The 135,628-nt window shown below is 37.9% G+C and overlaps 4 protein-coding genes across 20 annotated transcripts; 1 reads left to right on the plus strand and 3 right to left on the minus strand.

Annotated features, from left to right (window-relative positions):
* Positions 1–2,054: 2,054 nt before the first annotated feature.
* rubcnl (rubicon like autophagy enhancer) lies at positions 2,055–10,510 on the minus strand. Its single transcript, XM_079821234.1, has 12 exons — positions 10,381–10,510; positions 9,198–9,809; positions 8,773–8,941; positions 7,280–7,334; positions 7,064–7,196; positions 6,067–6,191; positions 5,173–5,237; positions 4,841–5,079; positions 4,694–4,755; positions 4,368–4,521; positions 2,968–3,058; positions 2,055–2,785 (listed from the first exon to the last, which is right to left on the minus strand). The coding sequence occupies exons 1-12, from the start codon at positions 10,381–10,383 to the stop codon at positions 2,682–2,684; spliced, it is 1,812 nt and encodes a 603-aa protein (XP_079677360.1). The 5' UTR covers positions 10,384–10,510; the 3' UTR covers positions 2,055–2,681.
* A 746-nt stretch (positions 10,511–11,256) lies between these two features.
* Positions 11,257–65,389, plus strand: lrch1 (leucine-rich repeats and calponin homology (CH) domain containing 1). 8 transcript variants are annotated; one of them, XM_079821239.1, is made up of 21 exons: positions 11,257–11,619; positions 32,973–33,117; positions 35,512–35,638; positions 36,023–36,128; positions 40,097–40,233; positions 40,306–40,436; positions 43,228–43,315; positions 44,124–44,229; positions 44,924–45,009; positions 48,248–48,315; positions 48,476–48,538; positions 48,968–49,045; positions 49,177–49,213; positions 50,281–50,394; positions 52,815–52,871; positions 53,050–53,119; positions 54,064–54,177; positions 57,104–57,213; positions 57,704–57,841; positions 58,446–58,523; positions 64,957–65,199. In XM_079821239.1, the coding sequence occupies exons 1-21, from the start codon at positions 11,391–11,393 to the stop codon at positions 65,071–65,073; spliced, it is 2,199 nt and encodes a 732-aa protein (XP_079677365.1). In that variant the 5' UTR covers positions 11,257–11,390; the 3' UTR covers positions 65,074–65,199. The 8 variants fall into 8 exon arrangements, with proteins under 8 accessions (XP_079677365.1, XP_079677361.1, XP_079677362.1 ...); XM_079821235.1 differs by lacking the exon at positions 64,957–65,199 and adding an exon at positions 61,599–64,834; XM_079821236.1 differs by lacking the exon at positions 64,957–65,199 and adding an exon at positions 61,599–64,834 and having other exon boundaries at positions 44,927–45,009.
* A 5,851-nt stretch (positions 65,390–71,240) lies between these two features.
* Positions 71,241–75,550, minus strand: esd (esterase D/formylglutathione hydrolase). Of its 10 annotated transcripts, none has more exons than XM_079821248.1 (9): positions 75,485–75,550; positions 74,981–75,064; positions 74,814–74,902; positions 74,518–74,616; positions 73,963–74,087; positions 73,697–73,816; positions 73,505–73,603; positions 72,706–72,873; positions 71,241–71,506 (listed from the first exon to the last, which is right to left on the minus strand). In XM_079821248.1, exons 2-9 carry the CDS (start codon positions 75,046–75,048, stop codon positions 71,426–71,428), a joined length of 849 nt encoding a protein of 282 aa, XP_079677374.1. In that variant the 5' UTR covers positions 75,049–75,064; positions 75,485–75,550; the 3' UTR covers positions 71,241–71,425. The 10 variants fall into 10 exon arrangements, with proteins under 10 accessions (XP_079677374.1, XP_079677378.1, XP_079677372.1 ...); XM_079821252.1 differs by having other exon boundaries at positions 74,981–75,059; positions 75,485–75,519; XM_079821246.1 differs by having other exon boundaries at positions 75,412–75,516.
* A 12,112-nt stretch (positions 75,551–87,662) lies between these two features.
* Positions 87,663–115,109, minus strand: htr2aa (5-hydroxytryptamine (serotonin) receptor 2A-a; the record flags this gene model as incomplete). The annotated part of the gene is made up of 3 exons (XM_079820892.1): positions 114,247–115,109; positions 96,611–96,811; positions 87,663–88,468 (listed from the first exon to the last, which is right to left on the minus strand). The coding sequence occupies exons 1-3, from the start codon at positions 114,713–114,715 to the stop codon at positions 87,663–87,665; spliced, it is 1,476 nt and encodes a 491-aa protein (XP_079677018.1). The 5' UTR covers positions 114,716–115,109.
* Between the last annotated feature and the right edge of the window lie 20,519 nt (positions 115,110–135,628).

Raw genomic sequence — 135,628 nt, forward strand, 5'->3', positions numbered from 1 at the left:
CACTGCATGACGCCGTTTATGTGTGTGTTTGACTTGAACAGATACTTTGTTTTTGTTTTGTTTTGTTTTTGGGGTTGAATTTACAGTATAAAAAGGCTGTGCTCTTAGCTGGTGCCATTGGAATTATGGTCTTTCCCGAAAATCCTGCAAAGAAGCGGGTTCCCCTTCGGTCGGCCCGTTCGCAATCGCTCTCAGGGGAAGGGGGGATTGCAAATACAGCCATGGGGCACATTGATTAAACAAACAAATAAATAAAAGGAGAAAATCAAAAGATAAAAATTAAAGTTAAATAAAAAATATTACTTTCTTATTTTTTAAACCTAATATTGTTTTAAGTAGCCTATTGTTGAACTTCTGTCTTTAAAATGAAAAACAACGGCTTATTTTCACATAATGTAGGCCTAATAGGTGTCCTGCATGGTTAAAAAGTTGACTCACAAAAAATATAACAACAAAACCATTCCTCAAGAAATATATAGGCCTACTTAAATTTATAGAAAAAATCACTGATTCCAGATAAAACACCTGTTTGGTGAGAAGTTGTGTTTATAGACTAAATTCACACCCAGCTGTCAATCATCACGTTACACCCCACTGCCAATAACTAACTAAAACCAAACTTATTGGAAATAATGAGCAATTGAACAAGTCAACGTGATAAGAACTATTGGGTCCCATTCCATTACACGGAGAGGGAGGGGTTTTTTTTACCCATACTGCATCCAGCCACCAGGGGGCGATCGAAACTATTGGACTTTTCAGGACGAGTGCGGCTCACTATAATATCTGATCCGTTCAAAGGGAGATGTAAACATTTAAATTCTATGCAAGAGAATACTTAAATAAGACGCTCATTGTTTTATTGGTGTATAAAGGCTCATTGTTTTGCTGTTTGTTATGTTTGTGAATTCCCATTTCTCTTGATATATTATTTATGCTACTACCATAAAAGTGCCATTGATATGAATGAGAATGCTAACGGGTCTTTAATGTGTTTATTCAAAAATTAATTATTGTGATAAGTGTATAATCCCAAACATTTTTGTACTAAGATAAAAAGACTTTAAAATGCAAAACCACAATAAATCCATATGATATATGTAATATTTTTTTTCTTCAACTCTTCAATTGATCACAAACCCATGTCTCTTTATTGTGTAAGCTTGACACATTTCTCCTCACGCGGGAAAATTTTACTAATGAGCTTTTCATATTGTCTGTGTTGTTCTCAGCTGTTTGTGGGACATACTGTATCTATAGCATAATGCTAACGTTAGCACTGCACGTCTGTTTTTGAATACAGTACAGTCTTCTGATTGTTTCGTAAAGGATAAAGCTTTTGAAATAAGCAGTTGTGATAATCGATATTTATATCGCGCTAAATAAGTAATAACGTTAAGTAAGTAGCAGTTTTAATGTGAGCACGAGGAGGTATCGTAAAAGAATACTAAAATATATATATTTTTTTTTGTGATATTCTGAACAGAGTAACGTTAATTCGTATGATATAAAAACCCACTAAGCAACAGTACTGGTGATAAATGTTTGAGTTTCGAAGAAATGAACCGAGAAGTCAGAACGGCTTCGGTGCGTTGGGTGACGTATGTCAGGATGGCCGAGCGGTCTAAGGCGCCAGACTCAAGGTTCAAACCTTCCTGTGAAGCGGGATTTCTGGTCTCCGAATGGAGGCGTGGGTTCGAATCCCACTTCTGACAATACTTTTCTATTTAATTAAAAAAATTATAGAATGTTTGTCCCAATAAATCTATTATTATTTTACCCTAGGTCGAAATTTTAAATCTTAAACATATATACAACTTAAACAAAATATGAATTCAATTAATATTAAATAATATTAATTATTGCATGTTTAAAACTAGCCTATGACAACGACTTAAACATAAACCATTTCAATATTTACACATTGAATACATTTTGTGAAAAGGACATATCATATACCAGTCTTTCAAAAAATGATGACTGCAATTGATGGCAACCAAATTGTAAAGTTTTATAAAAAGTTAGTGTGCTTGTTTGCCAAGGAGACAACAGTGTCAGGTCAGCATTTGCAAGTCTGCCATTTTATTTAAAAATGTCATTAATTTCCACAGAATGGATTTAAATGCAATACATAATTTGAGATGTAGTGGAAATGTTCTTGAATTTTACAAAATTGTAGAACTATTGAGTGTGAAATGTGTTATTTTCTAAAAGTCCACAGGACCCAAAGTGCCCATATTTTAAAAACATCCAATAGTAGAATGAAATTTGACTAAATTATCAACTCAAGGGGTGTTGTGTGAGAACATTTTGTATCTTGTCAGGGTAGTAGAATAAATGTGCACAGATGAATTTGAATGTCAAATGTAAGCAATCACATTTTCTGACAATTAATCCTGATCCTGTGTAACCAATAAAAATACGAACATAGCAGAGGTTGGCAGGTCTCTGTGTAATGTGTATTACTTAATGGAAATATCATTTAAAACATCAACAGCACAGATTATAAATATGAAAAGCACAATTACATATATGACAATATACATATATGAATTACAAATATGAAATTTACACAATTACATATGTCAGTAGTCTATCAAGTAGGCCTAACTGAACAGTTTAACTCTGAATACCTGAACGTTTGCATGCAGCTTTAAAACGCAGCAAAGGACATTTAGATTTCATAAAGTGATGTCTTCCTGGAGTTTCTTTCGTTTCTGGAGTCTGGCACATTTGGGACACGATTCATCACGGAAACATGAGATGTGGAAACAGGCTCTGCAATCTAAAAAAAAAATCCAAGATACAAGGCATCTGTCATTTTATGAAATGCAGGAAGGGCCTTATCAGCATATACTAATGAGTTCTCTTCTTACTCTGACTGCTAAAGCCCTACTAACCCAAGGTGGACAGAAACATTGTTATTTTAAAATATTTGGAAATGCTTTTAGTATGTTGATGTCTGACCTTGGCAGCGGGTGCAGGTGTTTCTCTGAAAAGGGAAAAGCACTTCCTTCCCATGACAGAACTCACAGATAAACCCTTTGGCCTGACACAGCTGAAGATTGTAAGAGAGATGGTGACTGTTGATTATATATTTATACAATAAAGTAATAGCACATAACAGTAAGTGCGTAATGATCTTCTTTGTAAAACATATTTTCTGTATAGTGTTGACAGATATATTGATCTGTTAGACGAGGGGTTTTCAAACTGGGCGGGGTCCTCCAGAAATTTCTAAGGGGTCCCCAGAAAATTTCAGAGAATAAAAAGACAAAACAAAAAATGGATAAAGTCTACTGAATATTCTAACTGTTTCTAAGGGGTGTGTCATCTAAACATCTAAACATTGTGTTTCATGTTTCTCTCCTTTCTTGCAGTATACATTCCAGAATTGTATATGTTTGCTTTGTATCTTAAGTGAGTTTTTCTCACTATAGTCCCCTTTATCTTGCTCACTGGGGTTGTAAGGCAGTTTTCTTAACGCAGTACGTAAGCTGCTTACATACATTTATTGTGAAAGTTGCTTATACAAATGATTTTTAATTGAAAATGTTCTTCTTTAGGTTCATACAGCCAACATCAATAGCCAATTTAAGTTGGGAAACAATAGTCCCTTTTCACATTTCCGGGTTTCTCAGAGTGGAAGTCATCATAGTTGGGTTAAATCTTATAGCGGTGAGTGCAAAAGTAATAAAATACAAAGTATTAGTGTTATAAATGTACATATATTTAAAAAAAAAATGAAAATACAAAAAACGTTGCAGGATTTACGATATTGATGACCGTTAAAACACATCATCACAGCCTGTATTTTATTACTTTTGCATCAAATTACAAAAAACAAGTTACCGCTGCTGTGAGGGTGTTTAGTAATAGCGTCTATGGGAGTGATGGTAAATATTAACATATTTCTCTCTTTTGACTGCCGTTATCAATCTCACTCCATTTTTTCCCTCTTTTTGAAAGTTGTGAAATCACTATTGTGGCGTTTTTCTTTTGCTATTTGAGCAAATGGGCACACAAACAAATATTTTATGTATTCTCTCATTCACCGCAATAATATTTAACCCAACTATGATGACTTCCGCTCTGAGAAACCCGGAAATGTGAAAAGGGTCTATATGTTGTATTTATAATGTCACACTTACTATTTATCTGACAGTTTAAATGTTTTTTCTTACATAAAAATAGATGTATTTTAGGAAGGGGGTCCCTCATAAAGGTTCATCATATTTGGGGGTCCTTTGCATCATAAAGTTTGAAAACCCCTGTGTTAGACCACAACTGTGATCATACAATCCCTCATGCACGAACAAATTTACATTAATTGACTTTGTAGGCGTCTAAATAAAAGCTGGACAAACCTGGCAAAGATCTATGTGAGCAACTGCAGACTGCAGCAAGGCTTTTGCAATGGTACAGATCTGACCCTTTTTTACCCTGATGAAATCATCCATGGAAAAGAGGTGGAGTTCTTGCATCAGGTGAGCAGGAAGTTGTTCAAACTCTTCAAGGACTCTGGTTAGAGAAACAGGTGTCAAAAAAGAAAGACCTATGCACCACATTGCCAGCTTTTTTTTAAAGAAACATCATATCCTGATTGTCTTAAGGCACTGTTAAGAATGTCCATTATGCATTCTCTGTACCGAAACAAGTCAGAAACAAGAGAGCTAGAGAAGAGACAAATCACCCAGCTGAAAGTCTGCAAGTACTCAGAAGCTTTTTGATGGATATCAGTTGCTCCTGTAGTTCCTGTAAAGCAAATGAGAGCACCTGATTGACCTGATATTAAGACATACAGATACTCTACAAAAACAGGATAGGATGAAACACTCACTCTGAAACGCTGTAGCTCTTTGGCCTGGCTGTACAGGTTTTTGGCCACGCTTGCAAGTTTGAAAAGTGGTTGCTGCCATATAGAGTCCAGTAACTGTCTAGAAAAATGGCAGACCGGATACCGTGCAAAATCCCAGTTATTCAGAACCCGACCTGGAATCACTGATTCCAAACCACCGTGGCAGCCATCACAAAAGTATCTACCCAAATAGTCACAATACCGTAATTTCTTCATATACCCTTGGGAGAGAGGAATATTCAAGGTTTAATGTCATTTAGGACTAAAAGCTTTTGATCACATTATTTATATTAAGAGCATGCTTCATTACTCACTGGGCTCGATTTCAGTACCACAACCTGCACACAGGAAGTACTGGGAAGAGATGACGTCACTTCGTCTGAAAACATATTTATATGAACACCTTTGTGAAAAAGCACTTAATTGTATTGAATGTGCACTTGTAGTCTACGTCTTATTAAGTTGCAGATAATACAATGATAGTGAAAGGCCACTTAAGTGTTCTTAAATAGAGTACACGTTCATGACTGTTTCTTAACACACTTAAGGACACTTTTTTAAAAAGGTGTACGTTGTAATAATTTAAATAACTACATCACATGTAAAGTACTTAATTTTATTTTAACTGTATAGTGTGTTATTCAGTATTACATATATTTTAAATGTACTAAATTGCAATTTCATCCTGTGTAATCCTCATATGTGTATTTACAAATGTATTTAAATGCATGACACAAGTTTCAATAGAAATTACATCAAATGTTAGTTTACCATAAATGCCTTTATATTTCAAAGACAAAAGAAGTAAATATGAAACTACATAGATGAACTTGAATATTTGTTGCAGTTAAAGGGTTAGTTCAGCCAAAAATGGCTCATCCTCAAGTTGTCCCAAACCTGTATCAACTCAAAATAAGATATTTTGAAGAATGACTATGCATACTATAGTATTTTTTTCCATACTATGGAAGTCAATGGGGCTCATCGAATGTTTTGTTACCGATATTCTTCCAAATATCTTCTTTTTTCTTCTTCTAATTTTGGGTGAACTATCCCTTTAAGTGTCTGAAAACATTACATTCAGTTTGCACTTAATTATATTCTTTTAAATATATTATTTCTGTAATAAGTACTCTTTTTAAAGTAAAACCATCAAGCTTGCATGCATGTATAAACTCTGTTAATGTAGATGTAGTGGCCTTGCTCACCTGTGTGTTGGCTGGACAAAGAAGATGATTTGAAATCTGGGTGGAGCCCAGGTTAATGTTCCTCTCATTCTGGTCTTCTGCATGATCTCGTCAGTCAGACTAATCCTGTCCTCTACCAAGGCGACCTGCGGAAAAGACAGTTAGAGGTGATAAATTAACCCCGTTGAAAAATATATGTCCTTAAAAATGTTTTATGTGGCAGAGAAAGAGAGAGAGTGTGTGTGTGTGTGTGTGTGTGTGGACTGGTAATCCCTACGTTATGGGGACAAAATGTCCCCACAAAGATGGCTATATCCAAAATCCTCATCCTTGTGGGGACATTTGCTGGTCCTCATGAGGAAAACATCTTATAAATCAGACTAAGTGATGTTTTTTGAAAATGTAAAAATGCAGAATGTCTCCTGTGATGGGTAGGTTTAGGGGCAGGGGCAGTGTAGGGGGATAGAATATACGGTATGTACGGTATAAAAACCATTACGCCTATGGAAAGTCCCCATAAAACATGAAAACCCAACATGAGTGTGTGTGTGTGTGTGTGTGTGTGTGTGTGTGTGTGTGTGTGTGTGTGTGTGTGTGCGTGCGTGCGTGCGTGCGTGCGTGCGTGCGTGCGTGCGTGTGTGGGCATGTTTTCGTGAAATATCAGGACACAAATGTGTATAATGACATGGGTATGACATAGGTATTACAAAAAGAGGGTGAAATATGAGGACGTTCCCCATGTCCTCACTTTTCAAAATGCTTATAAATCATACAGAACAAGTTTTTTTTCACAGAAAGTAAACTGCACAGTCTCCTGTGAGGGCTAAGTTTAGGGGCAGGGGCAGTGTAAGGGGATAGAAAATACGGTTTGTACAGTATAAAAACCATTACGCCTATGGAATGTCCTCACATTTCACAAAAACAAACGTGTGTGTGTGTGTGTGTGTGTGTGTGTTTCTGTGGCTGCACCTGTGTGTTCTCACTGCGCTAATGTGTGTTTATGCATAACCGTTCTCACTTCCTGCAGAGCAGAGTTGAGGTTGACAGGGTTTTGCAGTAGCTCAGAGGGGAACCACTGCTTCCTGAACTCTGACACCAAATGGTGGGCTAAATCTTCAGCAGAGCACCGCATTCTGTAGCTCTGGAGACAACTGCAAATAAAACAATTTTGTCTGGAAATTATGCCTAAAAAATATACACATGATTACATGAACTTGCAGAATTCAGTGCATACCTCTGAAATGAAGCCAGTGAGTAACTATTTGAAGACAGCTGGGAGGCGCTGTCATCTGGAAGAGAAACAAATACACAATAATATTCTTCTTTAAATTTGCTTCAGAATATAAATCGTGTTTCTTTTTAAACTAGTGAACAATCTGCATGGTGGGGTGACATGGTTTTGCGTTATGACTATATAGAAACAATTTATTGTGTAACGGATGTAGGCCAGTAAGAGGTGTGAGTGTAAACCTCACTCCCCTGCGCTGGAGACCACAGTTCGAAATCCACTCGGAGCGGGTCAAGTAGGACTGGTTACATTTAGTGTTGTGACCTGAATGGGAGTGAGGTTTAGGGGAGTGAGTGGAACAGCGGTGTGTGTAAACCTCACTCCACTGGCCTCAAGATGCGCATTAGCTGCTGCAGTCTTTAACGTACTTGTTAACGCGCCTGCCTCTCACGCCTGAGACTCCGGTTTTAATCTGGCTCGGAGCGGGTCAAGTAGGACCGGTTACATTTAGTGTCATGACCTGCATGGGAGTGAGGTTTAGGGGGTGAGTGTAACAGCTGTGCGTGTAAACCTCACTCCACTGGCCTCAATAGGCGCATTAGCTGCTACGGTCTTTAGTGTCCTTGTTGGCATGCCTGCCTCCCACGCCGGAGACCCCGGTTTGAATCTCACCCTAAACAGAGCAAGACCGGTTACATATGGTACCATTGACCTGGATGGGAGTGAGGTGTAGGGGTTGAGTGTAATAGACTTAGGTCAGTAGGAGTGTGTAAACCTCACTCCACGGGCCTCAAGAGGGACACTAGCAACTGACGCTAGCTGCTGTGGTCTTTAACGTCCTTGTTAGCATGCCCATCTCCCATGCTGGAGACCCTGGTTCGTATCCCGCTCTGAGCGGGTCGAGTAGGACCAGTTACATTGTGTGCTGTTGACTCGGATGGGAGTAATGTGTAGGGGGGTGAGTGTAATGGACGTAGGTCAATAAGAGACCCGGTTTGAATCCTGTCCATGCAGAGCAGGTCAAGTAGGACATTTTGATTAATGTTCATTTCTTCATATACTATTTCATAAACTGAGTTTTGCTATAATGATCAGCTGATTGTACTTTATCAATACATTATACAAAAAAATTAACATGTGGACATGAAATATTGATTTGAGAATATATTATTTTACGATTTTACCTTTATATTATCTTAAAGCATCCACTAAGAATTTTTTTTTTTTTTTTTACAATAATCAGCCTAACAGAGCAACAGCATTACAGTAACATTAATAGTTTTATGTTAAAAGGCTATTACATTGAAGTCTTCTGGGGTAATTTCCACTACGGTCAATAAAGTGAAGTGAATACTTATTTCAGCTAAATAGTCTGCAGAAGTCAATACTGTACTGATGATCTGCTGTTTTAAAGAGACCAGGTCAGCATTATCTGATCTTTGTCAGGACATCACATGCGAATGACACAGGAACTTTGTTGCAACACAATCCGATCTTACCCTCAAACCCGCTGTCAAACGAATAGATTGAGTCTGTTTTTGAGGTATCGTGTGTTTCACATCTGTCTTGATGAGGATGTGTGTTTTTTAACTGCTGCAGACACACGGCCCATTTCACAGCCTCCAGAACTTCCAGCACCATATCCACAACTACAAAATGAGCATTTTCCTGTAGACAAACAACAATAAATTACATACTTTTCCCAAATTAAAGAGATCTCAAACAGAAGAAGGCTTTCCCAGATTGACACCAAAGAGAGCTCTGCAGATGCAAATCCTCTGGAAGTTTTTGAATGACATATTGTATTGTTATCTGGTCTTTGTCATTGTTGTGTCTCATGTCATTTTAATGTAAGATATTTTATTTAGTAACAATAAGTAAATTAACAGTAAAAAAAAAAAAAAGTCACTTTTACAGCATATACCTGGTCCAAACTGTAGAGGTCTTCAGTGGCGTTTACATCAACACATGATCCACATTTATTAGTTTGGTCTGAGCTCCTCTGACCAGATGCTGGTGGGATGTCAACGCAGGCTCTTATTTTAGCCTTTGACTGGAAACCCTCATGCAACTGTCCAGAAAACAAAGACTGCCTGTGAAGCTGAGTGTCCTGAGAGACATGAGAAATGCCTCTGCCATGATTACCGGCGAGGAATTGTGTCTGTCCTGAAGAGCCCTTGGGTGATTCACAGGGATCAAGGTTTGTCTCTGAGCGACTGAATCTATGTGCACTTGAATAGTTGGATTTCAGCGTTGGAGAGATGGATAGTTCGCATATTGGAGGTGTCAAAGACAGATCAGACTGTTTTTCTGTTTCTGTGTTATGTCTCTTTCGGGATATGACAGGGCTGCTCCGGGGTAGATGGTACTGTTTCTCAAGGTCGTGCAGGTCTGGTTCCCATTCACTAAACTTCAGTCCACTCTCATCAATATCACCATCCTCAGCGCTGTCAGAGTGATTCTCATTTAAATCAGAATTCACTAACCAGTTAACAAAGTGCAGCTCTCTGACGATACTGCTGCTACCAGCATTTGCCTGGAGGAAGAGAGAGGACAGGACAGCATCAGGAATACAGGGAAAATAAATAGTTTTGATTAAATGGCTTAGTTTTATTTATTTTTGAACATTATTCTGTCTAAGTAGAGTGCTGCAGAAATTATGTCTCGCTTATAAAATAGTTCAAGCAAAAGTTTAAATTCTGTCATCATTTACACACCCTCGTGTTGTTCCCAAACTATATTAGATATATTCTGAAGAATATTTTAACTGTTTTTGTCCATACAGTGAAAATCAGTGGGGTCTGAAACAACACTGGATCCCATTGTAGGCCTACTTTCATTGTATGAACAGAGGTAGTAATTGTAGCAATCTGTTTTCCTCAGAAGAAAGAAAGTCATACAGCTTTGGAATGACTTGAGGGTCAGTAAATGACAGTCATTAACATTTTTGGCTGAACTATCCCTTTAAGATTCAAAACTCCACCAGTTTGACTGTAAACTGCATTGGAGCATTACCCGTGTTTCTCAATGCTTCTGCCGAGTCTTATACGCGTCTTTGATTTTGTGATATGCGATCTTGCAAAGAGATAAAAACCAGTAAAACTCACCATATTTTGTTCGCGAAAATAGGAGAAAAGTTGTTGCTTTCGTTTATGATATGATCTGATTCGTCTCAAGCTGTTTCACTTCCTCTGTCTGTAAATACACGCCAGTACTTAGAGAAGCAGAATGTTGTCTAACTTGTTTGATTATTAGATGATTAATCTAATGGGGGAAAATTATAACCTGATTGTTTAAATGCTCTTAATGTGTTTTGTGATTAATGTTTTGCTTGTTTGTTTTTTAAATACAATTTCCTATAAGCGTTCTTGTAAAGTCAGTCACTGTAAGCCCTACATGAAGTTAGCCATATTGTATATTTTTAACCTTACAAATAAATTATAATGAATTAAATGTTTTTTTGGAGTTCACTATACAGACTCACTTGTACAAACACTTTTTAGAATGGTGTTCTTTTTAACCTATTTATTTATATGACGAGTACCATTTATGACGAATCTGAAACATCTAAAAATTATTTTTGATATTGTGTGTGCTGCATAATACAATTATATTATAATAGTGCATATTGTAATATAACACTCTCATTTTCATACGTCCACTAATTATTATTATTTTTTCTATTATGATTTATAGGCCTATTTAGAAAAAATATAGCCTATGTGTATTCCTGAGGGTAAATAGAGAGCATACAATTTGTTGTGTATTTGATACTATTTCCCTGTGTATACAAACAATGAATTCCCAAAAGTTTAGGGAAAAATTGCATTTTTATAAATATTTTATAAGTATCTCCATCTAGTAAACTTTTCTACTAACGCGCCATCGCTATTTGCTGTGCCTGTGAACGTGCAGCAGATGGCGCTGTAGTAAAGGCCAGTAAACACGTTATTGGCTCGAGCTCAGATCCACGAACAAACTGCGCAGACGCGTTGTGGACAGTCAGATAGCGCACTAGGAGGAAATTCACCCACTGCTGTTGAGACCCAGCACATTTTCTTTAGGATATAGCGATCGCAGAGCCCTTCGACGAGCTTTTTTTCCCGACGGGGCGAATATGGCGACGCTGGGACCGGAGCCCCGTCCTCATTCCCAACTGGCTTCTGCCGCATTACAGACGAACCTGAGCGGACTGGGCTCCAATACGAACCTGCCTCTCAGCCGGGGCTTGGAGAGAGCTCTGGAGGATGCGGCGAACTCTGGATTTATGAACCTCAGCTCAAGAAAACTGAAAGAATTCCCTCGGACAGCAACAAATTACGACCTAACGGATACGGTTGAAGCAGGTAAAGTGAAGTGATGCTTAATTTGTGTTTAGCACGCTGTGCGCGCGCCTGCTCAGTCAGACGCTCTTAGAGTAGTTTCAAACGGGAATGTTGCATTCAAACGGGAAATGTGTTTTGTCGCATTTTGACCCATTATGTTCTGGCTGTTTTAAACTTTAACTATACACATATTACTCAACAGAAAGCAGATGGAACGTCTCCGTCAGCAGGCATATAGCCTAAAATGTTACAGAGTATGTTGTCGCGCACAGGACAGTGTCCGGGCCGGGATGAAGATGTGTGTCCAGAATGCGTTACAAACGCCCAGCAAATAGCTTTGAGGATGCGTGGGAAGAAAGTAGAGGATGTTGTTATTGTCTGGACTGGACTGTCCATATTAGATTTCCTATGTGACAGCTTGCCCACATACTGAGTACTATGGAAATCCCCTCAGACTTATGACTGGAGATTTCATTTCCATGTTTGGAGATCAGTGCCCATGAAATGAAAATGAATGCATTTGTGGGTTATGTTTTGAAACCAGAACTCTGAAGACTGATGATCAGCAGGGATTAGTTATGTTTTTTACTCTTTATTGTATGGCGTAAATAATTAACTTGCACGAGTGTGAGGAAACACTTGAGCTAACTATGAAAATGTCCTGAATTTAAAAAAGAATACTTTGATGCTTTTATGTCTACTACTGCTTGTTATGATGATGACTTGAGTCATGCATCTCCGCGAGGCATATGACGTCAGCTGTGATAGACTCACTCGGTGAGTCGAATCTTTTGATTCTCTTAAGCAAAATGATTCACTCAGGTCATTCTGTGTACGGTAGATCACTTTGTTTCTTTATGTGGTGAATGTGGGGAATCTTTCACTTAACTGAATTGTAGAAGTCTGCATGAAATCAAAATCTTTTCCTATTCCTTGGAAAAACTTGAAATATGTGGTTACCACTAGTCATAAACGGATGCGGGAAAAGCCAAGATGACAGTTGGGAATGTTCACTGAGCGGGAGATCTGCTTCCGTTCCCCGTGAATTCCTCCGCACTCCCCTCAGCTCGGAGGCAGGAGAGTAGCTAAAATAGGAAACAGGAAAGGGCAGACCGTGGAAACGGCAAATTCCTAGCATTCTTAGAGGATCTTCTTAAGTACTTATGCAGGAAATTATACATTCAGTCCGTTATGATGTGTGGAATGTAAGAAGCTATCATTGTGTCACAGCTCACAAAGATGAAGTAATCATTCATTACCATTAGTGAAGATAAGTTAGCACCAGATATATTTACTCTCACTGCATCCTTAGGCTGTAGATATTTCAGATATGTTTCAAAGGTCGCCAAGATTTGTGACCTCGGTAGGAGTGTTGGTTATGACTCTTTCAGGTGTTCTGTGTTCAGCTGGTTTCAGCTCCAATTTCTCCCTGTAGCTCTGGATTCCTCAGAAGTTGTGTTTTTCTTTTTTACTGATTCAAGATATTTCAAGCTGGGACATGTTGTCCTCCTCACAAACATACTCTCTCTCTCTCTACCATTTTACAGTGAGAAAGTCTCACAGAGTTTCACGGGGTGTGTTAGGTATTTTCCACTGCTAATAAAAAAAAACCTGTGTGTAGATTTTATATATATTTGTGGCCTTGAGCTCTGGCTTTTAGGGAAGAAGATGCCTGTTGTTGTTTGTTTTGATTAGAGTCATCATTTCAAGGAGTTTTCTATAAATTCCAACCCAACTGAAAGTGAAAGCACACAATTTAATAGCCCTGCCTGTTGCACAGTAGTGTATTTAAATCTTTAAAAACACTAATGCTTTAATAACATTGTTATATGCAATATTAATTCAAACTCAAAATGAATCATACTGTACATTTTGTTATTGATACCTAAATTTGTAGCATTAAAAAATCGGGATTAGTAAGATATTTTCAAAGAAATTCGACAGTAAATACATTTATAGTGTTGCAAAAATTTTCAAATATGCTTTTATGTGTATTTTGTATTCATCAAGGAATCCAAAAAAGAGGCCTAATTATATTACATTAATGCGTAAAATGCCTTTACTGTTACTTCTCTCAGAAATATGTCAGAATTATTGTGCTTCTATTCTGTGCTCCATCTCTTTTGTGCTTGTTCATTGAAGTCTGTGAAGTTTATCATGATGCTTGTCATAATATGCGAAATGGAAATGCTTGTGGGACTTTCTAACATTAACTGATAAGGATATAGCCTAACCATAAAATGTAAGCTACCGCTGAGGAAAACACTTGTCACAGGTAGGGATGCACCGATTGTTCGGCCGAAAATAGCAAAAATGGAACTTTCGGTGTTCGTGAATAAGTGAAAAGACTGAATACATTTTACAGAACAATGAGGTTTTTGATGACGCGATCAAATATAGCAACCAGCGCGTGTGAGAGAGGCGCGCACGCATCTAAATGCAGCAATGCAGCACGTCGGAATTGTGGAAGCATTAAGCCTTGTTAATACTTTCGTCTGGCTCTGCAGCGCGAGCCTCCGCTGACTTCGCGCGCGCCTCATCCGCTTGGCACTCTGCGATGACGTAATTTTTGCCGCGCACACCCGATCGCGCTCTTGCGGACGCATCGAGTATAAACAAGACTTAAAGAAGGCTTTAAAGTGTCCGAGAAAGTCGCAGAAATGGCCGTTTTCAGACACTTTTCTGCTGAATTGTCTAAGCACCCTCAAATGCAAGCAAGAGCACCCTCAGTTGATACTGTAATAATATATTGGCAAATGCTCCTGTGCATATTTGTGTCTGTAGAACGTCAAATGTATCCATTTACAACGTGTTTCTGCAACGGTGACATAGTTGTTGATCTCTTGAACACAATGGCCAATATGTTTTAAGTTAGTCAGACTCCACTCACTGCTCAAACCACCAGAGTTTTTATTCAGTGCTGAGTTATACAGGCTTGAAAAACCTCTCATGAACAAACAAACAAAATTTGATTATGATTTGATTATGATACCTGTTGGCATAATAGGCCAAAGATGAGAAGATGGCCAAATTAAAAAAAATTTATTTAACTTTTTTTTTCTGTGCCATCTGTTATTTTCCAAATGTGTTTTGTCCATAGAAATTGGTTATTCACTATTGTAAAGCTAGTGACTATTGGTTTCCCGGGCACAGAGCACGACTAATCGATAATCAAATTCATTGTCAATAATAATCGATATTAACGATAAGTTGTTGCAGCTCTAAATCTTCCACAATCATGCTGTTTTTTCTGTATTGTTTTTAATTAATAAATGCGGCCTCCTTTCAAAAACATCAAAAAATCGTACCAACCCCGAAGTTTTGAATGAGTAAATTTAAATGTCGATAATTTCTCCATTAATGCTGATAAAATATAAATAAAATGTATTATCGGCTTATCAGTATCGGCCAGAGTTTTAATATTGGTACATCCCTAGTGAAAATGCCAAAAGTGTGACTGAGTTAACCAGCTGAACCATGCAGTGGGATCTATTGTTCAGTTCCACTGATAGCAAGAAGCCACAGAGAACATGCATCAGAGGTTAAAGTTGCCCCTATTATGCTATTTTAAAGTTTCCTAATTTAGTTTAGGAGGTCACCTACAACAGGTTTACATGCATCAAAGGTCGAAAAAACACTTTCATTTTCTCATTAAAAAAATCGCATATCACCACATTGTTCAATGATTCTCAAACGAGTCGTTGGATGAATCAGTCTCTCTAAATCCCACCTTATGTGAGCCTGCTCTGCTCTGATTGGCCAGATGGCCCAGTCTGTTACGATTGGTCAACTGCTTGTCGAAAGCTAATGTCCATTACCATAACTGAACTTCAGCGCCAGGCTTCTTAAAGCTCAGCAATTGTACACACTTTAAAGACAGTAACGAGGCGTCAATTTTATCATATCAATCCGAGTATGATGATGAAACATTGGAAGAACTTATTCAACCCGAACCTCCATTGCAAGGACGACTTGAGTACGTTTCTCAGTGATGCGCCACTCAGTTTGAGTTGTTGAGATGTTGCAACTGTCATTCCTCACCATCAGCATTAACAAGTGCATGTCCATCAACAAACTGCACATGCGGGAACTGTATCAATAACGGTGCATACATTAGCCGAGCGCTAACGTGAATGACTGATGTAACATTAAAGTTTGCAAAACAAATCTTGCTCCATTCTTTATCTTTACTCAAAGACAAAGTAGTAAGAACGACAGACAATCTGCATTAATAGACACAGTTTTAGGTAGTAGTGGCCCACAGCTGCTTAGCAGAAGTGTTTTAGTAAGACAGTAATAACATGAGTTAGCCGAAAATGTACACAATATAAAACACAAAACCACATATTTTGAACAGTAGAAAATATATACATCAATAATAGGGATGCACCGAAATGAAAATTCTTAGCCGAAGCTGAAGCTGAAGCCGAATAATAATAAAACGTTTGGCCAGCGGCCGAAGCTGAATAACGAACGCGGTTTTTCAATTTTCTTTCCATTTATTTTGCCAAGTTTTTCACCTTTGCATAAATTAGCTTTTTTACTATTTTGTCTTGTTTTTAAAATACATTACACAACTACAATTTAAAAATATTTATTTAACGCTGAACATTTTTAGCATTCCAGCAGACATTATACAAACAAAGCACAATGTAACTTTTAATATATATATATACATATTTTTTTTTTTTGTTGGCCATCTTATCTTATCTTTGGCCTATTATGCCTACAGGTATCATAATCAAATCATAATCAAATTCTGTTTGTTTGTTCATGAGAGGTTTTGCAAGCCTATATAACTCAGCACTGAATAAAAACTCTGGCGGTTTGAGCAGTGAGTGGAGTCTGACTAACTTAAAACATATTGGCCATTGCGTACAAGAGATCAACAACTATGTCACCGCTGCAGAAACACATTGTAAATGTGTTATCATATATACAATATATTATTACAGTATCAACTGAGGGTGCTCTTGCTTGCATTTGAGGGTGCTTAGACAATTGAGCAGAACAGTGTCTGCAAACGGCCATTTCTGCGTCTTTCTCTGACACTTTAAAGCCTTCTTTAAGTCTTGTTTATACTCGATGCGTCCGCAAGAGCGCAAGGGTGCGCGCACTGCCGCGCAGCAAAAATGACATCAACGCAGAGTGCCAAGCGGATGAGGCGTGCGCAGTCAGCGGAGGCTCGTGCTGCGGAGCCAGACGAAAGTATAAACAAGGCTTAATTCTTCCACACTTCCGACATTTGCTGCATTTAGAAGCGTGTGCCTCTCTCACACGCGCTGGTTGCTATATTTGATCGCGTCATCAAAAACCAATCTTTTTCGGTAAAATGTATTTGGCCTTTTCACTTATTCAACCGAATAATTTCCGTTGCCGCACATTCGGTGCATCCCTAATCAATAATTAATCATACTTACAGGTTGTGATTCTGAGGAGCAAGCTGGTCCAAATAAACCGAGTACTAACCCATATTTCAAGAACAAGCTTTTTGGGAACTCAGAGATTTGAGAAGCAATCATCAGTAAAATGACGTGTTTGTGGGCGTCAAGTTGTTTGCGGGCGAACAACGTACGACATAAGCAGGCATTATGTGAATGTTTTTTCTAGTGACGTAGAACCGCTACGCAGTGGAATTAGAAACAAAAACAACCCATATAGGCGGTTCAGAGTCGATTCTTTCTTTTGGGAGATAGTAACTTTACAACATTGCAGAACTTTACATTCACAAACAGCTATATTACACACTGCAAGAAAGAAAATATTAGAAAAACCATAATAGGGGCACTTTAACAGATCCATTCTGTGCTCTCTAACAGGATGCACTGCAGTTTAGAAAGGCAGCACAGGCCCAATCACAACGTGATGCAACAAGTTTGGTCTGTTTTTGTTGCTTTTTGCTCTTAGAACAATACTTGCAGCATGTGAGGTGCCGTGTGATCCACACACTCCTCTTCACATGCAAACACCTACATGCACTACCTGTGACCTGTGATCATCATTCCCATAGATGAGAGATTATGTTTTGATGAAGCCATCTCTTTCTCTCTCTCTCTCTCTCTCTCTCTCTCTCTCACCTCCTACTTCTTTCTGCTGTCAGCCCACACAATTACTTTGCACATGAGCTCACACACATACAGACAAACCTTGTTACACATTTTGGTTTCCATTCTTTGAATTGGGACACACAAATACACAGAAACACAAATTTATATGACACACATACACGATCACAAAACAAACCCTCTTCCACATGATAGCATTTTTATAAATGTGAGCATGCAAGCACAAATCCTCTCTCTGGCACGCTCTCTGAGTCATGTCTTTTGTTGCGGATGGTCAGGGTTTAATTTTAGTGCGACAACTGCTAATAGGATAGAAGTAAAGAGAGAGAGTCTCAGAAAAGCATTTTGGCAGATAATCTCGCATCCAGGTTTCTTCCTCTTTGGTACTTATATGTTAATGTTTTGGTGGGTGTATTATGAGATAAAACCCACTCACATGTACACACAAATACTCCAACCCCCAAATATTGGGTATGTGTAGGAGTGCGTCTTATCTCTGGGCAACAACACTTTGGATAAACATTATGCATTAAAGATGCATTACATCAACACCTTGTGCTAACGCACCATGGCAACAACCTGACACTCATTACAAAGCTCAAACACTCACTGATAGAACCTGAAAGGATGATTGACAAAATGATCTACCACTAAGGGTCTTCTCTGTTTTCAGATGACAGATGCAACACCCCTAACAGATATATCTAGGGGCTGTTTACACTACACCGTTTTTAACTAACAACTTAAAACTTTTTATTTTCATTTACACGACAATGTCATTTTGGGGGCCTGAAAACGCAAGCTTTTGAAAACGGCTTTCAAAGTGCAAGTTTTTGAAAACGAGACCGTTATTGTCTCTGTGTAAACTAGAAAAACATGAATTTGTGAAAACAGTGACGTCATGTGCATGCACATCTATAGGCGTGTAGTGTTTGTATACAAAGTGACATAGACAACTACTGGCATGGCATGCGTAATACAGTGTTTTTAGTTGTTTTCGCTGATCCATGTAAATGGGGATCATGTTGACAGTGGTGTTGTCTGTACGTGAAAACTGATGGTTTTTAGTACATCGTTGTCATGTAAATGTACCCTGGATCACCAAGAAAGTGTTGTCAGTGTAAGCTAAAGAGGTAATGTTTTACAACAATGCACAAAATGAATTAAAACCTAATGAAAATGGTTGAATGGGTGGCTGCTGCAGTGAACGCTCAACAATGACAAACGTCTTAATTCAGAATATTTAACACTTAGATATCCAAGGAAACATAGGAGATATCACAAACCACATAAAGCTAAAACGAGACTGTACACTGCACAAAGAGAACTTAGGCCATATATACACAGAACTAGATAATTAACAACTAGAAACAGGTGCATAACTTAATCAGGAACCATGGAAACTTACAATGAATGAGTACACACACAGGCAACAGGATCAGGGAAAATGAAACCAAAACGCATGAAAAGCTTATAATTAATTCAATCGTAAAAACAAATCAACACATACTAAAAAAGATTAAGGGCCCTATCTTGCACCCAGCGCAATTGACTTTGTACACCGACGCATGTGTCATTCCTATTTTGCACCCGCGCAAAGCGCGCTTTTCCCTCCACAGAAGCACGTCGCTAAACTAGTGAATGAACTTGCGCTACCAGGGCGGTTCAGCGCAAAAAAGGAGGCGTGTTCCGGCGCAAACAATCCCTGGTGCTATTTTGCTGTTCCATTAAACAATTGCGCCACTGACCAGAAAAAACCTAGTCTAAAGTCAGTGGCGCGTTGCCCGTTGTTCATTATGCTATTTTAAGGGCGCATGCTTGACCATAATGTATAGCGTGCACAACGCGCATACACTTTGCTCATGTAATCTACACAGATGCAACAGTTATTTTTGCAAATCATAAATTGTTACACTAAAAAAATATTAACACATGAGATGACGGAAATCATTGTGGTGTGCCACGAAGATGTGAAAAAATAGGCATAAATCTAGCTTACAAATGATTCAGGCTAATTGTAATAATTAAGGACAAGACCTGTTTGCCCAATAGTGGCAAGACATATATGTATATAAGGACATCTGACAAATTGGTTTGTCCGTCAAGAACCAGGAAAAAAAATCGACTGAAAAACTGAAAAAACTGAAAGAAAAAAAAGACTGTGAAATCACCTTTACCATAATGTACAACATTACAACTTCACTTCTCTGTCTTTCACTGCTCTACAAGAACATCAGTCTCCTCGGCTGTGAACCGCTCCTGGCGTGCGCCTGGTAAATACGCCATAATAATAGCAATCCATAATGGAACTTGCGCACCTGCTTTTAAAGGGAATGTTGGATGACGCTCGGATTGGTTTATTCACGTTACGCCCAAACCACACCTATGAATAATGAAGCTACTTCAGACCAACCCATTTTAGATTTGCGCCGGGCGCAAGAGCCATTTATCCCGCCGGGAAAATAGCAACAGCGCCGAGACCCGCCCACAAAGTTACTTGCGGTTCGCGCTTTGACACTTGCGTTTCAGATCGTTAAAATAGGGCCCTAAATATTTTAGTTGTTTACCTGCATGTCATGTGTGGCCAAGGCTATTAATCGACATCAGAGAACTGTGAATATGCAAATGTTTTGCTAAATTATTGACTTGGTTATTAAATATATTAGGTCAAAAGAGGTTGAGTTACCTAAAAAGTTTGGGAATAACTGTAAATGTGAAATGACATGAATTTGTGCATTTTAATATGTTTAAAAGGCAAACGCCTTCCAAAGACATGGTAAATACATGGTTAAATGACTCGCTGAGTGATCATTCGAATAATAATTCAAATGTGTTCATCAGGACTTGATTAGATATGCAGTATTGAGAAAACACTTCATAAAAGTGAAATGATTTCTGTAAATTCAGTGGTCGAATGCTGTTGCATCTCAATTTTCCTTGAAATTATGGCCACTTGACTAGGGGCTGGTGTGTGCAATTCCACAAGTCGAGAAGACTTTAGACAATCAATGACTATAAATCATGTAGACCTAATCAATACAAATATATGTGTAGTCTGATTATGGGAATTTTAAAATGTAATATAATCCAGATTACATGTAACCAGTTATACCCAGCAGTGTATTAACAAACATAAACAAATTGAACCTTATTGTAAAGTATTATGAACTAAATCATTACAGTTCAGACTCCATTGTGGCCTGTTAATGTGGATTTCTAAAAAAAAAACTGTGTGTGTGTGTGTGTGTGTGTGTGGGGGGGAGAGAGACTTAATGGGGGCATCTGTGTCCTGAAGGGTTTTGGCTCAGTACCGTTGCAGGGCTTTCCAACCTACGCCATGTTTCTGTAGGTTTGTAAGAGTGTCACAGGATTTCATGATGATTATGAATATATTTTAGTGCTTTAAAATCTGATGCTGTGTGACGGTCCTTAAAGCAGCTGTTGGGAAGAATGTTGGTGTCAGAAAGAAGAGAATGACAGAAACGAGCAATATTGAATGACTTGTCCTCCCATAGACTTTTTCATGAATTCAGATGTTCATAAATTCAGTTAATAACAATTGCTCATTACACACAGTTTTGGTGAGGGCATTTTCAGGAAATGTGGTCTCACAGGAATAGCCAAGCAAGTTCACACTGTTTGGCCTGCTGTCATGTTTTTTCTTTAGCTCACTTCTTTCTTTTTTGTTTTTACTTTGGTCATTATGGGATTGGTTCCATAGTTCAAGACTAACTTCAGGACACATTTAGTTTGCTAGCAGATGAACCTTTATGATTTATGGTTTAACAGTGTCTGTAACAAGTGACATGTGACTTGTAAAGATTATAATATTTATTCAAAACTGTTAAGCTAAAGCCTGAAAGCTAGTTATCTGAAACTCTTGTTGGATATTTTGTTAATCTAGCTGGCTTGTTACTTAACCTATCCATCATGCAGTTTTAGTTGGAATTGTCCTAGACAGTATTGAATGACCATTTGGTTTATAGCATATGACTATATGCTTACATTTAAAAAACAAATAAAAAATTCATGCTCATTTCAATTAAACTTTTCACTCATGTTGTTATAATAATAATGCAGTTTGTAATAAAATGTTATATTAAGTGGATGCAATTTTACTAGTGGTCTCAGATTTTTGGACCCCACTGTAGTTCTTAATAAACAGGTCACGGCACATTATGTCTGGCAAACTAGGTTGTGTGTAACTCTGTCGGAAGTGACTGAAGTGCAGGTCAAGTCATGTCATGAAACGCCACTTCAAGACAAGTGTATCTTTGTCAATCTTGCTTGAGTAGTTATCACAGATGTCATTTATACTCTCTGTACCATGTATGAAAGCATCTTATATAAAAAATATTAGAATCATTTAAATGCCCAATCAAAGCATTGTGAGATTTCTTTGCAAGCAGTTCCCGGACAGGTTTTCATGTATTTGGGAAGGGGTGTGTAAATGTGTGTGTGTGTTTCCCATGTTTCTCCAGGAGGAAATGGCCTTTTCTGCACATGTTATCATACAATGAGCCAGGGAGGAGACAACATCCTGCCTCTGTTTTACAGAATAAACCTGTGTTATGCTGGTATACAGTTAGAAAGATATACAAATTAAATGTGGGGGCATCTGACCAAGGTCAGAGAAATAAACATCATCAGAACATCATCACCAACATGGTTCATTATCACACCCTGTCTTTTGTTTTTAATCTTGTAGACACAACTTCACAAGTTATGTCAGAATATTTCAAACAGTAGCTTATTTAAATGTAATAAATTTATAATTTTATTAAGGCTATAAAAAACTTAAAACAGTTGTGCTGCTTAATATTTTTGTGGAAACTATTTTTTTAATGATTTAATTGAATAGGAAGTTCAGAACAACAGTATTTTTTAAAATAATGATCTTTTGTAACATTATGAATGTCTTAACTGTCACTTTTGATCAATTTAATGTATCCTTGCTGATCCCAAACTTTTGACCATTAATGTATGTAAAATCGATCTTTTAAGATCCATTGTATTTGCCTGCTAAATGGTGACCTGTTCAGTTTAATATAAGGCAGTATGGACAGACACCAGCTGCTTGTGTCCTTGAGACTTTGATATTAGCCAGATTCATCTGCCCTACATACAGTCTGAGACGCTCACTTTATCAGAGCTCCACCCCGACACCAGAAAGAGGGTCAAAGTGTTTGTGTACTGATGAAGGTGATATGTTTGTAGTATATATTTTATTAATGGATAGTTCTCTTGATCTTTGAGTTAATCTTTGAATATGTTTATAGCCTTTATACAATAATTGCCAGAAGTCTGTTTAAATGTGTGTAAAAACTCCCATGGGAATGCCATGTAAAGGAAAATGGTTTATAGAGCGACTAAAGAATATCTTAAATCAGTTCTACAAATTACTAATATGTGTTAATACTTAGTATAATTTAAGAACTGTACGTTATTGAGAAGTCCCCAATCATGCAGCAAGGAAAGGGTTGTGTCAACTTGTGTGGGTGGTTTTCTTTATATGGATGTGTGTGGATATGTGTTGTGTGGGGTATTGAAATTACTTTTGAATGCACACTCGCTTTCAAGATTACACATACTCTGTATATAGGGAGCCGAGTGGCAGTACTGACTGCACATTTTACAAGATAAGATATTTGTCAATGACACTCAGGATCTGTTGCACACCAAATCTTCCACCATCATCATGTCAGTCATCTCATCGCTCCTTTCTCTCGTCAAGTGATAAGTGAAATCTGAATCCTGTTGCACTGTGCTTCGACTCTGCAGCTTGTGCTATATGGAGCAGAGCAGATGCTTTCAGTTAATTGTAGTGTCCATTGTAAGGAAGCAATGTTAGCGTTGTACGGCTGAACACCATGTAACACAGACTACCGCAGCAAGTCTAGTGTATGTGTGGTGGGGACAGACAGATGGATTGAGCTTGCTAATCAGGTCATCGTATGGTAGAATAAATCAGACCTCATAGCTCAGGGTGTAAAATGCATTGATGCATTGATCTGATAATGAAAATTAAGTGCATCGATTACACAATAAAAAAAAATGATTTTGATAATAATACACATTACACACAACGCATTATGATTTCATTCCTTATCCTAAATACTATTTAACAATTTTAACAAATGTAACATCAGTTGTGAATTGTACCGAAATGAGCAAACCATATCAAACTGAAATGGGACTGAAAATATCAGATTTCTTAATGCATCATAAAGAATCATAAACAAGTTGAATCATTGTCAGAGCAAATGTGGCACACCAGTCAGTTTTCCCCCCCAATAAAATGTTATGTTAGCATGTTGCTAAGCTAACTATCAGCCTGTCAGAAACAGTGGTTAAACAAAATCTTTTGTAAAGCAAATAACATCAGATTAACTGTTTTGTTAACCTTTCTGGAATTACTGCGATGCCATACAAAGCAAATACACAAATACACAAATCATAGTCAATATTTATTTTGAAGTCACAATGAACTCAAAATCAACCATTCATGTTTTTTAAATGGAATATTGCAGTATTTATTATAAATAATTTTGTGCACAGATGAGATCGCAGCAATAGAGCAAACGACAATGACCTAATAAATTTCCGATGGACAAAAGTCCAACCCTACTTTTCTTCTTGTTAAAGAAGCAATTTCATTCGGATATACATCGCAATAGCGAAGTATCGCAACTTCCAAACATTTCATGTTTTTGGTATTGAATGAATTCACATTGACAGAGATTGAGATTCTCTCACTCCATCTGTGATGATCAATATGTATGAATGAAAGCACTGCTGTGATTTCCTGTTTGATTGCCTATGGTCCAGAGATCTCTGCTCAACTGTGGCCCTGTCCCAAATGTCACACTTCATGCACTTTGGTCTTGTGGACTTGCAATGGCCGCCGCATGCGTGTTTCTTTTATGTCCATGAGACCATAAGGTGTCCCATCATTTTCGGTTGTCCAAAGGGTGCTACGTTGTGAGCGCTTTTTGCGGTCGATATGCGCCCTTGATGCACACTTTTGCAGAGCCCGCACTGAAGCGAGCTCAGCTGCAGACTTCTTCCTGACAGTCAAAGCGGCATTATGTCACTAAAGTGCGGACTCATAGGAAGACCGCGAGTGTTCAGGGTGCCATTTGGGACAGGGCCTGTGAGCTTTGATGGTCTTACATCTGATGATTACATCTGACTTCAGGAGGCACAAACACACATACTCCACCCATCCAGTGTGAATCATGGTGCCTGTCAGAGAGAAACAGTTTGCTTATTCAACAGAACTCAAAGAGAACACTTTCACTCACACACACACACATTCACGGTGAAAGTGGGCACACAGAGGAATGCTGAGTGGCAGAAAAGCACAAGCACAAATGCATCACTCTGCTTATACGTGCATTTAACTGTTGTGCACACTTGGTATAAATTTAAGTCAGAACCATCTGTTTGATTACATACTGTAAATAAGTACAGAAGCACACACACATGCTCAGCTGATTATTTCAGCTGTAAGCTGCTGGATGAGGCCACACCCAGAGCAACATAATGACAGACTGTGTTTCAACGCACTTTTCCCACTTCAGAGGGACATAAGAGTGTTAAAGTGTAAGAGCTCAAATGAATGAAGGAGAGATGTAATCAGCATAATGAAAACATCACTCACTCAGTCAGTCAGAAGTATGTATCTGTGTCTGTGTATAAGCTGCTGCCATTTCAAAATCTTACCCCAAGCCAAATACTGTACATAATACTACTGTATATGTTTGTAAATATAAATATACACTAAATTTTTTGTGTCGTTTTTATTGAAAAAGACTTTAAAAATGCTACAGTGAAAACCTGTTCATTGGTTAACTGTAAGTTATCATACAATATACGGTAAAATTGCAAATTGTTCTGTTATTTAATGTTTATTGCATTATCTGACTGTTGTGTGTCATTCTGATGGTGTTTTGTCTTTGTGTGTTTGACCCTGTGCACTGTCTGTAAACAAGCATTAGCCTTGTTTTATAGACGGGCCACTTTACAATGAACTCTGATTCATATGGCTTTCCATTTTACCATCTGCATTGTTGTGGTGGTTACCAGTACATTTTAGAGAAGAATAAATATACAATTAATGAAATGTATGTCTATAAGTTGTCAAATATACAGGCACCAATATGACATCCTAATGCTTGAGACATTGTCACCATATTTTTATGGTGAAATTCTTAGCTGTGTTATATATATTTAAATTCACATAGTGTCACCATGTAATCTAGTAAGGTTATCTAGCTGGCTAGTGGCAAACATAGATGAGGTTGTTGAAGTTGAAAATTGTTTAAATCAGCAACAGGTCATTGTATTTTTGGTGATCATCAACGTTTGACAACACAATCTGAATCAAAAACACGGTTTGTTTATATTTTAAAGTGCCCCTATTTAGGGTTGGGTACCGTTCACACTTTAATCGGTACTGATACCCAACAGTACCTTTTTTTCTGTACTTTAGGGATACATCAATAACTGTAAAGGAACTGTAAGTCATTTATAGAAGTGTTATTGACATTATGCCAGAGCTGCCTTGGTCTCTGTCTGCCATTGTCTGTGATTTTTGTTTACTGTAATACTTACCAGTAAATTGTAGGCTACTAGCTACTTAATTAATTGAATTTATAAACTTAATACTTATTTTTTTATTTATTTTTTTTATTCAATTTCTATTAATGATTTCCCCTAAATTCTGTGTTATGTATTTTCTGGTGATCAATGAAGCCATAAAACATTAATTTATCTTTCAACTTAATTAAACAAACTTTTTGTGTAATTAAGTGCTGCACAACTGAGCTTTATACTTTTAAAATTAAAACATGGAAGAAAATTTGATTTATTACTTTAAAAATAAAGTTTTGATTATTTGGTATTATTATATTAGTGTTAGTATTATTATTACACTGAGACGTATCTAAATTCTACTGTACAACAGTAATATATTTGTCAAGTTAAACCAAACTTTTATTTTGACGGGTTGCCGTAAAGATCTTGAGTTTCTGTGTGTTTATGACATGACGGTAGTTTTTCTCAAATTAAATGGTAAAAAGTAGGGGTGTAACGATTCATCTACTACATCGATGTATCGATTTATTTTCCTATGATCTAACTACATCGATCTGTGCTCGGCAAGTTGGCCTTCCGGACGACATATATCGATCTAACATCGTTTTAAAAGGTAATCAATCGATTGTATCGATAATAGGAAATAACGCATTGGATTTTAACACGTCAGGCTTTATATGGATGTTTTTTCTTAGCACTTTTAATAATAAAGGCGTTAAACGTTACTCGATTCAGTCTGCCTATCTGTGACATCATCGCAACGCACCAGCAGCAGCGCTAAGAAAACAAAACATAGCATGGCGGATGGCAGAGGAGAAGCCAATGAGCGAGAAATTATCAAGCCACCAGGAGAAAGAGCTACCTGTACTTTCAACCCTTGCTTGTTACCTGTGCATTCCTGGGACCAGTGTGCCAGCAGAGCGATTTTTAGTACAGCTGGCGACATAGTGAACGCACAGAGAAGTGTTCTGCGGTCAGATCATGTTGATATTTTTGAAAAAGAAATCTGTAGAGTCATTGAAGAATAGTTGGTTAAATTTTTATCTTTTGTTAAATATTGTTTGTTTATTAAACTGAGAGTAGAAGCAGGTTCAGCCAGTTTATTCAACCTGAAGATATGCACTTTATTTTTGATATTAATATTGTATTTGTATTATTTTAATGTTGAAAAACAACAGCAAAAGTAGCAGGTAAACCTACTATTAATTAAACCTGAAAAGAAGTTAGTTGCACTTTATTTTTGATATTAATATTGTAATATTTTTATGTTGGAAAACAAAAGCAGAAGTAGCAGGTTAACCTACTGTTGAAATGTTGGTTGCACTTACTGTGCTTTTATTGAAAATTTATTGAATATTGAAAATGAGAGCAGAAAAGGTTAACTTCCTGTTAATTCAACCTAAACTGTTGGTTGCACTTTATTCAAATAAAATTTGAATGCATTTGCCATTAATTGTTGTTTACTTGTTTATTTATATCCATAATTAATTGATACCTGATTCCCTTACAAGAAACAACAGGAATCTAGGAAACTTCACCTGCACTGACCAGTATCCAGATATTTATTTCAGTCACACAATTTTTGGCTAAAAAGTTACTGAATCGATTTCAAGTCACTGAATCGTTTCGGATCGTATCGTTCTAAATGAACCAATATCGTCCTTGAATCGTATCGACAACCTCAAATCGTGATACGAATCGAATCGTTGTTAAAACGAATCGTTACACCCCTAGTAAAAAGCTCTGGAGATGACGGACATGCATTCATGTCCTCGAATGAGATGGAAACACACGACAGTCATGCGCGATTCTGTGTGTGTGTGTGTGTTAGGTAAATTAAACTGCGCATCAGCACCATTCATTCACACAGAGACATGCAGGATTTGTATTTAAATACTCTTTTTGCTGTTTAATATTCACAGACACTAGTCTATATCACAAGATGTGTTCTCAGGTACCAAAATTTGGTACAGATTGATTTAATGTGAATCAGTACTTGGTAGTACCGACGTAATTTAGTCGGTGCCCTTAAAAGTACAGAGTTTGCTACCCAACCCTACCCCTATTAGGCTTTTTCAGATATTACCTTTCATTTATTGTGCAATATAGCTGTCTGTGAACTGTCTGTGAATGTAAAAGGTCTTCAAAGTTTTAAAGATCAAAGTGCACAATAAATAAAATTCCTAAATAAAGAATAGATTCTGAACTACCGAAATGAGTCGTCAGTAATTCCAGTCTTACTTCCATAACATTCATACGTAACAGTGTAACAAATTTGCATAATGCCCACTTATGGTCTTCATTGGCTGCCTGTGAACAACATCTACTTTAACCCGCCCTCAAACACCTGTAGTTGGTTTGTGTTGTGTACATGTCGAGAAGACGCTAGTTTCTGCACTGCAAAAGTGAATTATTTTTGTATCTAACAAAGGATGAGTACATTTCCCGCATGTGCACCGTAATAAATTAGAAATATACACATCGGTTTGTTGATTGACACTTGTTAATGCTGATGTAGGCCAACATGAGTAAAAATGTATCACTGAGAAACATCCTGCTCAAGTCATCATTGCGATGGAGGTTCAGGTTGAATAACTAGTTCTTCCAATGTTTCATCATCGGACTCTATGATGTAAAAATCGACGCTATCGTTACTGCCTCCGACACATGCTGTAAACGGTCGACCAATCACAACAGGCTGGGCCATCTGGCCAATCAGAGCAGAGCAGGCTCGCAGAAAGGAGGGATTTAGAGGGACTGAATCTTCTGACTGCTTCAGACGAGGCGCTTGTGCTGTGCAGTGTATATAATGAGAAAATAAAAATGTTTTTTGACCTTTGATGCATGTAAACCTGTTGTAGGAGACCTCCAAAACAAAATTAGGAACCTTTAAAATAGCATAACAGGGGCACTTGGATCCTCTTACTAACACTTATTGGTTATCATATTTTTTTTGCAGTACAGACTCCCATTACAGACCTACATTTCCCAGAATCCTCTTACATCAGTGTTCCCTTGACAGCCATGTGTTGACATAGAGGCCCATTCAGGCTCATTCTCTACTATCCTTCCCTCCTGTTCAATTTCTCATGTGTCTGTTTACTATCACAGTATCTTAATATACCTACACACACACACACATACATGCTCTTGCAGAAAGGGATGTGTATGCGCATGCTTTTCGTCAGGGTTAGTCTGATAATCCATGCCATCTGTGCCATCTTGATGCCCATTGTGTGCTCTGAACAGAACAAACAGCCTCAACACAGACCACTATTACAGCTCAGCAAGACAGAGAGTCAATTCACACTGAGACAGATGAGAGACCATGAGGGCGATTTCTGTACGACTAAGAAAATCAGGAGTCTGTGAAGAGGTTCAGACTGTTGTACAAAAAAAAAAAAAAAAAAAAAAAAAACAGACATCAGAACAACTTTTCTTCTGGCTCTGTCCCGCAGAAACATCATGCAGCCATGTTTTCTTGTGTTTCCGGGTCTGTGTTTTGTCTTCTGTCTCTCTCTTTCTTGGCTGTACCTGACTTACAGTAGTCCATGTGGAAGGGACGCTCAGTTGCCTGGAGTATGTGTGTTTAATTATTGTTGTTCAGTAGAACAATGTGATGTAAATTGTAACAAAATCTGTAGATATGCTTTTTAAAATCTTTTTTTGTTGTTTACTTGGTCTTATAGGCTTATCTGCTATACAGGCTGCAGATTTAACCTACAGGCCTAAAATCATTAAATGATTATTCATCCCTCTGTATTTTGATCTTTTCCCATAAAGCCGTGACTGGGCTGAACCGACAGGGCTGTTTGGTCGCACACATATAGTAAACTAATGCTCTGATGTTTAATAATAGGCACTGGTTGCCTTTAGCCCATAATGGTTGCCTCTAGGACATCAGTTGTTCTGTCAGCCTGTAACCAAGACACATCTAGGTTACCTGCCATGTTCACTCCAGTGTTTGAGGTGAAGTTGAGCTTTGTGAGCTGTTTTAAAAGCACTCAAACTGAAATGGCTACAACATACACCTCTTTTAAATAATAAAGGTTTGACCTAGTATTTTTAGACCTTTTGTCAGTCTTGACATGAGGAAATTCTGAGGAAAATTAGGAAATATTATAGAATTTCACTAACACTGATGAATAAACAGTATTATAGGGTATAAGGTTAGGCTATTAAATAGCTGTCCCAAACTGGTTTATGTTAATAAAATAAAGTTAGTAAGTTGGTATGAGCCACCACAATCATCAAAAATATAGAATTGTTGGTATTTTTGGTTAATGTTGCAGAAACTACAGTTACATGGTAAATACACAATACTAACATGATCTTTTAATAAAACATATGGGCACTGATCCTGATAAATAGAACGAACATCATACCTGCATGCAAATCCTTCCCAGCTTACACACAATGTACCACTTGTGTAATTTCTTTGTACTTTTTTGTAATTTTGGTAATTGACAAACGTAACTATGACGTTGCATGTAGCATTTTAACCGCTGCATTGCAATTTAAACCGCACAAATGCATTCTGAGTGAACCGGCTCAAGTTACAAAACAAAAAAAACAATATAATAATGACACTGATATATAGCCTGATGTCATCTCATCTGACAGCAGATACTGAATCGAGTCATGCTCAAAATGCTGCAAAAGACACAAGTGCAATGTTCAAACACGTCAGCCAAGCATAGAAAAACAATGGAATAGTAGCGTAGTGGAGTGGGAAAATGTGTTCTGTCTGACAGAAGTCAACAGCTTTCCCGCGCGTCTCTTTCAAAATAAAAGTCTCTTGTTTTTTTGACTACACACGCTGTGACCCACTCAAAACGGTCTTGTGATTCACTTTTATGTAATAAGTGCTCTTTTTAAAAGTATTCTAAAGTGTACTTTTTCACAAGGGTGTTATACCATACTATTGTGCATTAATAATTATCAGCTGATAAGTATTTTCCAGAATGTCAAAATCAGTGCGTCCATAGTATGGATAAAATTGACTATCACCAGGTGTTATTACTGCTTTTACTTAGTCAGTTATGGTTTGGTTATCATGTGTTATTTTAACCCTTGTATGGTGTTCGGGTCTTTTGGACCCGTTTTCATTTTTTATCAAAAGAAAAATGATACGATTAATTATTTTTTCAAACTGAGACTCATTGGCCTTGGCTCATTTTCTGTGAGGAATATATATCAGAACACATTTTCAATGACCACACACTGTACACCCCACCCTACACATTTATATTACACACAGGATGTTCGGGTCCACTGGACCCGGGGCTAATAAAAGTGTGGAAATTAGGGTTAGGGTTAGTGTAGGGGGATAGATTATACAGTTTGTACATTAGAAAAAAAACATTATGCCTATGGGGAGTAACCATACACCACATATCCGTGTGTGTGTGTGTGTGTGTGTGTGTGTGTGTGTGTGTGTGTGTGTGTGTGTGTGTGTGTGTGTGTGTGTGTGTGTGTGTGTGTGTGTGTGTGTGTGTGTGTGTGTGTGTGTGTGTGTGTGTGTGTGTGTGTGTGCGTTTTGTGTGTATGTGTTATGGGTGTGTGTGTGTGTATGTGTGCGTGCGTGTGAGAGAGAGAGAGAGATTGTGTGTAAGTGTGAGAGAGTGCAAGAGTGAGTTTTGTTTATAACTTACCCGTGCCGTTCCCACACAAGGTTGCAATTCTTAAATGTGATCTAACAAAGGTAAAGAGAAAATATTAACCATATATGCTGTTTATATTGCTTGTAATTGGGATGAAGTAAACATATATTTTAACATATCATTTTTGATTGTGTTCAATTAAAAACCCAAAAATGCAGCTGGTCCACCAGACCCACGAACACTGGCTGAATAACAAAAATATGAACACCACACAAGGGTCAACCTCTAAACTTCTTATTAGGGTTAATGTTTGTAGGACTATTTGTCTAGGTCCTATCTCAGAGTGTGTTTTTCTGTCAAAATTATACTGAAGTGTATTAGGGGTCCCTCTTGACAGGCTTATTTAATGCATGAAAAATACTGTGTGTGTGTCTCTTTTGGACTGTCTTTTACTATTAGCACTCACGCAGTCTCTCATAGGGCTGTGTGTATGGTTTCCATGGAAACACTAATGCGTAGTGACAACAGGTTATAGGTCAGTGGTGGAGTTGTCGTTTGTTGTATCATTAATAGCATACATAATGTATACAGTGAGCTAGTAGTTCAGTCACACACTCACACAGCAAATTCAACTGCTGCACAGTTTCATTAATATTACTATGAATTTGATATAAAAACATGGCAGCATGAAAGCAAAACACCAGTAACTTTGATTAAATGATCTGGTAGTTTAAGCCTCACACACACATTTGTTGAATGTCGTCATTTAAACAATGACATCACCTTTAGGCACGTGAAATACTAACTGCACTCGGGCACTACCAATTATGGCTTTTGAACTGAGGTGTGTGTGTGTTCAGGAAGGATACTTAACCTTGGGATCCCCTACTTCACACACTCACAGTTGTTGTTGTTGTTTTTTGTGTTGATGTTCTCTTCGTTGATATCTCTCGTTATGAAAGCGCCACCTTGTGTTTAGTTAGGGGACTACAATAATATATTTAGCATTGAGTGTAATATGAAGTTGTGCTATTTGCATAATAACTTCTCTAGCCTTTTTTTTTTTTTTTAAAGTGCTAGTGTTAACTGAGCTGTCTTTTTCTCCCAGACCTGTCGAAGAATCGCTTGATTGACATCCCGTCAGAGGTGTGTCATCTGGTCTCCCTGGAAACGCTGAATCTTTATCACAACTGCATCAGAAGCATTCCTGATACCATCATCAGCCTTCAGTCCCTTACCTGCTTAAACATCAGGTGAATATTACTCTAACACATACACACGCATTCTTGAATATGTGGATTACGGGGACTCCCCATAGGCGTAATGGGTTTTATACTGTGCAAACCGTACGCCTAAACCTATCTATCACAGTAAACTTTCAAAAAACATCACTTAGTCTGATTTATAAGCTGTTTTCCTCATGGGGACCAAGAAATATTCCCACAAGGGCAAGGATCTCGGATATTGCCATCTTTGTGGGGATATTTTGTCCACATAACGTAGGGTTTATCAGGACCACACAAACACACACACACATTTTCAAAGAGATAAATGGCATTGAGTTGTGTCTTTAGTCTCAAAATGCATTAACATAATATTGTGGGAAAATGTAAAAATGTGAGAGTATGCTCAAAATAGCATTCTTCTATACTACATTCTACTATGAATTACCCTGATGACGCGTTACTAGATTTGTCCTACAATGCATGTGATGAATTTGACCTTCTATATCCACTTGGATGAATGATCTGTGATAAACATCCACAATCTCCCACCTGACTCATTACTTTATTAGACTGACAAAAGTTTTTTTTTACAAATTCGATTAAAACTGCAAAATAATCATATTTATTGCCAAGATGAAAACTGAACACCACCCACTCAATTTAACATACAACATAAATAAAATAAAATAAATGAATGAAATTAAACCTAAAGGTTATGAGTCAACAATTTAGCATATAACTGTTTAAAACACTTATCAGTGCATATTGCATTTTGTTTCACATACAATATTTATACAATAAGGATAAAAAAGGATAGAATTTGTGGTACACTATCATTCAAAAGTTTGAGGTCAGTAAAAACATTTTTTAAGAAATAAGGATGCATTCAATTGATCAAAAGTGATAGTAAAGACATCTGTAATGTTACAAAAGATTTGTATTTCAAATAAATGCTGTTCTATTCATCGGAGTATCCTGAAATAAAAAGTATCACGGTTTCCACAAAAATAAGCAGCAACATTGTTTTCTACTGTTTTCAACATTTATAATAATACAAAATGTTTCTTGAGCGTCAAATTAGCGTGTTAGATTGATTCAGAAGGATCATGTGACAGTTATGCATCAAATAAATGCCTTGGTGAGCATAAGAGACTTCTCCCAAAAACATAAAAAAAAAAAACGTATTGACCCCAATCCTTTGAGCAGTCATATAATTTTTATGTTAGCATTCTTTTCCAAACATAACATATAGGATAATATATTAAATATCATATAGGACAACCCAAAACGTAAAGTGCATGACATATAACATACTGCAGTGAAGTGAACCAAATAAACATGTTTTACTTTTTCCCTCTGGTTGTCCTTCCTGCTTCTGTTCACATCTATTAAATGTAAATACAGCCACAGTCACAGCCACATACACGTTTGCTCTGTTTGGGTTCTCTCTCTTCAGCCAAATGTCTCCTGCAGAAGGCCTGATATTCACACTGAGTTAATTAGCACTGGAATTTGTTTTGTAAGAAGTTAATGAAGCACTAAGCTCTTGAACGGTTGAGAAGAGTGAACATAAACTGGAGATGGAAAATCAAGCAGAAAAACCGAGCGAGGTCATGAAAAATGGATGAAAGATAATACGAATATGGAAGCGCCAAAAGAAAGCTAAAAGAGACAGATTTATATATTTTTCCTCTGGTGCCTCCTTCAACGCACACACACACACACACACACACATACACAGCAAAAAAACTGTATATTTGTCTGTCATCCTCTAGTCATAACAGGCAAAGTTTGTCTAGCTATTACTTCTCTTGAACCCATGAACAATTCCCTGAAGTCAGTCTTTTTCCTGTTTAATATTGTACAGAAAGAAATGATGAAGTGTTACAGGAAAACAGATTATTTATCATTTATATTTGGATATCAGTCTTTTATGAGTTAATATTGCACATAAGCCTCTCTTATAATATTTAATAATATAAGCCTTCTATAAATTTCACACATATAAATTTAATTACATGCATATACAATGGGTCTAAGTCTAAGAATACTAGTGAAAAGTATTTTATTTAAAAAAATGTTCTCTGTTAGAGATTATATTAGCATCAATAATTTAAAAAAAAAAATTTAACTTTAATTTTCAGGTAAGACGTACACTTCAACACATGAGGTTAAATTAAAGTGGATTTAAATATACAGAAATATATACAAATAACAAAATGTCAAAGACAAAAATATCCCTTATAAAGAAAATACTAAGAGGGTAGGCAAATTAAAAGATTACAGTGGTTACCCCACTTTGATAAATAAATGTTGTCATTGATCAATCAGAAAGAAGTTTTCCAGCTAAATATTTCTGCTTGAGGAGTTGCATTCAGAAAGATGCTGTAACGTGTTTTGTTTGAATGTTGCGTGCTGTAGCCGGAACCAGCTGTCAGTGCTGCCAGCGTGTGTGTGTGGTCTTCCTCTGCGAGTCCTCAACGCCAGCAATAACAAACTCAACGCACTTCCAGAAAGCATTGGCCAGCTCACCAATCTCATGGAGCTGGTAAGTGTGAGCGTGTGTGCTGTACCTCCGACGTCTGCATATGCATGAAATGTTTGTGATACTTTGTGTTTTATGAATTGCCATGTTGACTCACCCTTTCGCGACTTGGCTCATATCTGCTTATGTTAAATGCACTGCTTTTCTCTCTCTCTAGTTTTTATTCTCTGGTAGTTCTTCTTTTTTTTCCTCTTGCTCTCTTTTGTAACCTTAAATGAGAACAGACACAGACCAGGATTTGTGGGGCTATGTTAGGTGGGAAATGGCCCCTCATATTTTACAACCAAATATAGTACAACAAGTGCTTAGTACTTAGTGTAATGAGATGTTTGTGTAGAAGGTTGTGTTTGAGAAGATAAACATGCAACTCTACATTTTTCTCATCAGGATGTAAGCTGTAATGAAATCACAGCTCTTCCACGCCACATTGGCCAACTCAAAGCTCTGAGGGAACTCAATGTGCACCGAAACCTTCTCTGTGTTCTACCAGAGGGTGAGTCTGCAATCTGTGTGTGTATGTATCCCTCCTCCAACCTTCTTATCTCTGCAGAAATTATTTCACTACTCATCACATTGCCCATAAAAACATCCTCCGGTAGCTCCACAGCTACAGGAAATCTACCCCTTGTTTGACCTCGACGCCACCAACCTTCTTATTCATGGCCCTCTCTGTGTCATAAATCACAGGGAGGTTAGTTCACCCAAAAATACAAATTCTGTCATCATTTACTCACCCTTATTTTGTGCTATCTAAACCCAAAAGACTTTCATTCATCTTCAGATCACAAATGAAGATATTTTTACCTGAAAGATTTCTGTCCCCCCATTGAAAGTTTACGCAAACAAAACTCTGATGCTTCAAAATGTTCATAGAGACATTGTAAATGTAATTGAAATCTTCTGAAGAGACAAAACCACTTGATATTTATGAACAGATTTAATTTAGGCTTTTATTAAACATATATAAACAAATTAACACATCAAATATGGTAAACGAAAGCTGAAACGAGAACCAATTAGGGTTTTCTTGCATGTCATGCAAGCATGTTTGAACTTCCGCAAGAACCAATTAGGTTTGTTCTCAATTCATATGAAATACTTCTATGATGTCTTCTTGCACTTTTTAATGTGCTTAGGTTTTGGCGGAATGGACTTTCTATGGAGGCACTGAAAACTCTCAGATTTCATTATAAATATCTTCATTTGTTTCAATGATGAAATTAATACATGTTTGGAATGATAATAAGGTGAGTAAATTATGACAGAATTTAACATTTTGGGTAAACCGACACATTAAGTAATGCAGTTCAGTTCTCGCAGATTGCTGTTACGACACCCATTGAGCGCATTCAGATTGCTACTTGAGTATTCAAAATACTAAACATCAAGTGCTTTTTCTCAAGCCAGTTTCAAACTCTATTGCCCAGTCTGGCCGCTACATCCCTCCTTCGTACATGGTGTTCAGTAAGCAATGATTTTGAAACATTCACTACATATTGTAACAAAGCCAAATAAAACGCTCAGCCTCATGTTGTACTTATATAAACTACCATTAACAGAACAGTTTTGTAAGTTGTTCTGAAGAAAAGCTGACTACCAAGAACATAAACGTAAAGTGTGGGTGTGTTCCCTAAAAAAAAGCAAGAAAAAGTGCTAAAATTATTATGTGAGCCAAGCATTGTCTGAAACGTGGCTGGAGTTATATCAACAGCTTACCTTGGCAAAAAAAAGATCTGTGGCTGAGATTTTGCAGCTCAACTAATTATTCAGCTAAATTATGCTGGCAGGTTATGAAAAACACACAATGCTCTCCAAGCACAAAATGAGTGCTGAAGCTGATAATATATAATGCCTGAGAGATAAACTTTTTTGTTCTTGCTGTCTTTTAGTAAATAACCAGAAAGAAAAAAACATTTATAAAGGCCTGCTGATACCCAACAAGATTTTAAGATTTTTTGGATTTAAGATGATATAGTCTGATTCTTTATTATCGATCTTCCAAACACTGAATATCTCTTATTTTCTTTTCAAGAGCTGTTGTGTGCATGTCTTTTCCTGGTTCCCTACTGTTTTAAAGTGCCCCTAATATGCTATTTTAAAGGTTTCAATTTGTTTTGGCGGTCTCCCCTGGTGCATTAACGCACAGGCATCCATGGGCTGAAGCCCAGGGGCCTACTGGCTCCAAGAAAATTATATTTTTCAACTAATTATTTGTATGTATGGGAGTTTACAGTTGTGGCAAATGCAGAACAAACTCACACCTGTACATTTTCAGGACCCGCAACAGCATTTTCAGCGAAGCCCTGCTGTGTGAACTGAACCGGACTAGACACGTCATATAGTGCGAGAGAGGCGCTCTGCGCTGAAAGCGTGTTCAGTAACTTACAGAAGCGTGGATATAATCTGCGTGTCATCTGAAGGTTTTAGATCCGGCCTCTGTGTTCCATCGGTGCTGCTAAAGTCTCAATCGTAGTTTCAGGAGAAAACAGTAATTGGAATATTGCTTAAATGTGATATAAGCTTCAAAAGGCTATGATTTAATTAAATAAATGTAAGCACTGCATGTTTCCAAGTAAAAAACAAGGTGCTGTTGTGCATTCTACGTGCTCACGCGTTTTTTAGAGCAGTTTACAATCCCTGAATAGCCCACATTTATGCCAAGTGATTGTTTTGATCTATTGCTGATGAATAATTAACACTTGGTTTAATTTATGGTGTTTATATCATAAACAGGAAAAAAGCACACACATCACAGGCAAAAATATGTTCAAAGTTTGGTGCTCGACAAAAGAAATGTTGAGTGGACTCACACACACGGGTTACGTTTCGAGCAACACAGGTCTGATGAAGACGTGTGTCCACTATTAAAACTTTTTGCACATTTTGGAGCTTTGGTGTGCAAACTTTTTTTCTGTTTTTGGTGTTTATATCACACCTGTAAAATCACATTTCGGCCAGGAAAGTTTTGATGGCATTTTCTTTTCATATTACCTCCGTGTGTCTGTAATGCCTGTAATAACATAGTGTTGCAATGCTGCTTTGTTTATGTAACCGCTATAATTCTGCTGTTCCATAAGCACCACCTACTGGCAAAGAGTGAATTTGCATATTCACCTATATTTGACCCATATTTTTACGCAGCATACACACAGTGTTGTAAATGTTAACCGGTGTATCGACAAGATACATTTTGACAAAGAGTTTGCAGGAAGCTAATATCACATTTTTATCTGGGGTAGGGGGACGTACTGTAATGCTGTAGCCCAGGGCCCTCTGGTTATCTTAAGGCGCCCCCGTCTCCTGCAATATGTTTACATGCGTCCAAGGTTAAAAAAAACTACTTTCTCACAGTGTCTGAAACGGTTTGATAAAGGATTCGGTCTCTTTAAACCCCTCCTTTCTGAGTGCCTACTCTGCTCTGATCGATCAGATTGTTGTGATTGGTCTACCGCTTATTGCACGTGTCGGAAACGAAACGCCCATTACCATTTCTGAATTTCAGCTCCAGAGGCTTCCTTAGCACTTCTATAAGTGCTTTAAGTATTTAGGAATCATGATTGACTGTAAATGGAACTTCTCTGATAATGTGGCTCTTATTTGTAAGAAAGCAAATCAAAGGCTATTCTTGCTAAGGAAATTGAAAGAATTCTGTGTGAGCAAAGCTGTGTTGCAAAGAGTTTATACAGGTCTAATTGAGAGTGCTTTAGGGTATAATATTACAGTGTGGTTCGGACGAGTTACGTCGGCAAATACAGTTAAAGTAGACAGAATTACAAGAGTAGCAGGAAAAATTATAGGATTAAAGCAAAAATCAGTCGCTCAGTTATACCAAATTGCTGTTCAGAGAAAAGCTTTGATTATAACAAGAGACTCAGCACACCCCTTGAATCATGGTTTTGAATTATTACCATCACGTCGTCATTATAGAGTGCCAAAAGCAATTAAAGCAATATATAAACAAACTTTTGTACCAAATGCAATAAGTCTTTTGAATAAGAGGTAGGAAATGTGAATATTTTAATTTTGTCATTGTGGATGTATCTATTGGATGTTGTGTACTGTTAACTGTTCTGTGATTGTGTGGCGAGACCAAAGATCAATTTTCAGCTTGGGCTTAACAATAAAGTACCACTAACTATACACAGTGATGCGAATAGTAGCAATGGTGCCGGTTTTACCGTATCAATTCGAGCTTGAGGAATTACTGACGACTCGTTTCAAGCAGTTCAGAATGAGTTTATTCTTTAAGGAGGCAATAACTCAATTTATCATGCATTTTCATCTTTGAAACTTTGCAGTCTTTTTACATTCACAGACAGCTATATTACACACACTACATGAAAGGTAATATCTAAAAAAGGATAATAGGGGCACTTTAACTTTTGGCAGCCCCCTCTGCTCCCGTGGTGCAAAATGTATTCACTTTTGTGGTTTAGTAATTTTCTCTATGTGTGTTTTTAGATTTGGCAGGTTTACCCCTGGTCAAGTTTGATTTCTCCTGTAATAAGGTTTCTACGATTCCTGTCTGCTATCGAAAAATGGCCCAGCTCCAATCACTACTGCTGGAGATCAATCCACTTCAGAGCCCTCCTGCACAGGTAACACACATGCACATTTTATACCCAGTGCTCTCAGTGAACTATATCTGACTTTATTTTTGTTGATTTTAGATCTGCATGAAGGGCAAAATTCATATATTTAAATACCTCGCCATGGAGGCTTGTCGTAGTGACAAGATGGCCGATGCCTTGTACCTTCCCGTCACAGACCGCCTCAGCTTGACAAGGCCCACCAATGGGAGGTCAGTCGTCATGCTTATCAAGTAGAGTGATTGAATTAAATTGTGTTTAAATTCATTTAAATTGTTTTATGGTGATCAGGGGCGTAGTTTATGGGGGGGGGGGGGGGGGGGGGGTCGAGGTAACCCCGCCCCAGTATTCAAATCCATCAGTTACAACCCCCCCCAATATTTCAGCATGAAAATCACAGTAGATCAAATGAAAAATATGTAGAATTCATTTATTTTGTAACAATAATTTTGTTTGCCATAATAAATCAGACAAAAAATACTCCCCCTCCATTGAACTGATTGGTAACGCCCAACCAATGAGTCGCACTTTCACGGTAACATTAGCGCCAAAAATGAAGAGAAGGCCTGCACAGCGGACTATATTTAACTACTGGTCAGAGAGGGATGCAAAAAAAAAAAAAACATGTACTGAGAATGAGGTATGAGAATATTGTGTAATAGCTAAGTACACACCACACATATTTAAGCTTGCTAAGCCATTGCAATGTATTTAGCTATAACTATCAGTAGCCTATAACAAGTTACCAAAGCAGCTGTCTGTTTTGCTAGTTGACTTTTTAATAGTGTCTGTAATTATCAATGATTTACAGTTGTTCAAGAGCCGATGTGTTTCCCTTTAAAAAAAAAAAAAAATGCTTTAAGGTGGAATGTAAAAATCTTAACATAAATGTCTAAATGTTTTCTCTTTCATATTTGTATATGTTGAATTTGTAATCAGTTAAAGCATGTAGGCCTAGATAGATAGATATGAAGAAATACATTATTCAATAACAATACACATACATTTTTTTTTATTTTTTTTTTATTACAGGCAGCATACCAACATTCAACCCCCCCAATGTTCAAACCAAATCTATGCCCTTGATGGTGATTATTAAATCACATAAGGAAAATGATGTTCTGTCATCTATATATCATCTATATATATTTAAAGGGGTCATGACATGAGAAATCAAATTTGACAAACTTTTGACATTTAAGAGGTCTTACATTTAAACATCCTGCATTTTACATTTGTGTATGACTGCCTCCTGATCAAGACATTGACTTCATTGCACTATTAGCCTCGCCCACTTCAATGTAACCAAATTTAAGCGTTGCGTCAAAAGCAAATCCAGTTTAAACAGCTTGTTTGCATCTCTGTACAGACTTCAGAATTCAGAAGTATCCCAGCATCGAAAACAAGTGGATGGTTTTATTTTAATGCCGTTCTGGTTGGATTATATGATTGATATGTATAATGTTTTCGAAACACTTACTTAGGTGCAGTAGCGAGCGGCTGTTGATGCTGTTTCCTATGCAGTGACATTAGCCAATCATTACAGTGGCCATTTACTGACAAGCCTTAAAGGAGCCGCCCCTTAAAGATGGGTCATTTCAGACAGAGGGTCAGAATTAAGGTTGAAAATAGTAGTTTTTCCACATTTATATGTATATGTGTGTTTGTATGTGTGTGTTTTTTTGTATGCAAAAAAATAATAATTAACATTGTAAGTGAAAGAACAAAAAAATCCTTGTCATGACACCTGTTAAAACAATTATCAACATATGCCTGCACAAACTCACAGGTTTTCTTTTAATAATTACCAATTTTGTCAGAAAATTAAAGGATTTGTTTTATTGTTATAATATTTAATTTGTTATATTATATTATTGTAGTAACGTTAGTTCATGTGGGAAGAAGGAGGCGGGAACCGGTGAACGTTCAACACACTTTAATCAAATAAATGAACACAAAATGAAAGTAAAAGCGCCAGTCCCTCACGGACGACTGCCGCGCACACACATAACAAAACACAACTTAAAATCCAGGCCTGGTCATCTCTCGTCCTTCACTGTTGTCGCTCCTCCTTTATACTCCCGTCACTCCTCCGTGAGACAGGAGGCCGATGCGACACGCAGCTGGCGCTCATCAAACATAATGACCGCGGCCTCGTCCCGCTCTCACGGTCCCTCAGCCTTGCTGCTCGCCACAATTATATTATATTATATTATATTATATTATATTATATTATATTATATTATATTATATTATATTATATTATATTATATTATATTATATTATATTATATTATATTATATTAATTATATTATATTATATTATATTATATTATATTATATTATATTAATTATATTATATTATATTATATTAGTTATATGAATTATATTGTATTATATTATATGAATTATATTATATTATTATATTATATTATATTATATTAGTTATATGAATTATATTGTATTATATTATATGAATTATATTATATTATAAAAACTTGACTGAGAAATGAACTGAAAAGAAATCTGAATCCTTTGTCAAAACCAATGTTCTTTTATTATTTTAGTCGTAGTCAGCCATATGAGATATTAAATCTTTATATAGTCTGAATATATATATATATTCAGATATTATATATAATTTTTTTTAATCAAATCATGCACGTCTAGATGGGTGTATAAAAAGATCTGAATGTGGAATACAGTGTGGAGTCTCAAAAAAATCCAGGTCGTACGTGTATGTGTGTTGGCTGTCATTATCATCCTTATCTCAGGAGAATCCTTTTAATAGACTGCAGGGGGTCACTCTTCTGAGAGAGAGAGAGAGAGAGAGAGAGAGAGAGAGAGAGAGAGAGAGAGAGAGAGAGAGAGAGAGAGAGAGAGAGAGAGAGAGAGAGACCAAAAGATTTATTTCCCTGTCTCATATGAGAGACATAGGCTACTTCTCTGTCTTTCTGTCCTATGCGAACCCTAACTTCTAATCCCACTCTTCTTTTTGTCTCAGCACTGAGGACATTGATCAGCACAAGAAACTTGACAGTGACTCTGGGGTAGGCAGTGATAATGGAGACAAACGCCTTTCTGCTACAGAGGTGTGTGTGTGTGTGTGTGTGTGTGTGTGTGTGTGTGTGTGTGTGTGTGTGTGTGTGTGTGTGTGTGTGTGTGTGTGTGTGTGTGTGTGTGTGTGTGTGTGTGTGTGTGTGTGTGTGTGTGTGTGTGTGTGTGTGTGTGTGTGTGGGTGGGTGGGTGTGCGCCTGTTTGAGTGGAAGAGAAGAGTGTGACCATCTTGTCTATGTTCTTTGCATGTTTGGTGTATAGGTATTTATCTGCTATATACTGTTTTCATCAATGCTGCAAATTTTAGGTAATAACACTGTTAAAAGCATTTGTTTAGCTATATGTGTTAGTTTGCTTATGGCTGGGCTGCAGTAGAAAACTCTAGCAAAACTGAGCTCATATGCTTTAGGGACAAAGGTCTAGTTGGTATTTGACAATTATCATGTAGCATACAGTGTCACTGTCAGGTCAATTGTGGTTGTAAAACACAGTCCTAGTGTCAGGACAGTGTCAGTAGTTTGGTTTCTCTGTAGTGTCATGTTGGGTAACCCCGCCCATAGTAAAAATCGCATTGGTCCAAAATCCCGCTCACAACAGCTCTGGGTTAAACATTAACTGTTCTCTGATTGACTGTTATTTTGCCATTATCATTTCAATAAAATATAAATGATGGATAATAAATGTGAAAATACTGCCTATTAAAAAATAATTTTAAGGCTGAAATGAGTGATTAGTAAAAGTGAATAGAATGCAGTGTAGTGTTACATGTGCTAGAAAGTCTTGGCCTAATGTGATTTCACTTTCAGTTCACTTGTTTTAGATGTTGTGGTTTTGTGTTTTTAGCCTTCAGATGAAGACAGTCTCAGCTTGAATGTGCCTATGACCAACATCACAGAGGAGGAGGGCTTGAGCAAAGACGACTCCAGTGAACACATCAGCGCCCTGACAGGTGCTGCTGCTCACACACGCAAACACACCCTCACTTGTGTTGACACAGGATATTGAAGGCCTGTAAAAAGAAACATCCTCTTACTAGGCTGACACAACATTGCTGTGAGACTTTAGACAGCCTGCAAGTGTGTGCATGAGACCAAGGTTAAGCCCATGGGAGGGTCCCGGACAGGAAGTGTGGATACTGGCTAGGAAGTCAGTGTCAGCACATAAGGAGAATTAAGGGAGGAGGAGATGAAAACTGAGAACATTGCAGGAAGAAAGAAAAAGTGTGTGTGACTGCTAAGCTGATGGGAGGGTCATTTACTCTTTAAGCTTTCAATAAGATTTACTTGACATGTCCACTTTGTGTGTACATGTGTGCAGTTCATTCTAGAAGACTGAATTTGAGCTTGTTTGGTTTCAGTAAGAGGAATGTTCCAGAGTCCCAATTAAGTTCTATTGATAACAATTTATGACATAATGTCAGTTTTGTTTTATTTTTTTAAACAAAAAATGCATTTAAAGAAAGTCTTTTACATTGGTAGGTAATTGTAAGTTGTGGACAGTGAATTCTGCACTTTAATTCCTTTATTTTTCCTTTAGATTTACATTTAGTGTCTGTAAAAAACCCAAATCTATTTAAAACTCATCTAAAACTCACTATCATAGTCAATTATAATAATTTATCCATGTTTATGTGTGTCTTGTAGCAGACAGAAGTCCGTCGGAATCTCTTAAGGAACATCTGGGTTATCGAGACTCTGCACTCAGCTCTCCATTCGTCAACTATATCAAAGTAAGCATGATCAAAATTGCTCTTTTCTATGCTCTGTCAGACAGTAGCAGTTTTGGGCACGGGCGAACCGGGCAGTCGCCCGGGGCGGCATTTTTTATGACACATGGGGGGCGGCACTAGCAGGTAAAAAAACTAAATAAATCCTCTGCGCCGCGAATCGGTTTTCTATCTATCATTTCACTGAGTGGGGAATTGGTAAATTGATGCCCTCTGCACAGACTGCAGCTGCAGGCATCCCTGCTTGCTTAGAAGGTGCCGTGCACTTTGGTTGTGTGTGTGAGAAGGGAGGAGGGGGCGCGGGGAACAGTTCACCTCTGGGTCTCTTCCAGAAGCAGAGGTGTGTGTGTTCATCTGAGCCTCATTGGTCTGTCACTACTCGTCAATGTCAAAATATTTGAGAAAACCAATCAAATCAGAGTAGGCGGGCTTTATGTTCACACAGAAGCTGATGAGGCGCAAATTTTATCAGCGCGTCTCAACATATTTCATATTTGATCTCCTTATTCAAGTCAGAAATGTTGAACAAATTACAAAAATATTCAGGCAAATGAATAAACTTTTGTCTAATTTCGCCATTTTTAATTGAAAATAGGCCTATGTAATGTGATTCATAATGTAATTAACAAACAAAGAAAAATTAACAAACTAACAAATACTAACAAAGCCAGATTAGGCAAGATTAATAATGAATGTGTACATTGTAAATGAATATAATTCCATTTGTAGCATTCAGTAAATAAAAAAGCTCAGCTTTTTTCAGCCTGTATTGGGCTTAAGATTAGTTTTGAATGTGTGCATATTGCGAATTAATTTAATAAACTTAGTTACCTAGCTTTCCTGGTAGCCTTCAGTAAATTAACGTGTCTACGAAAATGATTAATAAAACATATAAATATCAGTTAACCATATGTTTACTACTTTCTTCACTGATGAAAATGTCTACCCACTGACATGGTTTTCAAGCTATTTTTATCAAATTTTTTGGCCTTCAGAACATCTTAAAATGGACATATGTAGATCACAGAAATAAAAAAAATTCTCGGGGGAGCATGCCGCCGAACGCCCCTAAACTCACATTTGGGATCTCAGTGATTATAAACCTGGCTACATTCCTATATGATACGGGATGTACAAACAATGTGGTCATGCTGAATAAGGCGTTAATATTTGTAAAATAAATAGCCGATATACTAATATGCATGCTATAAGCTACTAATCAATAGTGATAATTGGGGGCGCTCGAAGGAGGTCTTGCCCAGGGTGCAATTCAATGTAGAGCCGCCACTGCTGTCAGAAATTTATTCATATCTATTGCTTAATTGATTGGCACCAACACCAAGCGCATCCCATTGTCCTAAACAATATTCAAAGTCTCCATGCCTTTTCTACTTTTCTTTCCTGCATAAGGATTAATAAGAAGAATTTATAAAATATTCCAGAGCTTGGCATAACTAGAAATATTAAATGTATAACAGGGCTGTACAGTGCGGCATATATGTTGCACGTGCTACAAAAAAATCGGTCTGTGCGATGAATACATTTATCCCAGTAGCATGTGTGCGATACAGTTTATCATGTGAGACAGAGCTCGTTTGTGTGATGTGAGAATTTTTTTGTGCTTGTGTGAAATCGCAAAGGCTTCCATTTTTAAATAAATATATATGCAGGTGAAGCGCAGCACTGTTCAGGGCGGATCGATTGGTTCACAGTACATGCGCTATCTCTGCAAGCGCTGTGAGTCATTGGCAGTTTAGTTGGAAACTGTCATGCAGAGCTCAGTGCGCACTGAGGTAGCGAACCCGACACTACCTGGAGGACCAGACCAACGCTGCGAAAAGCCAAAGGCAACATGTGCCAAACATCTTTCTAAACTTGTAATGAGAAGCGTTTACAAACCTGTTGTTCAACAAAAGAGAACATTTAATTGAGTGTTTGAAATAACCTACTTTTGAGATCAGATGTGCTTCACATCACAGAATGATGCAGAAATTATATTATTTTATTATATTCTGTAAAGTGTACAGTACTTTTTTTCTCTCTCATTGGATGCATAAGATTTCCTGACAAAAATGAAGACATTACAGTCACAGTTTTATTTTATTTTATTATAATTTAATATTTTATAATAAAACCTTAGACATTTCTAACGATATGTTTTCTGTAAAATAGAATAATAATTTTTTTTTTTGCATTTTTCAGACATGTTAACAGACGTTTTATAAATGTGCTACAATTGTTTGGCATGTGCTACAAAACTTTCAACCTCTGTAGCACCAGTGCTATGTGCAAATAAAGTTAATGTTGAGAACCCCCGGTTGAGAAACACTGTTCTAAATGGAAAAGAGGCACATGAAACTTGACGTTCATTAAGGTTTTTCTGTCATTGTTGTTGTTTCCTGAAAGATTCATGAGAAATGATCCACTTTACTGAATATTGTGGGCTGATCTGGTTTAAAACAGGTTTGATCAGTTTTTTTTGTTTAGTTTTTTGTACTACTTTTATGTAATGTTGGCTTAATTTTATTTCATGTTTCTCTTAATAGATAAAGGCCCGGTTTCACAGACAGGGCTTAGACTAAGCCAGGATTAGGCCTTAGTTCAATTAGGACATTTAAGTAACTTTTATAAACGTGCCCAAGAAAAAAACATTACTGGTGTGCATCTTGAGATAAAACAATGCCACTGACATATTTTAAGATTTGTCAGTGCAAGACTCTTTCAGTTAAAACAGCTCAAACATGCATTTTAGTCTAGGATTAGCTTAAGCATTGTCTGTGAAACCGGGGGAAAGTGTAGTTTGAGCCCTGGCTGGAGTATATTAAATGTCCTTTTCTTCAATACAATATTGATCTTTTGGTTCTGTCTTACCTGTCTTTATCTGCCCTATTTCCCTTCATTCCATTCTTTTCTTGTCATATTTTTGAATCTGCCTCTCTTGGCATAACGTTTTATGTTCCAGTAACTGTCAGTTTATCTGATAACGTCTCATTACATCATAGGATTGGCGCAGACAGTGTTTATTTGTGCATTAGCAGTTCCCTTGTGAACTAATCTACATCTAGAGGGACATTGTGGTATAAAGGGGTGTGTGTATTCCCATGTGTCTGCATCACCCTCTCAAACAGCCAGTGGCTGATCTGGTTGAATTTAAATTCAAGCAAATCAGGCCTTTAGTTTGTTGTCACGTGACTGAGTTTGCAGCTGGAATTGATGTGTGTGTGTGTGTGTGTGTTTGAAGGGTCGAGGTGCTGACTTCGATGAACCCCTCAGGATAGACGAAGACACCAACTGGGCATCAGAACAAACGTATGTTTTATATCCGTATATTTATCATCAGGTCCTTTTCTTTTTTGTTTTTTATGCCTGTATCTCTCTGTTTCTGTCTATTCTCACTGACTCCTGCGTTCTCTAAATTTGGTCACTAGTTAAAACATATCCATATATACCATGTTACTGTGTCCAACAGGTCAAAGGTCAATATGATCAATCAGCTAAAGGAAGCTGTGGAGATGCTACAGGATCCTAACAGGTAGGTCAATAGGTGATGGCTGGGGTGTTCCTCATTCTCTTTCATTTTTCTCATCCTGTTACAAGTCAGCATTTTGTGATATTCAATTGAGTTCCATATTTAATCAATAATGCAAAGTCACTGACTGTTAATATCTGATACATTTCTTTGAGTTCAGCATTGGTAACGAACCATAACTGTCATACCATGAACTGCCACCACATGCATGGTGGTCTCAGTAGGTTATAGATAAAAAAAAAAATTGAATTTGCTGGTTTTTTTTATCCCAAGCCAGTGTTAAAGGTGTATGTCATTGCAAAATTTAAACTACAGCATGAAGATATTTTAAACATTAACATTTTCTGTTAAGCTGCTTTGAAATAATATGTATTATTGTGAAAAAACGCTATACAAATAAAATTGACCTGACTTTTTTGTGTTTGTGTAAAGGGTTAACATGAACTCGGCTGATCTCTCTGGTATTAAGCTTTATCCTGTGGAAATGGTTACAGTAGACGAGTCGCTCAAGTAAGTGACTTTAGCGTCACAGCTTAAATATTTCGCAGTAAATACAAAATAGTAGTAGAAGTAAATTCAAATGCTGCTTTGCATGTTAAAGTTTTCACCAACACATCATTCTTGTTTTTGTCTTTGTGCAGTGGCCAAGAGAGTGATGAGAGTCAGGCGACACCTAAGGTAAAACGCCAGTACATATGTGTCTAAGTTATGTAACTGATAAACATGTTTCACTAATAGGACCTTACTGGTTCCTCTGAGTGTCCTGTTCAGTTCCTCTTTATAGTGACTCTGTAGACTGCAGTGTTTCTCTAGAGTTCCTCTGAGATCAGTGGGCTATTGTTGAAGGTCGACCGGTTTCTCTGTTTCCCAGGAGGATTGTCTTTCATACACCTTTTAGAATGTTTATGTGACGTGATGTCAGTTATGTGACGTCATTTTACATAAGGTTTATAATATCAAAAGTTGCTAGTTTTTCATTCTTTCAAGAGCAGCTGCAAAAATCTATTCCCTTTACTTAAACTGAACTAAATGAAAGAAAACAGTAGCCTCTCTGATTACAAAGCGCTATGTGGTTTGAAGTACTAACACTACCCTTCAAAGGTTTGTGGTTGGTACGATTTTTTTAATGTTTTTGTCTCTTATGCTCACCAGGACTGCATTTATTTGATCACAAATACAGCAAAACCAGTAACATTGTAAAATATTGCTGTTTTTTATTTTAATTTAATGTTCAATTGAATTATTTACTTTATTGTAATTTATTCTTGAATTGAATTTTATTAATAGAAAGTTCAAAAGAACAGCATTTATTTGAAATATAACTTTTTGTAACAGTATACATGTCTCTACTTTCATTTTTGATTAATTTAATGCATCCTTGATGAGTAATATTAATTTCTCTCCCCCCAAATTTTTTTTTACTGACCCCAAACTTATGAACGGTAGTATATGTTGTGCTTTCGGTGTGCAGTGGTCTGTCAATGTGTTTTTTTGTGTTTTTGTTTGTGTGCGTAGATTCCTGTGTTGTCATCTGATTATTTGGATGATAAGAGTGTTGACTATTATTAAAGATAAAACTATAATTAACTGTAGTCATGGTGTGCAACAATTCTGGTTAGCCTGGTATCTTGTATGTTATAGTTACAGGCAGTTAGACTCCAAGGGCTGTTTTTACCAGTGTGATGTGTGCTGTTGGTTGGTAAGCCGTAGTGTGATGGTGTTAAGAGCAGTGATTGTCATTGAAGGCGGCTCCTGGAGAATGCTGGGAGTTCCAGAGGAAGAGACAGTACATTCTAGAACGGGCCCGGCTCGAGGCCCAGCTCGCATGCCAACAGTATGCCCTGCACATGGCACAACAGGTAATCTGACAGTCCTGCCATCCAGCCTACAGATACACCCTGTCTGACCGGTGAACACTTGGGCAACTTGTACAAGTCAAGTGGGGACATTGTTATAATAACAAATGCAGCTGCTCTCTGAGAAATGATTCATCATTCGGAGCAAATGTGTTTGTCATTCGTGTCCAGTGCATTTTGTACCGAATTACCCAAACAAGTGGTTCTGATGTAGCTGCCACATATGTGCTTTTTGTTTGTGCTGTGGTGACCTCATTCTTGTTGTAGTTGTGTTATTGTAAATGCAGCTCATTCCCAGCAGACCCACGCGGAATCTGTGCACACAGAGCTTCTAATAAAGCTCCGCAGATTTTCGCAGAATTGGAACGACTGAGTTCTGTTTATCCCCTGCATGTTCGTTCATTAAAATCAATGTGAATTCTCATTCTCGCAACCTTTTTTACTTGTGTAATTTGTCACATTTCTGAGTGAAAAATGTTGGGCTGGACTTGATTTTATCCATGGAAGTGACTGGATCATGAAGTGGGTGCTCCATACCACAATGTGAGATACCAGATTGCTAAAACTGTGCTAAAATAGTATTTTACCTATTGGTCAGTGATATAGTTTATAGTTAAAGAGATAGTTCACCCAAAAAATATTATTTTCAAACTCTCACTCTCGTATAAAAAAATAAAAGGAGATCTTTTGAGAAATGTGTTTGGTTACCAAAATTCCAAGTATCTTCTTTTCTGTTCTGCAGAAGAAAGTAAGTCGTCACAGTTTTGGAACCAGTGTTGGGAAAGTTACTTTGGAAATGTAATAGGTTACAGATTACAAGTGACCCTATGTAAAATGTAATAAGTAGTGTAACTATTTCAATAACTTTATTAAAGTAATGTAGCTGATTACATTTGATTACTTTTTGATTACTTTTCAAATTTCCAGCACTTTTTATCACTTGCCATGGTGGCAACTCTCAGACTTTCAGCGGCAATGTGGATTGATGTTATTGGCAGACGTGGCTTCTGCAAATTCAAACAAGAACCAATCGCTTTACTAAACGGCCTTTAAATGGCAATATGAATATTTTCTGTAAAAAGCTAGGATATGTTGAATAATGTTTATTTGTTGCTTTGCCTGTTTTTGATATGCATGATGCCTCCTGCCCAAGCGGCAACCTCCCGCAGTTTCTCTTGAAGCCAATACGGAAGTGATTTAAACTGCACGTCATCGACTGGCCACTAGGGACAGGCTCCAGAAGGGAGCAGAATCTCATTCAGCCCCATGTTAAAATGCCCAACTTTACAGCAAATTGTGGTTTTGGTCTATACAGCTAATTTGGCGCTTCATAACAACTGTGAGGGGGGTGAATTTTTTATAACTCATTCGTTTACATTATATAAAGCCTTAAAGTTCTGCATAATTAAGGGCGTGGCCACTTTGAGTGACAGGTGGATAGCCATTTATCTGCTGTCTGTTAGTCATCACGTCACCTCAGCTCTGCCCACGTCCCGCCTCTTTGCTCATTTTCTGTTATCCGAGAGTGACGTGCGATGACGCGCTGCCAAGATGGCAACAGCCAGCTCGTCCCTACTTTACGCTTCTAAGCTGCTCTTCAGAATCCTATGGGTGACGTCACGGACACTACGTCCATATTTTTTTTACAGTCCATGCTCCTGCCATTTAAAGACCGTTTAGTAAAGCGAACATCACGCCAGTAACATCAATTAACATTTTCTGTAACAATTAACTGTAACTGATTACAGCATTTATTTTGTAATTAAATTACATAATCTAGTTACATGTAATTAGTTACTCCCCAACACTGTTTGGAACAACATGAGGGTGAGTAAATGATGACAGATTGTGAATTTTTGGGTGAACTATCCCTTCAATGTTATATCGACAATTTTTTTATAAATATGCACTGATGAAAAGTTCACAATAACACGAGAATTTGACTTTGCTGTCCTCTGCTACAAAGAGTGAAGTACTCTTAGCAGATTTTACCATGTTTAAATCCATAATTCTGCAGATTCCCCCTCCCCCCACATTACACCTTTGTATCTAGGCCTGATTTTCACTTAATATGCAATATTTTTAATATTTGTGGTGCTGGATGCATTTGTTTGTTTTTTAATTGTGGAGTATTAATTACAGCATTTTGGTCCATGTACATTTAGTCCATAATGTAGTCTGGACCTTATAGACTGAATTAAAATTATTTATTTAAAGTAAATTTACTCATGGGTATTGAGAATCATGCAATTATCTTTCTAATCTAATAAAACAGGAAAAACAAACAGAGACTGAGAAAGGCATTCATACTGTATCGAGTCGGAGAACAGTGATGCATTGTTTCACTATGTCTAAAGAGCTTGTGTGTTAACATCTGACATCATATCAAGAATCCCACAGCCTGTTTTTTTTCTCACTCGTAGGGTGACGTGATTGGCCAGGAAGGATCAGGTGATAGTTGTGAGAGCCAAGTTACCACGGTAAGTCTTTTTGTTGACTGTTTAATGTTACCATGGCTTTGCTCTGATCATAAGGTGCACTTTACACTTGTGCACCTTATGATCAGAGCATGTAATGAGACACTGAATGATGTAATGAGACACTGAATTTGACTTGGTTCAGTGCACTTGTGCTGAGTGTGTTTGTGTCCTGTACCAGAACGAAGACACAACCCCAGTTTCCAGTCCCACACTGAGCTCACCTCCCTTTGGTCTGAAGCCCAGATCAGGTGAGAGCAGTGTTGTTTTACTAACACACATGGTGCCAATGCGCTGGTTGGCATGGGTGGCTTTGCATTTTAGAGGATGGTGCACATTTTGGGCTCTCCTCTTATTATCAGCACATTTCAGTAGTAAGAGGGCAGAAGTGTTTGTGTATAAATATCCTTTTACCTGTGGCCAATACCTATTATCCTGTCAAACTCATAACTGTCATGCAATATAACAGTCAGGCTTTTTATCCATCCATACTGCTGTTTATTATAACTCTCTTGCTTTGGGGGCTAAACTGCATCTGGTTTGGAAATCAGTACATGGCAACTAAATATATATGTCCTGCATTTTCTTTTTATTTACACAGAAATGTTATACATTTCACATACACCATTCATTATTAATGTATACGGTTAAATAAATACACCAAACAACTTACTTTACTTCATCTGGATGCAGTTTAATTGATGTAGCTGTTTGTTTAGCTGCCTAGTGGCTTCTTGTTGCTTCCCCCTCTAACATCTAAGCTAGCATTTGCATAATTATCTGTGATCTGTTATTTATGTCTAACATTAACAGCATTATCTTGCCCTGACAGTTAACATAAATAATAGTCATTTGTACCAGGTGCATGCATTAACAGCATGCCAACAAACTGGTACTGAAATACTGTTAAGATTGACTTCTTTTGTTTTTAATATTTCTCTTTTGTGTTGTGCTGTATTTACATGTCACTTTCGCTCTGCATATCTTCCCGTTTCCTTTTATTTACCTGTTTCCCCGAACTGCTGCTTGCCTGCGTGTGTCTGCTCTTATTACACAAACTCCTGTTGCTTGGCACCCTCCCATTTTCTGACTGATACCTGAAACCCCTGCCTGTTTCCTGTGGTTTTCCAATGAAAATCCCTTGTTGGCTCCTCCTCTTACTGGCACTGCCCTTTATGTTGATACCTGCATCTAGCTTCGCCCTCTGTGCCATGCTCGACTCCGCCCTGTCCCCTCCCACTTACACAGGCCCTGCCCACCGATAGAGACTCGCCCCCTAGACCAGCTGAAGGAGACATGCCAAGCAGTGGTAGGTCTGCTCAATGTACCGTCCTGTGCAGTCACATACGTTGCAGTTAGTCTCTTTGTGTTTTTTTTTTTCAAAAGTGAAATTTCAGGTATTTTTATTCTTCTTTATAATATATTATAATTTATATATTTAAAAAATGTTAAATCTTTTTTTTGTTGGTGCTAAGGCATCGAGTCACTATCATAGAAATATAGAGAAACCATTAGTCCTAAATATAAAACTAGTATTAAACTCTCTCTGCACTGTTTCTACATGGTGTTAAACCACCCAGAACACCCTAGCCACCGCCTAGCCACGCCCCAGTATACCCAGCACTCTAGCTACCACATAGCAATGCCTAATAACATCCAGAACACTCTAGCAACTGCCTTGTAACACTCATTGCATTGCAACGCTCTGGCAACCACCCATAGTACCCTAGCATGATGGCAGCAGATTTTGCTTGGGCAAGCATTACTTTTTTATTATCCGTAGACAATATAAAAATCTAGTTTGTCCAACTTTTTGTCTCTTTTAAAGCTTGGGTATCAATTTTTAGAAATGACATTCTGAGATGGCTGAATACTTCAGCCCACTGACCAACATTTCACTTTCAACAGGTTTGGTTGACTGAGAGTTCAGATGTGGACGAAATGAATTAAATAATTATTTCCTAACAAGATTCACTAGCACCAGCTTCCGATTAAAGGGTTAGTTCACCCAAAACATAAAAATTCTGTCATCATTTACTCGTGTCGTTCCAAACCTGTATGACTTTCTTTCTTCTGCGGAACACAAAAGAAGAAGTTTGAAGAATTTTGGTAACCAAACCATGGTGATGACCATTGACTTCCATTTTATGGACAAAAATTACTCAAACATTACTCAAAATGTCTTTTTTTTATGTTCCACAGAAGAAATAAAGCCGTACCGGGTTGAAATCACATAAATGTCAGTAAACGAGAATAGAATTTTTCATTTTTGAGTGAACTATACCTTTAACTTTAATAAAATTAGTCACTCCTCATGTACTGACATTGTTTTGTATGAAAGTAAAAAATGTTTCTGAGGTTTGTGGTGTAGCGTTAAACGGTCTTTTAAAACACAGGCGTGAGAGAGGGGATGTGGTCGAGCTGAAATTTGGGGTGGCCCAGTGGCTTTAAATGGAGATGCATGTATTTATAGAGCTGCTATTTTGAAGCATTAGATAATGGCTCCAGAGGGAAAATCAGACCTCCATTTAAGTGGAAATGCTTTCAGAGGATGAAAAACTGCCAGGGGACATGCGCACTTGCTCATCGTCTTACAAGAGGGAAAGAGGAACAGGTAGTCAAGTGATGGAAAAAGAGAAAATTTTACTAATGAATAGCTTTATACTAATGGCTACTACTGAACATTATATTATGAGGAGACTGGAATCTGCTGCCTTTTTACATGATCTAAACAAATTTTAGGGGAAATGTGTGAAATGTCTTTAAATTATCAAATGTCTACACTGAACTGAGTGTACTACAATCTAATTGGTAGTTAAAATCATAACCAGACTAGGCAAACATGCACTTTGCAAATGACGTGGTGTTCGGATTCTACAGAGGTTTATTTCTGTCCACAAGATGAATAATTGTAGAGAACTTGTAGAATTTGTAACTTCCTGTTAGACGTCAGATATTCTCTTGTGCTGTTTCTTTCTTTGACCTGTAAGTTTGTTGATAACATTCCAGAATACTCGCTGTCTTTAGCACACAATGTAACAGTAAAATCCTGGGTTGGATTGATATGTGTGCTGCTCTTAGAGAGATGGTGAGATAGAAACTAAAGAAAATACCAGAGAAAGACATTTTGCTTTAAAACTAAAGTTTTTAATTTGTGTCACTAGACACAAAAAAATAATAAAAACAATTCAAACGGCTTTATCCAAACACAGCTATTGGTGAACAAACAGATGGCCCCGCCCCCACACTCACGCCATTGGTTGAGTCAGTGTTTCTATGTTAGGAAGAAGAAAGTATTTGAACATAATAAATACACACTTTAAAGTAAGTAAATGGACTGTAAAACACAGACTCGCCCCTGAACCATGAGAAATGATTTAAGTCATAATTTGTCTCTCTGATACACACACATTTCGTTTGGCCATCTACTTTGGGACTTTCCCAAAAAGATTGTATTTTTTTATATACTGCTATTTATACTTTTCTGAATTTTTACAATAAAAAACAACTTTTTACACTTTTTCTTTTCTTTTTTTTCACCAAAGAAGATTTAGTCAGATTTTGCTCACTTTTGGGTACAAATTTGTCTCAAAAATGTTTAAGTAGGTACACACATAACACTTTTTATTTCTAATGCTGCCCAGAGAAGTCTAGCATGTGCTTGCTGTATTACATCAATGTCCAAGCACGAAACATGGCTCCAGGGCTTTAAACTGTGAGACAACAAAAAGAGGGAGGAATGTTCTGGAATAACATCCTTTTAGTGTTCCCTTCATACTGTCCTCTTCCTTTCATTTCTTCACAGGATGAGTAGTTATGCAACTACAGAAGCACACTCAGATGTGTGGAATGAAGCGTTGTGCTCTTCTCAATGTTCCTCTCTGTCTCTCATGTCCAGTGCTCCCCCTTGTGGGGAAATCTCATATAATAACGGCTGTGAGCTGTCAGAAATGGACAGTGTCTTCAGAATTCAGGATGTTCATTGTGATAAAGTTTGACAATGACAATAAAAGCCATATGTCCATTAAAAAGCAGCATAATGCCAAAAATAGTGACATTTAGTAACAGTTTTAGCATCTTCATGTCAAAATCAGCATATGTAACCTAGAGTTTTGGGATATCATGATCGATGTGACTTTAAATTAAATAAATGTGAGTCTTTCTTTATGCATGTGGGAGTAAGACGAGATATAACGTGCTCTGTGCAGACTGATGACGGTTCAGTTGTGTGACAGTGTTTTTCAGGACGCACAAGACTTTGGAATCAGTGGATCCTCAGTTCACCATGAGGAGAAAGATGGAGCAGCTCAGAGAGGAGCTGGAGCTCACAGAGCAACTACGAGAGGTACGAAACACACTCACGCAGAAGCTAAGTATATAATCTAACTGTATTAGTTAGTTGGTTAGTTAGCTTGACTGGCTACACTCTAAAAAAAATGGTTCTATATAGCACCAAAAATGGTTCTTGGCTCGTAATCATAGGGGAACCTTTTTTAGTTCTATATAGCACCAATTTTGGGGCTTCAGTGGTTCTTCAGCGGTTCTTCAGAGGTCCTATATAGCACCTTAGTCAAAGAACCGGTGAAGAACCGCTGAAGAACCACTGAAGCACCAAAATTGGTACTATATAGCACCTCTGAAGAACCGCTGAAGAACCACTGAAGCCCCAAAATTGGTGCTATATAGCACTAAAAAAGGTTCCCCTATGATTACGAGCCAAGAACCATTTTTGTTGCCATATAGAACCATATTTTTTTTTAGGGTGTATAGCTTTACAATGACCCGACAATATTTAAAATGTTTTATTTATTACGAAATCATGTTGATTTTGCCAGAGTATTGAGAGCAGACTGAAAGTAGCTCTTCCTGAAGATCTGGGCTCCTCTCTCATGGATGGGGTCGTGCTTTGTCACTTAGTCAATCACATTCAGCCACGTTCAGTGGCCAGTATCCACGTACCATCCCCTGCAGTGGTGAGTCATCTCTGAATTATACACACATTCACACAAACACTATACACCTCCGTTCAAATGTTTGGGGTCAGCAAGATTTATTTTAAAGTTAATTTAATTTTTATATTCTCTTTTTCTCACCAAGGCTACATTTATTTGATATAAATAGTCAACATAAATAAACAGTATTCTATATTCACAATATAAACAGTTTTCTATTGTAATATATTTTAAAATGTATTTTATACCTAAAAGTCTTCATTGTCACATGATCCTTCAGAAATAATTATAATATGCTAGTTTGGTGCTCATGAAGCATGTCTTATTATTATCAATGTTGAAAACAATTGTGCTGCTTTCACAGTGATACTTTTTTTCAGCATTCTTTGATGAATAGAATGTTCTAAAGAACAGCATGTATATCAAATGGAAACTTTTTAAATGTCTTCACTGTCAGTTTAGAAGATGAATGCATTCTGGATAAATAAGAGTATACATTTCTTTTTTCTTTTTAAATATATTGACCCCAAACGTTTAAAGAGTAGTGTATGTGCTGACTGAAGTTTGTTAACCTGTTTTTTCTCTCTTTTTTTGATATCTCTACATGGACACATTAAACCCTCAGCCGAAGCTTAGCATGGCTAAATGTCGCAGAAACGTTGAAAACTTTCTGGACGCCTGCAAGAAAATGGGAGTCCCTCAGGTGAATATGTTTTTTTTTGTGAATGCCAAATAAACTAGATCTGTATTTCAAAGGGCCACTGTTTGTATGGGTTTTGCTGTACTAGTCTCTCATGTACTGTCCTAAATTAAAAGCATTAATTTACTGGTATACTTCTCAGCAGTATAAGGAGCAGGAGACAGACCACTTGTAGAAAAATGAATGGGGAAAAACGCAATGATCAATGTGATGCTATAGGAAGTCAATCACAGATCAAATACATTTTTAGTGTTACTGAACGAAAGAAGCACAATATATTATACTATTTTGTCCCGATTCTATTGCTTATTTGAAATATGTTATTACTGACAGACAGTCTTTCCCCATTCAAGTAAATAGGAGCTCTTCTTGTATTCACATTTCCTACATAGCTGTTTAAGGGATCTAATTCATCTAATTCCTATTTGGTGAAAAATTCCCTGTAACTCTGATTCTATACATTTTACAGATATAACTAGTCTGTCATTGAAGTGGACTGTTAATTGGGATTTCCACTATATTTCCTGTTTAATTCAGGATTTATATAAATCTCTGTCTGGGAATCTCCCCGATTAGTTCAAACAAGTTTTTTGTGAAAATGAACCTTTACACACAGGGCTTCTTGAAAACCGGTTCTGGTTAAATACATGTTATAACTTGATGACATAACTGATTTTGATCATCAGCCACCCCTAATCTGATTGGTCGAAGCAGCTGAGATGCCTCAAACTGGCCTATGATCAGTCATGCCCTTAAACGTTTTGGAGCCTTGTGTTTAGAAGCTTAAAGAACCTACTAGACCTTCTCTAGTCAATAGATTTTGGGGAAAACTGATCATAGAACAGCATTAAAAGGCACTTTCTCACAACCTCATGCTAGTGCTGCATTATGCCCTGGTATTAAGATGTATTATCATGGCTTTAGGCTTCATCCATTTCCAGAGCTTCATTCCATCTTGTTAATGGCTCTGACCTGCTCTCTGATAAATCATCATGTTTCTTCAAGCTGTGACAGAGAGAATTCTAGTATACTGATAAACAGACAATGGACTATGACACATGAGTGGAATGAATTTCTGTGTAAATCGTCAATAAAACCATTATTTCATCAATTCAGTGTAACAATGTTCGTAATACATTGTCCAAAACACATAAAGTTAGAAGCAATTAGTTCCTGTCCAAACTAGCCACAATGAACACAACGACCATGTTCCCTTGAAACATGGACAAAATGTTTGTTGTTGATATGACGTATATCTCTTTTTGTGTGCATGAATCAAGTGAGGGTCAATTTTGGTCCCACTTTTTACATTCTTGCTGAAACTGTGCAAAGGTTTCTATTGGTTGTGCCATCCTACCCACCAAAATTATGGCCTTTCTAGTAGGAACCCAGATGTTATCTTCATGTCTTTATGGGTTGAGCTTGGTCCAAGCCATTCATATCAGGCTGTTCTGATTAGTCTGCCGTACAAGAACCTTGTAGTTGTCATAGCTTGTGGCAAGTCTGCATGGCAGCTAGCTTTGTCATTATGTGTCTTTTGTGTTTGCTATCCTGTTACGCGTAGATGATGCTGTTAAACAGGCTAGTTTATTCCTTTAACGTGTTTAGGGATAGGCTAATGTGGCAAGCCTTGTTTGTTTGGTAAATTCTGGTATTATATAATTTTATATATAATTGTTTTGATTATTAGCTTGCTTGGGGTGTAGTGTAGTTGTTGAGTTACACACTAATCTAGCTTGACCTGCTCTGCTCTGTACTGGCTTTTGCAACTCTCTTGCTTCGTACATTTTTATTTTTATTTTAACACTGTCGCTTGACTTCTGCCTGGCATACGCTCACTTCTGCACATGCTCTGCTAACCACCATGCTAACAGCATCTCCCCCAGCACACCTCACACCAGCTACAGCTGCCCTCTGAAAAAGAGACAATGACTGTTAATAAAGCTCTCTCTCGGAAAACTCTCTTTTTCAGAAGGCATTAAGAGGGTCATTCTTGGGAAATGGTGCCATTTGTGCTTTTTACAAGGTTAAAAAGATAATTTCAAAAAACAAAGTCTTTCCCCCAATTGTCACAGAAAGTTTGAAATGTATACACTTTCAAACATTATTATAAACACTATTGTTTAAACATTTGGGGTCAGTATGTTTTATTTCAAATAAATCAATACTTATTCAGAAAGGACACATTAAACTGATTAAAAGTGACAATAAAGTCATTTATATTTACATATTTAAATATAGCAGCACAACACCAAATCAGCATATTAGAAGTATTTCTGAAGAAAAACAAATGTATTTGCGCCACACCAAATTATATAATCAATGTTCTTGCCCTTTGTGCAAAGTTTTTTCTAAAAAAATTATCACAATTTTTGTTTCCATAAAACAGCTGAACTATTGAGATTGACGATGCCAATGTGTGAGCAAATTTAAATAACTGAAATACTGAAAAAATACTCTTACCTTTTTTTAACCATGTGTTCAACAAAGACACAAATATAAGGATAATTTTTGTGACCTATTTAAGGAAATAAAGAGGGAAATGTCAGTGTAACTGGTTGAACAGAATACTGTATAACCCATGTAATGGAGATGAATGTGGACATTTAAATGTAATGGAGATGAATGTGAGTTTTTGATGAAAAACGCTTTTTCAAACAAAATGTAAACTTTTTTATTAATACAAATATTTCAAATTGTCTTTAGCAGTACTCACTAAATCGAGTAAAATGTATCAAACAATGTGACTTTGTACAGTATCTTGTGAACTACATTTTGAGTAAAGTCATGGGAACATGCATTTATCACACAAATGGCACTGTTTCCTGAGAATGATCCAGAATTCTTACCGTTTGTTGAGCTCAAAGCATTTTACCTTTGACCTTTATCACTGTCTAATCACCTTCCTTATCTTTCTCTGGTGCCGAACGGATGATCTCTCCTTTTCTCATTTCCCCTCTTATTTGGTTTTATTTTCCCTTTGTTTCTCCCTCCACCTATACTTCATCCTCACTCTATTCTCTTCTTCCTCTTCCTGGTTCTCTTTGTCACCCCCTCTATGTTTTGAATCTCTCTCAGTCATCTCTCTGTTCGGCTTATGACGTTCTGCAGTGTAACCTGCGTCCACTCTGGGCTGTGGTCGCGGCCTTGCTCATGGTGGAGAGCACAGGAAAAAAGCAGAAGGAAGGAAAGGTGGAGAGTGGCAGGGAGAAAGAGACAGAGGTCAAGAAGCTTATCCCCGAGTCCACTCAGACTCCACCTCCTTCCTGGCAAATATGGGATCTGATTGGCTCAAGTCTGCTGCACGTTTTCTGTCTGGTGATGCTGTTTGTGGCCTACAGCTGGAGCGAATTTAAATAACATACATGCACTAAAGCGCACAAATAATACATTATATCATTTATTGTCCTAGAAAAGCACATTGAACTGTTTGTGATGGCCACACTTAAGAAAGTCTGTCTTAAAATGGACAGTTTTTTTGAAGAAAAAGTTTGTCCCTGTCAGTCAGAGCAAATTTTATTTGTAAAAACAAAAAACAGGTTTGTGATGGATATTTTCATATACGTTTAACTAAGTCTTACATCTTAACATGGCTATGGTGAAACCATACATAACACAAAACATTTTTGTAAAAAGAACATGCTCCTTAAAACCGGAACTTGATGTTTTCATGTTTGAGGAAGTATTATATATATTAGTTGGTGAATATAACATTTATTAGTCTTTGCAAAATGCTAAGGAAACCATCTTTAAACAGATGTTTTACAAACATGCAGGAGGTGCACTGAGCACTTTAATAAGGAATGACAAATGGCCACGTTCTCACTCACTTTCACCTCTAAATCCTGTTGCAGAAACACTCTTAAAAATGAAGGTTCTTTATTGGCATTGATGGTTCCATGAAGAAACTTTAACATCCATAGAATCTTTCCACTCCACAAAAGGTTCTTTAGATTCTATAAAATGTTCTTTTAAGAATTGACAATGGAAAGGTTCTTTGGGGAACCCAAAATGCTTCTTCTATGGCATCACTGCGAAAAACTCCTTTTGGAACCTTTATTTTGAATTTCAGCCCTTCATAACGCTGAACATTTTGTTGGTCTTCTTGAAAAATACATATAAACAGTATAAGTGGTATAGTTACTAGCATCTGCATGACAAAACTGAAATAATCGAATATGGAGGTCTTGCCTCATGCCAATCATGCCAATGACCAGCAATGAATCTACAGGACTCAAGGTCTGCTTCAAAGAAATCATTTACAGATGATAATATGAGGACACGTGAGTAAGTGAAGGCCCAGATGTCATTAAAGCAAAATGATAGCTTTGCTTTGCACAGAAGTCTTGTACGGTGAGGTTAAAAATATTAATCATTAGCATAAGGGCTAAGTAATCTGTTGGGTGTAAAAAACAGCAACTTTTGCTTAACAGTGTTTTTTTAAGAGCAGCAGTCAAAGACTGATCTTTTCAAGTTGATGTGTTATTGAAAATGATTAAATATCCTGCGCAGTCATAAATGATTACAGTGTTATTTTATCCAAAACACCGCCAATGGCATTTTCTGTTGTTTTATGAGAGGGATCAGAATAGGACTAATGAATCGTTTCTTTCATTTCCTGTTAATCAGAAATACAAAATGGCACACAGAGTGAACCGAATCTACTTTTTAATTAATGTAATATGCATCATTCCACAGAGATGTGACTAATCCAAACCAAACAATGAGGAATAATGGAGTCTTCGTGAAGATTTTCTTCATGTATCCTATCAGTGATCTGTAATAAAGGGCTGAGGCAGGGTTTTAAATTATGAAGTATCAGATTAACATATTTTGTGTGAGTTCAATAATTGAGTAATCAGTGTAGTGGTCGTATGTAATTAACTGCTGTGAAGGTCGGTATGCAGGGTTTCTCTTGATTCTAATTGGTCTCTTCTAATTGGATCCTCTGATTCTATTTGAGGTTCTGATCTTTATCTCGCATAATTGAATGACCTTGTTCATCTCATCACAGGAATCATTAAAAGTAGCCATTAGTAAATGAGCAGACAGTGATGTCACTGAGGCCTCTTGACATAATATCTTCAAAATATAAAATACTTTGATCCTTATCCGTGCAGTCACATGAGTTATAATTGGTACTGCTTTCATCATCTAGTTTGACAGAAATAAAAGGCAGTATTGACTCTTCAGGTCCTTTTGTTTGGTATAACTTCCCAGTTATTTCCTCATTTCTCAAAAAGCTACCAAATGCAAAAAGTGTTTGTATTACTTGAAAGGTTTAAATGAGACTGCATGGATTGCTGTGACAGCTCAGCTGCTTGTGTTTTGTCCAGCTCTTTCAGTGTTGAATTATGTGCAGTGCTGCTGCTGCTGCTAATGGACTTTGTACGGCATTGTGGTTTTTATGACCCTGTATTTGAAAAGGAATAAATGTACAGTTTGGGTTGTTTTTCTCAGCTTTGTGGTTGTTTCTTTAAGACGTTTTTGTCTTACAATTTAGTTCTTGTTAACGCTCTAACGTTTGGAGTCAGTAATATTTTTTCTTTTTGAAAGAAATTAATACTTATATTCAGCAAGGACACATTAAATTGAGTATTTAAGACAAAATCTTATAAAAGACTTTTATAATGTAACAAAAGATTTGTTCTTTTGATCAAATAATTATTATTTGGAAAAAATGATCACGATTTCCACAAAAATATAAAGCGGCACAACTGTTTGTGTAACATTGATAATAATAATAAATATTTCTTGAGCAGCCAATCAGCATATAAGAATGATTTCTGAAGGATCATGTGATACTAAAGACTGGAGTAATGATGCTGAAAAGTCAATAAATTGAAATTTTAAATATATTCAAATAGAAACAAAGCTATAAAGTATTTCATACTTGTACTGTTTTTTTTCTTCTGGATTTTGGATCAAATTAGTGCAGCCTTGGTGAGCATTAGTGACTTCTTTCAAACACATAAAAACGGCTATTGATTGACCCCAAACCTTTGAACAACAGAATGTGTGTGTTTAGGCTTTAGTGTCTGAGATGCAAATATTTTGTATATATTTTGAATATTTGATTGTTTGAATAACTGATATCATATTGGGCATCACTGCTAAATGAGGTGAGTCTTTATGAGTTTAATAAACTACATTTAGTAACGAGTGCATTCAGTTTTAATTTTATTTCTCGTCAGGGTTCCTACTCCTTTTGACCAGTGAAATATGCAATTGTTTGTGATTACTAGATAAGGATTTTTAAAAATGTGTTTGAAGAAATTGCTCTTGATAACAATTAAATGTTTTGAGCTGAGCATAAATGTAAAAAAAAAAAATAAAGAATTTAAATAAGGAATATTCACATGCCTGTGAGACCCTGTCTCTTTCCTCTCTGACTAAGCACTTCATTTGTCCTCTTTGTGAATCTCTCTCTCTCCAGGATAAATTATGTCTGCCACATCATATTCTGGAGGAGAAGGGGCTGATCAAAGTCGGCATTACTGTCCAAGCTTTGCTGGATGAGACTTCCACCATCAACCAGACACTCTTCACATGAGTCACACACACACATACACACACACACACACACACACACACACACACAAATCCCTGTGGATGGACCTCCACCACCAGACGATCTTTGAGAAATTCCCTGGACACTGTCCATATATTCCTATTATAATAGCTGATCCTGAACTGCAGGTATATGCTCATGTTTTCCTCACTTTCTTTACTTTTTTATTATTTAGTACTGTTATGTGATCACTGTTGCCCAGGCCATAGTCGTATATGCAAATTTAACTCGAAAAAAAGCTTGGAATATGAAATCCCTTTATTTAATATACATATTTATTAAGCAGCTAGTTGCGAGATGCACAATGTGTGTGTGTGTGTGTGTGTGTGTGTGTGTGTGTGTGTGTGTGTGTGTGTGTGTGTGTGTGTGTGTGTGTGTGTGTGTGTGTGTGTGTGTGTGTGTGTGTGTGTGTGTGTGTGTGTGTGTGTGTGTGTGTGTGTGTGTGTGTGTGTGTGTGTGTTTGTGTGTGTGATTATATGATATTTGTGTTGGGCCTTTAAGTGATCTAGATTTAAAACACTCATCCTCCTAGAGTTTTAAAACATGTGATTTTTTTAATACAGTTTTTTTCTCGATTGCTAACACACAATTCATGAAACAATTCACTGTTTTCTCAAAACTGCACACCAACTTGCACGTACCTCACACTTCCAGGTCAAAATCCAATATTTTAGTCAAAAACATATTCTCCTTTGTCAGAATCAAACTTTGGCCTCAGAAACAAATACACAGACTACTTTCCTGCCTAGGAAACAGCAGTGAGGTCAATTTATAACACTGTAACAGACATTGAGCTGAATAATAATTCCTGAATATATTATTCCCCAGAGGGTTTTATTACAGTATACAACACAAATGAAAGTGCAGATACAGTAGAATACAACAATGAGCTTTAGGAATAATTCATTACACTACAGTAAAGTGATCTTGCAGTAGATGAAAAGCACTAGAGAAGAAAATATCAAATACCAAAGAATTGAATGTTAACTAGGTATGCAACACAACACAGTATACTGTCCATTACAGTACAGTAATAAATATTAAAAATAAAAATTAAGCATCATCTGCACTTTCGGCCAAATTTCACTACAGAATACTATAGCCGTTTCTTGGTCTTCTGACAAAAGACCTTCTCTACCTCTCTTAGGCAGTCGTCTCTCAGTTCTGCAAAAATACAGAGCAAATGAATTTGACAATCACAAGGTTGAGGGTGTACAACATGCGCTACAGTTTACTGTACATTGAATAGTGAATACTATTAATACTTAATTTATGAATACTTAACTTAATATTCATACTATATATATATATACTTATGAATACTTAACTAAATTACTGTTACTGTGTGTGTAAATAAGTAGTATGAAAACCCTGTAGATTCTTTCAGCTCTCTCGCAGTGTTAGGATGCTTTTTCTAAAGCACATTCACCTGTGCTCCTATTTATATTGTCCTGTCCTTGTCTGATTGGTTTGTCATCAGTTTTGCTACTTCACATTTACTTCTGGATAAATATGCTATCACATCGTGACACTTGAGTTAGGGGCCAAGCACCGAAGTTCTATTGAAGCCTATTGTAATCGTTAGATTTCTTATCATTATTCCGCCATTGGAGTCTATGGCAGCCCATAAAACCGCTTGCGGGAAAGTTGTGAAATTTGGTACACTGATAGAGGTCAGTACCAATAGTAACCACACCAAATTTGGAGTCTCTAACTTATTCCCTCTAGTGCCACCACCTGTCCAAAGTTTCACTCATATTTATGCTAATAACTTTTGAACCATAATAGCTCATATAATCTCTCATAATTTTTCTCTGAGTCGCACCATGACATCATTTTCCGTCTTTAAAAAATTCCCGCCATTTAGAATTTTCCAAAAAAACTACTTTTGCGAACTCGTCCTAGACGGTTCGTCCGATTTGCACAAAAATTTAAACAGATTATCTTCACGCGGTGCTTAGAAAAAGTTATGGAATACAAGTTGATTCGTCAAATCGTTTTCGATAAACGCGCAAACAAATTTTACATAGCTCTTGCGAAAACAGACGTAAGGCTGTATCTCCGCAATGCTTTATTGTATTCAAACCAAACTTGGTACATGCAATCACATGCATGACCTGAAGTGATATGCACATAAAAACGGGCTATTTTTGCTTATAACTTCTGAACCGTTTGTCCAAAAATCATAAAAGTGGTCTCGTTAGATTTGGGAAATCATGTCGAGTTGACTGATATCCAATTTTACCATATCGGCCATATGAATTATGTGCTAAAATGCTGTATTTTATGAACACATGAACGGATTTTTACGAAACTCGGTATGGGTCATCACCACAATGCCCCAAAGGAGCCTGAGAAGTTTCGAAACAGCGCCACCTAGTGGAGAATTTCTTTTTGCAAACGCTTATAACTTTGGGTGTGGTTGACTTATTTTCACGAGACTCGTCTCCTTAAACTCCTGAATCGTTGCTGAGTCTAACGATACCAGACTTGCCAGGTTTCGGCGTATAGTTTTTGCAGGGTGGTAATTTAGCGCTTAAAAAACGTTAGCTGATATCTTCGAAACTGCTCGTCCGATCGAGACGAAACCAGCATCAGAAGTTCGGAAACATGGGTCGATAGCAAAAGCTGAATAACCAAATGTCAAAATATTGATTGTAAAGGGTAGTAAAATCCAATCATAGTCAGGTGTCTGTCATTTTTTACGTGTTTATTCATTTAAATGTCTATAACTCCAAAACGAAATGAGATATTTTCACCAAAATTGACACACACATGTACTCACTGCAAGGACACATAAAAAAATGGTAGGATTGTGCCTCTTGGTGGCGCTATAATAGAACAAAACATGAAATTCCCATTGACTACAATGCAGTATTATGATATAAAATGCTAATGCTATACTTTACGAATGCATTGGTGTATCATTACAAAACTTGGTATGTGTCATCAGCACCATGCCTTTAAGGTACTCAAAAGGTTTCGAGACAGCGCCACCATGTGGTCCATACTTATAATTATAAGGCCTCTTGAGGCTATATCTCTGCAATGACATATTGACTCCATATTGACACCAAACTTTGCATGTGTCATTGTTCCCTTATTCTCACTACACCACATCAATTTCGTAACTGTGCCACCTATTGGTCGAAAGTGATAAACCATTAAATCATTATTATTGACTGTATTTGTAATTTTACAGCTATTTTGCCTAAAATCACCTTAATAGGTCATTAATGGCTCATTGTTGCAGTTGGTCTGACACTCTCAGCCATGCTGGCTTGTCTTATCTTCTTTGCGCTTGGCCCCGATAATGGCTGCTTCAAGCTATATTTATATTATGTGTTTGTGTTTTATGAATGAGAACATGGTTAAACCTGTGTAAAATTAGGGCATTTTTTGTGAAAATCTTTAAGAAAATGGGAATGTGTGTGAAATGTGTTAAAGGGGCCCTATTATGCCCTTTTACAAAGTCTTGATTTTAGTTTTTTGGGTTTATTAGAATATGCTTTCATGCCCTGTTTATATAGTAGCAACAACATAAAACTTGGAACTGTTAATAGAAAACGCAACTACAAATAATAAGACATACATACAAGTTGTGATCCACAAACAACAGATTGTCCCGACAAAGTGGGAACGGCTACATCTTTCAGGAGAAGCTTTTGTGCGTAGCGTGCACTATACTATCTTATGTTCTGGAAGCTGTTCTCTGTAAAATGTGCTGCACACAGAGGGGTTAAAATTATAACCCCAACGTTTATCTAAGTTTGTCGGCCTTAGGAACAAAAGAGTTTTGGAAAAGGGTTGGAAAAAACAGCATCTCTGACATAGCGACAACACTGTCTTCTCTAGCTCAACCAGACCTCACCCCCTTTTTGCATATCCCGTGGGTGGAGATTATTTAAATGAATAACAATTGTGAATTGGCAAAGCCTGAAAAAAATGCGTTGTAGTTCATTGTAGTTCTTGGAAAGTGAATTCTGTTAAATAAATTATCTCCCTTTGGAGTGGACTTTGAGCATTGTAACATTTCAGATCTTTTTATGCTCAAACAGCAACATTACACACTAACTAAAGTTGAAAAAGCATAATAGGACCCCTTTAAAAGCTTTGAGAAACGTGTCTTTGTTTTGAGAACGGAATAATTGGTCTGGGAAATTGTGCCAAATGAATCAGTTACAGTGTGTTGGCAATCAAGAAAAACTGTAAACCACTTTTTAACTTGTTTTTTGGGAGCCATTGATATTTTGTCTCAGGGGAAGAGTGGCCTCACTATAGTTCCATAGTCTCTGCTCTGCTTACCTGTCAGGTATTATTTCACTAAAAGAATATGTCTGAGTGTGTGTACAGTAGAAAGCCACATACCTTTCTTTATTTGTGTATGTGTGATTGATATCTTCAGGAGAGCGTTTCTTTTGTGAGAGTGAGAGAACGGGAGCACATGTTTGCACTTTTGGTATGTAAGTTTGTCAGTCTAAGGACAATTTTTTTTTTTTTACTTGTGTGTATTTGCTTACGGAAACTCTGATGTCCAAAGCTTCAGCTCCTCACAGATTCAGCCATGAAACAGACCAAAAACATCTGAAGCTGGAATCTCCCTGGAGATTATTTGACAGTTGCCAAAACTATTTTCTTATCAAACTGATTTACAATCATAATCGTTTTATACAGTTCTTTTTAAACGGTTTAAATTTATTTTTAAAATAAGAGTTTTGTATTTGTAGAAGGATTTGTAATGTGATAATGGTGTGTGAACGTGAAAAATGTACAGAACATTTATATTTGATGTGCTTATTTTAGTAAGAATATATTTGATTTGGTTATTTTACCTACATTTAAAGCACAATATATTTTATTAATGTGAACTGACAGGGGAAATGCAACTTTATTATGATCTAAGTTCTTCTATGAAAGCAATTATAACACTTCCTTGTATAATTCCAGAGAGACTTATAAAATAAAATACATTCACAAGGATTATCCCTGTACTGTAATTTCCAACAAAAACTGCTTTTCACATTGTTATACAGTAATTAGTAGACAAAATTCTGGTCAGAACTTTTGGGTTTCATAATAGTCCTAATATTATTCTACTTGGCTTTTTTTTTTCATAAACCTGTCATAATTTGATGAAAACAAATGGAACAGTATGGATTACAAATTGTAATTTTAAAGACATTTGAAAGGGTGTGTGAACTTTCTTTGGTGTGTGGTGGTAGTTTTACAGGAGATAAGCCTTTAACATTTGCATTTATTTTAAAATCAAGTATAGTTTAGACAGTATTTCCATCCTATATACATTCACTGCTGTATATTTTGATAAATGATGTTCTTAGTTTAGATGCATTCAAGTACAGTATAAGAATCTGCAACGGTGGGGAAGTTGTGCATCATTACTGTAATATCAATATTCCCCACCACTTCAGAGAAAGATTTGTGAAACTACTTTACACACTATATATTGGTTTAAATGCAGATTTGATTTTGAAATGACAGTGGTTTGCACTTTATATATTTGGGACTGTCTTTTTGGCAACTGGCAAATAGTATTATGCGTGGTATTTATATTACAGTATTTGGAGGAACTATATCAGCTGATCAGATGACTAATGTGTTTGATAAATCACCTTAAAGTGGGATACAAATCTTTAACTGCTGAATGTTATGTGGCTGTTTTGTCATCTTCCTCAATGTATAAAAAGAAAAGTCTTGAACTAAACACTTTTGTACTTTAATTTTTTATAAATAGGAATTATTTTTCCATGTCTTTTCTGTGTTTGGGATTTTACCCCTTTGCAATTCTGTGAACTTTAAGGTGCATGTACAGTAATGTTTTTGGGAAAAGCATGCATGTCATTCCACCTTTTGCCTTAACCTCTGTAAATATGCATTATTTGTACCAACTTCTATCAGTAAAAACTTTCACCTTTAAAGACTAGTTTGTTTCTTAAATATTCAAGACACTGTAGACATGACACAACGGTGATATATTTGCTAAACTACATTGATCAGATGTCTGAACAATTTAGCCTGCTTTGTGTGTGAAATGATGGCTTGGTAATAACATGTAGTATTGTGAGCAAGTCATTCAAAGAGTTAATACAACTTCATTCAAATCATTCACTGCAGAACAACAAATACAAAACCACAGCCAAACGCCTTTATTTAAGGAAATGTAAATGCTTCCATTTTCTTAATTATGCATAAGAAAATACAGAAATGCACTGTAGTTTGTGGGAACCAATCAAGACATGGCTCCATACCAGGTGTGTAGGTTTAGTAATGATCTGGAAGGCACAATAGCTGGTTGCCATAATCATGTCACCTAGCTTCAGGCGTTCAGATATTTGGCATGGTGCTTGATGTGGTCGTTGATGAAGGAGAAGATGAAATAGTAGCTGTGATCATAACCCTGATAGAGCAAAAGAAAAACAAGATTGAACCGAAGAGCACTGATGTCTTGAAACATATACTTCATTAAATAGTGACATCTAATCCTGAGACCTGAGTTGATCTATTTGCATTGATGGAGAATGCAACTGGAAAAAAATATTACAAAAGTCAAATGCATTAAAGTTATAGAGTGGTGCAGGTATGACATCACTTTGTAGTCCAAAATGCAGAAGTGAGTTAGCATTTTAGCACTTCCAGTTCCCTTGTACCGAAATCAGGTTTTTTGAATGGGATTTTGTTTAAATGGCTGAACGTTTGGCTAAATGGCTTTGAATGTCTATGGTGAACACAAGCTCAAGACATAAAATACATCAGGATTACTTCACTCATGATTTTTTTTAGCTGTTATGCGTCTTGCTAACAAAGGTGGTTGGTAACAAGTGGCTAAATGGGACTACGTAGGCTGTTGAGGAGATTAAAAGTCATCACGGCAAAAAGGTAAACTCGGTCCGCTTTTACAGCCTCATTATGCTTCCAATTGTGCTCTCATAAACTAGTCTAAAATTTTTAAGATAAAGACAGTTGTTGGAAGCTTAGTGATGGTGACGTTGAATTTGTGGGACCGTGGTGTAGTTTGTTTATAGCCTACCTTTAGCCTTTTACTTCTGGCGACTGCATTCAGGCTTCAAAATGAATAAAAGCTGTGTTCATCTGTGATAATTATCTTGATGGACAAAACTGGCAAGTATCATAAACTTTTGTTGATCGCAGAGCTTTTTTTTTTTTTTTGCAATAGTCCAAAAGCCTATGGGGAAATCCTATTGGGTTTTTCTTGAGGTAACCAGTGCGATGCTAACTGCCGGTTAGCCTACAAAGTGACATCATACATGCACCACTTTATTATTGAGGTTTATTTAAAATTCAAAGACATGTCCAACCACCATATGGTCCAAAAATCTGAGACCAAATGTGAAAATGCTTCAATTTTATTACTGTTAAACACAAAGATGTTCATTAAAAATCATAATATCAGCATAATAAATCCAGTAAAAAGTTCAGTGAAAATTTCACATGAATTTTTAGCATTTTATAGTTCTTGGTATGATCCCTTTTTGTTTCAAAGTGCTGAGGCATGTGGCTATCAACACAAAAAGCCCAGGTACTGTTTTTCCCAACATGCCATTCCTCTCATTTTATCACGGTGGGTTCAGTACTGACCTGCTGAAGGCGGAAAACTACGGGAATTTTCTTCTTGGAACAAGCAGCGATTAGATTGTCAGGAAGCAGCTGACTAGAAGACAAGAACTGGTCATCACGGCCTTGATCAATCAGAATATCAAGCTCGGGACCGGAATATGATTCAGCCAATACTGTAGCATCATACAGCTGTGGAGATGACAGACAATTAAGACAAAGGGATTCCTGATGTTGTACTTGTACAACGCAGTGTGCTAAGATAAAACAAAGTTAAATAAGAACAAAAGTTATTATACACTGCCATTCTGAAGTTTGTGGTAGGTAAGATTTTTTTAGTGCTTTTGAAATAAATCTCATGCGAAGGCTGCATTTATTTGATCAAAACTACAGTACAAATGAGTAATATTGTGAAATATTATTGCAATTTAAAATAACTTTTCTATTCAAGATTAATTTCCTGTGATGCAAAGCTGCATTTTCATCATCATTACTCCGGTCTTCAGTGTCACACGATCCTTCAGAAATCATTCTAATATGCTGATTTGATGTCAAGAAACATTTCTTATTATCAATGTTGAAAACAATTAATAATCCTGTGGAAACTGTGATATATTGTTTTTCAGGTTTCTTTGATGAATAGAAAGTTCAAAAGAACAGCATTTATTTGAAATAAAAATAGTTTGTAACATTATGTCTTTACGGTCACGTTTGATCAATTTAATGCACCCTTGGTGAATTGTATAAAAAAATATATATAATAATAATTTGTACTGACCCCAGAATGGTAGAGTATAAACATATACTGTAAATCATCTCTTACCTCCCAGGTGGACTTGTCAGGTCCAAGATAACCAGAAAAAGCTTTCTGTCCCCATGCACATTGTACGGGGTTGCAGATGGGTGCAAACGCTGACACTGACTGAAACAGGCAAATACACAAAAGAAATTAATGTAGACTATCCAAACTTCATATAGCTAAATGATGAAGCAGTGCATGTAATATAAAATATGCCTTATATTTCCCAGGATTCTTAAGTGCACAGATGAGAGCTCCATGGCCCCCCATGGAGTGACCAGAGATGGACATTTTCTCCGGATCAGCAGGGAAGTTAGAAGTAATCAGTCGTGGGAGCTGAGAACAAGAGAAAGGTGATGAAGATGATGAGTGCAAGAGCCAATATTTCATTTTGAATTGTAACAGAGTATAACTTTTCATCAGAGCACAACTTTGTTTTTCTAGTGACTAACTAGGTTTTAGAACAGAGCTAAAGTACACACCTCCTCTGTGACATACGAGTACATGCGGTAGTTGGTCTTCCAGGGCTCTTGGGTGGCATTGATGTAGAATCCTGCACCTGTCCCGAAGTCCCAGCTCTCATCCTCTCCTTCAATGTTGCAGCCACCTGACGAGAGCAGAATCATCTCATTTTATGAGCATGGGCTTATGTGTAAATGAGGACATTTTAGTGTTGGTTTCTTTCTTACTGCAACAGTACAGACTTAAATGGCATAATATTAGTTTAATGTTTGATTTAACTGGAATTTCTCCAAGCAGTGGAGGGACTCTCTGGCGGGAAACTCTAAACCCTGACCTAAACTGGGAACAATGCTATTTGATCCTCAGGGGAGACTCTTGTTTGTAATGATCTGACTTTCCAAGGGACCTCTGCCCCACAATCCACCCGTTTCCATAATTATTATGTTTTGGTCTATGCATCACTAGGGTTCGGTCGAGCAGAAATCATAATTATAGGGTGTAATCACTCCAGAGACAGACCAGCAGGACTTGAAACTGTAATGTGAGTGGTGTATAATAAATGTTCAGATGTTTACGTGGACTGGTGTCTGGAGCTACGATGATGATCCCATGTTCAGAAGCCGCCTGCTGGCTCCCTGCTTTAGTGATGAAGTTTTGCTCCGTGCATGTCAAACCTAGAAAACACAGTGTATGGTTAAATGCATTTTCAGCACATTACTAGCATCTCAATGCATAAATGTAAACAGACTTAAAGGCAACAATTTGAACTACATGTAGTAGGCTATATTTCAGTAAGCAGTATACAGAAATAGTATTTAAGGAAATACATTCACTTAAACTGGCCTAGAGAAGATCATTCAAGTAACGTCACCTGAAAGCCAATATAACACTGGGCATTTGGAGCTCTCGGCCTTGGGAGGAAGGTAAATGGCGAACTTCATTTTACATTTTAACTCAGAGCTGGAAATAGAGTTTATGTTAAGATCAGTAAGGTATGTTTCATTCAGCCGATTTAATGAAACTTCTACAGTCTCTCACCTGTCATGCTCGAACACTTTTTGATATCCATCGCAGCACTTATTAGAAGAAACTTGCGTCAGTGCCATTGCGCCGTTTACTGTGCTGAGACAAATCAGAGTTCGAGTTATGAAAGATCACATTTCATAGAACCACTTTGTTTGCTCTCGCATGCAAACATATGCGCAAACATTACTTCATTATCTGACTTCAATACATTCGCTTTCAATCACTTTTCATGTTTCTGGGCACAATTTGAAGCCTATTCCATAATTTCGCTAAACAATTTATTCATATTTAACACACTCCAGACTCATGGAGTCTGCGCATGCGCACTGCAGTCACTGGCCTGCCAAACTCACAGGAATGCTTACGGGATCTGCAGAAAACGGTCAAAAGAAGCGCCTCAGGACGCTTGAAAGAATGCCAAAGCATACAGTGATGAAAATTACGTTTTATTCAGCTCCCGTGTAACAGCCCTCTTCATGCAGGATAATGGCCTGGATATTACTTTGTAGCACTTACCTCTGCAGCTAAAGGATTCCAGAGTTCAATGTGACGCCAGGACGTGCGTAAGACAGACGTAAAGTCACGCCCCCTTACGTTTTTGGTCTGTGCTTCTACGTTTTGGTCATACAGGGGCGCTCGAGAGATATGTTTGTTTAATGTCCTTCTGTCTGAAAGTGTATTATTGACCAAACCTGTTAGTGTGTGCCAAAAAACAAAAAACAAAATCCAAGCTTTATATTTGCAGTTCATAAACCCCCTTGAACCTTTTTATGTAATTGTGATCTTGGAAAGAGGATAATTGTCTAAAATAAAAAATTAATTCAATATAGGCATCAAGGTTCATTTTATTTTAGTAATCAATGTTTTTTTTTTTTTTTGTAAATTGATAATATGTATAACATATTTTTCTAGAGAATATGATGTTGGCCTTCTAGTCTAGATAATCACCTTCTGACCAACTGAGTAGGATTTCTGAATGCACACAATTCAATACTTGTAGACCCATCCATCCATCCACTTAAAATTTTGTAGCTAAACTTACATAACTGAACATGTTTGTGCCTTGTTAATTATGATATAATACAACGTATAAACTTTACTTCTCATGATGTAGCAGCCTATAGTTAGTCAATATTAAATTAGGACTTGGTTATGTTGTACCCCGGTGTAACGAGTGGATTTTAAGATGGTTTTGGACACTTGTTCATTTATAGTGGATGTGCAGCTGCAAATGATACATCAGTGCCCTGCATAACAACATAATATAAAGATGACATAATGTTACAATAATGCTTTTTTTGGCTCTACTAAAATATGAATTTACCCTTCATATGACACAATCTAATTTCCTATCAAATCGAATTATTTGTCACCATATGCCCGAGCCAGGTCTTATCCTTATGGGCCATTAATGAACTTTATTCTTTTAGTGTCCTTCACTTTAAACCAATATCGGTTTCACCTTAAGTACTGCCATCATTTACAAAACACTGGGCATGATTCAGTGCCTACTTCCACTGCACTGCATGCTAAATGTGATCAGGATGAAATGACAAACTCTATGGAAACGTGTCACTTTGAGTATCTCAAAGCAATAAGCATGTCCTTTCAGAAAACTAAATAAACAGTAATGACCACATACAGCGGAAAATACATTAGTGTCCCCCATTAAAGACAAATTGTCCAGACAATTACCAGAGCTTGGAATGGAATGCTTACTTAATTTAACTGCAGAAACACGGTGTACTTAAGAACAAGAAGAACACAATCAATCTCTCTCCATCAGCCATCTGTAAAGGCATTTTACCTTCAACTGTTTCTTATTGGTTTCCTAATAAAGAAAAAACATTTAAAAGAAAAGTTTTTGCCTTATCTGGTAACAACATTAATCTTTTAAACAATAATAATCGTCGCTCCACCCAGCATTCTAATATTTCCAAATTATTCTGTACACTACTAGCGATACTTTTAGAGTCATAGTTAGCACATACTTATAAAATTCTATGCCATTTTTTTTTTTAAATAAATAGTGTGAGTAGTATGCAAGACAAAGTGCACTTCAAATACCCGTATGATTCACTTACAGTATATCAGAAAGAGCAAAACATTGGACACTTCATGTACTCAACTGTCAAGCTTTCCTATTCTGACGCTGGATGACAAAACCTGGTAACACTTTACAATAAAGTCCCATTCGATAACGTTATGCATTACCTCAAATTAACTAACAATGAGCAATACTGTAGATTTGTTACTGTTTATATTCACTTTTGCGTTATTTAATAAAAAATTTCAATAAAGGTTCATTGGTTAGTTCATGTTAACTAGGGTTTTACCTTGGCTTTACCTTATTGTAAAGTGTTACCAAAGACCTTATAAAATCAACTAAACAGTATACATAATGCATAGTGTATATACTGTACATCATCTTGGACACAACTTTCTGTGGTTCCACACACTATAATACTCTTTCTGGATACGCTATAAACACTTTATCTGGGTCTTTATTGAGCTTCACACATGCAGCATAAGCCAAGAGCCACACTGCTTCTGAAATCGAACACTTCCCTAGTATATAGTATGCGAAAAAACAGTACAACAAAAGAGTAGTAGGCTATGTCTGAATACACAGAATATGAAAAACAGTACTTCCGATGAGATTCTGAAGTGCACATTCGTATGACACTAAAGGACACTTTTAGGGAGGGGATTTACGAATGGCAGTGAAGCAACAACTGACCCTGGTAGGTCACATGACAGTAACAACATACTGGATGTAGTACGTCCGAATTTCATTCATGCTTCTCATATTCATACTATATAGGCTGCATCCGAAATCGCATACTTCCCGACTATATAGTATGCGAAAAAACAGTACAACAAAAGAGTAGTATGTCTGAATACATATGAAAAACAGTAGGCGAAACTAGGCCTACTTCCAGCGAGATTATGAAGTGCACATTCGATGGACACTTTTAGGGAGGGGATTTACGAATGGCAGTGAAGCAACAACTGACGCTGGTAGGTCACATGACAGTAACAACATGCTGGATGTAGTACGTCTGAATTTCATTCATACTTCTCATATTCATACTATATAGGCTGCATCCGATGTGGCATACTTCCCTATAGTATGCGAACAAACAGTACAACAAAAGAGTAATATGTCTGAATACATAGTAAATGAAAAACAGCAGGCGAAACTAGGCCTACTTCCAGCGAGATTCTGAAGTGCACAATCGTTGGACACTTTAGGACACTTTTAGGGAGGGGATTTACGAATGGCAGTGAAGCGAAGCAACGCAACTGACGCTGGTAGGTCACATGACAGTAACAACATGCTGGATGTAGTACGTCCGAATTTCATTCATACTTCTCATATTCATACTGTATGGCTGCATCCGAAATTGCATACTTCCCTACTATATAGTAGGCAAAAAAAACAGTATGTGGCTAACTGAAAGTAGGCAAAAATGACCTACTACTACTTCCGGCGAGATTTTGAAGGAAGTGTGCACACGATGGACACTTTATTATCCCATGAGGCCTTGGGAAAGGATTTGTGAATGGCAGAGAGGCGACATAATTGACACTGGTAGGTCACGTTATAATGTATTACGTCCAGATTCCAATCATACTGCTCACATTCATACTAGAACAGGGGTGTCCTGCAGAGTTTAGCTCCAGCTTGAGGTCTCTAGCATGCCTAATAAGACCTTGATTTGCTGTTTCAGGTGTGTTTTAATTAATCTATTTGTCTAATTTAACTCTGCAGGACAGTGGCCCTCCAGGAGCAGAATTGGACACCCCAGCTATAGATCATACTTTTAAGTGGTCGTGAAGTAATTACTTATTCAAAATAATAGCTAATCAAGAGAGTATGCAATTTCATAGTTTTTTAACGGTTGTGAAGTAAATTCAAATTCAAATGTAATAACTATTCATTAGAATGCAATTTCGGACGCAGCAGCAGTCTTCGGTTTCCAAAGGAACCCACATAATATAGGCTATGAGCACGGAGTCTGTCTGAAAGGGAATTTGATCACATATCCACTGCTATGAATCATCAGGTCTGAATGGCTTACTGATTTGAAAAGCTTAATAATGTTCACACGTTAGATAAAAGGCTGGCCACCAATATTAGGATGAAGTGAGCCGTAATCGCCCTTTGACACAATATTACTTTTTTAAACCAAGTGGTTTAGACTCTTTTGTTACTAATTTAGCATTAGTACATACCGATGAAGCATAAAAAGAGTGAGATTTACAGCTAATGTGACACGTACTTGCAACCTGATTTGATTTACAGTTACACACAAAGAGAAAGGCCAGTGATTTGTATGGAGTGCAAAAGCTGGATGCCTTTGTCCTGCTAACACTAAGTTATGTCTCAAGCTTTCTCTAACCTCTGCTAAATGAATCTCTATTTATTATTTTTTTATACATTTATTTAATTGTATTCATTCATAGTTGTAATTTATTGCTGATATTCAACACGCATCAAAACAGTTTTGCAGTTTTATTTATTTAAAATGTTTAAATTGTTGAACTTTTCATTTGATTTATTTATAGCTGCTATTTCACATACGTCAAACCCTTTTTGCAATTTTTTATTAATTTGAAATAAAATGTATTCCGTTTTAGAACATAACATTTGAATACACGCACAATTAAAGCATCATTAAGATGTAAATGACCTGAAATTATACCCCCCACCCTCTTGTATCTCTCTCTCTCTCTGCCCTAATTCTTTACTGATCACCTGAGGATAAGAACGCAACCGTAAAAAAGGAAATGACATGGTCATGATTCCCAAAGCTCTCCGAAACTGTTTGTGAAGATCAGAATCGGTAAGGGACCTCTCCGCCATTTCAAAAGATTTATTTCACACTGAGCGATGCACTCTAGCAATTTCCAAATGCTCTGTTTTTGAAACTGAAAGCGTGTTATTTTCTTAGCACTCTCAAAGAAATACGAAGCTGCATGCAGAAACGGGCCAACTGGTCTTGACTGCATATAAATCTTCCACAGATCTTTGATTTTAAGAATGTGCTCTGGAATTATGTTGCTTTTATGGTGCAGTTTAGATTACAGCTGTAAAACCAATAAAGTACTTTTGAAGAAATTGTACCCTAGCAGAGTAAGCGGAAGGTCAGAAAAGCTGTGAAAACATTACCGCTGGCTGCATTCACCCTGGACAAAGTATGTCACACATGGTAGTTTGCTATTAGAAAAAGAATTAGATGTATAGATCACCAACAGTATGAGAAACACATAATATATATTTTAAGTGCATCTTTAAGTAACCGCTGTAGATCACAGTCTTGAATCTCTGTACCTCTGATTGACTTCAGCTACTGTATTATGACCAACAAACATCATTTTTTACTAGTGGGTGCAGAACACTATAGTTCATTTATGTAAGTGAGGATAGCAAAATAGAGTAAACTGTGACATATTATACCAAAAATTCTTCATACAGTTGACTATAAAATTTGGGACCGAAATTATTCAGACACTTTGACCTGACCATATTTTGCTTAAAGGGGCACTTCAGTGCAGGGAAGATGAATGTGTATTTAAACTGGGTCATTTATGTAGTAGAAATGTGAAATTATTTTTGAATTTGGTGCCTTCTAGACTGAGAAAAGACAGAAAATGTATTTTTGTCTCATGTGGATGAAAGACAACAACTCCCAGAATGCACTTGCTTCGCTGCTCAACGAGGCCACTCCCAAAGCCACGGCTACTGGTTATCACTTGCCCACCATGACACCACCGTTGTTCTGATTTTCATTATAATAAAATAATTTCTTTCAGTTAGAGAACAGACACTATAATTAAAAACTGAACGTGTCTTTTCAATAAAGTGTGAGTGAGCCAAACGAAAGTCACGGCACAGACACAGCAGGAGTCAGATTTCAATTCATTCATCATGAGAAGAGCTGAGCAGAGCTGAGGTAAGCACGGCAGTCATTCACGGTCCAGTCTGGCGTGTTTACAGATCATGCCTATGCAGGCCCGGTTCTACGGGGGTGCTAAGCACCCTCAAACGCAAACAAAAGCACCCTCCGTTGATACTGTAATAATAGTGGCGAAACAGATTTGCACATTTGTGTCCGAGCTCTGGAGAGCGTCAAATGCATCTATTTACAGCTAGTTTTTGCAGCGGTGCGTAATGTAGCCAATCAGTTGATCTCTTGAACGCGATCAGAATCTCACCGTTCAAAAAGCCAGAGTTTTTTATTCAGTGCTGAGTTCATGCAGGCTCGTGAAACCTCTCATTAACAAACAAAGTCAAGACACGATGCAAGTAAGAGATTTATTGTTGACATTTTTATAACAAAACTTTGTGAGATTGCGATGAACTGACAAAGCAACAGCATTTTAGTGATCGTAGCGATCATCTTGGCCCACTTTCGAGGCTACAGTCATTCATTGAATAAAACTATTATTGCTAAGAGGGCCGACGGCCAATTGCATGCAGCAAAGTTTCGGAAGTGACATCTAAATATAAATGCCACTCTGCACAAGACAGAAATATCATCCTGAGACCCAGAATAGAGGTTTTGCCTCTGTAGAGGACATTATTTAGCAAATTTCTCTGACAACATACACAGTTTTAAGTCTGGATATTCTTTTGAAATATGAGACAATTTTATGATATTATTACACGTCTTTTTACATGACTTATTGTCCCAAAACACACTAATATGCAAATTAGATACAGTGTATAAATGCATTGCATAGAATGGGAATGGCATTTATGGCCATGTTTGCACACATATTGCATAAAGTAAAATTGTATATCAAATTATTCTGTTATCTTTCATAACATTAAGAATGTTAAGAATCATCTTTATACATAGTTTGGATTTTAAAAAAGCTTGAAATATAAAAATTGGTGAATGAAAAAAAAAATCCCATTGTTTTTGTCTATTCATGTCTTTTAATTTTCTCAATAAATAGTTCTGGTGTCGTCTACAGAGCAGAGGATACAACATATAACATAGGATTTTTTTTTTTTTTAAATATCCATTTCTTTTTTATGCTCCAAACAATGTAATGACCGCATTAAATAACGCATAAAGCAACGTAAAGGCAGATTAATAGACAAACATTTGTAGCAAAATATTTTTGAAATTCCAATTATTGGTAAAAGTGATGACTTTTTCTTCACTGTACACTGCTATGTTGGAGACGTTGCTTAGCCTGCACTTCACTAGAGCACCCTCAGTAATTTCAGAAGCACCCTCAGTGATTTGATTCTGGAACCGGGCCTGTGCCTATGGAAGCTTAACTTTCATAGGAATTAATTGAAAAGTTGAAACACTCTGCTCCGCACCGCTCCGTTATTAATGCCCGATCTGAGCAGCCGTGCGCATTTACATTCTGTGAGTGAGATCCCTCCCCTATGGGCGGGTTGAAAATATGCGGAACAGCTCCTTATACTGGATGTAGTCTTAAGCCTCTGGCCAAAAAATCCTCAGATGACGCAAATGACAATATTTGCGTCATCTGAGGATTTTTTCCAGAAATAAAATGCATAATTTGAATATACTACCGGGTTTCTACTGACACAAAGCTTAATGCTAAATCACTGAAGTTACCCTTTAAGTGTTTTTTCTTTAATTGCTAATGCGATCTTTTACACCACAGACTGAACAAAATGAAGCTTTGCTTGGTCATTGTTTGACCAAAATTGGTATTTTCTAATTGTGTACTTAAATTTAACAGCTGATTGGTTGATTGTAATCCATTACATACCTAAGTTATCTGATATTAGATTAATTTGTTCTGACACAGTTTAACTCTGAGTTCTTGTAATATTTGATTATTACCATTTTCTAAACTATAGCGAATAAACTGATAATGTGAGGAAATGTTGAAGTTGTCTGAATACATTTTGGTTTGACTGTGTATGTGCCTTCAGAGCACATGTGTGAATAAAAATGTGAATTTGACTAGTTAATCATCCTTTCAGGGAGATGAATCTATCATAACAGCTTTTAAAAAAAAAAGAAACTACGAAGGTCAGCCATCCGTAGTCAACAGGAAGCAAACTCTCGAAATCATCGCTTTGGTCGGCGAAAAGTTCAACTGAGCTGAGTTACTGCCAATTTCTGGCTGGATCAGAGGCATCTGAGATCATTTCATCTACTACCTGTCAGTCTAAAAGCAATTTAACACACGTAAGAAAAGGAAAGGGGAGATAAAAAGAAGGTAGAGGATAAAAACAGGGATTTTGTTTATATATGGCCATAACGTATGGTGATTTTTGGCATTTTAATTTCCGTAATCTTTCTCACCTTTGCTCCTTGACTCTGCCCTGCTCTCTTTTAATGAGTCTCCCATGTATCACAGAGGTGATTCATTAATTAGGATTACAGGCGTGATGTGACATATGTGAATAATTTAGCATCAGCTCAGAAGAGGGTTTAGGAGAACCCCAGAAAATACATGAAAGGAGTGTCAAACAGGGTTCATTCTTTACTCGTGCCTCTTGTCAGCTTTTTCCTCTCTATCTCTCTCCCTCTCTCTTTTTCACACTCTCTCATTTTTGAGCAACCATGACAGTTGGCATTTCATGCTTAAAGTTCAAAGAACTTTGCATTGAGTCTGACTTTCCCATATCTCTCTCTCTCTCTCTCTCTCTCTCTCTCTCTCTCTCTCTCTCTCTCTCTCTCTCTCTCTCGGATATAACTCTAGCCCTGGAGGATTGATACTCATACTCGTCTAGGTGGGCGTAGTAGTTAGTTCTGGGTTAGATGAAGCCCTCCGGCACGAAGACTAAACCGTTTACAAAGTGTTCTTTAATTGAATTAAATCAACCTGTGTGTGTGTGTGAATGTGTTTCTGTGTGTAGGTGTGAATTGGTGCGTGTGCATGTTTTTTTGGGGCCACCTTAGGGTTATTTAATTTCTAAAGAAAATGCCACCCACACAACTTCTGATTCCCAGCAGCCACTGCTGCACCTTGCTGATTAGGAATCGCGCAGGTGCCAGTCATTTTAATAAAAGCCTTCCTGACACAACCCACACGCAGATTATGACACACACAGCGCAGACATACACAAACAACACTCAATGAAATTATATATATATATAGTTGAGAGTATATCTCAACCAGGAGGCCTCAACAGTTTTTAATCTTATATATTTTGAATTGTACTCAGGCATTATTTCATTATTTTTATATTGCAGGAAGCTTCCATTTACTATTGAAAACAACAATCGGTATTCCAGATCTGAACACATTTTTTCATTTATTTTGTTTACCATGTTTTTTCTCCCTCGCCCAGATTCTAATGCAACTGCAAACATATTGTGATGATTCAGGCAGCTGGTCTGAGCCTGCGGTTGATTGGCAAATCACCCAGCGGCTGATGGAACAGGACATTTTCTCACAACTGCTTGTTTTACAAGTGTACAGTGTTCATTCATATTCATGATTTTGTCAAGTAACTCAGGGGAGACCTGGCATAATGGAAATACTTTACGTGTCCACATCTGTTGGCTCAACAGAAACTAGTGTACAAATAGTGATGAAGATAGAGTCTGCGTTCTTGAGACGTCTAATGGAATCGCTGGCACATATTCGGCTCTAACTTTAATTTTAGCTGTCGGAAGTACAGGACAGTTGTGCAGTTGAAAGGACAGTACAAGCTGCTCCACTCTATCTATGGCCTAGGCTAACTGGAAGGCTAATTCATGATCACTGCATCTGAAATCACATACTGTATAGTACAATGTAAAAAAAAAGAAGCAATTTCCAACATTTTACAAGTTATACAGGATTCAACTCATTTATTTATTGTAATGTCATGTAATTAAGTTGAAATGACTTAAACATCCAAGTTTAAAACTTACTTTGCGACCGTTAAAAAAAAGTATGTTCTATATAGTGTGAATGGGCCCTATCATACACCTGGCGCAATGCGACGCTAGTGCGATGCAAGTGTTTTTGGCTAGTTTCAGCCCGACGCAGGTATCATTTTCACATCCAGCGCCACATTGTTTAAATAGCAACTCATACCCCTCTGTTCACCCATGGGCAACTGAAAACGACAGGACAGCCATTGACCAACAAAAACCTGGTCTAAAGTCAATATTTTTTGTGTTATTTAAAGGGCATGTTAATAATATGCGTCTATAGGCGGGTGCACTACACGCGTACACTGCTTATTACACACAGGGAAGTGCAGCCACACACAAACATTTTTTTTAAATATTAAAAATAAAAGGGTTCCTCTCTGGAGAAGCGTTCAGTCTTTCCGCTCGCAGATTTCGTCATTTAAATAGCGAATACAAGTAGCCTGGATGCCAGCTGAACTTAGCCCCGCCCACAACATTTGAGGTCGGGAAGATCGGTCTGGACTTGATCCTTTGTGGAGCAACTATGATCGAACCAGAGCTGTTCGGACCAATCAAATTGTCAGGGCGGGCTTTATACGATGATGGACAGATGATAATCATCCACTTCACCAAAGAGCGTTTGGGTTGAATTTGTTTACTAAACTGAGAACTTTGTTCGTATATGCAATGCATTCACCTTTACTATTTCTCTCAAAAAAGGATGATCGTGTTGGTAAGTACTCCATGTATCCTTAAATTCTTTTTACAACACCGGCAAAGATCTTTACACTCATCTTCTTCTTCTACTTCTTCCAGTGTGCATGCAGTTGAGTTCTGTTGACAACTATGTGTTACCCGACCTCTTACTCCGTTGCTCTGATTGGTTGTAGGTCTATCCAATTGAGTGCAGAGGCATTTTCTTTCCTGGTTCGGTTGAAACGCCCCAAAATCACAGCCCAATGGAGCAGTATCAGACTCATATTCTGACTAGCATCTGAGTATGACGAAGTCAGGCTACAATACAAGCAGAAATCTGTGAGAAATAAAAAAGACAATAGAACTGATAAAAAAATAAGCTGTTATGTAGGAGCAATAGTCTTGTGGGCAGCACTAATATGTCATTGCTGTGCACAAGGCGAACTGAGTCTCAGCTCGTTTTGTTCATTTAATCACATAAATGTTAACTTTAAAAAAATCTGAAGTCGTTCAACCATTCTGGTCAAGCGGTGGACTTGAAAAATACAGAGCCTAGTATAAAAACATTTGCAACTATTCAGAGCATCTACATAAACATAAACATATATAACTGACATAATTATCCACTCAAAAAGATGAAGCAGAAATGACTCATTCAATGTCTGCAAACAAGTTTATGACTGTCACCATAACAACAACAACACCGCTGTCAATTCAGACACTGGAAATAGAATCAGAAAGGTGCTGATCACAATATGCTGAGATCTGAACCTCTTGAGACGCAAGAATGGTCCTGAGATCGCTCTCTGTGTTGCCATGGAACCCTGAATGCAGAGGTACATATACAGAACCAAAAATGTACCGGTGATCTTAAAAACACATTTTCAATGAACTTCAAATCTGACAAAGGCAAGTGTTGGGTATGAGTACTGCCATTATCTGAACAATGTGCAATGTCAAAATGTCTCAGAAATTGTTTTTGATAGGTCCACATGACAAGGTACAAAAGTGGATAAGTTCCCTTTTGAAAAGAACAGCTTTGACTTTCCATGCTGGTCCTGTGCTGCGTTTACAGCCAAGGCTGGTTTATGCTGGTTACCAGTTTGGTGCTGGTCTAGCTGGTGGATCAACATGTTGTTTACCACCAGAAAAATACTGGTCAAGCAGCATTCTTTCTGATGTGGGTTGAAGTCTTTATTTGAGGAGGTTTCTATTGAAGGCCATTTCCACCTAGGAGTGAAATGTGACACTGAAGACTGGACTAATGATGCTGAAAATTCAGCTTTGCCATCGCAGGAATAAATTGCATTTTAAAATATATTAAAATAGAAAAAAACTTTCTTTTGAACTGTAATATTTTATAATATTGCAGTTTATACTGTATTTTCGATCAAATAAATGCAGTCTTTGTGACCTCCTTTCAAAACTATTTAAAAACCTTACACTACTTCTCAAAAGTTCGGGGTATCTCATGTGTAGCTTTATATTTTACAGTTTGACTTTATTTCTTATTATAAACATAATTTAATAATGACCTCCTTATATTTTTTACTCTGAAGTGGAAACAGGCTTCTATAGGATTCTTTTAGTTCTTTTCCATGACATTGAATGCAAATGTATGGTAAAATGACAAACCAGCAGCAAACACGTCAGCTTATATGAATGAGGCTACAGCATCTCAATCGTTTGATGCAGTACAAAACTCTAGTCACATCACAACTTTTATCCAAAAACCTGACATTGTAAACAAAACACGGCTGATCTCCCATGAATTTAGACTTTGCCATCTGGAATATAAAGTGCTACAGAAAAATGAAAGGTCTTGACATCAAACCGAAACTCTGACTTGACACTTATATACAATTTTTATCACCAGAGAAGTTTTATCTCATCGATTCAACTGACACTGATGGCTACTAAGCTCAGATCTCGGTCAAACTAAGGTCTTTTGATGTATCAGTACCCTGTGATCAAGTCATGGACTGTGATGCTGTTTGTTCAGAGATGCATTTGGGTTATGAATACTAATACTTGAGACCAATCTGAGCTGATTTCTGTAGAGGTAAGAAGGATAGAATGCCAAACGCGAACCCAGAAAAAAAATCCAGGGTTACGGTTGGCATTTGTGGGTTCATTGAGTGAATTCACAAGCAGCTGACACTCTCATTTTTGCGGCTTTTGGACAGATGGTGGTTTTTATTGTGAAGGGGCAGAGAGAAATCCCCATTTCCTATTGATCCAGTGAGTGGGAGGTGTGTGGACTGATAGGCCATCGGTGGAATGGTGTTAACCAGAATTAGCTGTAGCGGTTTCTTCTCTTCGTGAAACTGGCATCGGATGTATCTAGCAAAGGCTGAGCGGTAAGTCTTGTTGAAGAGCGTGTAAACCAGTGGGTTAACGGCGGAGGAAAGGTAACCGACCCACACAAACACATTCAACAGTCCGTTCATTATATCGACGTCACATGTCGCCGGGTCGCAAACCACCGCCAAAACGTTGGTGATGAAAAAGGGACACCACATGACTACAAACAGGAAGAAAACCACGCCCAGAACTTTGGAGGCCTTCTGCTCATTGCTGATGGATTGTACACTGTGCCGTCCGAAAGGCGGCATCACAACCCCAGACTCTGTCCCCGCATCACGGCTCAACGAGCGCCGCAAGAAGAGCTTGTTCTCTGAGGGTGAGAACGATGGGCCAGGGAGGAAATTCAGGGTGAATCCTGTACTCCATTTGGGCCTGGGCACCAATTGGTCGAGGCAGAGCGTAGCTTCACTCTGCAGAGCGCTGATAGTCAGGAAGTAGGTCACCACCATTATGATCAATGGCACAAAGAAGGCCACGAAGGACCCAATCAACACAAAAGAATTGTCAGTCAATAGGCAGCTGCCATCCTTGAAAACTTTGGTGTGATCACGCAGACCCAGGACTGGGATTGGCATGGAGATGCCTGCAGAAAGACAGAGAGAAGAAAGTGCATTTGTAGTTTAGTTTAGTCTGCAGAAATTGTGACAGACCAAAAAACAAGGTGGCAAAAAACTAAACAAAAGAGAAGAAATGACAGTTGCTTATTTCACACAAAACACAAAAGCAGTAAAGTTGTGTGACCTGCAATTTTCTATTGCATATGCAGCTGTTCTACTTACGTCCCTTTCATTTGTTCAAGCAGATATAAATGAATAATAGTTCTTATACCATGGTTTGTCTGAATACTCGGTGTTCAATAAAACCGTTTAATGCACAGGTATTTTCAAGTCAGTTGAATCACCGTTATATATTAATGCTCTGTTTTCATTGAAGCGTGCACACGTATACATACGTCACTCGACACTCGGAGATCGCGCTGTGCACACAGAAACATCCAGAAGCACAGAAACTTATCAACGCTGCCCTGCAACTTTTAGTCATAAAATAGCTTTGCTACTAAATCACTACATTATATTTCTCACGAAGGGGCTACATCACCATTTTGAAGTAATTATACTCATGCAGCTTCATTGGTAATAGAGACACTGAACACTGACCCAGGTACGCATCTCTCATCTCTCTCTCTCGAAAATGAATTCAAATAAATGCTGTAAGTCATTCATTCAAATAAATGTTATCATACAAACTACTTTACCTTTGTGTCTTATTCAAAGTGGGCAGAATGCTAGATCTAACGAGACGTAACTGACGAAAATAAACGCCAATTTTACCCTTCTGGGGCCCGTTTCAATAAGGAGGTTCGACCAACTCTGAGTTTAAACCTGAACTCTGAGTTGACTTACTCTGAGATGGGAAACTCTGAGTTTTGGGTTTCAGAACAGCTGAATTGAGGTAGTTCAATCAACTCTTGAGTAGACTGACTGAGTTAAGCACATACACCCCAACTATGAAAAGCCATGATCAATGGAGCTCCGAAATTATGATTCACCATGGCAACAGCACCCAACAAAAAGACATTTGCACACTTCTGGGTCAATACGCAAGTTTAATTCTTAATTAGTTTAATTAAGTTTAATTTTCATGGTATCCTACAGGCAAAAAACGATTGTGGCAGCAGCTAAAAATGAAAAATTAAAACATAATTCAATCAGGTAAAGCTTTAAGCATAAAAGGTTAATGGGTGTAGGTTGACTTGACATATGACATATTCCTGGGACCCAGAAAAAAAAAGTTTTTTGAATTTAGTATTGTTTTATGCCATTGCATTGTTTAGAGCATAAGAAACAAATGGAAAAAAACATTTTTGAAAAATGATCTTTTATTCATATGTTATATGTCCTCTGTAGTTGACACCAGGACTGAGTTGTTAAAAAAATTAAATGACATGAAATTGCATGTATAGGCAAAAACAATGGGATTTATTTTTAACTCATCAATCAATTTTTAGGTTTCAGGGTTTTTTTTTAAACAAACTTTATTTAAAGATGATTCTGAACTATGTTATGAAAGATATAATGAAATGCATTCATATACCATTTTACTTTATGAAATATGTGGGTAAAATGAAAATACTTGGATTTTCCCATTCAATTCAATGTATCTATTCACTGCATCTAATTTGCATATTAATGTGTTCTTGGTGCAACATGTAATGAAAAAAGAAGTGTAATAATGGGAGGAAAAATTGGCAACATTTTCAAAATAATATCTAATATTTCATAGGAATATTGATATGTAATTTCTTTCCCTGTTCACTTGTTATGTCTCCAAAATGCCTGATAAACATGATTTAAATCCTGGTGTCCACTATAGTGGTCATTTATGAAATCAATGCCCTGTTCTGTAACAGAAAGTCATATTTTGATTAGAAACCCCATAACATTTTCCTGAGATGTTGATTTATAACAAACAATTTGAAAATTAATCAGATTTAAATTATAATTAAAAAATATGATCATATTTCCATAAGAGTGCTCAACATTAATGTCAGCCATTTTTAAAGACCAAGAAGAAGTTGTTGTCCTGGTGAAACCTCCAAACATTTGGTATCCCTGCAAAGCCCCGAATGTGCTCTTTACTGGACACCCAGACTGTGACATGTGACATGTATGATGTCAGAGAAATTCACTAAAATATAATGTCCACTACAGTGGACAAAAGTCTATTCTTGGGTCCCAGGAGGATATTAAATAAATATCATTCAGTGTCCAGTATGCAGCAGCTTTTCCCATATACCCTTTTCACAGACTGTGATGACGTGTTTTAACGGTCACTTTTGCATCAAATTTTAAAACAAGTTACCGCTGCTGTGAGTGTGTTTCTAATACAGCGTCTATGGGAGTGATGGTAAAACTAACATCTTTCTCTCTTTTCACTGTCGTTATCAATCTCTGTTTTTTCCCTCTTTTGGAAAGTTGTGAAATCACTATTGTGGAGTTTTTCTTTTGCTATTTGAGCAAATGGAGACACACAAAATATATATATTTAATGTATTCTTTCATTCACAGCTATAAAAGTTAACCCAAATATGACGACTTCCGCTCTGAGAAACCCAGAAATGTGAAAAGGGTCTATGCTCTTTCCACATAATGAAATGTTCTCTAATCCCACCTGTTACATTTATTAATTATGGTAATGACATTAAACATTTTACTTCTACTCAGGCCAGCCAAACACCAGCACCACTGACAGATGAAGAGGAGATGGAGGAAGAATATTAACATCCAACAGGAAAAATAATAAAGTATTTGTATGAAATAAATTTGAGCATAAAAATTGTAAATAAATGTATTTAACAGCTGTGGTGGTGGTTATGGCATACATCTCGTACTACCATCTGGCATTCTTCCATTCCACACAATAATTTGTTTTCAGAAAGTGTGATGATGGGAATATGAGTGTCATCAATGCGACCAACCACTGGAAATCCTAAAGGAAATGCTCATTATTAGGTTACTTCTAGAGGTTTATCAAGTGAACGTCAGGATCCTGTCGTTCAAAGGACATGGCATTTTTGTCACTTTGACCGTGTCCTCATGATGAAATATGAGCAATGAATGAATGTACCTGCACTGCAAAGAATGCTTTTCTTACTTTGTATTTTTGTCAAGTGGCAGATAACTTGTTTTAAGTAAACTTCGCTTACTTTAGATTTATATTTAATTCATAATTTTTTTATATTTGTACTTGAAATACAACAAAAATACTCGTTTGTACTACGCGTTTGTGCAGTTTCAATGAATGAATGAAGTATTTATACACCGCTGGCGCTTTAAAAAGGGGGAGGAGACAAAAAGAAACTCTGGGTTTACCAAATAAAACCTGCTCCTGACCAGGTTAGGTTCACAGAGTAAGTTACCCTGGTAACTGACTCTGAGTATAAGTTACCTCTTTTTTAGAAACTGGCTTGACTTACCCTGCTTTCTCGGGTTTGACATACCTCCCATTCTGAAACCGAAAACCCAGAGTTTCCCTTATTTCAAGGTTAACATACTCAGAGTTTTCACTTAACCTCCTTTCTGAAAGGGGCCCCAGGGCTACGTTTCCCAAAACCATCGTAAGCCTAAGTTGATCGTAGAGACCATTGGTGGCAATTGTTCTACGATCAACTTAAGCTTACGATGGTTTTGGGAAACGCAGCCCAGAACTAGAGCAAGAGCGTCAACTCAACAACGAGCGTTCGGGTTATAGGAGCTGTTGGCAGCACTGTCATTTAGTTTTTAGACCACGAAATCAACAATGTCACTAAAGAAGTGTGTTTCTGGTTATGAGGGAAAGATCACCTTGTTCAGCTTCCCAAAGAATCCTGTGTTAAGGGTTTTTCAGGAGCAGCAACGGAAGTTGTGCAAGTGTGTTTGTTTGTTCCTGGTCATGAGTCAAAACCGCAGGCGGTGAGTGAAACTGCATCAAATGTCTGTGTTTTGTTGGCAATCGGCGCGTAAGTGCATTACAGTAATGTAAACACGAACGTATAGTGAATCAAAAGTTATCCAGGCAGTGTGTGTGTGCTCAAGATGCTTTAGCTCCGCCCACTGCAAGCCTTCACGAGTTCAGCTATTTTCGGAAAGAATCAGTACAGTGTATATTTCTTTTATAAATATGATAAAACTAAAGACTCTTCTTCGGACATATGAAAGATGCAATACTACTCTATAAGTACTCAAGATTAATATGAAATTGGCATAAACTGTGTGTGTTATGCCCCCTTTAAACACCTGACTATTATATCCCAGAAATGTATTAGTCCATGAACCATCTCTTATCTCTAAGGGAAAACAGACTCACACACACACACACACACACACACACACACACACATTCTGTCTGATCCCCCGTCACGACATCTTGTTTCAAAAGAGATGATAATCTTTAAATAACTCTTAGCTCATAATCATGTGTAAACATTTTCCATGAATGTTTTCAAGCACTGATAAATCACTTATTTACAAATCATTAAACTGAGATTGCAGGTGACGTATATTTATTAAAAACCTGCTGGGCGGCTCAATGGGAACCCTGTGATTAATGGATCTCTTGTTGAAGGACAGGCTCATATTATTCTAGAATATTCTCTCTCTCTATATATATATATATACATATATAGAGAGAATATTCTAGAATAATATGAGCCTGTCCTTTGTCACATGCCTTTGGGTTACTTCACAGTAATTGATGGGACTTTTTTTCTCATTGCGTACCATCAATAACACAACTATTTACAACCATTAGTCTTCAGTTTTGTATAATGCTGTATATGATATATTTCTAATTTCCGCTAGCATCTTGCAAATGGAAAGCTTGTATCGCTCAAGGACAAACTTTCAGTAAAACTGCCATGGTGATAAGACATTTCCATGGCAACAGTAAATCTCTGCAAATCTTTTTGATCTCTGGGGTTTGTTGGGGGAAACAGAGCTGGTAAGGAGGGCGGGGGGATGGGGGTGCCAATGATGGACCCAGTGCCATTGGATGACGCATCTGGAATTGTGCATCTACGAATAACCGCAGGCCTTGGATTACTATGATAAGAATGTCAAAATCTAAGAGAAAGATGAGTAGATTAAAAATTTATATCTGTAAGGTTTTTCCTTTAAAAGTGAGTTTAAAGTGGGGTTACTTTATCTTACTCGTTATCAACCTCCTCTGACATCACATTTCTCATCCTTTCCCGGAGATAAGAGTAAACAGAGTTGGAAAAAGTTATAAAAGCAGCATTATAATGTAAGTAGAGATGATGGTGCTTTGCTCAAATCCACTGGCAGCTCTCAAACTCTTTTCAGTTATGGATATTATGTGGTGACTGATATTTGAAGGCAAGATAGTACATGTGAATTTTAACTAGATATCAACACACTTCCCCTGTTGATAAATCACAGTACATTAAGACACAGTACATTTTGTATTGCGAGTTTTCTGAAATGTTATTTTTAAAGGTACAGATGAGCGGAACATTGGACAAAGCCAGGTTAAAAATTCTTGTTTCATTTTGTTGATATATTAAGGCCCTGTTATTAAAATGCGTTTTGGTTGATTGGATCACAAGTGGACGAATCTAAATACAGGTATAAACAGGGCCTAACGTTTTGAGCTTGTCCCCTTTCGACCACTTCCAGAGGTAATTAAAAACGCATTCACCTGTATTAGTTATTGTATAAACGCTCATGTGCTCGAATGTGTTCGAACAGCTACAAAAGACGCCTACTCTCGGACTACTGAACTAACATTATGGGAAGTGCACTAGACAGACAGGGTTTAAACTTTGTCGGCTGCAGACCCAAAGTTGGTTTGAAGATGAAAAAAGTACAATGTTCTCTCACCAACATATGTAAATTCCACAAGCTTATTTCGTCTATTAGATCAAAAGATCTGAAAAAGCCCATACATTTACCCGCCCCATAGACCCTCCCCTCGAGGAAATCAGGACAGAAGTGGTCGAAAAAAGTGGACAAAAGAGACGCATTAAAACACCAGGTGTAAATGTGAATGTATCTCCCTCGTCTACTTGTGATCCGATGAAACAAAATGCATCTTAATACCAGGTGTCTCTTTTTATCAATCAGAAAGCACTGTCAACAGCCCCCAACCCAACCAAATTATACTGTATGTACAAACCCCTCTGAAAGTTTGGCATATGTAACTGAAGTGGAGATTTATGGCTCTGTGCAGGAGAAATTTTTATTTATTTATTAAACATATTTGTTCAATTAAACAAAAACCCTTAGATGTGTATTTTGGACACTTTCTACTCGTCTGAAAGAGGGCATGCTATGGAAGCAAATTAGCTAAAAAAATTTAAGCAGATTAAGAGCTGTTTTGTTTGCATTACAAATACTGGATGGATGGATGGATGGATGGATACTTTTATGCAAAAAAAGAAAAAAAATACACCCATCAAATGTTCTGGAATAAAAGACAGATAATTAGGCATCTCAGTGGCATGCTCCTCCTCACTGATAATTACAAAAGCACCTTTTTGTCTTAACAACCAGACATGCTGTTCTTTGAAAAGCATCTGACTCATGCTCAAAGAGCCCTAATCTCCGAAATGTTAGTAGGTCTTCTTTGATCCCCAAACGATACATAATTACTGAAACTGAAATTCTTCTTCACTTTAAAGCAACACTAGCTCTCAGCTCTATGACCACTCTGAATCTGGTAGAGGCTTGAGACTGGAGTTCTGGGAACTGAAGCTCTATCCAAAAGTGTACCGCCACAGTTTAACGGCTTTATTAGTGCAGATATTATATTATATTAGTTCTATATTGGTCTCTATTGACTTTAGTTTATATTGCTTTGCATTATAAATGTGTTTCATTACACCGTTTTATTTTTATTTTTGCATTGGAGCGATGCAAATGGCATTCACTTTATTACATTTTCTCCTCATAATAATTCATTTCTGTCTGTGCTGCATGCAGATCGAAAAACAGGGATGGTTTGAGGTCATTTTGAAATAGATCAGAGCTTGGTCATTTCTTCAACTTCGGGCACTGCAGTGGTTGATTTTTATTAAAACGAATAGATTCCTTTTTTATATATATGAAGGTCATACTAAAACTGGCTAGGAAGCTTTTTTCCATGCCTTCATTATTATCTTTTGCTACTTATTTTTGTCCCAGACCAAGACTTTTAATATGACAGTCTCTAAATAAATAAATTAATAAATATCCTATAATTTTTAAACAAATTATTATATCACAATTTAATAATATTGTTTTATCAAAAGTTACTTATTTACCAAGGCAACAACACTTTTAGTGAAGAGCGTACGTGAGATTAAATACGTAACATGACATGGAAAATAAGAGAAATCAAAGAAACATTAAGGTAAATATCACTTGTGAACAATATTTTTATTGAGAATAGTTTCCAAGCAAGGTCAAAATAGTGTGAAAATGTTATTTGTGTGTATTTATGATCTTGCTAAGGCTAATAACATAGCTATTTTTACGCAAATGTTTAAACTCTCATTTACATCACTGTCATTTCCACCAGAGAATGATTTGAGATGTGGTGGAAATGACACTGTGTGTGGTGTAAATATTCATGACTTCAATAACCCAGTCCCAGGCCTGTAAAATTCATTCATTTTTATCTTTCCATTATGCTATTTTTCCCCATCTCAATTATTTCTTCTTTGTGGTGCTCCATTGACATAATCAGCAGGATACTGATGAAGCTGTAGTCACTACTGCAGGTCTCATTGTTGCCTTTCAGTTCGAATCTATAATATAACTGAATATTGCTGCAATTAAATACTTCTGATTTACAGGTATCTAACTTGTGCTCACAAAGCTCTCTCTTCCACTCATGTATTCAATATCACACCGCCTTTCCTCTGGTGAATGATGGCATAGAGGTTTATTAGCCACTGATTTCTCTAGTCCAAAAAGCAATTTAAATTCAAGTACACATAAACATTTAAAGACCCTCTTTGGATCACTCTTCTTTTTAGTAGCGTCTCTAAACAGCCAAGGTCATCTCATACTCATTCTAGGATTTTACATATTCTGAAAGCAGAGTCTTAATAGCATAATACTATGTTATCATGAATATACATTAGATCAGAGTCATGACTCAGACATAATGACATCCTGTTCACAACAGTTTCATAATCATGGCTTCACGTCACACTACATCACTGTGTCATGCCCACATGTTGCACCTGCAGAGATGGTCCAGACCGCTGTGATTTTGGCCCGGGCCCGGGAACGTGAGTTTGATCGATTGTGTCGGATGGGGTTCCGGATGGCCACATAACGGTCCAGAGAGATAGCGCACAGGTGCATGATGGAGGCGGTGGAAAAGAGAACATCCAAGTAGATCCACATGGGACAGAGTGCTGCAGGGAGGGGCCAGGAGTAACCTGAAGACGAGAAACACATTCAGAAAATCAAACTGACAGCAAAAGGCTTAGAAACATTGACTTTCCTGTCCATCTATCATTTAGTTTGTCTGTCCATTCATCCATCCATCCTGAAGAGTAGAGGTGAGCAGGGCACAACCGAACGCAGGGCTAGTTGTAACACACTTATTTGAAATACTTCCATACATGCTAGCATGACGAAACTTAAGCTGTGTCAGAAATCGAATACTTCTCTACTATATAGTTTATACGAAAAACAATACACCAACATAGTATATCCGAATACTTAGTATACGAAAAACAGTAGGCGAAAAGTCTCCAGATGACATACTACTTCCAGCGAGATTCTGAAGTGTGCATTCGATGGACACTTTGCTATATCCCATGAAGCCACAGGAGAGGATTTTTGAAGGGATGCAACTGACACTGGTAGGTCACGTGATAATGACAACATGGTGGATGTAGTACGTCCGGATTACATTCATATACGCATTCATACTACAGGGAGTGCAGAATTATTAGGCACGTTGATTTTCTGATCATATTTTTTTTCCAGGCACATTTGACCAATTCCAAACCACAGTAATCCTAATAACTACTATTGATTTAGTATTTAATAATGTATAAGTGATATATAATTGTTCATGAAGGCTGGAAATGAAAATCACCTTATATTCAGGTATGCAGAATTATTAGGCATGTTTTCTTTTACAGATAAATTGAGCCAAAAAAGAGATTTAACTCAGACTGAAAAGTCAAAAAGTATTAAATGCCCATGAGAAGGATGCAATACTAATGCAATACTAGACATTGCAGTTAAGGCATGACCATTGGACAGTGAAATGCTCGTTGGGTCAGCAGGATCTGACAAAAACAGGTGGTGAAGAAAAGACACCTGTTAACTGCAAAAGAATTAAGAATTAAGGTGAAGAATTAAGGGTGAAACCATCAGGAACCCTTTAGTCTCCAGCGCCACCATTTTCCAAAGCTGCAACCTACCTGGAGTCTCCAGAAGTGCAAGGTGTCAGGATCTCAGAGACTTCAGTTAGGTAAAGAATCCTAAAAAATGACCCCCACTAGATAAGAATCACAAGCTGAAGTGTTGTAAAATAAATGAAGAAGGTTTTTTTATAGGCTTTATGGACAGATAGGTTGAGAGTGACTCTTGAAGGACCAGCACCACATCCTCTAGTACCACTGTTTGAAGAATTCATCTTCCAGAATCTGGCAGTACGTTTTGGGAGTTCATTTTAGTCCATCCTGAAGTCCAGCAGTCCGATGGAGGTGACTTCTTCCACTGGTTGTGCTGGGTGACAATGCAGTGGAAAAGGAGCTGGAATCCGTTTCAACAGTCTTGAACATGAAGATCTGTGGGATGCTGATCTCCTGGAGCACCAAAGGGTCCTAAAATCTGGAACACGCAGATGAGGCCCTGAAGTAGGTGCAGAAGGTCCTTAATCTGGAACACGCAGATGAAGGAACCTCGAAATGAAGGTTTGCTCTCCTGAGCTTAACCTTGTTGCAGATGTTTCTTTGTGTCTTCTGACTCTGTGGGTCAGACACTCAGGACTTGGTCAATCCGCTTTTGTCTCTCTGGCATGGAGACTCGGGACGTGCTGTACTTGTCTCGCTGGACTAAAACTCTGAACGTAGTGGTTGTTAATGTCTCTTTCCTCACAGGCTGGAGGCTCAGAACGTGGTCGTATCTGTTGCTGCCTCACAAGCTGTAGACTCAGATCCTTGGATCTTTTGTTGTCTCTAGATTAACCAGAGGCTCAGAACTTGGTTGCTCTGTCACAGTTTCATCCTCGCCGGACAGACTCAGAACTTGGTGAACTGTCACAGTCTCATCCTCGCCGGACAGACTCAGAACTTGGTGAACTGTCACAGTCTCATCCTCGCCGGACAGACTCAGAACTTGGTGAACTGTCACAGTCTCATCCTCGCCGGACAGACTCAGAACTTGGTGAACTGTTTGTCTCTCTCAAGGAGAAACTCAGAACAAGGTGTGTCAGTTGAAAGGGTACCTTTATCCTTTTCTGAATAGGAGGAGATTGCAATTTGGCACTTCTCCATTCCAGTGTTGCGATTGGCTGCTGGCATCAGAGGGGGCACACCGTGTGGCCCACCCTCCTTTCTCCTGTGGAACTCATTTGCATACTGTACACAGTTATAAGTCTTTAAAGTTTACCAATGCATTTCTCACTTTCCAAACCACCATCAGAATACCCTTGGCAATATTCTAAACAAATAGAAACAAAACATGATGGGAAAAGATTTAACTGTTCATTAATTTGTTCATTAATAGCTGATTCTGTGTAAGATGTTGCATTACTAATAGCTGTCACTGAGAATACTTATTTCTCTGAATAAGTATGAAATGGATGTGTGTAGTTTACATCAGTCTTAAGGTTTCCAAACATAGTTATGAATGGATTTAGATGGATAATTGTGGTCTTTGTTTCACCCACTACTGCTAAGGTCCTGTGGAATTTTTATGGCAGCCATAGACCAGGACACTAGGGATTTGGGTGAAGGGCAGAAACTGCATGTGGACCAATGAGATGTCTTGTCCTTCCTGGGCTTGGTACAAGAGTTCTTCTTATTGCCCTCTAAGAGATGTCTGGCTGTTGTTCTAGCATCTTTATCTGATGGCGTTGGACAGTTTGTTTGTGTCTGTCTACCAAAATCCAATCAAAATGTAGCAAACCTTTGTCCACTGTTATGGACAGAGAGTGGCCCGGCCATAAACTGGGCCCTGGAATGTGCTGTTTACTACAATTTCTAACTGTATTTGTTCATCTTTGTTAACGTTAGTTAATATAAATACAGCTGTTCATGGTTTGTTCATGTTAGTTCATAGTGCATTAACTAATGTTAACGAGATTTTAATAATGCATTAGTAAATGTTGAAATTAACATTAACAAAGATTAATAAACGCTTTATAAGTGCAGTTCATTATTAGTTAATGTTAACTAATGTAGTTAACTAATGTTAACTAATGACCATTATTCTAAAGTGTTACCGAAATAAACATTTGAAATATATCAGTCTGTGTGTAATGAATGAATATAATATACAAGTTTCACTTTTTGAATGGAATTAGTGAAATAAATCAACTTTTTGATGATATTCTAATTATATGACCAGCACCTGTATAACTTGCCCCTCACATTTTACAACATGCGAGTTGTAATCAAACTGAAGGAATAAAACTGACAGAAACATTGACTTTCCTCTGTCACAAGCTAAGGTCCTGTGAGATAATTTAATCCACTAAGCTCAAGTGAGTGATTTCACTGGAAAGCATGAGTGTGATGAGCTCATGAAAATAGCACAAGACAGTATTTTCTGTTTAAACGGGGATGAAAGACAGTTTAATTTCTACAATACTCTAGAAATTGATTTAAAAAATATTGTAAAATCTGTTTTTCTGTCTATCTATCATTTTGTTTGTCTGTAATGAAACAAGACAACATATTTGTACCAGACGTGTGAAATTAATTTGGAAAAAGAGAAATACTCTGAACCCTAAGTAGATTTACACAAACTGGGAAAGTCAAAAAGCATTAAGTCGTGCCCTGCTCTCCCCTAAGTTCAGTTTTGTAAGTGCAATAGAGTTAACTCACTCTGCTGTGGGCAGTCAGGCAGAAAATGGCCATCCACCATTCACCAGACTGAAACTGTAAAGTTCATTGTTAACACTCCTGGTACTTTGTACAGGACACACACAGACACAAACCGTGAAGGGGAGAAATGTTGTATTAATAGCAAATTAATAGCAATTTGCAGTTATTGTCAGGTACTTTCTTATTTTTAGTGCTTTCACTAGTTGTTTTTATTTTTGTCAGTGACAAAAGTCTGAAGTGAAACACAACGGCAAAGCCAAAAGAGCCAACACAAATGAAGTGCCACAAAGAAAATAGACTTTCAAAAGAAGAGGAAATGAGGTAGAAAATATAGAGAAAGAAATGGGTGAAAGGATAACAGGAGGAGGAGCTGCAGGAAATGGGATGCATGAAGAGAGAGGAAGTGAAGGGAAGAATGGTCATATGTGGGTGAATGAATATACAGAGCTTGTGTGCAAAAATAGATAAAGACCATCAATCACCTAAACAAAGAGCACACAATCACACACTTGTGTTTCAGAAACAGCACTCTTCATCAGAACTCACTCAGGTTTGATATTGGATTGTTACCTCAGCAGAGCCACAGTATTACATTAGTTTCCCTGTGTGTGTTGTGTTTACTGTGTTCTTTCAAGTGAATGAAAACCTGTGCTTTCCATACAACAGATTCTGTGCATTTCTCTGCAAAAGAAAAAAAAAATTGTTTGCTAAAATTCAGTCTGCAGTTTGATAAACGGATTTAGCAGCATGGGAGATAAACTTTGAGTAAATAACATTACTTTAGCTTTGAAAAGCTCCCACGCTCTCCTGTCTTCTATCTATTGAGGTATAAAAAGAAAGGTGATACAGTAGCTAAAGATAGATGCCTTTTACTATGAACATGAGATGCATACTCATGCAGGCAGTGTTACCCATGTGACTGTACACAGAGTGGCTTTCTCCTTGAATATGGTACATATTTTTATCATACTCATAATATTAACATAATCTCATGAACTGATATTAAACTAATTTATTTAATATTTTAATGATTAATTTAAAATAAAATTAACTTGAGGATATTTTAATTACCAAAAATTAAAACCACACAAATTAGATTTAATTTTTTGTATTTAGACAGTATTAAATTGAATTTATGTCTCAAATTGAGAGTAAGAGAGTTTCAGATATTACATAAAAACACAGAAAATAAAGTCTTTTGAGCTTGTTGATCAATATTTTCTGAAGGTTAAGCACCTCATTTCAATGACTATTTATTGAAAAGAAAAGAAAAAGTTTAAGGCCTTATTTTATACTACATTGCGTGGAATGTGTGTAGAGCACAGACTGAAAGAGAGATAGGATCAGGGCTTATGATATGAAGAGATGAAGGTCTTTTTAGAAAATATTAAGAGGGGGGCACTGTTTGATGTGGCGGTATGCATCATGGCATAAATAAAAATCTAAGTCTTGATGAAAGTTGCACAAAAAGGAAGATACAGAACTAAACGAATAAAAGTTCAATCACTGGCAGTGGCAGGCATAAGAGGTGCTTATGAATAGATGAGAGAGAAGAACGTTATCTCTTTCTTTGCTTTGAGGCTTCTGCCAGCTGTGGCTTTATTCAATAAAGCTCAAAAACAAGAGATGGCGCATCAAAACCAGAGGCTAATTAATAATCCATTAATACCAAATGTGTGTGTGTGCGGTCTATGAGATGCATGCATTAGGAAAACAGAAACAATGAAGGTCAAAGACTCAATTTAAAACCCTTCAGACAGTTTGTCTAATTGGAGTTGCTCATGAGCACAGTCTCAGGGGACGCCCTAATTCTCAGCGTTTAATACTCAGAGTCTCAGACCCAACAAAAACCTGACAAATTCCCTCAAATCCTTAGAGTGTCTGTGCCTTTGCTTTAGATGAAAGCCAAACATTATCTATCCATGCAGGATAATAGCCTGATTTGGTTGGAGGACACCTTAGAAAGCAGTGAGTGTGTATGAGTGTGTGTACCTGCTTAACAAAATGTGTACCCAGAAGTGAGCTAAATCTGACAAAAAATCCTTTTTGGGACATCGTCATTTGTAAAACGTTATACAATACAATAGATTAAAGGGATAGTTCACCCACAAATGAAAGCTCTGTCGTCATTTACTCACCCTCATGTTGTTCCAAACCTGTATGACTTACTTTCTTTTTTGAAATACAAAAGAAGATATTTTGAAGAATGCTGTTAACTAAACTGCTTTGGTTCTCATTGTATGAATGGGAACTGAAACTATTTGGTTATCAACATTCTTCAAAATATCTTACAAATATATATAGTTTTAATTAATTGTAAAAATGCAGGACATTTTCTGTTAGGTTTAGGTTATATTTATAACAAACTATATACAAATAGCACACTGAATGTAACCATACAGCCTCTCTGACAACATTAACTATGAATACAAACACAGGCGAACAGCACCACCATCTTAAAAGCTTTGCCTTTTGACCACAAGCCCAAGATTTCAGCAAGCTGAATGACAACTCTTAGCAAAGACTTGACACTAGAGTGCCAGCACATTTTGAAATGCATTTCTTGTAAGCACTGATTTGAGCCGGATGCCTGGGAAATGCCCACTGAGGGCTTGATTATATGCATCACTGTGTCACCATGTTGAAAAAGAAAAAAAAAGCCCATGATATTTGCCTAAGGCAAGAAACTCGCTGTAATGTCAAGAGGAGTGTTTCGTGCGTGTGCGTTTGTGTCGGTAGATGGATAATTACAATACCGCTGGCTCACCCCGTTTTCCCTGACCCTTCCTGAACTCATCCTCTGCCTCGTTAAGCAGCCCTGAATCTATCAGACTAATTAATCACTCCCTCCTTGCACACACACTCTCACTGCCTCTTTACCTCTTGTTTGCCTTGAAAACAACTCAAAATATGAATTCACAGAAAAATTCATCATCATCATCATCGTTCTAAACCTGTATGACTGGATGCATGTTTTAAGTATGTTGATGCCTTTTGATCCACAAATCATCCAGTGATCAGGAGCTATCAAACGCCCCCAAAAAATCATAAAAGTTTCTGAAAATTTGTACTTGCATATTCAAACTTGCTGTGTCATAATGTGACACAAGACACACAATACGTGAGGATTGTATTCATTTTTTAAAAACTATTTTATACAATCCAGGCTCTTTAGAAAAACAAGCCTGTGGCGACAAAAAAAAGGATATCTTGTTGCAGGTTTCGTGACACTTTCAAAATTAAATGTCCAGTAAGTGCCACTAAATGTGTGTTCAGTTTTAACCGAGACAGATGAATGTGAATATGGCAATGTTTTAACGTTGCTTACATTATTATTATGTACGTATCACAACAGTTTGGAAATTAAATATCCATGAGTGGGGCTAATAATACTCTATCGCATTTAAAAAACATCCCACCTACACTAAACCTAAAACAAAACCAAAAGTTACGTTGTGTTAAATGATAGTGTTAAAAAAATAAAAGTGAGATTAAAACATATTTGCTGTAGCAAATCAGCAAATTATATCTTAAAGACCCCTTGTAGTCAATAATGTTATCCCTTAAAACAAAATCAATAGATATTTAAAAGTTTTTTACACAAATCATGTTCAATTTAGACTTTGATCAATTTAGAACGTCAGCGGAGAAAGGCATATAGTTCATCATAACATCCAAATATACATCATATACATAATTCACCCTTATTGCTAAATATACACAATTTTCCATATCAACAGAAAAATATGCTTGGAGCCTGGCTTCTCTTGAGACGTATGCTTTGCAGCATAGTAAATGATATGCTAAAGCCCGCCTGTGCGTTGACGTGATTGGTTAACAGGCCATTTGTGACGTCAGAAACGCAAACGATTTCAAACTGCGTTTTTGAGTCTTTGGTTCACTGCAGTTTTAAGGAGAAAATACTCAGCAATGGTATTGACTTATGATGTTGGACATGGATTGTCTTAAAAACACCACAGAAATATAAACAACATTAAAAACTTGATTTCAACACAGGGGGTCTTTAAGATTACAACAGACAGTACAAATGTTATAACAAATAGCAGACCCCCAACATAATAATTGGTTACATTTACATAGCGCTTTTCTCTGCACACAAAGCACTTTACATATGGAAGGGGGGGAATCTCCTCAAACACCACCAATGTGCACCCCTGGATGATGCGACGGTAGCCATATAGTGCACCAAAACGCCCACCACACACCAGCTGATTGGTGGAGAGGAGATGGAGTGATGAAGCCAATCAGTATATACATGGGGATGATTAGGAATCCATGATGATGGACAGAGGCTAATGGGCAATTTTGGCCAGGATGCTGGGGTTACACCCCTACTCTTTTTCGAAGGACATCCTGGGATTTTTAATGACCACGGAGAGTCAGGACCTCGGTTAAACGTCTCATCCGAAGGACGTGCTTTCTGACAGTATAGTGTCCCCATCACTATATTGGGGTGTTAGGACCCACACAGACCACAGGGTGAGTGCCCCCTGCTGGCCTCAATAACACTTCTTCCAGCAGCTACCTAGTTTTCCTTGTTTTAAAATCCAGGTACTGACCAGGCTCAGCCCTGCTCAGCTTTAGTGGGCAACCAGTCTTGGGCTACAGGGTGATAGCTGATGGCTAAATATACTCATATTGGGCTTTAGACCATGATCATTATCAACACCTCTGTGCCTTTAGGAATCACAAATGGCCCTTTTGTAAGGAAGAGAGGGTTGGAAGAGAAAATCAAATGTCTTTGTTAATTTTCAACCCTAATCATTTAGGGGTAAATACTTTAAGAATGATTTGCATCTGCTGTTTGCGCATCATTATTCACTTTCCTTTAAAATGTGAAAATGTGCTCGACTCCATCATTTGATGAATAACTGCTCTCATGATCAATAGAAAACATGTCTCTTTTTCTTTAGCAAAGCTAAAATACTTACAGTGGCAAGATAAAGTATTTGAACCACTTGCAGAATCTGTGAAAATGTGAATAATTTTAACTAAATAAGAGAGATCATACAAAATGCATGTTATTTTTTATTTAGTGCTGTCCTTAATAAGATAGTTTACATAAAAAATGTTTTACATATAGTCCACAAGACAAAAAAAATTGCTGAATTTATTAAAATAACCCTGTTCAAAAGTTTATGAACCATTGATTCTCAATACTGTGTGTCGTTCCCTGGATGATCCCTGTTTTGTGATGGTTGTTCATGAGTCCCTTGTTTGTTCTGATCAGTTAAACTGCCCAATGTTCTTCAGAAAAATCCTCCAGGTCCTGCACATTCTTCAGTTTTCCAGCATCTTTTGCTTATTTGAACCCTCTCCAGCAGGGACTGTATGATTTTGAGATCCATCTTTTCACATTGAGGACAATTGAAGGACTCTCAAACACAACTATTAAAAAAGGTTGAAGCATTCACTGATGCTCCAGAAGGAAACACGATGCATTAAGAGTTGGGGGGTGAAAACTTATTGAATTTGAAGATCAAGGTAAATTGTACTCAATTTGTCTTCTGGGAAACATGCAAGCATCTTCTGTTGCTTCTGAAGGGCAGTACTAAATGAAAAAAAAAAGATATTTAAACAAAATAAGAAACATTTATATAGCGCTTTTCTAGGCACTCAAAACGCTTTACATATAGAAGGGGGGAATCTCCTCAACCACCACCAATGTGCAGCATCCACCTGGATGATGCGACGGCAGCCATATTGCGCCAGAATGCTCACCACACACAAGCTTATTGGTTGAGAGGAGACAGAGTGATCCAGCCAATCGTATATATATGGAGATGATTAGGAGGCCATGATGGACAGGGACCAATGGGCAAATTTGGCCGGGATGCCGGGGTTACACCCCTACTCTTTATCGAAGTACATGCAGGGATTTTTAATGACCATAGAGAGTCAGGACCTCGGTTTAACGTCTCATCCGAAGGACGGTGCTTGTTACAGTATAGTGTCCCCATCACTATACTGGGGCGTTAGGACCCACACAGACCACAGGGTGAGCAACCCCTGCTGGCCTCACTAACACCTCTCCCAGCAGCAACCTAGTTTTCCCAGTTGGTCTCCCAGGTACTAACCAGGCTCAGCCCTGCTTAGCTTCAGTGGGAAACCAGTCTTGGGCTACAGGGTGATATGGCTCTTAATGCATCATGTTTCCTTCTGGAGCTTCAGTGAATGTTTCAGCAATTTTTTTTTGTCTTGTGGACTATATGAAAACATTTTTATGTAAAATATTTTATTCAGGACAGTACTAAATAAAAAAAAGCATTTTGTATGATCTCTTTTATTTTGTTAAAATTATTCACATTTTCACAGATTCTACAAGTGGTTCACATATACTTTTTCTTGCCACTGTAAATAGTGGACGCAAAAGTGTTGCAGCTCACATTTAAGAAAGTGAAGTAAAGTGATGTGAAAGCCAAGTATGGTAACCCATACTCAGAGTTTGTCCTTGCATTTAACCCATCCATATTAGGAGCAGTGAGTAGTGAACACACACACCAGGAGCAGTGGGCAGCCATTCACTGTGGTGCCCAGAGAGCGATTGGGGGTTAGGTGCACTTCAGACGTTTCCCGCCGGCATTGAGAATCGAACCCGCGACCATATAACCATCCAAAAAGATATTACAACCCACCCCAGATGTACAATGCAGATGTATGATTAATAGAGAATAGTTAAGCAGCCATTACTGATGTGGCACAGGTGTCATGTGCTTGAAGTGGCCACGACCCTAATAAGAATGAAATGAAAAATATATTTATGTCTACGCAGATGCTCGTCATTAGCCCTTCATGCTGCTCATTAAGTCACTCCTCTCTTTTTAGTCGGCGAGCGCCGTGGCAACCTAGAGACCACCTGTCCCAGAGAAACATCAATGATGCATTAACGGCAGCTATTGAGCTTTCAGTGTTGTTCTGGAATACTCTATCGTCATGGTGACATGACATGGCAGGGGATTATGCCAGAGCTCTGCTGTGGAGCCGTTTGGGAGATTGAGAGGTTTAGAGAATCAGGGTGAAATTAGTGTCTGTGTTTTCTCTGATCCCATTTATTTTGGCTTCCCTAACTGTCACTCTATAGAAAAATAAACATAAATAGGAACAATGAAGAGACATTATATTAATTCACATTACCCATGGTATACTCACTATATAACACATGGCCTCTAATGGTTTAGTGTTTATTCACTTAATTCACATTCATTAGAACCAACTCACATCAACTTTATGGATTTTAATTGCTTAAAAAACTACAATGATATAATAGGTAGCATATTTTGTTTATTTTATTAATAACTGTTGCTGAGATATTCACCTATATATTTAATCAGCTTTAGTTTTTTTTTTTTTTTCTTGTTTGTTTAGGAGGCACTGGCTCTTTTGCTTCCTAGAGATAATGGCCCTAATTCACACACACATAGCTATTCTTACCTGTCCGGATAATGGGTTAGAAACGCATGCTGCTATTTATAAAACGGCTCTGATTACCATTGGATTACTCAGAGCGTGCATCGTCACGACTGTAGTACGTCAGCGCATTGCTGAGACTCAATGGGAGTTCCTCTCTGATTTTATCACCCCTGCTGTTTAGTTGTGATCTCTCTCTCGTGGACCTTTAAAAAGATCTCTGACCCATGTGTCAGTTTCTCGCTCTCTCTTGTCATCTCCTCTCTTCTGAAAGCACTTCAGCCTCTCTGCTCTTCTCCAGTGGATCAGTCTGTGTTTACAAGTGGAGGTTTTAGTGGTGTTTCACTAATCCTCGTCACTAGTCTAGTTCTCGTGAAATGTCCCTACAAAAGCATTTCCCTTAAAATGATAATGCGAAGGTGGAGAACAATATAGAATATGTAAATGAAGTGAAATTACAATCAGCAAATTACAAACAGCCGCTATTAATGCAGTTTGTTTGTATACAAATGATCAAATGATGAAGATAATTACATTATAACCAATCAAACATCAGACCATTGCATTTTAATGAGCCAATTCAGGTGGTGGGACTACAGTGGTGTAAAGATGCTTTACAGTCCTCAAGATGCAGAAACATGGTGGGCATTTATGCTGTTACGGATTTGCATATTTTCTTAAATAAACGGCACTATCAGCAGGCACAATTTGCCAACCCCCCTTACTATCCTATTTCCAATTATTTTTATGGCTTTTTTTGCTTTTTGTTGTATAGTACAAAAAAGAATTGCCAGGAAACTGAAGGGGGTGGATATAATAGATATGAAATGACACAAGCTAGATTGAAACTCATTGTCCCCAACTGTTCAACCGTGCCGGAGCATGAGCACTATCCACCAGGCCACGTTTATGACAAAATACATTTTTCCATCAGGAAATATACTTATTTGAGTCTCACTCAGGGTGTGTGTTTGTTTGTTGAATGTTTGTGTACATACAATGTTCTTTATCAATGTTCTGAAGTCTTGAAGTGGGGGAGCAGCCCACAGTATTATAGTGATTAGCTTCCTTCCTCTGTGGCTGCATGTGGCCAGTGCTGGAACAATACAGAGCTGCTGCCTATTGAATCCAACCATTATCAATTCAAAAACACACTAATTATTATCTGATCAAACAGCTTATTCCAAACAAGACAATTTCTGACACTTTCCTGTGCAAAGCTTGTCACTGCTTTGCCAAGGAGTTGCGTTTGGTTGCCAGGGCATTGTAATGTGGTTGCTAGGGTGTTCGGAGTGGCTGTTAGCATTCGGTTATGCGATTGTTTTAAGTGCTATGAGTGGTTGCTAGGTATTGCTTCTAATATTACATTTTATTTTTTTCAATCCGTTTTTTTATCTGCCAGTCAAAAATCATGACTCAGATTGCAAACCTCTTCATAACAAGCCACATGATTTAATGCTTGAGTATAACAAAGATTAATAGAACAAAATAGCTAAAATTGTATATAAAAAGCGAATTCAACATATTAATATATATTTTAATAGAATATAAATAGTACTACAGTCACACTGTTAATGCACAATATAATTGCACCATATCAGTTACACACTTATATTAGATTTCTGAATGTATTGTCTCAATAAATATTGGATATTTAAAGGGTTAGTTCACCCAAAAATGAAAATTCTGTCATTTATTACTTACCCTCATGTCGTTGGACACCCGTAAGACCTCCGTTCATCTTCGGAACAGAAATGAAGATATTTTAGTTGAAATCTGATGGCTCTGAAAGTCCTCCATTGGCACAATGCACGGTTCACTCTCAAGACCCTTAAAAGGTACTAAAGACGTCGTTACAAAGTCCATCTCACTACAGTGGTTCTAAAATAACTTTATGAATCGGCGATAATAGTTTTTGTGCGCAAAAAAACCCTAAATAACGACTTACATAGTGATGGCGATTTCAAAACACGGCCTCATGAAGCTTCGAAGCGTTATGAATCAGAGAGTCGATTCAGCGGTTTGAATCGCCAAATTTCAGCAGTTTGGCGGTTTGACACGCGATCCGAATCATCATTCGGCTCACTGATTCATAACGCTTCGAAGCTTCATGAGGCCGTGTTTTGAAATCGTCATCACTATGCAAGTCCTTATTTAGGTTTTTTTTGCGCACAAAAACTATTATCGCCGATTCATAAAGTTATTGTAGAACCACTGTAGTGAGATGGACTTTGTAACGACGTCTTTAGTACCTTTTAAGGGTCTTGAGAGTGAACCGTGCATTGTGCCAATGGAGGACTTTCAGAGCCATCAGATTTCAACTAAAATATCTTCATTTCTGTTCCGAAGATGAACGGAGGTCTTACGGGTGTCCAACGACATGAGGGTAAGTAATTAATGACAGAATTTTCATTTTTGGGTGAACTAACCCTTTAAGTGTGCAGCTCATTTCCCCTACTTTTACATTTAGATTAACTTGGCTGTGATCTAACGCTCACTTAAAGTTAATCCCTAAGTTAAACACTAATAATTTAATAACAATGTAATCTTTAGCAACTCACAAAATTAATATTTACTTTATAATGTTGTGATGTCTAAATTCAACTATAGGATTTAGGGTTTTTTATTTACTTAGACAAAACTGTATATCATTTTAATATGAAAATATTACAATTGAAAAATGTAAATAAAATATACATGAAAATGTATTAATATAACATTAATATGAAAATAATTATCGTTTATTGGTAAAATTGTAACATCGGTGCATCCCTACCGGGTTACGTGCCAAAAGTTACGATTATTTCTCTAAATATAGTATTCATTCATAATATGTTGCATATATTCTTAAAAGTAATTCTGTAGACTCACAGTCCAAATGTTCCGCTGTGTTTGTGTATGCACATGCATTCATGTGAGACTGTGAGACAAAAAGGAGAATGGAACAGAGAATGTGACTCAACCCTCAAACACAAGGACAAAAAGCGTTTAATCAAGCCAATTAACAGGCAAAAAAAGGTGCATAAAAATGATTGAGCAACAATAGTGTCATTTTTCCTGAACAATAAAACCTAAAATACACAGCCAGCCAGGAGACAAAGACAAATTGCTTCATAAGAGTACAGGTGAAGTGCTGAAACTCTCCAACATCCAGTGGATTTGAATAGCGTCAGTCCAGCATTCACGCAGCAGAAAATAATTAAACCTTCTCTCAAAATTCTCCCGTCTCCACATCATCACCTTTAATGGGTGCTTTTGTTTGACCATTTAACAGAAACATTTACTAAGCAGCATGCAGAGGTCCTTTTACCCTCACACACACATACCTTGAAATGTTAACAAGGTTTTAGCTGTAACATGTGACTCTGCCCTAAAACCATGACATGACATTTATTCACATCCGCAGTCTGACTAATAGTACTAATACTTCCCAGAGCATATACAGAGGGGACAGGCGAGCAGAAGAGAGACAGAGAGAGATGGAAACGGTGAAGACGGTGGTATGTTTCTCTCCTGCACACTCTTGTGCGATTTTAACCTCTGAGTTCTTCAAAGCCGCTGCCTCGGCACACTGATATCAGCCTGAAATACAGCGTGACAATGACATTTGACTGTCAAGCTCCATCAGAAAAACACATTTCTTATTCCCACTCGAATAGTAAACACATCTTCAAACTCCCTCATAAACGAATATGAAAGCTTGTGTGCTAAACCATGCATTTTTCATGTGTTTGGACTCATTATAAAATATTGGAGCAATTAAAATAATCTACAATGTCATCTAGCAAGCCCTCTGCATGAAAATACCCTCGTCAGTCTATACAAGGCCACTAATGATCAATTAACACATCCACTTTAAGTAGACAAATAACAAATTACACAGAAATTAACATATCCCTAATGAAACACGACAGATAATGAATCAAAATTAACAACACAATGTGGAAATGAAAAATAAACATGACCCTATATATTAAAATATGTAATGAAATATCAGCACGGTGAAAAAACTAACCAGTGAATCAAAAACCTTCAACTGGGAGTCAACATGGAATAGTCTGAAGTTTTTATTACGATTTTATATCATAATTTAAAGGGTTACTGTGGCACATAAATTGTCTAGTCCAATTACGTCTGTGTCAAGGTTGTGCCATCACTAGGGATGTGCTACTACTAATGTCACTGACGTTTAAACATAAATTATGTAACCAACTAGTCTAAAAGTAAACAAATCACAACAAGACAACAAAAAACGTGTGTGTACATCCGATCCCAATATGAATCAAACAGTGAAATCCTATTCTGAATAGTGCTGAAAAATATATATGCAATGTGCTTTTCTTGCATTATGATCAAATCCTATGCATTATGATAAACAAACAAACATAAGCATTCACTTCATTAGCGTTAGCCACCACAATATTTCAGGGGGTTTTTTTCAAACCAAAATACTCCCACATCTAATTTTTCGAGTGAATATTTTTCTGAGGCCGCTGTCAATGAAAACGCATATGATCTGAAGTGAAATAAAATTACAATGGCCGCTTTTCCACCATCGGACCAATCCGTTCTCTTTGCTTAAAGTGGATGTCTAATGCTATTTCATGCATTCTGACTTGTTTACACTGTTAAAGAGTTGGATTCTCATGCTAAACATGGCCAAAGTTTCAAAAAATTAGTTGGATGTATGACGGAATATTTCTGTTCCAAATACACTCCTTCAGGATTCGTATAAGTTTCTGAAAGTTTTTTCGAGTACGGCCCTGTATGACGTCATAAAACGAGCTTCATTTAAGTTTTGGAAGCCGTAAAGATAACCTTAGAATCTAGCTTCCCAAAGAATCCAGCGTTAGGGGAACAGTACGCAGTTTTTTTAGTTTTTTTCCAGAGTAGCAATGGAGTTGTGCAAGTGTGTTAGTTTGTTCCCGGCATTTCGGTGACTGTTTTTAAACAAGGCCCAGTTTGACACTGGATTTGCAGATAGTTTGAAACTGAAAGATTGAGCAATCCCAGTGATAAAAGATCCCGGTCATGCAGATGCAGGCGGTAAGTAAAACTGAATCAAATGTCTGTGTTTAGTTGGCAATCGGCGTGCAAGTGCATATAATATAAAAAACACGAACGTATAGTGAATCAAAAATTATCCAGGGATAATGCGATGATGTATTGTGTGTGTGTGAATCTGTAGAGCGTATATGTCTTTTATAAATCTGATAAAACTAAAGACTCTTTGGAGATTTGAAAGATGCAATACTACTCTATAAGTACTCAAGATTAATATGAGAGAGTGTGTGTGTATTATGTGTGTTATGTACCCTAAACGTTCCATTCCATGCCAATCAGGGCCAGCCGGTATGGATATGGTTTCATTTTCCACTGTGAGGCTGATAACGGATGGTCTTTGGAATGTAATACAAATGCGTCATTCGTAACACAACAGTTTTCTGATTATACAAGATGTAAATAGCGACCGCGTTTTGGAAGATGTTCAGATATTTATTTTAATATTATTATTAATTTGTGTTTACGTCACTCAAATAGCTTCTTAGCTAGCTTCAGAGAGAACACGCATTCTACCAGAACACTTAGGAGGTTAACCAAACGTGCTTCGAATTCCGGGCTGAAAACGGTTTGTAGCCGTGCCGTACAAGGCTCAAGTGGAAACATGAAACTGAACTGGGCAGATATCCAATTTAAAACATAACATTAACATGTCATTAACAATATTTGAGTGTAGCCTTTTTAAAAGTATAAAGCAAAGGGGGAATACCCAAATACACCACAAGACGGTGCTAGAGCTCAACAAAAACTTTGTGTTTTTATGCCAATTATGGCAAAAACAAAAGTCATGAATACAAAATGCTCACGATCACTTAAAGTAAGCTCGCGGTCAGAGTAAAATCTTTAAATACAACATTACAAACATAACGCCGCGCCATGCTCGACAGTCGTCGCCATCTTTGACATATCAAATGACGCTGTCCCTGAGGTCGGGGTTAATCGATTTAATCTAATCCAACACCGTTCCAGTCATTATCTTCAAGTAGGAGGTGGGAAAATCCCAAAATGTTTGGTGGGTCTTCTGCCCCCTATTAAAATCAGCCACAAGTGCACTTCCAACTTTTCCAGCGGAAACACATCAACAACTCTTTATATAGTTTCAAATCACTGGTTTGGAAACTATTGAAAACCTGATAGATATACACACCATGGCTTTTGACATTGACATTACTCGCGTGCCACACATTACTGTTATTCAGAATCGCACGAGAACATTCAACACTGTCTAAGTGAAAGCTTACATCCAAACACCACTGTCTACATAAATAAATCACCACAGGCACCGAATGCCGCTGTCAAAATCGAAGCAGACTCACCATACACAATGGTCACCATGGAGACAGGCATGACCAGAAGTCCCAGAAGCATATCTGCCACTGCCAGTGACATGAGAAAGTAATTGGTGGCATTTTGCAGTTTTCGTTCCAGATTGACAGCCATGATTACTAAAATGTTGCCCGTAACTGTAACAATGACCGCAATCAAAATCAACAGTGCTGCCCAGTTTTTCTGAACTAACTCCTCTTTGCTCATCTCGCCGTTGCACCTTTGCCATGACAGTGGTTCTGTCATTTCACTGGAAGTGCCGCTGATGGATATATTGGGCAGGAGGGATGCTTCTGTATCAGCCCAACTTCTGTTACAGCCAAACGTAATGTTTCGGACCACATTACCCAGCATGGTGTCCGGGTTCGGTGTCCAGGTGTCAGGGTCAAAGGGCATCAGGTTCGAAGCGGTGAGGATGCTTTTGAACACAGGTTTTGAAATGTTGGCATGCAAGTTCATAATGTCCCTTATTAAAAGTGACAGTCTGTCAAAAACAAGTTCAGTTAAAGGTGATGTATCCTTCTTTTCTTCATGGCATCTTTCATACAGCCATGAGTCCAGAGGTTTGCTTCATTCTGTCTTCTTTGAAAACTCTCCTGAAGTCTTCCTGCTGCTCTTTTACTGTCACCAAAAAGCCTGAAAACCAGAAATGTAAGGTGTATAGATAAAATGTGGTTTCCATAATCCGCGCATCTCAGAAAGTGCAGTGAGTTGTGCCTGTTAAGTGAAGTCTTCTTGCTCCTCTCTGTTCTCGTTGTCAGAACACAACAGATTTTATGAGCTGGATGACCTGCTAGTTGAGCACACGCGCTCCCTCTCGTGCTCGCTCTCTCTGCTCTCTCTGGCTGTGTGTGAGCTAGCAGAGTCTGGTCCTCCTCAAGTCAGTGATCATTCTGTTCAATCCAGCTGTGCTGAGAGAGCAAGCGAGCGAGCGAGCGAGAGAGAGAGACAGAAGTGTGAGTCAGGGGTTTAGTGAAAGTTCCTCAGGTGTTTCCTCTTTCTTCTGCACCTGCGTCTGCAGCTACCAAGATGAATCAGGGAGTTTATTTAATGTGACAGGCGACACAAATACACACACTCCACTTTCTTGAGGCCCAAAGGAAATGTGATTGATGGAAATAGGCAAGATTAGGAAAACATTCAGACAACAGACAAATATATAAACACACAAACTTGCCTTGAAAAGACAAATATGCTAAGACAGAACTATTAAAATATGACTGCTGGAATCCATCTATCTGTCTATTCATTCATCCATCTTAACATCTAACTATCCCTCTATCCACCTATCCACCTATCTATCAATACATCTATCTTGTCAATCTATCCCTCTATCTGTTTGTCTGTCCATCCATCCATGCATCCAGCCATCCATCGAACTAAATGCATATCTATCCCTCTATCTATCTGTCTGTCCATCCATCCATCACAGTCCATCTACAGTATCTATCCATACATCTATATCTAAACATATACGTATCCCTCTATCTGCCCATCTATCCATCCATCATACCTAAACTTCTACCTATCCCTCTATCTGTCCATCTATCTATCTATCTATCCATCCATCCATTCATCCATCCATCCATCCAAATGTAAATCTGTCCGGCTTTCTATTAATTTATCCATCCATCCATCTATCCCTCTTCTCTCACGCAAACATGCAGTCGTGCTATATATTTCAAGCTTTCTCTCTCTCTCTTTTTCTTCTCACTCCCTTATTTACATTTGAACTGTCTCATTACCCCCAGCACTGTGCCGCTTATCTTCCTTTTTGTAGTACATCTAACCTGGCAGTCATGTCTTGTAGAATAAAGGTTTACATGTGAATGTATGAGTCCGGCGTGTGGCATGAAATAAAAAAAGTGTTGACCGTAGACATGAGACTCTGATAATAAATGAACCTGTCAGATGTTGACTATCAATAGCTCACTTCCAATTAGATCTCACCTTTTAATGAGCACTACTTATAGATTTATACATTAACGTTAAACCCTGCATGCATGTAAAAATAAATAAATAAATCAGACATTTAGATTCATTCAGTCATGAAGGATATTTAACTAGCTTTGTTGAAATAGTTTGCTCTAACGCAGTTATAAGGTCATATGGCTATCGTAGTCATCCATGATGACTCTGCAGGTTCAGTCCTGTACTTCAAATTATGGCAATATTTGCGAATAATAATCTCAGCGTTATGACAGAATGCCTTCGGTCTTTATTCTGCTCAGTTCATTAGCAGCACAAATGAAAGTTGCTGAGGTGCAGTAATGAATAAGTTATGCAAATATTAACATCACATTTTCAGCTGCGTGCTTTTCTTGCCTCATTTCTCAGCTATAACTGTATTTTGGTTGACATTTCGTGATACAGTGATGCTGTACCACAATTATTAAATGGTAGCTGAATTTCTGATTTAAGAATTATACTTTGTTGTCAGTGATGGCACTGATATACTGTACCAAACACATTCATGGAATGTTGTCTCTGCGATATTTCTTACACAATATAAATGGACACCATCTATACACAAGTCTTTTGAAGTTTCAGCAAAATTCTCATAATAATACAGACACTGGAAGCATGAGCTGTTGCACTGCAGACCCTCAACACAACTCCGGGTCACTGGACAGGACATCAGCACTAGCCCTCCAGCTCTGCTTTCCACTCAGATATCAGCAAACTCGCTGCCACTCACAGCCAGTTGTTGCCATGGAAAGGCTTTGTCGCTAACAATGCATTCAATAGGGAATGAGATAACTAAACGATAATCACATTGTTGCCTCTTTTTTGACCTATCACAGGCTCATAACCATGGAGATGTTCAGTGCTCGAACAGATAAGAACAAAGAGACTGCAAAGGGCAATAGCCATCTTCAGAACGAGAGGAACAAAAAGAATGCAATACAGACCTATCAAGGTTCGTCTCTTTTTAAAGAAGACACACAGCAGATTATTGATGAACTGAGAGCACTTCAAAGTGTAAAAAACTTATAAAAGTTTGTTTACGGTAAATCAAATGTACTGTACTAAATATTTTAAACAAAATATATATTTTACAAAATAATAAAATTAAAAACAAAGTAAAAAAATTTACTTTAAAATTACTATAAAATCAAAGCCACATGTCTAACCAAGTTGCGTATCACAAAAATGGAGGTTCCTATGAGATTTTATTTAGGCATAATACAAAAAATAGTCAGCGGGTGACACCCACATTCCATTGATTTTTTTTATGCATTCTCCTGTAACAATAACATTTCTGTCACAATATCACTTCTATTAAAACAGTCACCAAAAATGAAACCTTGAGTATATATGTGTTTTGACAAAATTAGAAAAGTTTTTGATTATAAAATAGTTTAAATAAATGTTGTGAGTCGAGCCGAGTCGAGTCGAGCCACGAACGCTGTGCTAAGCTGCGATAATTCCTATCGACCAGCTCACTTAGCACAGCGTTCGTGGCTCGAATGTCGAGACTGTTTTCCAAGATGGCTCCTGTCTGTATTAGACATGTGCCGGTAAACGGTAATACAATATACCGCAATAATGAACATGCACAATATTGTTATCGTGGGCACTTCAAAATACCGTGAATAATTAATTATTACGAATTATTCAGATTTTTAGAATTAATTTTAAGAATACTTTACCCATCAACCTTTAAAATGAAAAACACGTCAAAGAGGAACACGCACTGATGTAAATAGACCGTGCATGAGCCGAGCACATGGCGGAATGAGGAGACGCTGAAGTGCACATTCATTCTTCGACAGCAGAGGGCGCTGACGGAACAGCAGAAATGCAGCCGTTTCCCCAGTAATCACACAACCTAATACATAATACTTAAAGACTTGCATGTTATATTTTAATCTGGACTAAATTACATGCCCTAGATATTGTTTTAATGTGTTCTGACTGTTGTTCAATCACACACTCTACAAGGCTCCAGTATTTAACATTAGTGACAATGAAAAATACTTCTAAAGCTTGTATTAATCTTAGGTAAATGTACATTTCAGCATACCTATTGTTCTTTATAATTCTTTTGCACTTTAATCTGTTTTAAATATTTGTTTACTTTATACATTTTTGTGTATTGCTTTATTGTATTTAAAAGTTTGGTTCTTTTGTTATAAGAAAGTGATTTAACCTGTTATAGTATGACAACACTTTTTTTGCAACTTATTTCAATATCGTGATAATACCGTATACCGTGATAAAAGCTTCAGCAATTTATCGCAACATGAAAATTTGATACCGGCATATGCCTAGTCTGTATACGCATAATGTTCTGTCTTTATAAAGTATCTTCTTATTAAACTGTTTGTACACTTACAAAGTTCTCAATGCTTCGGTTTGCATTTAGGAACCCTCATTATGCTACCGTGTTAGTGTGAGGCTATTTTTAGCCTTGTTAGTGGTACTAACTAGCGATTTAATTTTACTTACTCTGTGCCCCATTTACTCGCATTATAAGCGAATCTGTTTTTAGAGATAAAACTCTTTACATTCGATTTTCATGAAAACGCATCCCAGAGAACGATCTACTCGGTAACCATGTGTTAATTACCCCTAGGTTCATTTTTCACCGGAGTTGTCCTTTAACTGTAACCCTGTTCCCTGAAAAAGTAGGAACGAGATGCTGCGCTATGGGAAAACATCTTTGTTTGACCGGTTGAGAAGTTTGTGTGACAAACACGTCAAGAATTTTAAATAACCTGTTGATGACGTCATTGGAATGTGCTCTCGTGAGAGGCTATAAATGATGTTTCAGTCCAGGAAGAGCACATTCAAATAATCAATCCAATCAACTCGTCATCAACATCAATTACCATGTCTATCCTATCAGCATGAGAGGAAGTCTATATATATTAGTGGTGGGCATAGATTATTTTTTTTAATCTAGATTAATCTCACTGTAATCTTGGAATTAATCTAGATTAAAATGGCTCATTTGAATTCTGCCAAAGGCATTCAGAATATGTGTGCTCGTAAGTGATCGTTTGTCTTTTTGTAGTTTGAATAATAAATAACTTCTGTCCCTTTAAGACCTGACGCACGCATGGATCCCACTGTTCCTGTGAGCTGGTTACGACTGTGTTTACGTTAAAACTCACCAAGATGGGCATTGAGACATTTTTGAGTGTATTTGACCATTAATAAGCTTGAAAAAGGAGCTAATTTTTGCACTTGTATTTCAACGGCGGCTTTATCAAGGTATGTGTATGTGCGCTTCAGATGCGAGTGCGAAATCTGCGGGAATTAACGTTATGTGCAAGAATTAACGTCATGTGCAACCCCGCGCGAAATTCAGACCGGTCACACCATGAGGAAAAATCCAACAGAACACCCGTTCGCAATGTTCAGAGGATTAAACGGACTGAATGAGAGGAGGCGGGTGCGTGTCAACTCGCTGTCGGTCGGAGAGGAGAGGAGAGCGCAGCTGATATCGATACTGTAGAAAATGAGTATCGTATCGTTTCAGATATTTCAGTATCGATACATAGCGAAATATCGATATTTTTGACAACACTAGTAGGCATACACACAGGTTCGAAGACTCGTTCTCTCGCCCCCTACTAAAGTGCAATTCGGCTAGGTATAAATCCGCGCTAAAATATCAAGGTGAAAGTCATCATAGCTTGCGTAGTATAGATCTAGCTCCCAACCCAACTTTGAGAATAGATTAACGGCGATATTTTTTTTATCGCCTGATAAGAGTCTCATGTTAACGCAGCACGTTAGCGCCGATAACGGCCCACCACTAATATATATATATATATATATATATATATCGACATTCCTCAACAGTTTTCAGCATCCCTCCACCACCCCGACACCTCACTCTGGCTTGTTCCTACCACAGCCAGGAATACGGAGGAGTACTCTGGGTTCGAGTCAAATACTGAGCTCGGAGCACTCTCCTTGGACAGCATGCCAAATACGCATACCATTTATTCTATCTGACTTATTTGTAAGTGTGAAATAGACAGGAAACAGGTGCACCTTCAGATATCACTTTGTCTAAAGAGACGTTTAGACACGTCCCCAGTGCGGCAATGCAGCACGGCATCTCGTCCCGCTTTTTCAGGGAACAGGGTTACAGTCAAGTAACCCAAGACATTCCCTACTCTCAATGCTGCCCTATGCTCTATGAGATAGAGAATATCAATGCTGTCACACTGGGAAGTGTCTGGAGATTGTGTGCTCACAAACACGAGAAAGGTCTCAGACATGAGCTTGGGATGTCAACTAAAGGACATGTGAGCCCGGAGTAGCATGAACATTCAAACTTTAAAATCTGATAAATGTGTGCGGAGAGGACCAGCTTGCCGCATCACATACTTGTTGCAAGGGGGCACCTTTGCCAAAGCTTTGGGGGATGGAACCCCACTAGTAGAATGAGCCCTAACTCCAAGAGGTGAAGCTTGACCACGTGCCTCGTAGGCTAAAGCAATGGCATCCCTCACCCAGTGTGACATAGTTTGCTTGTTGGCAGCTGCCCCCCAGTTGTGGCCTCCATAGCAAATTAAGAGTTGCTCTGACTTATGCCTCTGGCTAATGCGGTGGACGTTAGTCTGAAGATCACGGACTGGACACAGTTGGTGAAGTTCCTCCTGCTCCAGCGTAGTGAAAGGCAGAGAACAGAAGGCTTCAAGAATGACTGGATGCACGGTCCAGAATGGAACTTTAGGTAGATAGTCAGAGTGAGGGTGCAAAATAGCTTTGACCAGTCCAGGGCAAAGTCTAAGCAGGATGGCAAAATCAACAGAGCCTGCAAATCCCCAATTCTCTTTAGCAAAGTTAAGGCCATGAGAAAAAACATCTTTAGGGTCAGAAACATGTCAGGCGCTGACTCTAGAGATTCAAAAGGGGGTTTTGTCCAGCCCCTTAAGGACTATGGCTAAGTCCCACAAAGGGATCTTTACTCTAATGTAAGGCCTCAGCCGCTTTGCTCCACGGATGAAGCAGGTGATAAGAGGATCCCCGTCAGTCAGGACGTGGCAAGCCGATATGGCGGCCACAAATACCCTGAGGGCGGGCATGTGAATGCTGTTTATTTTTCCAGCAGAAACTCCAGCACACAATCTGGCAGTGCAACAACAATTGGGCAGTGAAACAATCTGGCAGTGAACTGGGTCTGCACCGCGTGCAGAACACCACCTTTCAAAGACACTCCATTTAAGGGCATAGATTCTTCTTGTGGAGGGAGCCCTAGCACTGAGAATGTACAATATCAGCTGGAAGCCCAGCATCCCTCAGTTGGTCCCCCTCAGGGGCCAAACGTGAAGGTTCCAAAGCTCTGGCCGAATACAGTTTCTCCACTAGATAGTTGAATAGGTCGATGCCGAGGGCACAAAGACAAATTATGTATATGGTTCCCCCCATGAACGAATGAACTCGTCATGAACGAGTTAACTCGTCATGGCGGTCTTCAAAGAAAAGGAGAGACCGTCGCTCAGTCCCTCCCCTCGGCCTCCAGACAGAAATCTATCCTCTAACTCTGAGCGTTTGGGGGGTCTCTTGTTTCTGTGGCCAGTCCAGTTGAAACAGCCACTGCACAAGTCACCACATCGAGTAGTTCCTCTTGTGCATTATCATCATAGAAGGAACCCTCGAAGCCGGCGCATTCAAAATCCATCTCGCAAGAAACAAGAGATGCAGCGTCATTGGTCCATAGGATGCGAGGACATCCCGAATTGGAGAGAGAGCGAGCGAAAGGAACGTACACGTCTCTCGTTCCTCAGCTAGATTGACTCGCGAGCCCCGCAATCTCATTTTGGGAGCTTGCCCTTGGAAATATCAGAGACGAGCGCAAAGCGATTTAATTTAAAACAACTCACAGTGCTCACACTCGCCATGCTCAAGAGCAAGGGCAGCATGCTCTTCCCCCAAACACTCAAAGCAGAACTAATGTGTGTCATAGTCAGGGATGGGCCGTGAACAGGGAGGCACGCATCTCCTGATTGTTTGCGACATCTCTGTTTTTTCACGCTGAGAAAATTCTGCACACTGACAACTGGAACTCTAACTCCTAACAAAGTGGACAGATAAAGAGCTAGTTTTCACACACACACACACACACACACACACACACACACACACACACAATGCGGTCTCTGAAGACAAAGAAACTTGAAGGCGCACCTGTTTTGCGTCTATTTATAGCCTCTCACGAGTGTGCATTCCGATGACGTCATCCTCAGAGGTTATTTAAAGCCAAGTTCTTGGTGTGTTTGCCACTATACTTCACAACCGGTCAAAAAAAATGTTTTCCCATAGTCGATAGCGCAGCATCTGTTTTTATGGTAATGCAATGTTCGCTTTTAAGCGATGTTCACAGGATGAATTTTGAGTGTTAAAATTTTTGAATGATACCTAATTTATGATGATTACAAAAATATGTAATTGGGGGGAAAAAAGTCAGCAACATTAACATGTATAGGGTTAAACATAAATATATTTTTCATGCTCTATATGGGATCAGCCTGACCACTTTGAGGCTTGTATAGAAATGATGTATGACTAAAGCTTTAAATAATCCTTTGCTGCCCGTGGCTCATTTGTTTGCTCTATCAATAGCAGATCGAAAAGCAAAATCTTTAAACTCAGGTCTAATCAAACACAAGCAGATTATCAAGGTTTTTGGGTTTTGGTGCAGTCACACAAGGAATTAAGTATGTACAATTGCTTTTCAAACACCGCAGCAAATAATATAATTAATATAATATAATATAATATAATATAATATAATATAATATAATATAATATAATATAATATAATATAATATAATATAATATAATATAATATAATATAATATAATATAATATAATATAATTAATATAATATAATATAATATAATAATTATTACCATTTACAATTTGTGTTAGAATTTATTATTACAAATATGTTTTATTTCAGGTTTGTACATCTAATAGTACTCGAATGGTGTGTAGAAAAAATGCAGCATCAATGTGGAAAGTAAACTAAACTAAATATAGTAAATTCTTTGGGACATTAGTCATTCTATTTCTTTTTCAGTAATGAGGCGTGCATGTGTAGAAAGTCAAAGTGGCAAAGTGACATGAAACTTTCTTCTAAGAAAATTGCTGAACTAAATCAGACAGTCTCCTAACTAATGTCAGATTATTCTTCTTAATTGTTGATAAAAAATATAATCAGTCACACCAATGGAGATTAAATGAACAGTTTGGCTTTTACATAATGCAAATTTTCTCTGTTTGCTGCTCATTCCCATCGTCATCATCATCATCATCTGCGAGTGTTTTTATGCTTGTGGATAAATATAAGCACTCAGCCTCAGTCAACACCTCTTGTTGCAGCAATCTGTTCCTTACCAGTCTGTGAATCATCTGTTGAAGATTGAAATCCTTGATCTGCTCAAATTCACTACTAATTCGAATTCGCCAAAAAAAGTAAATGCACATGTCATTTACCGTCATTAACTTTAGTTAAGATAAAATGCTCATATGAGAAAAGTGACAAAAGCAGTTATGACATCTTCAATAACCAACTTCAATGCTTCTCAGTGAATGCATTAGTCAATGTCACTGAAGGCAGCTAACGAAGATAATTCCATGTCAGATTACTCACTGACATCCACAACAAATCTCTTCTTTTCTGTCAGCCATCATCTTTTCTATCTATTTTTTTCTTCAACTGAATTTACTACAGCATTCAAACTGCTACTGAAAAACAAAATCATGGGCTGTGTTCGAAATCGCCCCCAAACCCTTAAATAGGGCACTATTTGAGTGAACATCCATTTGTAGTGGTGTCCGAAACAATAGTGGACGTTTTTGAGTGCACTCATTCAATCCCACAATGCACCACAATAACAAGTGTACAGTAAATGTACGCGCTGGAGAATATGCTGCGCTGCACAGACCGATCGGCGTATGACAGCAAAGTCCCACGAGAGTGTTTCGAGAGCAAACGAGAAACGACTCCTTATGTGGCGTTCACACCGGACGCGATTCGCGCGAAGGTGGACGCGTGTACATTTTGAGTTTACTCGCGCGAATCGCGCGTGAAATTCGCGCAAATCGCGCGTGACATTCACTGCACAACAGATGCGAATTCGCGTCATGGGCGGGGCTTCCGCCAGCAGCTCGTCTCGTTGAGAAATGGCTGACATGGACTGTGTTTACATGTCTTTTTTTTTTTTCATATCTACTGTTAATGTGTGGCAAAACGTAGTTTTAAGACTTTTTCAGTCGATAATGTAGTTGTTTAAAGCTCAAATCTGTGGTTTATTTACATAAACAGTGCCTATTTGAACATTTTATCTGCCGTTGTCGGAGCTGTGAGCTCCAGCGGACAGCGCGCTCAGCGCACGTGAAAGCCGGCGAGGGCAACCTTTCCTCGGCCAGTCCTTCTGCCGTCTCCCGCTGGCTCTGATGTCTCTGTGGTGTGTCTCGAGCTATAATTCGTCTTGTAACGGCCGATCTTTGGTCTCATGGATCTATAATTTGTTCCCTGGCAAATCGTTTAGGCTGAGGGCAAAGATAAGTTTCATTACTTTATATTTTTAGGCTATAACTGTATGTTGCAGTTGTAACGTTAGCCTACTAGCACTGACTTTGAATGTTTGACTGCATTGTTTGCTTTATTTCATGTATAGCTTGTTATACATTACTTATACTTTTGTATTATTGATCATACATAAACTTGCATTTAACAAAAAGAGACTGGGTTGTGTTTCATGTCATTTAATGTTATCACAGTGATAATCATATTGTCTGAACCAGATATTAATATACAGATTTTCACCTCATTGTTGTCACTACTAGAGCAAGCTCCTGATTGGTTAACGCGGCGCGAAATATCCGCCAAAGTTCAGATTTTTCAACTTGAGCGTTTCGCGCGATTCACGCGATTCGCGCGAATCGCGCGTTCAAAACGCTCAAGTCGCGTCCTTCTCGCCGCCTCAATCGCGCGAATCGCGCGAATCTCGCCGCCTCATTCGCGCGAATCGCGCCGCAGAATGCCATTTCGCGTCTCTGCATTGACTTAACATGTAAATCACTCACGCGAATCGCGCGAATCACGTCCGGTGTGAACGCACCATTATGCTTTTGAATCCCACTCACTCTCAACCAGACTGTGTAGCCAACTCTCAACGCACAGTCGCGCTCTGAATTAATTAACTTACCGCTGTCTGATTCGCCCCATGTACCCTCATTCTCCATTACTCCATTAGCGTACTCCAAAAACGAGCCAACAAGCTTAAAGTTAACCCTATAGCTCTTTACTTGTGAGGCACTGAACTTACTAAAGTAACTAATAAGGATTTCATTTTAAAATAAAGACTTAATATTTTATGTACAAATTTTATAGTATAAAATATATATAGTATAGTATATATTTAATACTATATAGTAGGCTACTATTTATACTATATTGCATGGGCGTCAGAAGCAAAAAAATGTGGGTGGGTCCTTTCACAGAAACATTTTACATAATTACAAATATATCGGCTTGTTTACTAAACGTCTGGTTGAGGCAGACAAAACTACGGAAAACTCAAATTCTTACGCAGCAACAATAGTGTAGGTGTAAGAGGCATGGCGTCAAGTTTTGACGCAAATCGACCCGTGGTTCGAATTCGCCTTTTGCCGAACTCGCATATCAGATCGGAAAGGCATTTATTTTCAATGAAAATGAAGAAAATATTAGAAAAGTGAAAATAAAGCTTCTAACGCTTTTAATCAGTGTTCAGGGTATGTAAACAGACATGTGCTCAATTTGAGACGATAAAAGTGAGTGGGTCCAATATCATTGGTCAATGTCAAGTGTGTGGGTCGATGCCATCTCCTGGCGAAACGCGGGAATTCATTCAATGTACGGCGCGACTCACAGTGCATTATGGGTATTCTCTAGCTGTTGAGAATACATCGGTTGTAAACTCGTTATTGCGGTGCATTGTGGGATTGAATGAGTGCACTTAACGTCCACTATGGTTTCGGACAGCACTAAATGGCTGTTCCCTCAAATAGTGCCCACACAGCTGAATCAATCATCCATCCATCTTCCAAACTGCACTGGTCCAGCGCAATATCATGCATACAGGTATAAATTCCTTTTAAAATAATTATTATATTGTTTGATTAAGGTTTATACATGCTAGTTTCTGTGGCAAAGTTCAAGATAAATCTTTTCATTATTACTGGAGCTGCCGGTTTTCTGTTTCAAATAAACAGCAAGCACAAACTGCAAAAATGGCAGCCTTTCCGGCGCACTTAAGTGTCCGAAATCACTCACTCGTTTTCAAAGTGGACTATATCAGTGGACTAATGTAGGGAATAGTGAATGAGTGTATAGGGGGCGATTTCGAACACAGCCATGGTGTCCACATTTAGTATGCTAAGCAGGGCTTGACATTAACACTCGCCAACCCGCCATTTGCGGGGGTGGATTTCAGCTGCGGCGTGTAACACAGTCACTCCTACTAGCCACTTTGGCGGGTCTTCTCAGAGGCGTTCAGATCAGTCATCGCTGAAACGCGGGAGTTTTGTTCAGAGCACACTCTCACTCACTGAGATCTGCACTCTCATCATAAACAGCACAGCAGAGATGCATGCGATGTACGCAGAAGCTTTATTCATTATACAGCGATTGACTGTTTTTTTCTATTTCAGCAGCTCACAGATCACAGCAGAACCACAGTGCATCTGATGGGACTGGCATAAAGTTGGCTTGACATTAGACATTCGATACTCGTGAATTTAGGATCGCCTCTAAAGTTACATACGACATTGATTGGTATACACGTTTCTAACTTCAATAGCATTTGAAAATGACGACTTAGTCATAAAAAAACAACTGTAAAGTGTTCATCTGGGTGTCAGGTATGATGCACACCTTTTAGATTTTGATATTTAATAAACTGTCAAATCACATGAAAATATGAATATTTATATACTATGTTACTGTATGGGCTCATACACAAAATATGCTAGATTTAACTGTCATAGCTGATGGAACACTGATGAGAATAAAAAAAATTCAGACAAACAACAGTTAGTGTTTCTCTGTCTAGATTAAGGATCTTTTCACACAACATTATCAGAGCTATTTGATGACCTGTCATGTTATACATTTCCTGTAGACTTGATTTGGGTGAGTACAGTGCTCATTAACATATAGCCAACAACACACTTCCTTAGACAAAGTGGATAATACCCATCAAATTGTGGTTTAAGGTTTGAGTGGAAAAAACACCAGGGATGTTATAAGACAGATGTGAGAGGAACATAATTTACTCATCCTCATGTCGCTTAAAACCCATAAGACTTTCGCTTCGGAACACAAATGAAGATTTTTTTAATGAAATCTGAAGAGATTTAAATATACTGAAGATTTCGCCCGCATATGGCCGCCTTGGTGTGGAGCTCTCCAGTTGTTTTACTGTTTTTGTTAGTTTGTCCTGTTTTTTGTTTTTCTTATACAATCAGTTTCACCAGTGATGAACTGCTGAACATTCTGCAGTACACACCACTGAATCGTCTGCTTGTTTTATTATTCTGATCTTTTGCTGAACATTGTAGTTGGAGGAGCAGAGACGAAGCTCAAGCGCTCCAAGGCGCATAAGCACGGGAAGCAAGCTGGCGCACTAGTTAGGACCCCTGCTACACCACAGTAAAGGATGCATATCACTCTGTCCCTAGAGCAGCTTTAGGACTCTCTGTTCACTGTCTGGTTCATCTTATACTGACCTACAGGCAGAAACTGAAATCAGCTTAACCTGTAATAAGGCCTGTAAAAGATGGACTAATGAAGCAGAGCAGGATTTACAAGCCTGCTTTGAGTGCACTGATTGGAGTGTTTTGGAAGTGTCTAACACTGATTTGGGTGAGCTCACAGATACTGTCACATACATCAGTTTCTGTAAGGATATGTGCATTCCTACCAGGACTTATTTAACATACATCAATGACAAATTTCCTCTTGAGCCCAGTACAGCATGGCATGATTACAAACCGTTCTCGGCCCGTAATTCTCAGCATGGTTGTCTAACATGCTGAACCACGCTGGTAGAATGTGTGTAGTGACGTCGCAACTCAGAATTGGTCACTTGTCTGTTGCCTGGCTACCAATTTCTCTGTTGCTGGCTAATCGCGCTATTTGAGCAAATACAATTTAAAGAAATATCTGACCATCCTCCATAACGGGTCGCAATTTACATCTTATATCTTCAGTAAACTGTTGCTTTACCAAGGCATCGACTGACACATTTGTATTACATTCCACAGAGCAGCTAGCCTGACAAGCCAGACCCACATCAAGATGTTGGGTCTGGGAACTCACCATTAGCAAGGCTCAGTCCAAGGGGCGGGATAAACAGCTGTCTTTCAAATTCCCTCTGCACACAATAGGACAGCGCTACAACCAACCAGAGCAACGAAGAAGGTGAAGCGGAGCTAGTTGATAGATTAAACTTTCATCGTATCTGGTCGGCAAAACTCCGAACACATCTTCATTTCTTAAGGATGACTTCACAAGTCTTCCAGAGTCACGGCCAAAGCCGATTCGAAAGACCGTTGTTCGCCAGCTTCTTTGTTTACCGTCATTATGTTAAGTCCGCCCACCGACTCTATACACGATGTGATTGGCCTGACCAGTGTTTGGTTTTTCCAGCTCGCAAGCCAACGGAGAGTTGCTAGACTACCCTGGCTGCAAATTAGATTTGCTTCCGCTAGGGTGCGTCTAGATTTTTAGGCTAAAGAGCAGCCATTATCAGCCCCACAGTGGAAAATGAAGCCATATCCATACCGTCTGGGCAAAGAGAACAGTTTGGCAGTTTGGAAGGTTCTCAGCGAAATTCAGACAGCTTCGCCAGGCCAAAGAAGATGCCTATAGGAATGGGGTCATAATCTTGTACAATCAGGCCAAAAACACACTGACAAAAGAGATTAGAGTGGCTAAGAGGAGCTACTCTAAAAATCTGGACCCTGCGTCAGTGTGGAAAGGCCTGAAAGACATCACAAACTACAAGACACCATCCCCCAATTCTGTAGGGAATCAACTGGTTGACAACACAAATTATCTCTACTGCAGATTTGAAAATCCCAGTCTCACACCCCAAACTCACTCTGACGGTCTCTCTGCACAACCATCAACACCTCCAGCAACCCAGCTCTCCCACTCTCCTGCCATTCAGGTCAGTGAAGAGGATGTGTATCAGGTCTTTAAGAAACATAAGACAAGGAAAGCACCAGGCCCAGACAGTGTCTCACCAGCCTGTGCTGTCCAGCCTTCATCTTCTAGCAGGTCTTCAACAGATCACTGGAGCTGTGCAAAGTCCCTTTTTGCTTCAAATGCTCCACCATCATACCCATCACAAAAAAAACTAAATCACTGGACTTAATGACTACAGACCTGTCATTCTCATGTCTGTGGTCATGAAGTAATTTCAAAGGACATCACAGGACTGTTGCTGCTTATCGAGCAAACAGGTTTGTGGATGATTCAGTCCACATGGAAGTGCACTACATCCTACAATATCTCAACAGACCTGGGACTTATGTGAGTATCCTGTTTGTGGACTCCGGCTCAGCCTTCAACACCATCATCCCAGCACTCCTCCAGACTAAGCTAACTCAGCTCTCTGTTCCTAGCTTTATTCGCCAGCTTTCCGACAGAGATTCAACATCTAGTGAGAATGGGGAAATTCAAATCCAAGACCCTTCTGTCAAACTTCTGAAGTTTGCAGATGACCCTATCATCGGCATCATACACAATGGTGACAAGTCTGCATATAGGCAGGAGGTGTAACTGCTGGCTGTCTGGTGCAGTCATAACAACCTGGAGCTGAAATCGCTCAAAAAAGTGGATATGACTGTGGACTTTAGGAGAAACACCCCAGCATTACCCCCACTCACCATCATGAACAGCACTGCGGCAGCAGTGGAGTCATTCAGGTTCCTGGGCACAACCATCTCTCAGGACCTGAAGTGGGACAATCATATTTGCTCTATTGCAAAAATGGCCCAGAAGAGGTTGTACTTGCCAGCTGAGGAAGTTCAACCTGCCACAGGTGCTGCTGATGCAGTTCTACTCTGCAGTGATTCAGTCTGTCCTCGGCACTTCCACTTCCATTCAGACATCAGAAGACTACAGAGGATGGTTCAGACTGCTGAGAGGATTATTGGTGCTACCCTGCCCACCCTCCAAGAACTGTATACATTCAGAGTGAGGAAAAGGGCTCAGAAAAGCCAGGCATAAGAAAAGTTTCTTGACAGAGTGTACAAGTTCATGAGAAATTGTCACATCTGTCCTGTTTCTCTTGGATGATGACCTCCTTAAATGCCCTGATCTTTAATGGGGAGTGTTACTCAACTCTCCTCTACAGAATCCCTCACAGGTGCTCAAGAGAGTGTAAAGATTGGGGGAAATACATGTCCACAGAAGGTTTTTTACCTTGGGATAATGCATTTCGTCATTGTCATGTTGAAAAAATACCCAACAACACAGGGAATGAGGAGAGGGTATTATCTTCTGCTTCAAGTTTTTGTATTACATCACACAGTGGTGTGTGAATTCATGAGAGCATTGATAAAGCACAATTCCCTCACTCCATCAGCACTCATACTTCCCAATAAGAACTTCTCTACCACTGAACTTCACTGTGGAAACCAGACACTTCTCACCATACTCCTCCTCTAGCAACACCATAACATTTTGGATGCTGTTAGAACCAAAATGATTGACTTGTTCTCATGAGAGCAGAGCATGGATTCCCATAAGTATATATTTTGTAAATGCCTTGCCTTAGAAAAGGCTAATTGACTTTATTTTGCTTTGGCTACAGTAGAGAGTTCCAGCGTGGACAACAACCATGCATGTCACTTCTGTGAGATAAACAGTCGCTCTTTTAATAGCTTTTGCTGGCTTTGAGACACTCGCTTGGTATTTCTCCTGCTCTTTGTTTAGCAAAAAAAAAAAATCACATATCACTAAATGAAAACTTGAAATGGTCTGATTATTTCAGGGGCCTTGTCACAAGTCCATAGCTTTTGAATTTCTGTTACGTTTGCTATATTTTCACACTTAAAACAATTATTTGGTAATCCTCTTGTACCACTGTCCTCTTTTGTGCTTAGAAATAAGCCTCAAGACAATAATTCAGTGGGCTATTTAACACTTTAAATTGTGAAGAAATGACTTCTATTTAAATGTTTTAGTTCAACATACTTACCTTTCAGAAGGGTGTACTCATTTTTGCAACACAACATTGTATCACTTGATTAGAAAATCTTATTTTCCTGAATAAATTTGACATTGGCATTGACATTTGACTTTGGTAATTGATCAGGCAGACTTGCTGGAACATTATATCTCTAAAGAACCCTAACATGTCTTCTAAGTAAAGAGTAATTGCTGAACTTAAGTTTCAGAGGGGGTGTACTCATCTATGCTGTGCAAGTTTCATGTTCTTAGTTTATCATGTTCAATGTCATGTTCACTGTCTTGTTTCCTGGTTGGTCATGTGATTGCCATGCCCTCTTGTGCTCTCTTGTCATGTGTTCTGTTGTCTTGTTCTCATTGGTTCATTGTTTGATCATTGTTCACAGGTGTCCCTTGTCCAGTCATTAGTCTCACTCTGCGTCCAAATTCGCATACTATCCGTACTAAATAGTATTCGAAAAAAGAATTAGTATGTCCCAAATCGTAGTATGTTGAAAAGAGTATTCCAAAGATTCCCGGATGGTCTACTATTTCCGAATTCGAAGAGCAGATTGATACGCACTCTAATGGCTGATATTGCCCACAACCCATTGCGAGATGGATGAGGATTCGATTAGAAATACAAACGCGGATAAAAAGTGTTAAAAAAAAACTACAAACATGACGGTTATGCGAGTCTGATGGTTGAGTAGAGAGGATTAGATAAAGGGGTTTGAGTGAGCAATTATCAGTATTTAACCTGACAAAAAAATATTTATTCAATATTATTCACATTATATTTCACCTGCAGCAGCAGCATTGTGAACTTTTGTAATGATACGTTTGGCCATTAACTTTGCAAACACATGAGAGGAGTCTCTGCATTAAAGACCCATGAATGGCAGATCAACGTGCAACTACATTTCTCTCTGATACGGTAGGAAATTCAATTGAATGTGGAGGATTTGAACTGTGACGATGATTGATAGGGCAGTTTAAACGGTGACGGGATGCACGTAACTAAGCAACAGAGTCCATTATAGATGACAAAGTAGTATGTCCCAAAGCTTGCATACTCTTCTGCTACACACCCAAAAGTATGTACTTTTTCTTCACAAAAAAAGTACATACTTTTAGGTCGTAGTATAAGTAGGCGAATTGGGACGCAGCATCAGTGTATGTAAACCCTCATGTTTGCCATGTGTCTTTGTCTAGTATTAATCGTTGTAACCTGCTGTTGGTGAGTTTTATGTTTAGTCAAGTCAAGTCAAGTCTTTGTGTTAAGTTTTGTTTATTTTGAATAAACTGCACTTGGGTTCAGCAAACTTGCCTCCAGTGGATCATATGTTACAATTATTCACAATTATTCACATATATTTATTCTTTATTTTCTATTTTACCATCTGTGTACTGATGTCTCTGCACACAGAGAAAATGGGTGTCAAAATTGTCCCTTTAGGGGTACAACAGCAGTACTTTGGCTTATTCAACATATCCCCCAGAGTTAGAAGTCCATACATACCATTTTCATCTTCGTGCGTGCCATAACTCTGTCTGACGTACACACCGTTAGCCTAGCTTAGCACAAAGACTGGAGGTAAACGGCTCCAGCTAGCCTACTGCTCAATACATGACAAAATAACGCCAACATTTTCCTATTTGCATGTTGTGATGTGTATAGTCACAGCGTGTACAAATAACAAGGTTATATGAGACACAGCCATCTTATAATAAACGTTTACATACTGGGGACTAGATTCACAGAAGACGCAGTACTGCTCTACTTCTGCTGAGTGATTTGTTCGCTGCACCTGAGAAGCCCCGTTGTTATTTCTGTCAACAAAACCAACGTGACTAGGTAGCTAGTAACGAACGTGACTGTTGATCATGGCTGACGTTGAGGAATTGTCAGAAGATTTTTACTTGGTATCAAACCAAAATCCAGAACCATATCGTTTTGAGCCGGAATACACAGACGAGGAGTTACAAAGTTTGGAAGCTGATAGACAAGACGCCGAATTACCTCTAGCACCGCTCATTTGTTACTGTGACAGAGCACGTTCGTGACAACACAATACAACATTACAGGGGATACATGGAGCACGGGAACAACTGCAATACAGTAGTGACCACCCGTTACATTAGATCTAGCAAATGGCACTGTTACAGTAGGCTATGTTTCATCTAAAAACATAACGGAACACTTACAGCAGCCGCGGGTGATCCGCTTTGTCCTGTCTGTACTACCGATGGGATGGCCGTATCCTTCAGCACACGTTTCATGGTCCGTGTGGCAAAATTAAATTTTTTCAAAATAGTCCTCTGTGAAATGTTCTGAGCAAACGCGATGGTACTTGATGATGGCTACAGGTGTGTTTGGAAATATATCCAGAGCAAGCAGCCATAGATTCATCAGGTCAGCGTTTTCGATTGGAATTCTATATCATGGTACTACCTTTTCTCCCCTGTTTATTGTCTCAGTTCTTTAAAATACAGCGAACACCCATGATTGTAAACTGTCTAGTAATTGCTATTACTCCAACTCTGAGCAAACTTTCTGCTCTTCACCGCGGGGCTTCTCAGGTGGTGCGAGCAAATCAGACAGAGTTATGGCACGCACGGAGATGAGAATGGTATGTATGGCCTTATCTAACTCTGGGGATAAGGTGAATAAGCTAAAGTCCCAAAAAGTCGGTGGGTTCCTTTAAAAGTACATCTTTGTACCTTTTTTACTCCTAAAAGATGCATATTAGTACCTTAGAATACAAATACGTACTATGAACTTTTGTGGTAAAAGAGGTACAAAGATGTCCTTTTAAAGGAACTGCCCCAGTGACAAGCTGTTGTACCCCTAAAGGGACCATTTTGACACCCTTTTCCTCTCTCTCTCTCTCTCTCTCTCTCTCTCTCTCTCTCTGTGTGTGTGTGTGTGTGTGTGTGTGTGTGTGTGTGTGTGTGTGTGTGTGTGTGTGTGTGTGTGTGTGTGTGTGTGTGTGTGTGTGTGTGTGTGTGTGTGTGTGTGTGTGTGTGTGTGTGTGTGTGTGTGGGCATGTTTTCGTGAAATATCAGGACACAAATGTGTATAATGACATGGGTATGACATAGGTATTACAAAAAGAGGGTGAAATATGAGGACGTTCCCCATGTCCTCACTTTTCAAAATGCTTATAAATCACACAGAACAAGTTTTTTTTCACAGAAAGTGAACTGCACAGTCTCCTGTGAGGGCTAAGTTTAGGGGCAGGGGCAGTGTAAGGGGATAGAAAATACGGTTTGTACAGTATAAAAACCATTACGCCTATGGAATGTCCTCACATTTCACAAAAACAAACGTGTGTGTGTGTGTGTGTGTGTGTGTGTGTGTGTGTGTGTGTGTGTGTGTGTGTGTGTGTGTGTGTGTGTGTGTGTGTGTGTGTGTGTGTGTGTGTGTGTGTGTGTGTGTGTGTGTGTGTGTGTGTGTGTGTGTGTACTGGAAGCTTCTTCTGTCACCAAAACAAATTCCTTGTGAGTGCAAACATACTTGGAAATAAAGCTCTATTTCTGTCTAACATTGATCAGCAAACACAAACAGAAGGTCAACTGTGACAGTCACCTGTAGTCCTTTTTGTGTGTTCAGGTGTGTTGCGTTTTTTTCCCAGATACAGGCGACAAAGAAGCGACAACACAGTCAGCTTTCATCAGCACTAGTTATTTGGCATCGGTTTAGTGTGTCCCTACCTTTAAATGTGAATAAAAGCCTAAATTCAATCTCTTCATCATACAAAGTGATTGTGTCTCTTCAGAAAATTTGGACTAAACTGCTCAATTCACATAGATTAGTTTTACGATCTCTTTATGAACTTTTTGAATCGTCAAAGTGGTAGTTGCGTAGACTGTCAATGGAGGGACAGAAATCTCTCCGATTTCATAAAAATAGTTTAATTTGTGTTTCCAAAATTAACAAAAGTCTTACAGGCTTGGAACGGCATGAGGGTGAATAGAGAATTTTCATTTTTGAGTGAACTACCCCTTTAAATCTGCACATATATAGAAATAAAGTGGTTTTCTCTTCCTCTGTTTTAGAAGAGTGGGGATAGCACAGCCAAACTGAATTTTTACAAACAATTTTAATTGCTTCATCTATGAGAAGCGAACAGTGCAATTAAAATTGTCACAGCTGCGGTTCTGTGATTTAGATC

Source organism: Gobio gobio (genome assembly GCF_949357685.1).
Source record: "Gobio gobio genome assembly, chromosome: 7".
NCBI classification, from domain to species: Eukaryota; Metazoa; Chordata; class Actinopteri; order Cypriniformes; family Gobionidae; genus Gobio; species Gobio gobio.

Excerpts from the sequence above, each read along its gene's own strand:
- rubcnl (XM_079821234.1), bottom strand. Across the intron at positions 5,238-6,066 it reads TTTGTCCAGCCAACACACAG|ACGAAGTGACGTCATCTCTT; the intron begins GTGAGCAAGGCC and ends ATATGTTTTCAG. Across the intron at positions 4,756-4,840 it reads AAGAGCTACAGCGTTTCAGA|GAACTACAGGAGCAACTGAT; the intron begins GTGAGTGTTTCA and ends TTTGCTTTACAG.
- lrch1 (XM_079821235.1), top strand. The coding sequence starts at position 11,391 with ATGGCGACGCTGGGACCGGAGCCCCGTCCTCATTCCCAACTGGCTTCT. Across the intron at positions 35,639-36,022 it reads TCACCAATCTCATGGAGCTG|GATGTAAGCTGTAATGAAAT; the intron begins GTAAGTGTGAGC and ends TTTTCTCATCAG. Across the intron at positions 53,120-54,063 it reads TGGTCTGAAGCCCAGATCAG|CTTCGCCCTCTGTGCCATGC; the intron begins GTGAGAGCAGTG and ends ACCTGCATCTAG.
- esd (XM_079821246.1), bottom strand. The coding sequence starts at position 75,446 with ATGAAGAGGGCTGTTACACGGGAGCTGAATAAAAC. Across the intron at positions 75,065-75,411 it reads ACACGGGAGCTGAATAAAAC|CACAGTAAACGGCGCAATGG; the intron begins GTAATTTTCATC and ends GATTTGTCTCAG. Across the intron at positions 73,604-73,696 it reads AGAATCCTGGGAAATATAAG|TCAGTGTCAGCGTTTGCACC; the intron begins GCATATTTTATA and ends TGCCTGTTTCAG.